Here is a 109,563-nt window from a genome sequence, read left to right as displayed (position 1 = left end):
CATCGCTTATCCATTCTAAATGTAATAGTTTGCATCTACTGTCCAAACTCCCAGTCCATCCCACTCCCTCTCCACACTCCTTGGCAAGCACAGGTCTGTTCTCCATGTCTGTGAGTCTATTTCTGTTCTGTAGATAAGTTCATCTGTGCCATATTTTAGATTCCACCTATAAGTAATATCATATGGTATTTGTCTTTCTCTTTCTGACTTACTTTCACTTAGCATAAGAATCTCTAGTTTCATCCATGTTGCTGCAAATGGCATTATTTTGTTCTTTTTAATGGCTGAGTAATATTCCATTGTGCATATGTACAACATCTTAATCCATTCATCTGATGATGGACATTTAGGTTGTTTCCATGTCTTGGCTATTGTGAATACTGCTGCAACAAACATAAGGGTACATGTATCTTTTTGAATTATAGTTTTGTCCAGATACATGCCTAGGAGTGGAATTGCTGGATCATATAGTAGTTCTATATTTAGTTTTTTAGAGGAAACTCCATGCTATTTTCCATAGTGATTGCACCAATTTACATTCCCACCAACTGTGTAGGAGGGTTACCTTTTCTCCACACCCTCTCCAACATTTGTTATTTGTAGCCTTATTAATGATAGCGATTCTGACTGGTGTGAGGTGGTACCTGATTATAGTTTTATTTTGTTTTAGCTTTTTAGGGCCAAACCTGTGGCATTTGGAGGTTCCCACGCTAGGGGTGCAATCGGAGCTATAGCTGCCAGCCTACACACAGCCACAGCAACATCAGACATGAGCCATATCTGCAACCTAGACCACAGCTCATGGCAACGCCAGATCCTTAACCCACTGAGTGAGGCCAGGCATCTAACCCAAAACCTCATGGTTCCTAGTCGGATTCATTTCCACTGCACAACAACAGGAACTCCCTCATTGTGGTTTTGATTTGTATCTCTCTAATAATTAGTGATGTTAACCATTTTTTCATGTGCCTGTTGGTCACCTGTATATCTTCTTTTGGAGGGATAGTCTATTCAGGTCTTCTGCCCGTTTTTCTTTATTTTTTTTCTTTTTTTTTTTTCTTTTTCTTTTTTTTTTTTTTTACTATTGTGTGAGTTTTTTGTATATTTTGGAGATTAAGCCCTTGTCAGTTACATCGTTTGCAACTATTTTCTCCCCTTCCATAGGTTATCTCTTTTTTTTTTTTTTTTTTTTTAATGGTTTTCTTTGCTGTGCAAAAGCTTGTAAGTTTGATTAGGTCTCTGGTTTATTTTTGGTTTTATTTTTATTTCTATTGCCTTGGGAGACTGATCTAAGAAAACATTTGCATGGTTGATGTCAGAGAATGTTTTGTCCATGTTCTCTTCTAGGAGTTTTATGGTGTCTTGCCTTATGCTTATTTTTTCAAGCCATTTTGAGTTTATTTTTGTGCATGGTGTGAGGAATCCTGTTCTAGTTTCATTGATTTATATGCAGCTGTCCAGTTTTCCCAGCATCACTTGCTGAAGAGACTCTCTTTTTCCCATTTTATATTCTTGCCTCCTTTGTCAAAGATTAATTGGCTGTAGATGTCTGGGTTTATTTCCGGGTTCTCCATTCTGTTCCATTGGTCTGTATGTCTGTTTTTATACCAGTACCACACTGTATTGATTACTATAGCTTTGTCATATTGTCTGAAGTGTGGGAGAGTTATGCCTCCTGCTTGGTTTTTTTTTTCCCTTGGGATTGCTTTGGCAATTCTGGGTCTTTTATGGTTCCATATAAATTTTTGGATTATTTGTTCTAGTTCTGTGAAAAATGCCATGGATCATTTGATAGGAATCACATTAAATCCGTATATTGCTTTGGGTAGTATGGCTATTTTAATGATACTAATTCTTCCAAACCAGAAGCATGAGATACCATTCCATTTCTTTGAATCCTCTTTAATTTCCTGGATTAATGTTTTATAGTTCTCAGCATATAAATCTTTCACCTCCTTGGTCAGGTTTTTTCCTAATTAATTTTTGGGGTGAGATTTTAAAGGTATTGTTTTTTTATATTCCTTTTCTAATATTCCATTGTTAATATACAGAAATGCAAACAATTTCTGAATGTTAATTTGTATCCTGCTACTTTGCTGAATTAGGTCAAGTAGTTTTTGTGTGGCATCCTTAGGGTTTTCTATATATAGTGCTGTGTCATTTGCATTTAGTGACAATTTTACCTTTTCTCTTCTAATTTGGATGCCTTTTATTTCTTTCATTTGTCTGATTGCTGTGGCTAGGACTTCCAATACCATGTTGAATAAAAGTGGTGAGAGTGGGCATCCTTGTCTTGTTCCAGATTTTAGCAGGAAGACTTTCACCTTTTCTCCTTTGAGTATTATATTGGCTGTGGGTTTGTTGTAAATGGCTTTTATTATGTTAAGGTATGTTCTCTCTATACCCACTTTGGTAAGAGTTTTTATCATGAATGGATGTTGGATTTTGTCAAATGCTTTTTTCTGCATCTATTGAGATGATCATGTGGTTTTTGACTTTTGTTAATTCGGTGTATTACATTGATTGGTTTGCATATGTTGAGCCATCTTTGTGAACTTGGGATGAATCCCACTTGGTCGTGGTATATGATCTTTTTGATGCCTTGTTGGGTTTGGTTGGCTAAAATTTTGTTGAGAATTTTTGCATCTATATTCATCTAAGATATTGACCTATAATTTTCTTTTTTGCAAGTATCTTTGTTTAGTTTTGGTATTAGGATGATGATGGCTTCATAGAATGTCTTTGGGAGTGTTCCTTGTTCTTCAATCTTTTGGAAAATTTTAAGAAGAATGGGTATAAGTTCCTCTGTGTGTGTTTGGTAGAATTCGCCTCTGAAGCCATCTGTTCCTGGACTTTCGTTTGTAGGGAGTAGTGATTTTTTTGCATATTCAGTTTTTTGGCTGGTGATCAGTCCGTTCAAATTACGTTTCTTCTTGATTCAGTTTTGGTTGGCTGTATGTCTCTAGAAAGTTGTCCATTTTTTCTAGGTTTTCGGATTCATTGGCGTATCATTTTTCACAGTATTCGCTTATATTTTTTTGTATTTCGGCAGTATTCCAGAGCCTTTGGCAGTGGCCATGGTAGGGTGTGTGCATTCCCAGGGGACTGAAGGCAACAGGTGGAGCTCGGTTGCAGTGCCCTCCTTTGTGGCGACCACTGAGGTGACTGGGGCTGCTGCCTGTGCCTGTTCACGGTTCCCTTAATGGCGGCAGGCCATGTCTACCTCTGGAGTCCAAGATGGCTGCAGCGGTTTCCACCTGCTGCCCTAGCCTGTGCAAGAGGCACCCACACCTGTGAGTGCACAGAGAAAGGTGTTCCTGCCCCTCCTCCTCTCCCCCCTCTCGCCCCCCCAACAATGGTGCCTTGCTTCCCCTGGGGGCCCAGGCCTCCTCCCACACGCTCTCTGCTGTGGTGCTCCTGTTGCCCAGCTTCCTCAGGCCGTCTCCCCACAGCCAACCCTAGTTCTCTCCAGGGAACTGACCTGACGTCTCAGTGCCCAGCTCTTGTCTAAGGCTGTGGTGCCCTAGGCAGTGGCACTGATCATCTGTGAGGCTCTCTCTCTGCTTTGCCCTCCTCAGCCTGGCTGCTGCTCTTTTCTCCAGGGCTTCGTGGCTCCCCCTTCATCCCGCTGTTACCCTGTCAGTTAGGTGGCCTCCCACTGTGCATGTTCCTTTCCCCTTCATGGCTCCCTCTCCGGAGTTCTGCTCCCATCCTGATTCCTTTTTTTTCCTCTTCTCTCTTTTCTTCTTTTGTTCTACCCTGATATGTGGAGGGTTTCTTGCCCTTTCTGGAGGTCTCAGGTCTTCTGCCAGCATTCAGTAGAGGTTCTGTGCAAACTGTTCTACATATAAACGGGTTCTTTTGATGGTTTGCTGGAGAAGGTGGGCACCATGTCTTACTCCTCCGCCACCTTGAGCCCACCAAATTAATAAACTAACGAAGAAGACTCTAAGTTTTCAGGAATGTTCCATGGTCAATATCATTGCAAAAGTCAACAAGAAATGGAGTATTATTCTGTAGAAGATGCAGCAGTTCCTCTTTAAATAGTTACTCATTACTTATTTTGCTGTGGAACAAAGACATTGGGTGGAATTCCCATTACTAGAAACATGGTTAACCTTTTGCAGCAGATCAGCCATATTTAGCAGTTGCTGTTCCTGTTTTCAGCTAGTCCCACAGAATGAGTTAATAAAATGTCATTACTATTTGAACAGTATTGGACTTGGAGGCAAGAACAGCAGAGATGTACTGCTTTCATGTTATAAGTGAATGTGTATGTTTAAGGCTCTTAATTATGAAATCATTGGTAAAACTAATCAGGACTTAGACCAAAAGAGAACCAGAATATTATTGTTTTAGCACCTATGAGGAGTCACATAGAAAAAAAAAAAGCTAGAAATGAATAATGTTGTTACTATCAAATTAAAAATATTAACTGAAAAAAATTTTTAAATATATCAAAGTAGAAAGAAATCATTAAAGGACAACTGTGGTTAGATGGTAGTCACCAATTTTTAATTTTTATTATCTTCTTAGTTGTAATCATACTCTATATGTTTGTATCCTGTTTTATAATTTAATACTTAAATGAAAAATAGCCAACATTCTGGCTCTTCTCAACCTATTAAAGTTAAGTAATTCATAGCTTTAAAAATACATCTCGGAGTTCCTGTCGTGACGCAGGGGAAATGAATCCGACTTGGAACCATGAGGTTGCAGGTTCGATCCCTGGCCTTGCTCAGGTTAAGGATCCAGCGCTGTCGTGAGCTGTGGTGTAGGTCACAGACACAGCTCGGATCCCGCGTTGCTGTGGCTCTGGCGTGGGCCAGTGGCTACAGCTCCGATTAGACCCCTAGCCTGGGAACCTCCATATGCTGCGGGTGTGGCCCTAAAAGGACAAAAAGACAAAAAAATTTAAAAATACATCTCAAAACTACACTGTAGAAAATATTAAAAGCATATATACAAAAGCAAAGTATAACTAGAGAATAACTAGGACATAAAATTATTGAAATTTTCTGGTGTGTGGTGATTGCTTAGGCTGTCATGAAGCAAAATATGTAATTATCTGAGTGTTTTCACTTGAACATGGTATTCTATACAGGTAGATCAGTTGCAGAAGTTTATTTTGGAGCTTGAATTGTCTGGATTTTCTTACTACCTTGATTTTCTATAAATGTCTATAGTGTTTACAATGGTATACACACAAAACACACACAGAAATGTGTAAACACAGTGTCAAGCCCAAGATCAGCCCAAGACCACTGGCAACACCCCTGCAGTTGAACAAGGAGGCCTTGTCACTTGTTGCAGGCGGGAGAACACAGGCCATGAGAAATCAGGGTGTCCAGTAAGAGGGCGCTGGGAGGAAGCTTTGGAGGGCTGGGCTGTGGCTGGGTGACTTAAGGAGGGTCTAAGGAAGCAGAGATCCACTCGAGACTGGGTGCCGTGCTGTTAGAAAGTAGCACAAGACCAAAAAAAAAGTCGTGGCTCAGTGGGATCTAACCCAACTAGTATCTATGAGGACATGGGTTCGATCCCTGGCCTCGCTCAGTGGGTTAAGGATCTGGCATTGCAGTGAGCTGTGGTGTAGGTCACAGATGCAGCTTGGATCTGGTGCTGCTGTGGCTGTGGTGTAGGCAGGCAGCTGTAGCTCCAGTCTCACCCCAACCTGGAAACTTGCATATGCCACGGGTACGGCCCTAAAAAACGAAAAAAGAAAAAGAAAAAGAAAGAAAGTGGGGCAATTCCACGATGGGTGTCTCAATGAATCTCTTCTACAGGGAGGAGAAGCTAGGATGAGGGTAAAGCTGTAATTGGTAAAGAATTAGTGGTTGCTCATTTCAGCTAAGAGAGGGTATTCGGTATTTTGTGGGTGGCACAGTGACTCGCTTTTGTCTGTGTTTTCCCCACATCATGCAGTGGTCTTGCTCGGCTGGATTTTTGTCATGAGTCTCAGGGCAGCCTCGTCCGAAGCAGGTATTCTGGGAGATTGTCTACATCACTGGCAGAGTCACAAGCTCAGCCAGGAGCCCCCAGCCAGCTTCTGAATGCAGAGGCTGCTCCTCTTTCTTTCTCAGTAGCTTTAGGCATTCTTGTTCTCTAACTGGCAGAGCACATACTTTTATATGTGGGTGTATATACACTACCCCTTTTGCAACAAGGATAATCCTATTTTAGGTTGGGTTGGATAGGAGAATGAACGCAAAGGAAATAATAAGGACAGTTCAGGAGTGACCTCATGGCAGAGTCGATTAAGGATCCAGTATTGTCACTGCAGCAGCTCAGGTTGATGCTGTGGCACAGGTTCCATCTCTGTCCCTGGAATTTTCACATGCCGTGGGGACACAGCCAACAAGAAGGAAAAAGAAAGAACAGTTCAGTACACTCCCTGGTCGCCTTTCTAAACAGCTGGCTCTTTGGAGAGCTGATGCCTTTCTCCTCTGCCTCTTAAGCTTGAGTACCGTGTTGCCTTCTCTGTTACCCTGAGATGAGCAACAAGACACAAACAAGGCAACAATCCTTTCTTAGGATGAAAGCGATGATCAGCATGGGTTTTCACTCTTGTTTTGAAAGAAGCATTCTCAGAGTGTTTAATAATCTTTTAAGAGGAGTTCCCTGGTGGCCTTATCAGTTAAGGATCCTGCATTGTCACTGCTGTGGCTTGGGTTACTGCTGTGGTGTGGTGCGGGTTCCTTTCCTGGCCTGGGAACTTTTGTATGCCCCTCACACAGCTCCCCCCCAAAAAAAAATCTATAAGAGGAAAAAAAATTTTTTTTGATACCTTTAGTTCAAGTTCTCTCTGCTGTGCTCACTACTAAGCATTGACACCATTGGCCCCTGAACTGTTTCTCAAATTTTCCCTAGTTCTCTTTTTTTTTTCCACTAGAAAACAAATATTTCTAGCATTCAGAAGAGTTTCCATATTTCTGCGCTCAGAGGTATTAATGGGGCTATTCCCTTCTCGTTCTTTGGACAATGGTCTGCTTTCTCTTTGCGTGTTCGTGTAACCAGTATAAAAATTCATTTATGGAGTATTTTATGATATACTGGATGGATTTTTTGTTCTTGTTTATAAAACTTAGGCGTACCATAAGCCACAGGGACGGTTACCGTAACTACCTATCCATCTCCCCACTTATTCCAGAAATATTTGTGGTGCATATGCTATGTGCCCATGCCTTGGGGCTCTAGGAAAGAGGGTGGGGAGGTTGAGAGCTCAGGCTCTGGGTTGAATTCCTGCTCTGCCACTTGCTGGTTGTGTGTTGACTTCTCTAAACTATATTCTTCCTCTGTAAACTGCGGGGGTCATACTAATACTGCCTCCAAGGCTGCTGGGAGGACGGAAAGAGTCAGACTCACATGTTCAGCACAGTGCTCGCCACAGTTAGTACACAGTAAATGCCACTGCTATTTCGGAGGGATAAACTGACTTATTCGATACTGTCCTTCCTCAGGGAACTGACTGAAAATCAGGCTCACTCCCTAGTGAGATAACAGATTAGAGGCATCTCACTCATTCTTGTGGAGGCTGTTTGGAGGCAGGAAAAGGAGTGCTGATGAGAAGGTACTGTCTCCGTGCACCTGATGGAAGAGGAGGGGGTGTCTGGGCCAAGTGGAGGGTGAGAAAGAAGGTGGAGGAATGAGGCTCCTTGGAAGCAGCAAGGTCCCAATACTAGGAACACAGGGTCAAGTGCTGTGTGTGAGTGCTGTGTGTTCCTCGTGGCCTGACCATGGTCAGGGTGGGGAGGGAGGAGGTGGAAACTGCCTGGGTGGCAAGTGAGGACCAGATCTCAAGGGCCGTGTGCTACAGGCTTCGTACCCTGAACTTTACCCTGAAGACAACAGGAATCTGGAGCCAGTCTCCAGTCACCACTGGTCCCCCTTCCAAGAAGGTACTTAAATAATTTTTTGAAGTGGACAGAGGAAATTGCTTACAGATGTTTGTTGCACCACATTAAAAAAATTTATTTTTATCCTTGGACCTGTCAGAGGATAAATCATACTCTCATTCATAGGACATAGTGATAGTTGTCCACATGCACCCTGGCTCCTTTTTTTTTTTTTTTTTTTTTGTCTTTTTGAGGGCCTCACGGAGGCACATAGAGGTTCCCAAGCTAGGGGTCTAATTGGAGCTGTTGCCACTGGCCTACACCACAGCCACAGCAATGCCAGATCCGAGCCACATCTGTGACCTACACCACAGCTCATGGCAATGCAGGATCCTTAAGCCACTGAGCAAGGCCGGGGATTGAACCCGCAACCTCATGGTTCTTAGTTGGATTCGTTTCTGCTGCGCCACAACGGGAACTCCCTGGCTCTTTTGATTTGTCTTGCCTTCTCATTCTTTATCCGTCCCTTATCACATATCCCTTCCTTTTAAAGACACCTATTTCTTGTGTTTGATACATAGCCTAGATGTACATATATCCTTGTAAAAGATGTGATATTGTTTTTTGTGTAAATTTACCTATGTGGTTTTCTGCCATGAAATCTCTTCCTGCTTCTTTTTCCTCTTGTTATAAAACATCTATGTTGCTATGTGTAGCTTTAGTTCATTGTTTCTGACTGCTGCATAGTCCATGTAGAGTATACACTGCAGCATCTTTTAGAGTAACGGTTTGAAATAAACTTAGTATTGCACACGAGGGCATGGTCACGTAACCTTGGCACATGAGCAGTGTGAAACAGCACGTCTCCAGTCATAGTTCTGCATGACATGGGAAACTTGTTTACAGCAACGTTAAGGGAGAGAAGCAGGCAAAATTGTTTCTGCACTGTGAAAACAACCACATGAAAACACACATGAAAACAGCCGGTGGCTGGAAAAGATCAGAGAACGACAAAAACAGCTCTAGAGCAATAATACCGACCTGTTGCCTGCCCCGGGGCTGGCATCTGGGTCTCCCTCCTCAACGGTCCTCTCTGCCAGGTGTGGCCTGCAGTCAACTTACTTAGCTGCATTTCTCCCCCCTCATGGGAAATGGGATTGAAATTAAAAAAACCCTTCAGAAGGCTGAGATAGATCTAGTGCTGCTGAATTTAACTATCTTCAAGATTTAAACCAAAAAACCTAAGTGCATTAAAGTTATGTATACTCATAATGCATGCATATTCAGATATATATGTGTATGTAGGAGTATATATATGTCTATACGTGTATAGACATATATATACACATACATATATCTTTTGCATTTTAATTAACATTATAAAGGGAAATGTTTCTGTTTTTGAATATCTTTTGAAGAAAAATAAATATACCCCAAATACCATTTGTGCAAAAAAAGAAAAAAGAGAGACATGAACTTGTGAATGGCAAGATCCTGTTAGAATAGACAGACTTAACAGTAATTGCCCCTGGGGAAGAGGGCTGGAGATCTGGGTTATTAGCAGGGAGTCATACTTTTCTTTAAAGTATGAGACAGATGTTTATTACCACCTTTTCTAAAACCGTGTACAATTAAAATTTTATTTTAAAAGTTTAAATCTTCAAATTTCATGACTCTAACTTTTTAAATAACGCTTTTAAAATGTCTTGATTAACTCATTGCAAATTGTCTTTCAAAGCAAATGCATATTTTGAGCCTCAAATTGTGCACCTCTTCGTAGTGACAAGGACTAACCCCAAGTTGAGGACTGCTTTACCTGTGTCACGAAGCACACAGCACACTAGATTCGGGCATTACTTCCAACGCAGGATGCAAATAATAATCAAGGTACGATGACCAGAGTAGCATTAGGATTTGGACGTGGATTCGCTCCAGGCTTTCCCTTCTGCCAGGTGTGTGCGAGTCCACCAGCCTTGGGGTCCCCACTCCCCCACTGGGAAGACCCTGGGCCGCTGCAAGCAGAGACCCGGCGCCCCGGGCTGAAGCGATCCGCCCGCCGCCGCCGCCGCCGCCGCCGCCGCCGCCGCCCTGGGTCGCCGCCCAGCGCGTCGCGTCACTGGGCGCCGCGGGTGAGCACCTCCCATTGGCCGCGCCGCGGGGCGGAGGGGCCGCGACCCTTTCCGCCGGCCTGGGCCTGGCGCTCAATTTAAACACTTAACCTAAGCCACTGGCGGGCTCCGGAAACGAAACGAAAAGAAAGCCCGAGGTTCTCCCCGCGGGCCGCCCTCCGGGCCCGCCCTCTGCACGCTGCGCTCCTCGGTAAAGTCCCTTCTCCCGCCATTTGCCGCGGGGCTCTGGCCGGGCCCGCGCTCCGCGTGCAGAGGCCTGCGGCCACCCGGAGCGCTCGGCGGGCACGGCGGGCAGCATGGACCGCAGAGACGGGGCTTGCGGCCGGCAGCACGTGTTCCTGGTCCCAGGTAAACACGACCGCCCCGGGGCAGCGGCGCGCTCGGCCCGGCCCCTTGTCCCCCAACCGCCGCGCGGGAGCGCGCGCCGAGCGTCCGCGGGGGCGGCGCCCAGGCGGGTTCTCAGCGGCGGCCCCGGCGCGCGCACCCCGGCGGGCCCCCCTGTCCGCGCGCAGCCGAGGTACACCCCGCGCAGGCCCTGCGCGCCCCTCGGCCGCGCGCGCGGGACTCGAGTGTCTCTCGGAACACGTGGTTCTTCATTTCGGTTTCAAGTTCTGTATCTGTGCGTTTCAAAACCCGAGCTGGAAGCGCAAAAACCGACCGAGCGGATTTTCCCCCTTGGGGTTCTTTGTAGATCAGGTGGGCTGGAGACTGCGGCCCAGGCCAGCGGAGAGCGGCGCAGGTTCCGCAGTTGTCCGCTCCTGGGATGTAATTTGATACCCCTCGCCACTCGACAGCCGGCCAGGCATCTGGGACCTACTAGATCGGAACCGAGGATCCAGTAGACCCGCATCGGCCTGGAGGCTGTGGTGTCTTAACCCCATCCCTTCCCTGGGACAGGCCTTGGTTGGTGAGGCAGGAGGGAAGCTGTGTGGCAGGGGTTAGGACAAGGGTGATTCAAAGAGATTCAGGCAGGTAGCTAATGATGGGAGTGGTGGAACCTGCCTTTTCAGCCTCCCCGGGGTGATGATTCAGGGACCGCAGAGGCTTCGGATGATGGACATCAGTTGCCAGCCATGATTGGCATGAAGTGTCAGAATAAATGGAGTTGGGACCAGGGAGTGCAGGTCAGAAAGGTTTGGCCCTTTCATGGGATGATAGATTGATTTGATGACATAACATTGGATATAAGGAAAACCCATTGTTTTCAGTATCTAACTTGGAGACTTTATTCGGCAAATATGGTATTTTTCAAGTAAATGATACTCTGATAACAATATAGATGGCCATTAATCTAGATTTTTATGGTGGATATTGAAAATTGTTACATGACAATCTGTCGATATTTTTTGTGTTTTACTTTTTCTCCATTTGTAAAGAAGTATGCATATAGTAACATATACAAGTTTAAGCAGGTGCAACTCAATGAACTTTTCATATATCTGTACCCCTGTAAGCATTCCTCATGTCAAGACCTAGAACTTTTCCAGTAGGCTTCTCTTACCTGTTGCTGGATAGCCCCAGTAACCCCGCTGCTGACCTCTGTCACCAGAGGTTCCTTCTGCTTGTTGGGGTAAGTGTGTGTTCCTTGGTGCCAGGCCTCTCTCACTCAGCGTTACATCTGTAAGTTTCATCCATATTCTGTGTAGCAGTAGTCTGGTTTGTTGCTTCCTATGTGTCTTTATCATATGTATGTTCTTAATATTTATCTCGACTTCTGTGAATGGATATTTAAATTATTTCCTGTTTGTAACCATTATGAGTTACACTTCTAAGAACACTCTTTTTAGGAGGCTTTCTCAGCAGTGTAGACTTAGGAGTGGAATTGCTAGTCCTGGATACTGTATGTTCAGCTTTGGTAGATGCTGCTCAGCGGTTTTCCAAAGTGGTAGCACCGATTTCCACTCTCACTGGCCGGTTGCTGCACATCCTCAATGGAGATTTATAGTTTGTAGAGGAAAAGTTCATGCAAAGTTCAGGTCTTCACAGAATCCAGCAAAGGGCTACCCGATACATGCTTTACCGTAGAAAAATTCTCACTGTTGTCACATTAGTTCAATGAGATTTTAATGATGGGACTCATTAAGAATCAAGTGGGTTATTTTTCTTCAGATGCACGTAATGACTGAGAATAATTCGAGTTGCTTATCTTGTTCTGTTTAGTCAGTACGGACATTTTCATTCTGGGTTTTTTTTTTTTCAGGTTTATTTATTTATTTATTTATTATTACTCAATGAGTTTATTACACTTGTAGTTGTGCAATGACCGTCACAATCCAATTTTATAGGATTTCCATCCCACAACCCCAGCGCATCCGCCGACCCCTGACCTGTCTCCTTTGGAAACCATAAGTTTTTCAAAGTCTGTGCATCAGTATCTGTTGTGCAAAGAAGTTCATTGTGTCCTTTTTTCAGATTCCACATGAGTACTGACATTTTCATTCTTAAAGTATGTTTGTGTCCTCATCACATTAAACGTAAAAACCTTTAAGGTAATTATTGATTGCATCTCTGGAAGTTGTAGGTTTAATACGTCTACTGGCTGGTGGCAAGAGGAGTTTCAGTCCAGTTCCTGTTCAGAGCTGAGCCCGTACTGTGGCCTCTGAACTTTTTGGAGGAGGCTGAGCCAGCTGTTAAGGAACTGTTAAAAAGCACAGTGTATGTGGTTAGGCAGGCGGTTTGGAGACAGAACTTGAGCTTCTAGTGCCTGTAATTCCTCTAGCTGGCCTTTACTGCCACCTGCAGGCTGTGGGGGTACAAACACTGGTGTTTGATAAGTAACTGCTGTGCCACTGTGCTTCTCAAACATGAGGGCATCAGTCACTGGGGAGCTGGGTACCATCCCCAAAGTGTCTGATTTTGTACATCTGGAGTGGGGGCTGAGAATGTACGTTTCTAGCAAGTTCCCCAGTGATGCTGATGCTGCTGGTCGGAGGACACCCCTAGGAACCACTGCAGTAGCACCAGCCCTTGGGAGCTAGGAACGGCCAGTCTCAGGCTTCGCTGTCTTTATGGTGGACCAGAATTACCAATGGCAGGGCAGTGCATGTCGGCACAGGGTACGAGGCCCATCTCCACACACATATTTGTTGTTCTTTCCAGCAGGTGGGAATTTGGCCCCAGTAAGTTGTACATTTGAGAGGAGGAGACTCTACCCTGTCATGGGGCTGTGTTATATCCTGAAGGACATGGTAAAGTATTTATTCATTAGTTAGGTCTCTTTTCTGCTGGTTTTCAGTTTGTCTGGAGAAGTCCAATATCCCAGAAAAACAGAAGCTAAAACATGAGAGAGATACTTGTAAGGTACTTAGACATGGGGCCGTGATTTTCGGAGCCCAGTTGAGACAGTACTGCCTCGCATTTCAGCAGGGTAAGCACTTTCTTGCAGTTTGGGATGGTCTTAAATGATTTTTCAGCAGAGCCTGGAACACTAGCCTATGTGCAGTTTTAGTTACCATAAGAGACCATGAACATGTCTACTTTTTGGAATAAGAGAGAAGTTTCCATTCCCTTTGCTGCTTTAAAAGTAAATGTTGAAGTCATATTTTTAATATTTTTTCTCTACTCCAAGTTTTGTACGTTTGTCACTTCTACTAAGTTGGAGTGGATGCCCCTGTGTGGACAGGCCAGCTGGGAACACGGGAGAGCGGATATGGGATATGTTGACTGCTGTGGCCGCCGAACGCCCTCACTTAGCCATTGCCAAGGAAGGTTAAAACATTGGGAAACCCTAACATTATGTGAGGGAAAGAGGAAGAAGGACAGAAATGATCTCAGGAACCACATAGACTGAATCAGCCACCTGATTAAAAAGCCCCCAGGTCAGGAAGTTCCCATCGCGGATCAGCATAACAACTTGACTAGCGTCCATGAGGACTCAGGTTTGATCCCTGGCCTTGCTCAGTGGATTAAGGATCTGGCATTGCCCTGAGCTGTGGTGCAGGTCGCAGACATGGCTTGGATCTGGCGTGGCTGTGTAGGCTGGCAGCTGCAGCTCCTATTCGACCCCTAGCCTGGGAACCTCCACATGCCACAGGTGCGGCCCTAAAAAGAAAGAAGAAGAAAAAAAAGCCTCCAGGTCGAACTGGACTTTAGATCACATCTTCAACCATAGACAAGTTTGACGATAAAGTTACTCCCTTTTGTTTTATGAAAATAAACATTTAAAAGTGTTTTAGGGAGAGTGTATTTCTTACTTTTTCTCCCACAGACATCATGAGTAATGCCAGGTTTGGGGGGTAGAGGGTGGGTTACTCCCTGGGAGATAATAATTCCAGGCCTGCCTGCCTCAGACATTCCAAATACAGCAAGGACCCTTTCACGGGAGGGACCACCATCATCACAAATTGTGTCAAATTTGTCTCGCCACAGGGAACGCAGTAGATCTGAAAGCATTGTATGCCTGCAGGCGTTAGAACTGTATTCTAATTAAAGCATTAAAAAAGAGATCAAATTTAAAAGGAAAAATTAATCTTCCTGTTGAATGATGGAGAAAATTTGTATTAATCTTATTTCTGATTAGAGACTTGTAGCTTTTTAATAAGCCCACCAAAAGCACCTCTTGTTTGAAAGAAAAGTAAATGTTTTAAATATATAGCAGAGGAAGAATTCCTATAGACCCAAATGACTTTTCAGTAACCTTAAAATAAGCAAAACCGAGAGCCTGTGGTCATCTCGGAAGAAGAACACAAGTGGGTTTTTCGGTTCTTTGTCAGCACTCCTTGTCGGTAGGTATGTTCCTGTTTAGAAATGTATTCATGGGCCGAGAGCCTCCCTACATTCAGAAGAGCTTTTTCCCCCCGGGAGGCACCCGTGCAGACCTTGGGCAGCGATAGGGAATTCAAGTGCTGACTTGAGACAGCCTCTGAATAGTGACGCTCAGCTTCTAGGAAGATTTGTCATTTACTGACTGCTCTCCTGCAGGCCGGCAGCAGTGAGGGAGCGTCTGAGTTTCTAGCACGGTGTTTAACACTTTGTGCACAGATCCTGAATCCGGCTTTGTCTTCTGAAACGTTTTAGGCGAGAACCCGACTGACCTTGCTCAGAGGGCCGCTCACTCAGCCTGCTCCCCTCACAATGTGAGCGTGTTTTCAGGCGGATCGACGGGACCAGCCGCCAGTTGGCATGATCAGACTATTTCCGGAGCCTGATCTTGCCCTGCTAATAATGGTTCCCAAAGACCCCAAACATTTATAAGTCAGAATTCATGACTCCCACATATTTATCCTCCAGGCAGAGAAAAATCATCAAAGGAAAGTAAAAAATGTTCATGATTTTTTTTTTCACTTGAATGACAGAATTGGGGCTGCGTGGGTTGCCCCCATGTCCTCTGAGCTTTGACCATCATGTTAAGAACCAACCAGCTCATCAGTGTTCTCAAAAGCCTGGCTGTAATAAAACACACCTAAACGAGACTTAGGCTGTTGACAAGCTCCTTGCGTCCTCCGCGGCCTCATCTCTGCAGTGGGGAGAACAGGACGAGTGTCAGAGGCTTGTTGTCCACTGGTCATTGGTTGGAGTTACACCTGAGCTCTCCCCTGCACCCCGAGCTCCTAAACATCCCCGAAGCCTTTGCCCCCCGCCCCCACTTCCATCCAGACTCTACCCTTTATTCAAGGCTTCATTCAGCTTTAGTTTCCATGAAGCGAAGCCATTTGTATGTATGAATTTCATTGTTCTTTTTCTCTTTCTGCCTTTATTTCACTGTGTATTCTTACTGCCTGCTTACTGGAACACTCACTAGAACACTTAGGGATGCTTCTCTTTCTTTGAATGCCCGTGACTTTGTGTCTGCCCCAACCCCTGCCCGCTCCTCCGTGTTCTTTGCTTGGCAAATGTCGTCTTTCCTTTATCCTCAGTGTGGCTGTCACCTCCTCCAGGAAGCCTTCCCCTGGAGCCTCTCCCCCTTTTAGTGTGCAAGTCGGTGGTACCTCTTTGACCACCTTCACATTTCATCGTGGTTATTCACTGTCATCTTTGTATGAATCTGTATTGAATGCCTAGGACATGCCCGTAGCTGGGGAGAGTCCAGGCACGTTAGCTTCTTAGCGGTGGGCTCTTTGGCCTTAAGCTTCAGAGTTCATCCTTGCCTGGGGCCTCTGACAGGACACAGGACTTTCAGCCTTTTTGTTTAGAGGTCCTTTATATTTACTTTTAAGGTCGCCTTTAAAAGTGATTTTCTGTTCTGGTATGACTGCTACACGGGAGTGGGTTTTCTGGTGAAAGGGTCTGGTCTGCTCTGAGCCTGTTTGTTACCTGCCTTGAAACAGCTAGAATCCACGCTGGCTGAGATCTTTCCAGACAGAGCTGATTTCCCTGTGAGGGCCTGAAGTCCCAACATTTGGCTCTCTGCCATGATCAATTGTTCTTTTAATCTCAGTTTTGACCGTTTAACTCTTAAATTACACATTTTGGGCCCAGAGATTTTTTTTCTCAAAAAACATTTTTGGGCTGCACCTGCAGTATTTGGAAGTTCCCAGGCCAGGGATCAAACCCAAGCCACAGCGGTTACCTCAGCCATAGCAGAGACAAAACCAGATCCTTAACCAGGGAATTCTAATAATTTTTTCATTAGATCAGTAGTACATACCCAGTGTAGAAAAATATACAGAAGGACTTGTCCATCATCCTGCCACCCAAAAATAACAATTTTGGTAGTATTTTCCCAGTTTCTTTATGTTCTGTATATCATAAAATGAATTCCTGTGTTCTTAAGTGTTTTTCTCATTTTTCTATTTCTGCCTTTCTTTCACTGTTTATTCTTATTTCTTATTTGGTGGCACACTAAGTAAAACACTCAGGGATATTGAGATCACTCAAGAGTACTATCTGTTTTCTGGGAGTTTCCGTTGTGGCACAGTGGTTAATGAATCCGACTAAGAACCATGAAGTTGCGAGTTCAATCCCTGGCCTTGCTCAGTGGGTTAAGGATCCGGCGTTGCCGTGAGCTGTGGTGTAGGTTGCAGACGCGGCTCGGATCCCATGTTGCTGTGGCTCTGGCGTAGGCCTGTGGCTACAGCCAGTGGCTGCAGTTCTGATTAGACCTCTAGCCTGGGAATCTCCATATGCCACGGGAGCGGCCCAAGAAATGGCAAAAAAAAAAAAAAAAAAAAAAGACCAAAAAAAAGAGTACTATCCGTTTTTGTTTACTATACTTCCACATAGAATTAGAGAAAGATGTTTAAACTGATTTAATGGAGAGCTGGGGGGCTGAAATTTTTTTTTTTCTTGATCTTGATAAAGACAAACTCAGACAGTAACATTAATAAAGAGATTCTCTGACAAAGAGAATCTGCAGGTCATACTTTGAGCATTAAAGAGGCTTGTTATGAGTTTATTTATGTTGTAACAAACATACCAAATAAGAAGTACTGCTTCACAGAGTAGGCAGTACGTATTTGGAATGGATTATCTTTTTGTTTTGTTTTGTTTTTTGTCTTTTCTAGGGCCACAGCCACAGCAACGCGGGATCCAAGCCACGTCTGCAACCTACACCACAGCTCACGGCAACGCCGGATCCTTAACCCACTGAGCGAGGCCAGGGATCGAACCCGCAACCTCATGGTTCCTTAGTCGGATTCGCTAACCACTGAGCCACAGCGGGAACTCCTGGAACGGATTATCTTTAAGAGTGGATAAAAACTAAAAGTATAATCAGATGCAAGAGAAATGAAGATAAATTCACAGACCCTAATGAACTTACTGGCAAGCTAGGATGTTTTGAAAGCCGTTTGAGGTTGAATTTTTGCGGACAAGCATGGCTCCCTGCAGATGACTTTGGTGTGTTTGCCACAAATCGGATGCCAGTTTGAATGGACCATGAGTCTGCCTTAATATGGAAATTACTCTTTCTTTGGTGTGAGGCCAATGCACCCTGATTGTGTGTTAGGAAATCTGACTTACGCATCTTTGGGACTTCTTAGCAAGGCCACGTGTTCCTAGGAAGGGCTGGCTATGTTGCGGGGAGGGTGGCAGGGTGTCGGGGTGGCAGAGAGCTTACGGACATCCTGGAGTAGGTGTTGCAGCACCGGGAGGCTCAGGGTTTCTGCTTCTCTGTGTGTCAACGTCCTCTTCTCAAACAGGCTGCACACCCCCTGCACCCAAGCCTCAGACCCCCCGAGAGGTCTGCGGGGAGACGCCGCCCCTCTTCTTTAGGTTCTCCCTTTACACGTTCAAGACAGCCTTCTGAAGAGCCCCCTGGGATCCCTTGTGACCCTGGCGTCCACAGGCGGTGGGCAGCGGCTGGGGAGGGGCGGGCTCCACTGCCAGCCCCGGTGGGAGAGGGCGGTGGCAGGGGATGCTGAGGGAGGGCGCACTTTGTCCAGAAGAAGCCAGAGGTGGGGGGGCGGGGACAGAACGAGAGCCACCACTGTCTTCTCTCGCCAGGGAAGCTGAGCTCCGGCTGGGAGGCTGAGCCGCATGTGACCCAGCCTGTGTCAGTCTAGTTATTGGTGCCATTTGGTGGAATGACATGGAGATATGGCCGAGGTTTGTGGTATGGAAAATTGAGTTTTGGCTCTAACTTACTCTCCTTCCCTCCTTTTATAATTTTCAGGGAGCCCGTCTCCTAGCCTGTATCTGTCATCCCTAATGGCATTGTAATATCCTCTGGTGTATGTTCTTTTTATTTGACCTTCACAATGACCTTGGAAAGTCGTCAACACGAGCTGTATTATTGCCATTTATAAGACTCAGAAAAGTCAAATAATCTGCTCAACACTCAATAGGAATTAAGTACCAAGGACTGTCAGCTGTCCCGAGTCCTCTAGGGCCCCTGCTCTGTGCCCAAGGCCACCGCGCTGACTGATACTGTCCTCGCCGCTGCTGGGAGATGGGAGGACCGGGAAGCCTGGGTTCCCTGTGGCATCAGTCTGATGAGCGGCAACCAGGCGCGCCCCCTCTACCTCCGTGAGCCGGCGCTGCTGTTAGTGGACATTCCAGTCGGGTCTGTCCTTTCTGCCTCTCCCGAATTTTCCTGCCTCTCTCTATGTTGCTGTTCTTCGTGGCTTTGAGTTAGCGACAAACCTGAAGCTTTGCCTCAGTTTCTCCTTCAGTACTCAGGCTATTCCTAGAAATAGGTCGTTGGTAGGTCAGCCCTAAAAGAAGGGAGGTTTTTATCTTCGGTGAATTCGGTGAAGCCAGTTTTTATTTTTTCTTCTAAACTGCAAAATGCAAAGATATTCTTAGAGGACTCCGTGCCTTGGAAATTGTTTTCCTAGAGCCTGCCGCTCTCTGGCTTCCTTGGTTTGCCTCCCGTAGCGTTTAAGGAAGCTGAGAGCTTCAGAGCCCGGGAAGTGCCCCGGGTCTCTTTGACGGCAGTGCTCACATCTCGGGGAGGGAGGCGTATAGTTATTAGTGAAGTGAGCATTCCTGGGAGCAGCACGTAACTGGAAAATCATGCTGATTTGTGCTGTGCGCATCGTCTCTGTGTCCTGGCAGAGCCTTCCCAAGGAGCGCTCTCTGGCAGTCCGGCAAAGGGAGCTGGGGTCCAGACAGATTCTAACGGCTGAAGTTGAAGAAAATGAACTAGGACCTACTTAGGACACAGTATTGCAGAGCGTGAGAGTGATAATCTCATTTTTTTTTTTTCTTCTATTGGTTCTTCTTAAGAAGCCTGACTGGCCTTGATACGGTATCTAAAACTAAAATGAGTGGTGCTTTGAGGTCTCTTCTTTCTTCTCCCTGTCACAGTGGGTGTGTTTCTCAGAGCTTATCTGCTCTGTGCCAAAAATCAGCCAGGGTCACGAACAAATGCCCAGTTGCTTCCAAGTCCTAAGAACACTTGGAAAAAAGGTGTCTTGCCTCTCTCTTGCCTCATGTCTTTAAACTTTAAATGATAGGAGAAACTTGTCTCAGCCAAGAGAAGGATAAGAAAGAACCGCCAAGTTTAAAAACTAGTTGATGAGTAGCTTCCCATCCAGGTATACCAACCTAGACTGTGTAGTCTGCAGATGGAAAATAATGTTCTATTTTGGCTTATGCAATACTTCATGAGCGACTTTTCAGAATTGCTGCATTGTCAAGAATACGCCTTGATATGCACTGTGTACGCTAATTTTTAAGCATTAAAGTGTCACCACTAGGAGTTCCCATCGTGGCTCAGTGGTTAGCGAATCCAACTAGGAACCATGAGGTTGCGGGTTCAATCCCTGGCCTCGCTCAGTGGGTTAAGGATCTGGCGTTGCCGTGAGCTGTGGTGTAGGTTGCAGATGCGGCTCGGATCCCACGTTGCTGTGGCTCTGGTGTAGGCTGGTGGCTACGGCTCCAATTAGACCCCTAGCCTTGGAACCTCCATATGCTGCAGAAGCAGCCCAAGAAATGGCAAAAAGACCACAAAAAAAAAAAAAAAGTCACCACTAAGTGGGGGCAGAGAGTATTTGCAGCTGTGCATAGTATATCATAATTGCCAATAGAAAGATCAGTTTTCCTTTTTGCCTTTGGTCAAACTTGACTTTATCTGAAAACCTTCTTTTATATGTTTTTTGTTTGTTTGTTTTCATTTTTTTTTGCTTTTTAGGGCCGCACCCATGGCACATGGAGGTTTCCAGGCTAGGGGTCGAATAGGAGCCTACACCACAAGTACAGCTACAGCAACCTAGGATCTGAGCCGCATCTGCGACATACACCACAGGTCAGGGCAACGCCGGATCCTTAACCCACTGAGCGAGGCTAGGGATTGAGCCCACAACCTCAGGGTTATTACTAGTCAGATTCGTTTCTGCTGCACCTCGACGGGAACTCCTTTTTATGTATTTTTTGATCCTGTCTTTTTCTTTCTCAATTTACTCCCCACCCCCTCTGCTTCCTTCGGTGGCACCCCTGGCAGCGTGGGCTACTGGCTGGATTGGAGTGGGGGCAGCTGAGATGCTCCGGTCTTCACTGAGGCGGACAGGACGGGGGGGAGAAATGAGTTTGAGATGTTGGTGTCACGGGGGAATGGCAATACCGAGAGTACTGCACTTCAGAGCTGTTCGAGTTTCGCGAGTTAAGAAGGATAGGACTTTAGGTTAAGAGTTTTTATGAAGTGCCAGTGTTTAAACCATTTGTTGCCCCGTTTAAATCTTGGCTCTCTATATGGTTGAGTAGCTCTAACGTTGGACAAATTTCTCATCTAAAAAAGTGGAAGTTACATGGTACCGACCCCAGAGATATTATGAGGATCATAGTCTGTAACTTACATCAGGACGGCTCGGGGTGTGTAGTAGATGCCTCACACGTATTCGCTGTTGTTTGTTATTTTACACTCACTGGTATGCTTTCTTGAAAGTGGGAACTCCCTCCTTGAGGTATTTAGATTGAGATGGCAAATAGGTGGAAGACTTGCTGCTGAAGTTAATGGTGAGTAGCGGGACATAAAACGGGATCTTTATGGAGAAGCTGCAAGAAGACTGCACAGAATTGGTTAGACATGAAAAACTCAAGTGGCAGGGCTGGAGATAATTGGGAAATCTGAAATGGCCAGAAAGACTGAATACCTGCTTCTGATTTGTCTGAATTTTTTCTGTTTTTGAAAAAGGACTCTTTTAGCCAGCAAGGCTTATGTCATCTCTTATGTAAGAGAAAACAGTCAAAAAAAGAAAGTATAAAGTTTATTCTTTTAAAAATATAATGTGAAGTCTTATTTTATTCAGCATGGTTTTGGAAGACTATATTTCACATGGGAAAATTTTCTAAATAAATGAAGTTTGGCTCATTAAGTAGAAAAACTTGCTTTTACCATTTCTTACTGGGCTTTTTCTAAAAACCAAACAATACACTCATGTAACATTTATCAAACATATTCCATGTACCAGAAACTCTGCTGGTTACTTTATTGTATGTTATCTTAATTTTGCACATAAAATGCATTATGTTCTGGCTCCTTAAAAAGAATATATAGCCCTGACTTTATTGCACTTTGCTTTATTGTGCTTTGCAGATCCTGCACTTTTTTCAAATTGACAGTTTGTGGCAACTGTTCTTTGGGTTAGCCTACTGACACCATTTTTCTAACAGCATTTGTTCACTTCATATCTCTGTCACATTTGGTAATTCTTAGAATATTTCAAACTTTTCATTATTGTATTTGTTATGTTGATCAGTTTTCTTTGATGTTACTATTGCTAAAAGATGATGACTCACTGAAGGATTAAATGACAGCGTATTTTAGCAATAAATATTTTTAAATAAGATATGTACATTTTAAAGATATAATGCTATTACACACTTAACAGACCACAGTATAGTATAAACATAACTTTTATGTGCACTAAGAAACCAAAACATTTGTGTGACTCACTTTATTGCCATGCTCGCTTATTATGGTGGTTTGACACTGAACCTTCAAGACCTCTGGTGTGCGCCTGTCCTGGGCCAATTAATCGCCTCCTAGAAAGCTGATTGTTAGCCCCTTTTGGTAGGTCTTTGCTTGGAATTCCTGACTTTTATACTTTGATCTTAATATTCCCTGCATATTCTTAAAATGTCCATGTAGCCAAGAGCAAGGAAACTGATTCTTAATTGCATGTTCTAGTCACTTTTACATATATTTAAACCCAAGAAAAACCTGTAAAATAATTATTATGCCCAGTTTTGTAAGTGAAATAAGTGAGGCAAGGAAAAGTTCACTATCTTGCCCAAGGTCACACTGCTGAGTAAAAAGGGGAGCTGGGATTGAAGCACGGCCCTCTCTGACTCCAGATCTTGTGTTCTTTCTATGCTGACATTATCAAAGAGATAGGTAGGCTTATGGGAGTTCCCATCGTGGCTCAGTGGAAAGGAACCTGACTAGTATCCATGAAGACGCAGGTCTGATCCCCGGCCCCGCTCAGTGGGTTAAGGATCCGGTCACAGTTGTGGCTCGAATCCCATGTTTCTGTGGCTGTGGTGCAGGCCAGCAGCTACAGCTCCAATTCAACCTCTAGCCTGGGAACCTCCATATGCTGCGGGCGTGGCCCTAAAAAAAAACCTAACTAACTAACTAACTAAATAAAGGCTTATGGAGGAAAACCCTTCTCTGTCCTCCCACTCCCACTTTTCTGATTTGTTCCCATTATTCTAAAAGCAGATTTTCTCCCCTCATTAAATTAGCTATCTTTGTACTGGATGCAGGTAAAAGTGAGAGAAAAAAATGGAGCTTCCAAGCTTGGTGGGTGAGGAACTAGCTCATGGGATGACCCAGGGTTTTCCAAGTTTAAATGAAAACTTAAAAACTCTTTAATTTTTTACAGAGCCTTTAGTTTATAGTCAAAAGTAATTTTGTGTGCTTAAGGGACACATGAAATCGTCAACTAAGAAATCTATTAGAAGTATCATGGCACAGTGAGACGCCAGCGTCACATGCTATCACTGACATGTGGAATCTGAAAAAAAGAACACAATGAACTTCTTTGCAGAACAGATACTGACTCACAGACTTTGAAACACTTACGGTTTCCAAAAGAGACAGGTTGAGGGGTGGGGGAATGCTCTGGGGGTTGGGGATGGACATGCTATAAAACTGGGTTGTGATGCAACTATAAATGTAGTAAAATTCACTGAGTAATTAAGAAAAAAGAAGTATCATAGCAATGTGAGATAGTTTTTCATACGAAGCCTTCAAAATCTGGTGGGGGTAAATCCACCCCTCCGTAAAAGCAATGAAAGCATTGGCAAAGACGGCCAAATCAACTTTTTAAGAACTCTCGAAATTAGCCAAAGCCTTCCAGCAATCGGAGGCGTGTTTATTCAAGAAAAACTGCTGAATCTCACTGAGCAGGCATTGCAACTTGAACTACTCCCACCTCCCTTTGCTCAGGTCTGCAGTAACCTTGAAAGTCAGCAGCCTTGCGATCATGGGCAGGCCTTGTTTGGAGCTCCTCAAAGCAAAGTCCCATTCCCAGAGCATTGTCCCTGGCTGACCTATCTTGTAGCTCCTTGGAAAAGCCTCGTTCACAGGGCGTTGTTGTCATTTGACCTGATTGGAGCTCACAACTTGCTCTGCAAGAAAACCCTGACCTGAAGGCCTTTGTCAGAAACAATCAGTGGCAATTAATACTCAGCTGCTGAGCGGGCAGTACCAGTCGGGGAAACAAGAACCTGGCCAAAATCTTAAAAGGAAGATATGAGACTAAGGTCTGCGTAAAAGGCTTTGAAAAACTCTGACATACTCCTAGGGAATTAGAAGGCTGTGTCTGCATGCCTAGGAAAGGCCCGAGAGGGCGCTAATCTCTCACCTCTGACCCACCTTGAGGACCCAGGGAAGCAGTAAGCAAAAGCTAAGGCCGAAGTTTAAATTGCCTGCGGGTTGAAGGCGTGCCCCAACACATACGCAGATCCCTTCAGCAAATGTTGGGAGACTTTCTGCTTCAAAACATTTAAGGAAATCTCAGACCCATCATTAGCTAACTGCTAAGCTAACTGAGACATCAGTGGTTAATAAACACTACAGGTTATAGAGATCACAGGGTTAGTCAGAAATGTCACTAAACAAACAAATTACAGCAGCTGCAGTGATGACCAAAAAGCAGCAACAGTAAATCTTGCAGAGTTAAGGAAAGGGAGTCTGATATCCAGAATTGTTTCATTTATTATTATTTTGTCTAAAATGTCCAATTTTCAATAAAAGATACGAGACATGTGGAGATACAAGAAGTATGCCTCATACACAGGGGAAGGAAAGGCATCAATAGAAACGGCCCCTGAGGTGGTCAAGATGTTGGACTTACTCTGTAAAGATTTTAATCAGCTGTTATAAAAATATGCTCCAAGAATTGAGCCAACTGTGTCTAAAGAATTAAAGGAAAGTGTGAACAATGACTTCTCACAAAATAGAGTAAGTATATCAATAGAGAAATTACAAAAGAATATATAAATTATGGTGCAATAACTGAAACAAAATTTGATGAGCAGACTCAACAACAAATTTAAGCTGGAAGAGGAAAGAAACAGCAAAGTCAATGATAGATCAGTTGAGAGTATCCAGCCTGAGGAACAGAAAGAAAAAAGAATGAAGAAAACTGAAAGTCTCAGAGACCTGCAGTACACCGTCAAGTATACCAATATATTTATAAAGGGAGTTCCAGAGGGGAAGAGAAGGAGAAGTGGGGGTGGGCATTCAAATAATTAATGGTGAAACACTTCCCAAATTTGATGGAGAGTAATCTACAGGCTCGAGAAGCTCCATAAACTCCAAAGGGATAAGCTGAAGGAGATCCACACCTACTCACATCATAGTCAAACTGTTAAAAGACAAACACAAGGCGAGAATCTTGAAAGCATCGAGAGAAAGTGACTTGTCAAGTACAGAGAGATTAACAGCTCCCTTCTCATTAGAAAGCATAGAGGATGGAAGTCAGCGGGATGACACATTCGAGATGTTTAAAGAAAAACCCTCAACCAAGGATGCTGTGTCTGTCAACTGCGGAATCTAAGGCATTCCCAGATGAAGAAAAACTGAGAGAATTCATCACCAACTGAACTGATCCCTGAAAATCGTAAAAGGAGTCCTTTAGATTGAAAGGAAAGGTCACTAGATGGTAACCTGAATCCCCATGAAGACTGGAGATGACTGGTAGAGATGAATACCTAGAGAAATGTAAAAGGAATTACAAATGTATTTTTATTTGTAACCCTTTTCTCCTCCCTGAGTAAAATACAACTTCATGAGGCAATAGTTATGTAATATGTATGCTGATAATAGTACAGAGGAGGGGGAAGGAAAAGTAATACATTGCAGGAAAATTTCTTTATGCTGTTGAAATTTTCAAGTTGTTTTAATCTGAACTCCATTCTTGTAAATTAAGATGCTAACTGTAATTCCCAGGAAAACCACAAAGAAAATAACTCCCCCTCAAAATATAGTAAAAGAAACAACAAGGAAATTAAAATTGTGCTCTAGAAAATATCTGACTAAAGAAGACAGTAATAGGGAGTTCCTGTCGTGGCTCAGTGGTTACGAACCTGACTGGCATCCATGAGGACGCAGGTTCAATCCCTAGCCTCACTCAGTGGGTTAAGGATCTGGTGTTGCCGTGAGCTGTGGTGTAGATCGCAGATGCAGCTTGGATCCTGCATTACTATGGCCCTGACGGAGGCCAGCAGCTACAGCTCCGATTGGACCCCTAGCCTGGGAACCTCCATATGCCGTGGGAGCGGCTCAAGAAAAGGCAAAAATACAAAAAAAAAAAAAAAAGAAGTCAGTAATAGAGGAAAAGAGGAACAAAAACAAACACATGACATATAGAAAACAGAGCTAAATGGCAGATGTAGGTCCTACCTTAACAGTAATTATGTGAAATGTATGTGCATTAAACATTTCTCTTCGAAGGTAGAGACTGGCAGAATGGAGACTCAGGGAACATGATCCCTCCACGTGCTGCCTGTAGGATACACACTTTAGAGTCAAAGACACAAGTAGGTTCAAAATAAATGGATGGAAACAGACCACGCAAGCAGTAACCAAGGGAGAGCTGAAGTAGCTATACTAACATCAGATGACGTAGACTTTGATACAAAAATTGTTACTGGACAGAAAGAGGAATACATTATAATGATAGCAAGGTTAATATTAGGAAGATATAACCATTATAAACATATATGCCCCTAATGACCAAAAGTGCATGCACCAGAAACGGACAGAATTGAAAGGTAGTATAGTCAGTTGAACACCAGCAGCGGGAGATTTCAATAACCCATTTCCATGTGGATAAAACAACTAAGAGGACCATCATCAAGGACACAGACGACTTGACCAGCTCTCTGAACCGGAAAACCTAGAAGACGTACACACAACACTCCCCTCAACCACAGTCTCCAGAACAGACCGTCGTCCAGGCCGTAAAACAAACCTCAGTAAACTAACTTAAAAGGACTGAAATTATACAAAATATGCTCTCCAAAAATAGTGAAATGAAAACAGGCGATTAATAGAAGGAGATTTGGGGAATTCACAACTATGTGGAAATTAAACAACACACTTCTAAATAACCAATGGATCCAAGGAGAAATTATAAGGGAAACGATAAAGTACTTGAAGTAAGGAATGCAAGCAGAGCAGTGTTTAGAGCAAAATATATAGCTGTACATTCCTATATTTAACAAGAGGGAAGTTCTCAAATTTATAACGTAAACTTTCACCTTAAGAAACTAGAAAAAGAACAAACCAGACCCAAAGCTAATAGAGGAAAAGAAATAAAGATGAGAGAGAAAGTAGAGAGTAGAAAAGTAGCAGAAAAATCAATGAAGTCCAAGGTGGCCCTTTTGAAAAGATCAAAAAAAAAGCAAATCTTTAGTCCAAGAAAAAGAAGATTCAAATTACTAAAATTAGAAACAAAAGAGAGTTGGAGTTCCCATAGTGGCTCAGCAGTAACCAACCTGACCTGTATCCATGAGAACTAGGGTTCGATCCCTGGCCTTGCTCGGTGGGTTAAAGATCCGGCATTGCTGTGAGCTGTGGTGGAGGTCAAAAGACGCAGCTCAGATCCTGTGTTGCTGTGGCTGTGGTGCAGGCCGGCAGCTATAGCTCTGATTTGACCCCTAGGCTGGGAACCTCCATATGCCATGGGTGTAGCCCTACCAAAAACACACACCCAAAAGAAATCTTTCAGGGTATCACTAGTGATCTTAAAGAAATAAAGAAGAAACATAAGGGAATACTAAATACTATGAACATCTGTATACCAACAAAATAGATAATTTATAGGAAATGGATGATTATATGAAATGGATAAATCCCTAGAAATGCATAAACTAACTCAAGAAGAAATAGACAACCTGAACAGATCTCTAGCAGGTAAATAAATTAAATTGGTAAATTAAAACCTTTTCATAGAAAAAAGCCTACACAGAGATAACTTTACTGGTAAAAATCTAAACACTGAACAAATTAATACCAATTCTTTATAAACTTTTCCCCAAAAAATGTAAAAAGATAAAATACTTCCCAGTTCATCCTCTGAGGCTAGTATCAGCCTCATACCAAAACCAGAAAAAGATATCACAAGAAAACTAACATACTGATATCCCTTATAAACATAGATGCAAAACTTCTCAAAAAGTAGCAAACCAAATCCAGAAGTATGTGGAAAGGGTTATACACCATGACCAAGTGGGATTTATCCTAGGTATACAGACTTGCTTCACCCTGCTAAAATCAACCAATATGATACACTGTTTCAAGAAAACAAAGGCCCCAAACCACATAATCCTCTCAATAGCTACAGAAAAAGCATTCAGGAAAATCTAATACTCTTTCATGATAACAAGCACTCAGGAAATTAGGAATAGGAAACTTTCTCAGTCTGTTAAATGGCATTTGTTAAAAACCAGTAGCTAATAATCATGCTAACACATTTCATATTTTAATACATTGAAATGAAAATATTTTAGATACATTGTGTTCAATAAAATATATCATTGAGGTTTTATTTTATCTATTTTGAATGTGGCTCCTAGGAAATTTGAAATAACAGTATGGCTCATATTTCCGGGATGCATTTTATTTCTGTTTGACAGTACTGTTCTGGACCCAGGGTCTCCAGGTTCTGGCAAATCTGAGTCCTCTTCCCTGCTCTGTAGGACTGGATGGCTGAGAGGTGAGGGCAGAACATGAGGATTGAGAGACGGGTGGAGAAGTCAGCAGGGGAAGGTGAAGGGTGAATTAAACGCACTCTTCCTGTGGGCACAGGGGCTTTGTTTTCTTCGCAGCTGTATCCTCAGTGCCTGGAATAGTAAAATGTAATAGAATCAATTTCAGTTAAGAGGATAGTGTTTGTTGCTAAATGGTTATTTATTTGACATCTGATATTTGCTGTGGGTACATAGAATCTAGAAAATGAGAACACAGTTCAGTGAGCAGCAGACATGGCATCTGATAATCATCCAGCCGTGAGACAAGACGCCTCGGAGGACAGGAGGAACCAGGCAGCAGTGGTTGCCATTTGACAAAACGGGTTTGTTGTTGCAGGGTGATTTTAGAGTGCAAGACACAGTCTTTGCCTAACAATTTTTTTTTTTCATATTTAGGGAAAATACATTTCTATCTGAAGTCTGTACTTTATGTAAAATCACCTAATTTCCAAATGTTGGCACCCGGTTTCAAATTTTTTTAAATGTGCCTGTCAAACAAAACCCTCCTGTCCACTGGCTTTGTCCCAGGAGCCCACTAAGTATTTAGCAGGTAAAGTGGATACATACTTCCTTTGACTCCTAAGCCATCAAAGCAGAGCACTCAACCAGTGCCACACACGAAAAGCCTTCTCAGACATCTGTGATGTTCTCTCTCACAAGGTCTCAGTCCATGTATTTCTTCTTAGCATTGTTACATTTGCAGTCCACATCTGTGTGATTATTTAATTCACTGTCTCTTCCATGGAACATCCAGAAGCTCCCCATGGATGGGGCTGGATCTGTTTTTACTAGCCAGTAATTACTAACAAAATGAATGAATGAAGTAGGCAGGAGAGATTAATTTGAAATGCATTCTGGGAGTTGCCATTGTGGCTCAGTCGTTAAGGAATCCATCTAGGAACCATGAGGTTTCAGGTTCGATCCCTGGCCTCAGTGGGTTGGGGATCTGGCGTTGGCGTGGGCTGTGGCGTAGGTCGCACATGCGGCTCGGATCCTGCGTTGCTGTGGCTCTGGCATAGGCCAGTGGCTACAACTCCGATTTGACCCCTGGCCTGGGAACCTCCGCAGGCCGCAGTGGGGCCCTAGAAAAAGATTAAAAAGACAAAAAAAAAAAAAAAAAAAAAAAAAAGAAATGCGTTCTATAGTTAAAAGTGTATACTGTCTCACTTGGAATTCTGTGTTGAAAGATTGAGTCCAACAGCAAGTTGTTTTGTTGGCTCTAAGGAAAGATGACTTTTTTCCCTGCTATGTAGACATTTCAGTGTTATCTACACTAACATATCTCAAAGCATGTTTCAGAGAATTCTGGCATTTGCAGCAGAACACATTAATGTCAGTATTTATTTGTACTTGGTAATCCCAAAGTTCTTATAGTTGACATTTTAGGCTATAGCTAATCCTCTGGACTTATTGCCTTTCCTGGGAAAAATGGAAATAGTGCTTCCCTGGAATAGTTATTAAAAATATCTTTTTAAGATTTTGGATATTTGTAAAATTTGATTATTTTAAGCTCAGAGGAATGGGAAAGCTGAAGAAGAACTGGCAAGGATGACTAGAGCCAACGTTTTCTTAAAAAAAAGGAGGAAAAGAAACAAAAAATCAGTAATAATTCACCAACTTAAAGTTGAAAGATTTACTGTCATGCCAAAATAAAGTAAAGGCCATAGTGCTGAAACAGAGAGGTCACCTTTTCTATGCCTTGAGACAGAATGAAAAGAGATGCTGGAAAAGTGAGAAGCAGCAGGTGAGGAAAGGAGAGAAAACCACAACCCATTTTGGTTTTGTGGACAGGTTTTTAACAGAGCTAAACTTCAGCCTTTACATTTTCATAAGTTGCAGAAAGGAAAGTCTTAAAGATTTCTTAAAGTTGAATCTGTTTGGTTCTATTTATATAACATTCTCAAAATGACAACGTTTTTAGCGATGGAGAGCAGATTAGTGGTTGCCAGGGGTTAGAGATGGGGCAGAGGGCTCTGTGAGTTTTTACTTTGTTTATATCGAAACTGTGTGTTTATGATCATAAAGAATTAGGATTACTTCCTCCTGATCCTTCCATCATTATGAAGTGACCTTCTTTTTAATTCCTGGTGATAATTGTTATTAACGGAGCCACTGCATCTTTGTTTAATTAGTGTTATAGCAGGATAAGCACACTGTCTTCTATTTACTTCTTATCTACTTGGATCTTTCAATATAAAATAGGCAGCATGTCATTTTTATCTTGCGTTTTTATCCAGTCTGATGTTGTCTGCGTTTTAATTGGGATGTGATCTGTTTACCTTGTGATTATTGATATGGTTAGGTTTGAGTCTGTCATTGTGTCATTTGTTTTCATTTGGCTCATCTGTTCTTAGAACTTCTTTTACTCCTTTTCTGCTTTCTTTCGAATGGAGGCTTTTTGTGATTCTATTTCATCTCCTTTGCTGTCTTATTAATGACAGCATTTCTTTTGTTTGCTTTGTACTTTCACCGGCCGCCGTAGGGTTTGCTGTACACACATTTAAATGATCACATCTACCTGCAAGCGATACAGCGTCACGGCGCGCACAGTGTGAGAAACAGGATGGTATGTTTTCATTTCTCCCTTCTTGGGCTTCACGCGATGGTAGTCATGTTTTATTTATTCATATGTTATAAACCCTGCACTAAGTTGTTGTTCCTGCTGTTTAGTCAGTGATCTTTAAAGAGATTTAAATAAGAAAAAAATTCTTATACATTTACTCCTGCAGTCACCATTCCCAATGTTGTGCTCATTCTTTTATTTAGATTCATATTTTCATGAAGTATAAGGTTCCTTCTAGCAGAACTAGCCTTAGCTTTCCTTGTCCTGCGGTTCCATTGGTGGTCGTTTCTTTTAACCCTTGTGTGTCAGAAAAAGTCTGTTGATCACTTTCATTTTTTCAAAGGTATTTTCTCTGGGCTCATCAGGTTTTCTTTTAGTATTTCAAAGATGTTTCTCCATTGTCTTCTGGCTTGCATTGTTTCCAGTAAGAAATTTGCTATCACTTTTAGATAATTTTCTTTTTTTTTTTTAATTAAAGAATAGTTGATTTACAATGTTGGGCCAGTTTCTGCTGTTCAGCAAAGTGACTCGGTCATACATATTTATAAGTTCTTTTTGTTTTTTATGTTATTTTTCCATAAGATTTTTTTATTGCCTGTTTTGAACTATTGATTTTGATACATAATTTTCTCCCTGTTTCTCGTACTTAGTAAACTTGGATATGTGGGTTTATAGTTTTCATCAGATTTGAAAATATTTTGCCATACTTTCTTCAAATATTTCTTCTGCTTCCTCCCTCTTCTCTCTCAAGGATTCTAATCACACACATATTATTAGGATGCTTGAAGTTATCCCACAGTTTGCTAATACCCAATTTTATTTTTAGTTCTTTTTTTCTGTGTTTTCATTTTAGATAGTTGGGTTTTGTTTGTTTGTTTGTTTGTTTGTTTGTTTGTCTTTTTGCCATTACTGGGGCTGCTCCCAAGGCATATGGAGGTTCCCAGGCTAGGGGTCGAATCGGAGCTGCAGCCACTGGCCTACACCAGAGCCACAGCAACGCGGGATCCAAGCCACATCTGCGACCTACACCACAGCTCACGGCAACGCCAGATCCTTAACCCACTGAACAAGGCCAGGGATTGAACCCACAGCTTCATGGTTCCTAGTTGGATTTGTTAACCACTGACTGAGCCACGACGGGAACTCCTTAGATAGTTTTTTTCTATTGCTGTGTGTCTTCAAGTTCATTCATCTTTTCTTCTGCCATTAATCACATTTGGTATACATTTGTTTTTATCTCAACTTGGGTTTTTTTAAAAAATCTTCTATGTCTCAACTTTGTATGCCTGAGGGATACTGTTTTTAATCCTGTTCCTTGTAATATCTGTGTCCAATATCAATACCCCTCTCAATAATTGATTTATTTTTCTCATTATGGATCTTTTTTTTTTTGGTTTGTTTTTTACTTCTTTGAATGCCTAGTAGTATTTGACTAGACATCAGATGTGATTCTTACCTTTTCACAGATGAATTTTTTCATACTCTCATAAATAATCTTGAGCTTCATTCTGGAACACAGTGGAGGTACTCGGAAACAGTTTGATCCTTTTAGGTCTTTAAAATTAGTTCTTGGAGTTCCCACTGTGACTCCATGAGTTAAGGTCCCAACATTGTCTCTGTGAGGATGCAGGTTCGATCCCTGGCCTTACTCAGTGGGCTGCGGATCTGACATTGCCTCAAGCTGTGGTGGAGGTTGCAGATGTGGCTCGGTTCTGGTGTTGCCATGGCTGTGGCGTAGGCCACAGCTGCAGCTCCAATTCAACCCCTGGCCCAGGAACTTCCATATGCCACGGGTACGGCCATAAAAAGAAAAAAGCTAGTTCAGTAGGACCAGACTAAATGTTTTTAGTCTAGAGCTATTTGTCCTCTACTCCTGAAGCAAGACCCTTTGGCGTCTGCCCAATGCCCTCTGAATGAGGAGTTTTTCGCGTCTGGCTAGGAATGGACCCAATCCAGGGCCCTGAGTAAGTGTGAGGTACGCTTCTCTCATCTGTTCAGCTGGTTTTCCTCCTAGCCCTTGGTGGTTTCATCAGATGCATGCACCGATTTGTACTCTGCTGAGCTCTCATGCAGGACCTGTTCAGATCTCTAGGGTTTTCTTTCTTTGTAGGTGTCTCCTTTCCCGTATGCTGTGAGCTCTAGCCACAGTGTCCTGAGAACACTCCATGCCGTCTCTTCAACTTGGGGAGTCTTACCAGGCTTTTCACCTGTGTTCTCCTCTTCTTCACTATGGCCTGGAAACTCGCGGGACAGTCATTGGGGCGATCACAGGGCTCACCTCCTTTGTTTCCCATCTCTCAGAGATCACTCTGCTGTGTGGCTCAACCTCCAGTGTCGTGGAAATAGTCGTTTTGTATATTTTGTCTTTTTTTGGGGGGGGTGCTTCAGGTGGGGGCGAGGTGTAAATTAGGATTCTGTTATTCCATGTGGTTGCAAGTGAAAAATCTCAAAATTAGGTTTTTTTTCCCCTTTTATATATTTAATGTCACTATTAAGAAAAAAGTTGTACTTAGACCATTCATGGGTAGGCTGTTTTGAAGTTTGTGAAGATCTGAAGTGGGATAAAGGGAGTGAGGCTTTAGAAATTAAAACTGACTACACGTTCCCTTCCTTCCCTAGAGATTCTGATTTGCTCTTTACTAGGTTGTTGCTCTGCTCCCTCATTAATCAGAGTCCCTTTGTTCCTTCTGCAGAGATTCTTTAAATGGGCTCTATGAATATATCACTCAAAATGCATGAGGATGTTATAAATAAAATTGTCATGGTCTGTATGTTTTAATATAGATAATTAAATCTCTGACAGTACAGTCTTGTAGAGAACACATAAGGAGAAGACTTACCGTGTGTTAAAGTGTATTTTAAAGCTAAAAAATCTAAATTATTGAATTTCTAATGCTAAGATAGCCACAGATTTGTGGGTCAAAATACAATGCCCATGAACAGATTCATAAATGTGTTTTAAACATTTAGCATATGGCGGCAGTAGATGGCATTGAGACTACTAGACAACACATTGAAAAAAATTACAGTTGGATAGGTATCTTCCAAATAGGTTAAATGTTATCTAAAACTATCAGGGAGTTCCCGTCATGGTGCAGTGGAAACAAATCCAACTAGGAACCATGAGATTGTGGGTTCGATCCCTGGCCTTGCTCAGTGGGTTAAGGATCTGGCATTCCTGTGAGCTGAGGTGTAGGTTGCAGACACGGCTCAGATCTGATGTTGCTGTGGCTGTGCAGTAGGCCGGCAGTTGTAGCTCCTATTAGACCCCTAGCCTGGGAACCTCCATATGCCACGGGTGCAGCCTCAAAAAGCAAAAAAAAAATTAAAAAAATAAAAATAATAAAAATAAAAGTATTGGAAGAAAAAATGGGCAATTCACATAATCTTGAGGAAGAGAAGACCTTTCTGAGTGTGAAGCAAAAAGTACAACCATGATGGAAAACCTTGATGAGATTACACGAAGATTTGATATCTCCTAAGGAGCAAAATAATCCCCCTACTGCGGAAAGACTCCTCCTAAAGGAGTAAAGGAAAGATGAACGCCCCCGACTAGAAAAACGGGCAGAGGACATGCGTAGATCATCATCATTAGGGGCAACAAATATGCGCCCAGTAACTATTTTTTAACTGTTCTATTTCCTAATGATGGTAACAATAAAAAGTAATAGCAGTAAGAGCTGCCATTTACTAATGTGTTTGTCTGAATATGTTAAGAACTTCCAACAAATTAGCCAGCTCAGTCCTCTGAAAGGCAACTGTGTATGTTATTGTCCACATTTTATGAATGTGACAGCTGAGACATGAGCCTTTGTCACCTCTGCAGGTGACTAAGTGACCAAGTGGTTGAGCCAAGGTTACCTGTCCCCCAGGCCATCTGAGTCCTGTTCTCATCTCTTCTCAAAGAAGTAAAGTTACCTAAAATTCCACTGCGCCTTACAGAGAAATTAATAATTTGCACAAGATCACACAACTTGTAAGTCATAGAATAGAGTTAAAATTTTTAGAAAGGAAAATCATATAAATAGAAGAAATAAAAAAAAAGAAAAATAGAGTGAGCAACAAAGCAGATGTCTATTAATTTTACGAATGTACCATTTCTTTTCAGAATATTTAAAAGATGCTTCAAAGAAGATGAAAAATGGGCTTATGTTTGTGAAATTGGTTAACCCGTGTTCAGGTAAGTGCTCCTTCCCTCCCTCTCCTCTGATAATAGTAACTTGAACATTTTTTAAACATCATGGCTGAAAAATGTGTGTCTTTATCTGTCTTTATACGTTCATTCTTCCTGAATAGCTTTTAAAGGTAAGATGGTATTACATGGTGGCACAAACATTGCTGGGCTTCTGAAATAATCACTCGACCTAAACATTTTTTTATTTCTTCTTAATTTTAATCCATAGAACCGTTCATTCATCAGAAATGATGGCCAAACAGTAAAGTGGTGTGTTTGATTTCTTTCTGAAAACAGATTAATTTTCCTTGACCTTCTTAAGGTGACTTTTCTTAGAATAGTTATCCAACATTAGCCTCCATTTATATTCATTGTATGTTATGAAATAAAATAAATGACCATATTTTTTAAAGAAGGTTTTTACTAGATTTTGTATAGTTTCATCTTTAGTTATGCTTTCCTTATTTTGTTCTGACCGAAAAGTAGTATACATGTTTTTTTTTTCCTGTCAAGGAGTGATTTGTTTTGCATCAAAAGCATGGCCTTTTAAGGAGATACATATTTTATCAGGAATAATTTTAACTTTGTATTCAGTGTATTTTGTTTTGTCTTATCATTTTTAGGCAAAAATATTAAAATATAAATATATAGTAATATTGGTGATATTATTTATCACTGTGTGGAATTGCATCTCCATTAGTTTATTTTGTGAGATTTATCTTGTAAGGTTTTTTTTTTTTTTTTTTTGCTTTTTAGGGCTGCACCCATGGCATGTGGAAGTGCCCGTGCCAGGGGTCAAATTGGAGCTGTTGCTGCCAGCCTACACCACAGCCACAGCAACACGGGATCCGAGCCAGGTCTGTGACCTACACCACGGCTCATGGCAACGCCAGATCCTTAACCCACTGACGTAGGCCAGCGTTAGAACCTGTGTTGCATCTTCAGGGATACTAGTGGGGAAGGAGTACCCAGCTTCTCCAAGGGCATACGCCCAGCATGTAGTTGAGGAAAATTCAAAGTCTGGGTCCTGGTGGTTGAACCATGTTTAAGAAAAAAAATTCATGCCTTAAAGGGGTTCTTTGAGATGCACGCAGATGCGCACAGTCTTCCCTCACCCTCTTCCAGCCTCTTTTTTTGGTTTGTTTGAAAAAAGAAGAGGAAATTTTCAACCAGTTGGATGTGGCTTTCCTCACTCCTGCCTTAAAGGCGTTACTGTCTAGGTCTTGGCCTTTCCCACTCGGGGTGGCCTTTGGGGTGGGCAGGCCTCGTCCCTGTCCTCATGGTGGGAGGCTGCACGCTGCCCTCGACTGGGGCCTGCGGGCCAGCTCTGTTCTGCTCACCGAGCCTTCAGGTTTGAGTAGTTGAAGAAGGGGATTCCGTCCTGACCCCAAGGAGGACTCGAGGAAAGGCTTTGTGGTTAAGGTCAGTGATTTCCACTTTTCTATTTATTGGTCTCAGTTCGGTGAGGATTGCGGAGTTGGCCAACAAGCCTCTGTATGTAACAGCCACAAGCTTTCCTTGGAGTCCCTTTGTATAGACCATGTCTATGTAGGTTTATGTTTATGTTCATATTAGGAACAGTCCTCAGAACTAGTAGATGGTCTTTTGACGTGTGTGTGTGTGTGTGTGTGTGTGTGTGTGTGTGTGTGTGTGTGTCAGAGAGAGAGAGAGAGAGAGAAAACTTACAAATAAAAAACAGATTTGTCTTAACAGGGGAAGGAGCCATTTACTTGTTCAATATGTGTCTACCGCAGCTGTTTGAAATAAAAGTTTTCAAGGAAAAACACCATTCTTGGTTTATAAATGAGTCCGTTCAATCAGGTAAGTAACTAGTGTGTATATTTCCATTAACTCAACACATAGCCTCGCTTTTCCATCTTTCATGCGTGGGAGGCTGGGTCTCTCCGCCTGGGTTGGAGTCCGGTCCGTGGCTTTTTCTTTATTGGCATCAGAGCAGGGTTCAACCAAGGAGAGGGAGAAAGGACAGATCATTTGAGCAAGTTAGGTCAATACATGTGTGTAAGACATTTTAACTAAACAGCTCTGATTTGTCCCCTAAAACATGACACGTCCCGCGTCAGGAGTCAGGTGACCCTCGGACGTGCGTGCTCACCCGTGGTGTTGCTCTCCTCTTAGCTGCTTCTGAAGATCTTTACGTTTTTAACATCTTGCCTTGCACATGGATACTGACAGAGCTTCTGGAAGAGAATGGAGCAAAGATACTTTTGAATGCTTTGTCACATAAATGACTACTGCCTCCCCCTGCCCCCCTCAGCGCGCGCGCACACACGGACACACACCCACACACAACACCCAATTTCTGTTGGCTCTTAGTGTGCCTTTGATTTGGGGCAGTATGGACTCAGCAGGAATAAGGAGACCACGTGTAGCGTGGTGGTTGTGGGAGTGAGGGAGTCACAGGGTCAAGGCAGCTGTGTTCCCTCTGCCTGCTCTCTTGTCCAGACAGTGCTTTCTAAGCCCCCTGCTTTCCGTTGACGCTCTCGCCACTTAGTGCTAAGGTATGAAGCCGCTTTGCCTTTCATCTAAGGCGTGCAGAAGAAGGGTTTATTGCCGGTGGTGAATGTCACATCCCTGTGTGCATGAGAAGACGCGAAGTGCTTTTCAGTTGCCCAAGTGCAGTGGTAGTCTGTCTATAGCCTGGTGGGTGCAAAGCATGCATTCCTTTTCATTGTTCCCTTTTATTATTTTCCATTTGGAAATATATGAGAGTTCCAGCTTCGAACGTAATAGTCTTACCTTTGAGTGTAGCTGGGTCGATACAGCTGTGTCCAGGTGGAACTGGGAAATGATTGCGAGGCGGTGATGATCAGCTCTCTCGGACTCTGGTTTTTCTGGTTTTGTTTTTTTAATAGACCTTATTTTTTATAGTTTTTTGTTCGTAGTAAAGGTACCTGCTTTCTTCATCATTGTCTTCTTTTTTAAACTTAACCTTGAAGAAAGAGCAGTTTCTAAGAATGGCCACCAGGATATTGTTTTCAGACCAAGAAACCTGTTTCTAATTTCTGAATATAATGGATGCCTCATATAAACTGAGCTTAGAGCTTCTTATGGGTTGTTTTCATAAAATTCTCTTCTTGTTTTAAAAAAAAGAATCAACTAATGTCATCATAAAATTATGGCCTTTTTATGTACTCTGAAATAGATTCATGTATGTAATTTAGGGTTAGCATTTCTTGGCTGTGTAGGTAGTTTGCTATAGATAGAGAGTAAAAAAAGTAAGTACGTGTTTCGTTAAACCAAATTAATAAATATGAGTTATTGCTCCTTTTGATGACATACCTCTTCTGGTTCAGTTCCGTGGGAGACGATCTCTGGGAGGCTTGGAGGGGGTGGGATGAGTAAAGAAAAGTGGGGCGTAGGCGGCCTAGGCAGATCGAGTTGGCTTTTTTCCTTTCAGCCTGGACAGCACCCCTGATCTCACTGCAGAGCATCCCGTTTCTTAGGCTCCGTCTTCTTGGACTCCTGCCCTCTTGCGTTTTTCTTTGGGATGGGGGATGGGACAGGGTCTAGAGTGTGTAACGACCTCCGAGCTCCCCGTCACTGGTCGTTCAGAGCTGTGAGCCCAGAGCCCATAGAAGGAGCTGTGCATGGAGGGAATAATAGTGCTTTCCCGTGGCTTCGCCCTCAAAAGCACAGGAAATTACATTTTACTGCAGCTTTGTAGGTAGACTAAGTACAGGTTTCCTAATGTCTGCCAGGTTCACCTTCTGTCTATATTCCCCTAAGCCTGCTGGGTTTTTGGTTTTTTTTTTTTTTTTTTTGGCGGGGGGCGGCGGGGGCACTGGTAGGAGGGTAGGGAGATGAGGGCCTCTGTTAAAAATAATTTCTAAAGAAGTAGACAGAATTCCCATCTTGGCTCAGCGGAAATGAATCTGATTAGTAACCATGAGGATGCAGGTTCAATCCCTGGCCTCGCTCAGCAGGTTAAGGATCCGACATTGCCATGAGCTGTGGGGTAGGTCACAGACGCGGCTCGGATCCAGCATTGCTGCGGCTGTGGTGTAGGCCGGCAGCTGTAGCTCTTATTGGACCCCTAGCCTGGGAACCTCTGTGTGCTGTGAGTGCAGGCCTGAAATAAATAAATTAATTCGTTAATTAATTAATTAAAATAACGAAGCAGTGGAAAGTTAAGGCTCAAGCTCAGTGTCTGGGCTGTCCTCTCCACACCAGGGATGCAGCGCTCCTTGGAGTAAATCCCCGTGTACACATCCTGCCTTTCGAGAGGCTCCCAGAGACTCTTGGGCCTCTGTAGGAGGAACTTCTGCATTTGGAATTTCGCATATATTTTTCAATGAATGGTTTCCCTATTGGGATTAAGGTGGAATAACTAAGTTGTCTTTCTAAGACATTGAATTATTCTTAATCTGCAGGCGGTCTCCTCCACTTTGCCACCCCCATGGACCCTCTGTTTCTGCTCCTCCACTACCTTATGAAGGCTGGGAAAGAGGTGAGTTTCCCGGTTTGGGATAGTAACAGTGGGGAAACAGAATCGATTGTGTTTTAACTTGATCTCCTTTCTGTCCTTATAATGGCCCAAAGATAGATTCCCCATAGTTCAGGTTTAACTTGGTAGAACACGTGTATCACGTGTGACTGGCAGACCTGAGATCCAGCACCTCGATCTTGGACTAGTTCATAACCGCAGTGTGTCCAGCGAAAGCTCATTAATGGGGAAGCTGTAGTTGAGACGTAAGGCATCCCAGATGGAGTAAAATTTACCTTTGTAATGGGAAGACAGAGTTTGTTAATGGTTCCAGCTGGAGGTTCTGAAACATTTTGGTCTCAGGATACCTTTATACTCTTGAAAATTATTAAGGATCTCAGAGAACTTCTTGTTCTTGTGGGTTTTATCTGAGTATTTACTACATGAAATTAAAACTGAAAAAAACAATTTTATTAATTTATTCTCAAAAATAGCAAGGCCATTATATGTTAACATATAACATGTTTTTAATGAAACAAACAGTAACAGTCAGTGGGAAGTATGGCAGTTTTACATTTTTGCAAATCTCTTTGATGTCTGGCTTGAGAGAAGACAACTGGATTTTCACATCTGGTTCTGCATTCAGTGTGTTTCCATACATTGTGTCACTGGAAGTGTATGAAGAATACACAGCCTTACAGTATGAGACCAGAAAGGGGAGGAATTGTAAGACAGTTGTGGATACTCTGCTTTGATACCACTCCAGAAACAAACATACAGTTTCTTAAAAGTTAGTCGCAGTGTGGAATCTGAAACCCTGTCACTGAGCTTTCCATGGTCTTGTTAAAAAACAAAATTCAAATGAGTAAAATTTAAAGATCTTATTGGCTTTATTCAGTGATTCATGACCTGGGCAACATCTGTCCTAGCAGAAGGAAAGGCGCTCTAAGGAACTATACAAAAATGAAAGACTTTTTTTGGTTTGTATTTTGTCTTTTTAGGGCCGAAGCCATGGCATATGGAGGTTCCCAGGGTAGGGATTGAATCCAAGCTGTAGCTGCCGGCCACGGCCGCAGCCACAGCGACAACAACACGGGATCCAAGCTGCATCTGCGACCTACACCACAGCTCACAGCAATGCCAGATACTTAACCCACTGAGTGAGGCCAGTGATCGAACCCACGTCTTCATGGATGCTAGTCCGGTTTGTTAGCCACTGAGCCATGATGGGAACTCCTTTTTTTCTTTTTTTGGTCTGAAAGACTTTTATAGCCAGAAGGCAATAGAAACAAGGAAGTTGAACTAAAAGTGGGTTGGTTATGACAAGGTCACTTTTCTTTGGGGATGGCAGGTGTCTGTCAGGCAAATGACCTCACTAGTGTTCTTTAGGAGGTTACTGATTGACTAGTTTAAGATTCCGTTTCTGGGAGAGCTGAAACTAATTAAATCTCATCTCTGTTTGAGCTTAGCATAGGCAACTCCATTTGGGGCCTGTTGGTCTTGTTTTTAACACCCTGTTACATTAAAATCTATGAGTCTTTCTTGCCCTGAGACTGGCTCTCTCACCCATATTACTTTGCAATGTCATGCATTGGGCATTTGGAAAATATCATTTCAGTGTATTATGTAGGTCTTCTAAATGTTGACACAACTTGTCACACACACACACACGCACATATAAACCTTTGTTAATATAATAAATCACTGATCTCTTTAGAAAATTCTTTGACTATTGAGAAGCTTGTCATAGTGGCAGATACAAAATTTCTACAATTCTAATTTTTTCTGTAAAGTTCAAATGTTATCATTGGCTTCAAGTACTGTCAGTCTTTGCTTGAAGTGAGAGGTGCATTTCATTTATATTCTGCCAAGCAGTCAAGTCTGAATAACCCTGGTTCATAGCGGTTTATTTTGGGTAAAAAATTGAGACGCAGCAGTCACACAGTGCTTTTCCTCAAGGTGATCACTGAGCCTTGGTGGCGGCAGAAGTGCTTGATCTGCACTTTAATCACACAGACCATTTAACGAACTTGCTCTCGAGGGTCAAGATTTAAATAAAAGTAATTGCTCTTGCTCCTTGATCAAGGATATCCTTAAATGAAAGTGACATTGTTTCACGGCCTTGCCCGTGCAGTGACTTAAGGCTGTGGCTGCTGGACAGTTTGCTGGCACCGCCCTGCCTGGTACTAAGGAGCCAGCGCTTTTAGCCACCTTTGCGGTGGAATCATCAGTGCAAACGTCCACACAGTGAAAATGCAGCTACATCTTCGCATTATTATGAAAATAGTTTGGAGCTTGTGGACCCCCTGAAAGGGTATCGGAGACTCCCGGGGATCCACCAACCACAGCGTGAAAACCTTTGAAATAACAGCTTTAAGGAATGTTACTTAAACACTTAGAAAAATCTGATCTGTGCACTTTCGTGTCTGCAAAGAGTTTAAATGCTGTGGCTTCTCATTGAATGCTTAGACCCAATTTCCAAAACTATCATTTTGTATTTATGTCAGTTTGATTTGCTATAAACATTGAAAGTAAAAAAAACTGGCTTAAAGCTGCTAAGTCATGCTTTCTCCTGATGAGGCCTGTCTTCTCTTAGTTTCCTCCCCTCCTCCATCCTCTGCTCTCCAGTGTGGAGTCGTGGCCGTTCATTTCTTGGTGTGATCGTGTTTCCCCTTACCTGGAAGCCACTGTGGTGGTCACTGTGACGAGGCACACAGGCAGTGCGGCTGGTAAGCCACGTGCCTCTAAGGAGCAGAATGGCTCTAGTCACCAGGGAGGCCCTAGTCGTATTCAGGGAAGAAGATGGAAAGTCCAGGTGGCTCCCGATTGTGGTGTTTTCTAGGAATCGTCAACGGGGAGGAGCCACCAACCCGCTTCAGTACCTGGGTCGATGCGCCTTCAAAGGCCCTCCCCGCACCGTGTGTTGGGACCGTCTGCCTAACTTCCCACTGGGACCGCGACTCTGGTGAATTAATCCTCACCCTGGCCCTCTGGGAGGCGCTGGGGGCGCCGTGGCTGGCTCGGGTGGGCAGGTGCAGAGGAAGGCTCACGGTGGTGGCTGGCTGTTCTTTTTTAAATACATGGTTTAACATCAGTAAAAAATCTTCTGTCTAGTTATCCCAACCGTTATTGTATTTATATTCACGTAAGTTGCTTATTACATGACCTTTTTATGTCTGTATGGTAAAGAAAACAAGAATGTAACATTAGTTTCTTATGAAATTATTCTATGTTTAACATGATTATGTGGTACTCCATTATGTATAAGTGAAATATTGTTTTAAGATAGTTAAGTGTTTAACATATTGGTTGAGCACAGAAGAATATAGATTCAATTAGAAATCTAAAGACAATAAGAGTTGGGAGACCTGGGCATTAATCTTACTATCTGAAGGAAAAATAGAACATTTAAACTGGAGTTCCCATTGGGGCTCAGTGGGTAAAGAACCCGACTAGCATCCATAGGATGTGGCTTCAGTCTCTGGCCTTGCTCAGTGGGTTAAGGATCCGGCGTTGCTGCGAGCTGTGATGTAGGTTGCAGATGTGGGTCGGATCACACATTGCTGTGGCTGTGGCTGTGGCGTAGGCCAACAGCTGCAGCTCCAATTCAACCCCTAGCCTGGGAACTTCCATATGCCAGATGGCCCTGGATGGATGGATGGATGGATGGATGGATGGATAGACAGATAGATAGACAGATAGATAGACAGATAGGTAGATAGATCGATCAGTCGAAGAATTTCTTGCCACTTGATGAATCCCCAGTGTTTTCAAGAGCTTCCTTTAGGGAGCTGAGAGTCTGTTCTGGAGCCTGTCCCAGGTGGGGAGTCCTTAGGTGGAACAGGTGGCTTTAAACTTAGTTTAAAGGTCCAGCTATGAGGTTATATATCTTGTCTGTCTCTCTCTCTCTCTTTTTTTTTCTTTTTTCTTTTTATGGCTATAACTGCAGCATATAAAGGTTCCCAGGCCAGGGAACTTTGAAGCTGCACCTGAGACCTACGCCACAGCCACAGCCACACCAGATCCAAGCTGCATCTGTAATCTGTGCTGCAGCTTACAGCAACACCAGATCCTTAACCTGCTGAGTGAGGCCAGAAATTGAACTCACATCCTCACAGAGACAACGTCAGGTCCTTAACCTGCTGAGCCACAGTGGGGACTCCAGTCTTCTGTCTTTTTTAATGTGTGAGTGTGTTGATGGGAGTCCTTACATCCTCACTGACTGAAGTCTTTTTTCAGGGAAAGTTTCAGCCCATAGATCAAGTTGTGATGGATGATATGTTTCCAAATTGCATCTTGTTGCTGAAACTTCCTGAACTTGAGAAGTTACTTCGACACGTGACAGAGGAAAAAGGTATGGTGTACAGCCTTGAAATCAGGCTATGGCCGCTAAAAAGGCTGGACTTCTGTCTGGCAATATAGTGGCCTAAAGGCCCACAGAATGTGATGCTTGTTCTGTGGGAGTCATAAGGGAAGCTGATCCAGATTCGCTTCCACTTGTCAACGTTTGTCCCCTGTTGCATTGGCTTCTTCATTCTGCACAATTCCAACCAGTGAAATATGGTGGCCTGTCACCTCCAGGGCCAGGGTTCACGAGGCTCGGGCCGTAGTCTCAGTTCTCCTTTAAATAAGCCTGTGACTTTAGGTAAGTCCTGAACTGCTTTCTGCCTCAGGTTTCTCATTTGTAAAACTGCATAAAATCTGTGCCTGTAATGTTTCAAGAAACGTTTATGGAGCACCTGCTAAGAAGCGTATGTTGAGCACTAGAGCCAGCTATCTAGGGATAGTTCTAAGTAAAATATTACCTGTGCCTCACTTTGCTTCGACTCTGATAGAGGCCGGTGACAGCAGGGATAAGGGAAGTATCTGTGGGTTTCGTGGGGATGCACAGGACAGGTTTATAAGCGGGCCTGGGGAGGGTGGAGAGTGTGGGTCGGTGGGGCTCGCGTTGCTTTCCTGTGGGGAAGAAAACCTTGAAGTGGTAGAGCCGTCACAGTAGCAGCGTGGCTGTGTGGAAAAGTTTGTCACGCTTAGCAAGTTCCAAGAAGCTCAGTGATGCGTTTAAGTTAGTGAGGAAGGAACAGGCGAGAGTGCTGGGCAAGGCTCCCCATGTGTCTGAACCTGACTTCATGGTGGTGGAGGGTTTGAAGGAGGGCAGTGCCCTCGTGTGGAGAAGCTAAGGCCAGGTGCCCTGAGGCTGCCGCCCTGGTCTAGGCGGGAGAGGAGGGCACCCTGAGCTTAGAGGATGGAAGTAGCAGCCTCACGTGTCGATTGGATGATGGTCAAGGAGAAGGAGGTGTCAAGGGTGACTTCTGGGTTTGTACCTTGACCCACAGGATGTGTAGATGTGGCCTGGAGACAGGGGACATAGGAGGGCAGAGCAGGCCAGGTAAAGCAGAGACGAAGTTGAGAAATTACCCATTTGAATTTTGAGGGAAGGAAGTGAGGCGGTGTATGAACGTGTTCTGACGGGTTAAGAATACCCTACAGACTTAGCAGCAGTGTCTCAGAAATCACCCAGGTAGTTTCAGGGTTCCTATGGAAATAGTGTGAAAACCAGAACAACCGTCTGGTAAATTGTGGTTATTTAGGGTTATAGGCAGTTTGGCCAACCGTGGCAGTTCTTCTGGGCCCAAGAAAGGGGTGATTCCAAGAAGTGTAAGCTTACGGTGGAAAAGGGGACAGCCTCATGCATTGCATTTCACACGTGGAAGGGTCAACCAAATTCACAGTCGGCCAGACGTAGAGCCCTGTGTGGATCTGAGAGGTGTGTGATGCTCAGGTTTCTACCAAAACGGTCCCATTAAAGACATTTCCTGGTGCGGAGCTCAGCAGGAGACAGCAATCTTATGTCAGCAACCCATGAGGTAGCTCATAACCATTTCTGAAAGCTAAAGCCATGAGGAATAATTAGAAGTCATTTTAATTTTGCCAAGTGAACGGAAGTTGAAAATGTAATTAACTCATTATCCAAAAATCTTCCAATAGCTATATGAGAACAGGCATCTTAAACCAACCCCAGAAACCCAGACTGGGAAGTAGTATCAACGCACTGGCACTTGTTAGCTCACAGCCCTTTTGGGACCCAGAGCATCCCTCACCCGCATTCCTTCCTCCTCGCACACTGACCCCGGATTGTTTGCGGACTCACTATCTGTGAACACCTGTCGCTCTAATCTCTTTAACGTTTCAACACTGCCTAACTTTAGATGTCCTGCTGTAATAGAAAGTGCACGCCCTGTATTCGTCTTATTTGCCCAGCTCTAAAAAACCAGTTGGAACTTTCAGATACTATACATCTCCCTCGGATCTTCATGGGAAGTGATGCCTATTTTAGTAAGCTGTCCTTATATATAGAACTGACATAAAAAAAAAAAAAAACTATTTCACGTGTTTGTGTTCTGGGTCAAGGGTTGAAGCAAATAATGTGGAATCGTTTCTGTCTCTTGATGAAGAGACCTTTTGAAGGATAAGGCATGAGAGATCTATTTCTTTTAAAATTTGGGGTTTTGTTTTTAAGCCTTCCATTATTTTAAGATTTACAGAACATAGTTCATTGGAGGAAGAATTAAATTATGAAGGAAGTGCCAAGATTTCCAGAGAATTGCATGCATCTTTTACCATGTGAAATTTAACCTAAACTACTTTGTTTTGCCTTACTGTTCTTAAAAAAAGAAAGAAAAAAAAAAATGAGGCCTAGAGTGTTTAGAAACATGGTATAAATAAAGGTAGATGATATATCCTTTTCGAAAATTAAAGTACACGGGCAAGTGAAGCAATTTTTTTTTTAATCAAAAAATTTAGAGATACAGAAAAACTCAGGGAAAAACTACAAATATTATTTGTCCCCAACCCCAGCAATCAGTCAGTGCTAATATATTGTTATATCTGCTCCATATCTCTTTCAAGGAAGGGCTTTCTTTAAGAACAATCTGGTAATCTGATCGTAGGATCTGATGACCTACAAGAAAAATTTTAAATATTTGCTGCATTGTTTTCAATAAATCATTCAAACTTTTCAGCATCTTTGATCTGTAAGCTGAAGAGTTCGAAGGGTTACCAGTATCCCTTATATTCTAAAAAGTTGTTCTTAATCGTAAAATAAAACTTTAGGGTGTTGCGATCTCTAAATGACAAGCCTAAGAACATTATTTAAGTATTGCACTTACTAGTATCTAGTATCTACCACGAAGAGATGCTTCAGGGATTAAAGGAAATAATACAAGTAAATCAATGCACAGAGAGTGCCGGGCGTAGAGGAGGTGCTCAGTAAATGTTGGTACCATTAAACCTTCCGAACTAGACATTTTTAATTCTTTGCTGATGTTTGAGTACTAGGTACACAAGAAGTGACCGGTACACGTTTGTTTGGTGGTTCATTGGTTAACATACAGTCAGGTGGTTTAAGTAGGAGAATGGCGATAATGAGATAATAGTAGAAGACACCCGCCATACGTACATGAGTGAGTTACTGTGGGCCATCCATATGCGTGTTGTTCCATGCGTATTATTGAATTCTTGCAGTAATTCCCTTCCATCGTTACTAGAACTAAACTCTGTTAGTGTTGTCTTGTGTAAAAATAGAAACTTTTTTTTTTTTTTGAATCTTTCATATCCCCTCGATAATTTCCCTTCGTCAAACAGAGAGAGAGACAGAGAAGGAAACAGCAGGAACTTCTACAGCTCCAGGAGAGGACAGTTCTCGTCTTGGCAGTGAGCTTTCTATCTTCCAGGCACCCTCTTTCAGTGATTGCTTTGGGTCCTGAACTTAGATTGTTGTCCATTTTTAAGTTAGTGTTTAGTTCCACGCTCGTAGATCTTATCGCTCGGGTTTTCACCTAAGAAGCAAAGAAGACGCTGACGAGTGGTCAGGTTCTATAAAGATAGAGACGAAAGCGGCTGTTTTTTCACTTCCAGCTTCCCCAGCGGCACTGTGCGGATAGAGTAAGAAACCCGAAATGATCAAATTCCCCAGCCAGCTATTGTGATATTAGACTCCAGATGCTGTCTCAAACGTCTGTGGCATTAAAGGTCTGGTTGAGCCTGTAGGTTTACGAGACCCCCGACCTTCTCCCTGCCGAGTCCGCGCAGCCAGCGGTCTGCATCCTGACCGCCGATGGCGGGGCCCTTCGTCAGCACCGCTGCTTTCTTAGCGAAGGAGACGGTGTGTCTCTGTTTGCTGGCTCTGGGGCTCAGCACGTTTCTTGCCAAAAAAGCTCCCATTCGGGGGAGAGATGACAGGGGAAAGGACTCATAAAGGGTTATGAACCTCGTCTGGAGAGTAACTCTCTGTTTCACATTGCAAGCAAATGCTGCGCTGCGCTGTCCGATGTGATTAACAGGAAGAACCAGGAAAACTTACCTGATTAAAATACCCCAAGCACAGTTGCCAAGTTTCTGTCCCCAGGAGGCAGGGAAACAAAAGAGACCATATGAGTTTCTCAGTTGTGGAAAACATTCAGAAAGTAGATGTGAAAATGTGCTCCAGGCAGTTTGTTCAACAATACATCAGGGAAATTCAAGTTTGTGAACCGTTTCCCCAATTGCTGAACGTGGTATTTAATTGTGGACTCCTTTCTATTCCATCTTCATTTTGTAAAGCCAATCTTTCCAGATGTTTGAGACCAGTTTTATAGGCACCAGGCATGTTAGGGAAAGAAATCGTCCCAGCATGTGCATGTATAGTCTAACTCACAAACTCTCACAAGTATTAAATTTAGGATACAGTTGAACACGTTATGGTATTGTTCATAATTGTGGGTAATCTGTGACCTTTGTGACTATTTTAAACCACCTTGCTTATCAAAATGTATAAATTTTAAAATTATCATGCACTTGGTTCTTATATAGCATTTTCAGATAGTCAAGCTGAGTATTTCTTAATGATCATCTTGTCCAGGGAATGTTTAATGAGAAAAAAAATATTTGTAATTCAGAAGCTTACTAGGAAAAAAGCTCCAGGCCCAGCTGGCTTCACTGGTAAATTCTACCATACTTTAACGAAAAAATAATACCCAAAGAAATGAAGATACTTAGTCCAATTCTTTTTTTTTTTTTTTTTTTTTTTTTTGCTTTTTAGAGCCACCTGTGCCATATGGAGGTTCCCAGGCTAGGGGTCGAATCGGAGCTACAGCTGCCAGCCTACACCACAGCCACAGCAATGCCAGATCGCAGCCACATCTGCGACCTATACACCACAGCTCATGGCAATGCCGGATCCTTAACCCACTGAGCAAAGCCAGGGATCGAACCTGCAACCTCATGGTTGCAGTCAGATTCATTTCTGCTGTGCCGCAACAGGAACTCCCAATTCTTTCAAAAATTAGATGAGGAAGGGATATTTCCCAACTAATTTTGTGAAACCAGAATGACCCCGATACCAAAATCAAAGTTATTACAAAAAGGAAACTAATCCAATATCCCTTATGATCATAGACAGAAAAATCCTTTAAAATATTAATCAACTGTATAAAAAGGATAATACATTATAACCAAATGGGGTTTATCATAGGAATGCAGAGTTGGTTGAACATTGGAAATTAATCAGTATGATTCACCGTATTTATACATTATATAAAAGAAAACCGTGTAATCATCTCAATAGATGCAGAAAAAACATTTGACAAAATTCACTCATAAGCTCTCAGCAAATTAGAGACAGAAGGAGCTTCTGATAAAGGGCATCCATGACAAATCCAAGCTAATGTCAAACTTCACTGTTAAGCACTGAACACACTTTTCCCTGAAGATTGGTGCAAGATAAGGATGTCAGTTCTCATCACTTCTGCTCACCAATGTGGTGGAAGTCCTGGTAGTTTCAACAAGACAAAAAATAAGTGAAAGGTATACATATTAGAAAGTAAATAGTAAACTGTATTTTTTCATAAGTAATATGATCATGTATGTAAAAAGCCCCCAAAAAACTTACCAAAAAAATCATTAGAACTAATAAGTGAGTTTTCAGGCTGTAAGGTCAATATGCAGAAATTAATTGTATCTCTGTGTATTAATAAACAATTGGATGGTGTCATAAAAATATACCATTTATAATATTAAAAAATCATGAAGTTCTAGGGATAAATGTCACATAATATATGCAAGACCAGTATACAGAACATCACAAAACAGTGTAGAGAGAAATTAAGGAATTAAATAAATAGGTATACCATGTCCTTAAATTGGAAGACTCAGCATTGATAAGACATCCATTCTCTCCAAAGTGATACAGAGATTTAATGCAATGCCTAGCAGGGGTTTTTTTTGGGGGGGGGTATAAATTGATAAGCTGATTCCAGAATTTATATGACTGTGCAAAGGAACTATATGAGCCAAAACAATTTTGAAAAAGAAGAACAAAGTTGGAGAACTTACACAACCTGATTTCGAGACTTACTGTAAAGCTACAGTGATCACAAAAGTGTGGCATTTGTAGAAGGCTAAATAGGTAGGTACATGGAAACAAACAGAACAGCAGTGGACTCAAATTTATATAGCAGATTTTTTTTTCCAGTGCTGTCACGACAGCTCAATGGGAGTAAGAATAATATTTTCAACAAATGACCTGGAAAAATTGGATGTCCGTGTGAAAAATAACATGAACCTCACCTCGGAGTCATACAGCAAAATTAATTTGAAATGGATCAACAACGTAAATGCAAAAATGAAAACTGTTGAATTTTTGGAAGAAACGTAGAAGAAAATCTTTGTGACCTTGAGGATAGGCAAAGATTTCATAGGACACAAAACCTCTAACTGTAAGAAAAATTATAAATTATATTGCATCACAATTAATATCTTCTGTTTTTTGAAAGATACCATTAAGGAAAAAAAATGAAGATAAGCCATAATTGGAAGAAAATATTTGCATGACATATATCTGATAAAAGATATATATATATATCTCGAATATATAAAGAGCCCTTTTAGTACAACAGTAAGATAATATACAGTCCTGTAAAAAAATCAGCAAAGGTTTGAACAGACACTTCACAAAAGACGATTTATGAATAAGGCATATGAAAAGATGTTCTATAATATTTTAGTCACCGGAGAAATGTAGATTAAAACCACAAGGAAATATCATTAATAGCCACCAGAATCTCTCAAATAAAACAGACTAGACAATACCAGTAAGTTATGGAACAACTGGAAGTTGCCTACTTAGTTAGTGGAAGGGTAAAATGGTAGAACCACTTGACAGTCTTACAGTTCAGTAATTCTACTCTAGATGTTTACCCGAGAATTATGAAGACATGTGTCCATACAAAGATTTGTGCAAGAATGTTCTCAGCAGTCAAAGGGTTCATCGCAGTTTTTCAGAATAGCTAAAAACTGAAAATATCCTGCAAGCCCTTCTCTAGATTAGTGGGTAAGCAAAACGTGACAGGTCCTTACATGATATGCTACAAAGGAAGGAGCTATGGGTCACTGCAGCAAAGTGGAAGATTCGCACAGAAATCATGTTGAGCAGAAGAAGAGGGCCTCAAAGAAGTACTTACTCTATGATTCCATGTCTGTGACATCCTAGAATAAAGTGAGAACTCATTTACAATCATAGCAGATCAGTGGTTACCTGAAGTCTGCGTAGGGATGACAGAATTGACTACAAGCTCAGGGCAACTTTCTGGGGTACATATTTGTCCATGCTGCTCAAATTGTGTGCTTAAAATGAGTGTGTAATCATGTAAACATGATTCCTAAATAAAGTTATTGTTTTTTAAAATGAAGTAATTGCTGATCCAGCCCAAGTAGCTGAGCCTCCTGTTTTCAGAGTTGCTGGGGTTTTTTTTGGGGGGGGGTCTTTTTTTTTTTTTTCTATTTCCTCCCTCATTGTTTCCTACACGATAATCATGGCTTCCCATCTCCCATGGAATCCGGTGATGGAATGTGGGAAGCAAGGCAAGAATGACTCAAGCCAGGGCGACCAGGTAGTTTGGGAGGAAATGGCACAGAGCCCAGTTCAGGGCTCTGGGCTTCCTGGAGGGCTTTGTTTAGTTCTGCTGAGACAGGACGGAGTCAGCCCTGGAGAAGGGTACATGTTGGTGTCCAAGGAGGAGGCAGTGGAACTGGAGAAAGAGAGGAGAAGCTGTCAGAGATGTACCGAGACCAAGAGAACGTTTTTGTAGAATCATAGCGGAGAGCTTTTTCCCACCAAAAAACGGGGTCAGGAGTACTGAGGACGGTGAGGACTGAGTAATCCATCTCAGTAAAATGAACACCAGATCCATAGCCTTGAAGTCAGCTTGGGAAGGAATCCAGTGTCCTGCTTACCAGCTCCTCGACTTTGGACCGTTTAGGTAACATCACTCAAACCTGGTCTTTTAAGATGCGGACAGACAGGCATTCTCACCTGCAGTTCATTCTGAGCACTCAGTGAGAGAATGTGTGTGAAGAACTTAGCGCAGGCCTGAATCTACATTAGTTTCTGAAGTTATTATCATTAACACATTATTGCATTTTTGCTAAACTAACATTAGGTATTTGCCATGGGCCAGCTGTTGTGCCACACCGCCTTCAGCAGGTGACTTCCCGAGGTGGCATGGTATGCTGGCTGTGCGGGAGCCCAGCCTCAGGGCTCAGAGCCTGGTCTGCACTTCTTCTGAATGAGCATCTCAGGAGGGAAAGGAGAGGCCTGCAGGGGGCTGGCGGGGAGCGAGAGGAAGGAAAGCTGGGCAGACTAGAACGTCCTCCCAGGAAGCGGGGAGGTAAATAAAGGCAAGAGAGAAGTAAGCGGCAGCATCAAGTGGGAATTTTAGGCCACCTGACCGCTGCGCCTCCATGGACATTGTCTCAGGCAACAATCAGAATGTCTGAGACCCCTTCAGCAGTGTACGTGGATTGAGTGATTGCTGTATACCCTTAGAATTCCCCCCTATTTTTGAACAGAGCAATACCACATCAACGCAGGGAGGTTGAGCTCACTCACCTCTGCCTTGGTTCTGCAGCAGGCTGTTTGCCGGGCAGCCCAGGCTCAAGGAGAGCAGACAGCACACCTTGGAATTCTCCGACTGCCGACAGCACCATTTGCAGTGGTCCCTCCTTTTCGCTATTCAGGTGACACGTCCTGAGGAGATGAGGGCAACGGTCTAGTCCCCACTCCATCCACCCACTGCCCGGCCTTGACAACCAGAGGCTGAAATGGGGAGAAAATGTACAAGAGCTCCGGCCAGCCAGCCCCTCCCTGTTCGAGCTGTTGAGTGAAACTCAAGCAGTTCACCAGACTGCAGAAAACCATCCCTGAATAAGCAGTTTCCGTTTCCCACAGTAACTAAGGAGGAAAGAGAAAGCGTCATTCTGTGTGACTCTAGCGGGGTCACAAGTGGGACGTTTGCATCTGGCCTTAGGAATTCCAGTGGTCGCAGAGGTAACTCCTGCAGGGAGGCTGGAGGCCGGGTGTGAATGTGCTGCCTCTGCTGATGGCACAGAAAGCAAGAAACCCCATGAATCAGGTGTTAGCGCATAGGACAGTGAGCCCTTGTCTGTGTCTATGCAACGTGTGTAATGAAGCCAGCTGCACTGTGAGGAGAAGGGGTATCATTTATAGGAGACGAAACTTCTATCCGCATAAAGGGGCCAGATTGAGCCTATCGTAAATCTAAATTCCCCTAAAATAGCCATGGATTTATTGGTAATAACATTAAAATAGACAAGCTCCATCTTTCTTTTCTTCTTTCTCCACGAATCCCCCCAGAGCAGAAGCAAGTCGTTAACGGGACCCTTTTCCTGACTCTCTGCAATGAACTTCATAGGCACCACACTGCATTTAGTTTCCGTTTTCTTGCTTGGGATTTCCGCTTTTATTTTAGAAGTCTTTCATTGAAAACATTGAAATGAGCTTAAAATGTTTCAGAAAAATGAAGGTTGCTTGGTATGTTAATTTGCTGAGTCTTAAAAATTACCTTTTCAGATGGTAACTAGACTTATTGTGGTGACCATTTCAAAATGAGTATTAATAAATCACTGGAATTGTACACCTGAAACTAATATGGTATGGTTTGTCTATTATACTTCAATGAAAAAATTACCTTGGAGTTCCCGTCGTGGCACAGCGAAAATGAACCCAGCTAGGAACCATGAGATTGCAGGTTCAATCCCTGGCCTCTCTAAGTGGGTTAAGGATCCGGCATTGCCATGAGCTGTGGTGTAGCTCACAGATGCGGCTCAGATCCCGCGTTGCTGTGGCTGTGGCGAAGGCCCGTGGCTACAGCTCCGATTCAGCCCCTAACCTGGGAACCTCCAAATAAATAAATACTTTTTGGAGTTCCCGTTGTGGCGCAGAGAAAACGAATCCGACTAGGAACCACGAGGTTACAGGTTCGATCACTGGCCTTGCTCAGTGGATTAAGGATCCGGCTTTGCCGTGAGCTGTGCTGTTGGTCGCAGACACCGGCTCAGATCTGAAGTTACTGTGGCTATGGTGCAGGCCGGCAGCTGTGGCTCTGATTGGACCCCTATCCTGGGAACCTCCGTATGCCACGGGTTAGGCCCTAAAAAGAAAAAAAGAAAAAAAAAAGACCTTTCCTCCAGATTTATTTGGATAATTATTTTCAGTTTTATTGAGAAATAATTGATATACATCACTGTATAGGTTTAAGTTGTACAGAATGATGGTTTGATTTATATATAGTTTGATAGGATTATCACAGCAGGTTTAATTAACATCCGCCATCTCATATAGATACAATAAAAAGAAGAAAAAAAAATTTCTCGTTGTGATGAGAACCATTTGTATAAGTTGATAGTTTTCTTAAATTCCCACTCATTTAATAATTGGATTAAATCTGGCATTCTGTTTAGGGATTTTTAATGTCTCAGGGATGCTCTCAGGGTTATAAATTGAGTTTCTCAAGAATATAAGATATTAGGTAAGATGAGTTTATGTTTTTGTTTAATCCACTGCTCTCTTTTTTTTTCTTTTAATTTAATCCAGAAATAGACAAGAAGAAATATTACAAGTACAGCAAAGAGAAGACATTAAAATGGCTGGAAAAAAAGGTACAGTAGCTTGAGGTAGAAAGAGTTTAATGCCCGTTTTAAAACATCTTTAGAGAAAGTGGGAGTTCCCATTGTGGCGCAGTGGTTAACAAACCCGACTAGGAACCATGAGGTTGCAGCTTCAATCCCTGGCCTTGCTCAGTAGGTTAAGGATCTGGCGTTGTCATGAGCTGTGGTGTAGGTCTCAGATGCGGCTCAGATCCGGCGTTGCTGTGGCTGTGGCGTAGGCTGGCGGCTGCAGCTCCTATTGGACCCCTAGCCTGGGAACCTCCATATGCCGTAGGAGCAGCCCAAGAAATGGCAAAAAAAAAAAAAAAAAAAAAAAAAAATCTTTAGAGAAAGTGGTGAGCCTTTCTCCAGTATCTTGCAGTAGAAAGAGTTTAATGCCCGCTTTAAACGTCTTTAGAGAAAGCGGTGAGCCTGCACACGGACACCGTCTTGTACATCCAGTGGCCAGAGAGAAGCTGCACAAAGACCTCCAAGTGCGAGGAGACTCTGGCTTTCCACTCTCCCGAACTCATGCAGCTCTGGATTAGCTCAATGTGTTCCTTTGCCCTGCATCCCCGTTTCCCCATGATCCTCACCGCTGAGGGAAGACATCCTCCCATTCGTTGGCACAGATTTGGATCCGCAAGCCAGGTGATACCAGGCCGCATGCACTCCCTGCTCTCAGTCCTGCAGGCATCTCAGAGGGTGACACTGCTCACACATGGCCCGCAGGGGACCAAACAGAATTGGGCTTAGAGGAAATGTGACCCCTCTCAGTGTCTGGATGCTGAAGAGGGGTCACCTTCCAGGCAAACCCTGTGTGTTAGTGATCCTAAGAATTAGACCTCATAGAAGGACTTGGGCAGTGTTTTTCAAGTCGATGTAGTAGATCACAGCCTGTGTTTCTCTTGGAATGGATTGGATGGAACAGAATGGGATAGGGTAGAATAGATATTAAAAGATACCGCAGTATAAGGGCAAGTATTAAGTGTGACTATGAAACATATTTCTGTGTGTTTTGGGGTGTCAGCTTGCGGTGCATGTCTTACTGTGGATATAGTAAACAACAACAAAAAAAGCCACTGGTCACAGATACTGCGTACGTCCTCAGTGATTAAGAATCTCGCTTGACAAGATATATGGAGATGAGTTCAGTGGATCCCAGCCAAAGTCCTGATTCCTAAGATTCTCTTCTATCTCGTGTGTGAAAACCATGTTTGTCATATCATGTTACTGGGCACGATGGGAGCCTGGGAGCATGGACGTGAACTCCGCAGAATTAATCAGGCTCCTACGTACAAGGTGGTGAAAAGATAGGAAGAGTGCCCGTGTTCCCTTTTCATCTGCATCGGTCTTTGCATTGGTAGATGTCTGTGTCGGCGAAGAAGGGGGCTAGGTGCCGAGCAGATCATTACATACTAGCTTTGTGCCATGTTCTATTCTAAGGGCTTAGCGTGTGTTAACTCATTTAATCCTCACAAGAGTTCTGTGAGGTAGGTACTGTCCTTATTCCCATTTCATAGAGGCACAGAGAGGTTAAGTAACCGGCCCATGGTCACAGAGCAGACCCAAGCAGGCTGCCCTGGAGAGTTAGTTGCTCTCATATTGGCTCGGCCTTAGCACGTCCAGGTGTCGCGCTCACCCCTCAAGGCTGTCACTGCCGCTCGCCTCTCCCCAAATGTGTAGCCCGTCTCATCTTCTGATCTCTGATGAAGGTATTTCCAGGTCCTCAATCACTTCTTCCTGGATCTTAGTGAATTGAGGATCATGTGGAAAATCATGAGTCTCTAAAGTTAGTTGAAAATACCCTGACATTCCCCCCTTGATTATGTCGTAGGTCCATCAGACTGTAGCAGCTTTGAAAACCAATAACGTAAATGTCGGTGCCCGGGTACAGTCCACTGCGTTTTTCTTCGGTGACCAGGCTTCCATTGACAAGGAAGGTAAGCACATCATTTCATCAGAAGTCATTTTTGTCTGGAGTAAGTTGCTGATGTGTAAATGCCTGTCTTACTCTTTTAAAACCTCGGTGTCTCGGAAGCTGCACATCTTGCTGCTCTATTCTCATAGATCTCGTGGCAGGTGTGTATTTTGTTTCCGAGCCAAGTGGTATTGCTGCCGTAGATCACTTCTATCTATAATTTCTACTGAATTCATTCATTCAACAGATGTGCATTTTGCGCTAATAGTAATTACAATCCTAACAACTCATTTATTGAGCGTGTCTCATGTGCCAGGCCTTTTACTGAGCTGCCAGTGTGCACACATTAGTTTATCTGATCCTGCCTCTTAGTCTCATTCTACACTGAAAGCCTTGAGGCTGGGTCCAGAGTCACACAGCTAGTAGACGGTAGAGCTGAGCTGCTAAGGGAATGTGCCTGATCTTAAGCCCAAGCCCCATCCTCATAACCTATTTGTTGTACTGTTCACATGGCACGAGGGTTCCCAGTGAGCTGCATTTGTTTGCGTCTTCCTTTCAAGAAGCATAGATCCCACTGTAGGTCTCAATATTTTGATTTTAGTTGAAAATTTATTCACTTGGCAATTTTTTCTTCTAGGTTATTAAGATACATTCTTTAGCTTTCTCCAGTTTGTAGTTTCCTCTTATTTTTGTATGTGTAGTTGCAGAAAAACAGCTGTGTATTGCAATTAAGGTTCTAAAATGGTAGGACAGAAATTATTCTGACTTTAAGCTCCAACGCAGTGTTCCCTTGTTCTACACATGCAACTTCAAAACATCTGAGTTTTGTCATGAAAAACAAAGAAAAACGAGCGATGGTGGCCTGTTGGTGATTGATAGTAATTCAGGCAGTCTTTGATTTACGGGAATCCACCTCTCAGGACCTTGCACATTCAGATGATAGCTGGCTCCTGCCATTCTGGGAGGGTGGATTGCCCTTGATATCTGAGTTTAAGAGCTACCAGTGTCTCTGATTGGCTTCAAGAAGAGAAGGGACTAAGTCAGATGGATGGATGGATGGATGGATGGATGGTCGCACAGGGAGAAGAATGAATGGGTTGACAGCAGATGGATGCATGCATGTATGGACAGATGGATGGATGGATAAAACCATAGATTTGTGTTGAAGTAGGAGAAGGGGTGTTGTAGGTTATTTAGATGAGTCTTCTCATTTTAAAAATGAAGAACTATGGTCTCAGAGAAGTAGGTGACTTATCCAAAGTCACCCATCCTAACTCCCAGGCCAGGTCTTCTGTTCCGAGTGCAGTGTTTGTACTAGTCTCTAAGTACAAGAGTCTGGGCTCGGCTCTGTTGCCATTTAGGATCCCAGCCATAAAATCAGCTTTTTAAAAAAACTTTTTACTGAGGTAGCATTGATTTATAATGTTTCATTAATGTAAAATAAGCTTTGTACTCTTTATATTCTTACTTCTTAAAACAATTTTAGCTTGGTATGGCTACTAGAAGCAAATGGATGTATATGTTGATTTTCTTCTTTTTTTTCCCCTTTGGCTTTTTTAGGGCCACACCCATGCCATATGGAAGTTCCCAGGCTAGGGATTGAGTCGGAGCTGCAGCTGCACCACAGCAATCCCAGATCCTTAACCCGCTGAGAGAGGCCAGGGGTCAAAACTGTGTCCTCATGGATCCTAGTCAGGTTCATTAACTGCCGAGTCACAAAGGGAACTCCCAGTATGTTGATTTTCTTCAGATAACTTTCTTTTGTCTATTCATGACGTGTTGAATAATGTCTAACCCAGAACCATGAGCAGAGTTGTAGAAGGGTCAGGTGGTAACTTTCAGCTCTGTGTTGACAGTGAGTGTCTCTGTTGAAGACTTTTTGAGATCGGGTGGTCCAAGCAGCAGTCACTTTCTAATACCGAGGCAAACTGTTCTCCTAGTGTGGAAGGTACAAGAGAATGGAAAAAAGAAACTTAATATCCCAGCAACAATCTGGGATATTGCTTTTGGTAGTTTATATCCCCATGTGATTATCCCATCTGTTAAGTTTGATTATCCCCTAGTATTCTACAAAAACAATACTGAATTAAGGAACAGGGCTTTAAAACAGATTTTCTCTGTGTAACCATACTTAATTGATACATTTCAGTACCGAGAATCCAGGTGCTTTAGAAGGAACGATTATACATTCTGCCGAGTTTTGCTTTTTACATTTTTATGACATGTTATTAGTTTAAGAGTATGTATAACATTCAGGACTCTTATAAAGCGCCTACATCACGGAAACATCATGTATGATTTCTCTTAGATGAGCATGCTCATTATTGTTCAATAATTACATTTATTTTATATTGACACAGACCTAGAAGAAATTAGTCCTCTAAAAAGATGTGACTATTTTATATTGTTACAGCTGATTTTTGAACTGTATTTGTATTCAAGGGCCTCAACTAAGAAAAGAACCCTGAATTTTTACCTGCATTGAGTGGGCATATCTACTGTATTGCATTTGATTATCTCATAACCTCGGCATCATCCTGCAGGGCAGCTCCTCCATCGTGTCTCCCCCCTGCTCTGGCAGGTGGATGTGAGGTCCCCATTTCACAAATAAGGAAACGGAAACTAAGGACTTAAGGGACTCTCCAAGGCCAGATGGTGCCTGAATGGAAACTAGGGTCAATTTAACTGTAAAACTGCAATAGTTATTACTAATTTTTTTTCTTTTACTTTCCATTCTATTTCTTTCAGAGGATTATATTCGTTATGCCCATGGTCTGATATCTGATTACATACCTAAAGATTTAAGTGACGACTTATCCAAGTATTTGAAGTAAGTATAGCTCATCTTTAGTTATAATGAAGCATAGTTGTACTTCTTGGTTTCCTAGAAATAGGGTTTCTTTATAGTTTATAATATCACTTTTTCTGATAAGAGATTATTCTTCCTTTTATTGAAGTAGGATTGATTTAAAATATTTTGTCAGTTTCTGGTGTATTTCAGAGTGACTCAGCTATACATACATTCTTTTACATCACAGGTTGTTATAGGCTATAATGAGTATAATTCTCTGTACCATACAGTGGGACCTTGTTGTTTATCTATTTTATATGTGGTAGTTTGTATCTGCTAATCCCAAATGCATGATTTATCCCTTCCCCACTCCCTCTCCCCTTTGGTAACTCTTAAATTTGTCCTCTGTGTCTGAGTCTGTTTCTGTTTTATAAATAATTCCATTTGTATCATTTTTTTTTCTTTTTTGGCCACACCTGTGGCATATGGAAGTTCCCAAACCAGTGATCCAATCCAAGCCTCAGCTGCAGTGTACACCACAGCTACAGCAATGCTGGATCCTTTACCTTCTGTGCCACAGCGGGAACGCCCTGAATCATATTTTTTTTTTAATTTTTTTTCATTTTTTGAGGTTGTGGTATGGTTGATTTACAGTGTTGTGGTAATTTCTGCTGTACAACAAAGTGATTCAATTATACATGTATACACATCCATTCTCTCTCAGGTTCTTTTCCCACATAGATTATCACAGAATATTGGGTAGAGTTCTCTGTCTGTACTGCAGGTCCCATTGCTGTTGGCCAGTCATTCCATATAGCCAATTTGCATATGCCAATCACAAACCCCAGTCCATCCACCCCTGACCTGTTCCCTTTAGTAACCGTGAGTTTGTTTTCAAAATCTGCGAGTCTGTTTCTATTCTGCAAATAAGTTCCTTCATATCCTTTTTTAAGATTTCACACTTAAGTGACATCATGTATTTGTCTTTCTCTGTCTGACTTACTTCACTTAGTATGTATGATATTCTTTAAGCCCATTCTTGTTGCTACAAAGGGTGTTATTTCATGCTTTTTTATGGCTGAGTAACATTCCACTGTGTATATATATATATGTGGGGGGGGGTGTAATTTTTATATAGCACATATTTATCCATTCCTCTGTTGGTGGACATTTAGCCTCCATGTCTTGGCTCTTGTGAATGGTGCTGCTGTGAATATTAAGGTGCATGTAGGATAAGATTATACTTGAGTTATGTCGTAGACTTTATAGTTTGATGGTGATTTTTAATGGACTTTTTGATTGGAACAAATTGATTTAGTGGGTACTAGCTCAAGAACTCCTGAGCATTAGGATCGGAATTACAGGTGGTTATGCTTTTAAAGTGTACACCTTATTAAAATTATATTCCCAGCCAGATTTAACTAATTTGGTTCTTAGTGGTCATTTTAAGAGAACTAAAGGTGGACAGAAGAGTAGATGGCATGTAGAATATTTCCTAAAGTTAGATTTAAAGGTTTTGTACCATTTGCCTTATCATTAGATGTTCACTAAGATTTTTTTTTTTTTTTTTTGTCTTTTTTGCCATTTCTTGGGCCGCTCGCGCGGCATGTGGAGGTTTCCAGGCTAGGGGTCCAGTTGGAGCTGTAGCCACCAGCCTACGCCAGAGCCACAGCAACATGGGATCCGAGCCACGTCTGCGACCTATACCACAGCTCACGGCAACGCCGGATCATTAACCCACTGAGCAAGGGCAGGGACCGAACCCGCAACCTCATGGTTCCTAGTCGGATTCGTTAACCACTGAGCCACGACGGGAACTCTTCACTAAGAATTTTTATTATGCCCAGCACTTAACTCAGAGAAGGATGAAACACAGTCTGTGTCTTTGAGGGGGCAAGAAGGGTTTGAGAATGACTCGGTTTGTGTTCTTTCCTTCACAAAGGTCTTTAATAAAATATGGAGACGTACTTTAGGCTGAAAAAATGTGTTTATTTTCTGTATTTTAGTAACTTCTTAAGACTTTATGTGTGTGATGATTTAATAGCTTTTGCTGATTCTTAAAATTTTCTCCTCTTATACATGAAGATAAAAATGACTTTTTAGTAGATTTGCTGTTTTTCGCAAATTGCATTTTAGGTCCTATTTTAAAAAACAATTAGTGGAAATTGGTTTCTGTAGGAGTGCAGTAATGTAGTATATTGAAAGCCTGCTATTCTTGCCCATTATGGTATATGACAGGATGTTGAATATGGCTCCCTGTGCTGTACACAGTAGGACCTCGTGTTTATCCGTTCTACATATAATAGTTTGCATCTACTAATCCCAAACTCCCAATCCATCCTTCCCCCACTTCTCCTCCCCCTTGGCAACCACAAGTCTGTTCTGTCTTTGTAGGTCCGTTTCTGTTTTGCAGACAAGTTCATTGGTGTCTTTGGGGTGCGGGGGCACCCATAGCATATGGAAGTCCCTCAGCCAGGGATCCAGTCTGAGCTGCAGCTGTTGACCTGTGCCCCAGCTGCAGCAACACCAAACCCTTCATCCACTGCACCAGCCTGGGGATCAAACCCACATACCAGCAGTGGCCTGAGTCGCCACAGGGGCAGCACAGGATCCTTAACCCGCTACGCAAGAGCAGGAACTCCCATTCATGTCATATTTTAGGTTTCACATATAAGTGACATCGTATAGTATTTGTCTTTCTTGGCCTTACTTCACTTAATATGAAAATCTCTAGAACCATCCATGTTGCTGCAAATGGCGTTATTCCTTTTTTGGCTGAGCAGTGGTCTCTGTGTGTGCATATACGTACATGTCTCCCACATCGTCTTTATCCAGTCATGCGTCTGTGGGCGCTTGGGTTGCTTTCATGTCTTGACTATTGCGGATAGGGCTGCTAGGAACATAGGGTGCAGGTACCTTTTTGAATTACAGTTTTCTCCAGATACATGCCCAGGAGTGGGATGCTGGATCATGTGGTAGTTCTGTGTTTAATTCTTTGAGCAACTTCCACAGTGTTTTCCACAGCGGTTGTGCCGCTTTACATTCCCACCAGCAATGTGGGGGTGCCCATTTCTCCACACCCGCTCCAGCAGTTACTGTTCACAGACTTTTAAATGATGACCATTCTGACCAGCGTGAGGTGATACCTCATTGTAGTTTTGATTTGCATTTCTCTAACAATTAGTGATACTGAGACCTTTTCATTTGCCTAGTGGCCTTCTGTTTGTCTTCTGTGGAGAAATGTCCATTTAGGTTTTTGCCCTTTTTTTCATATGCTGCTATTCAGTATTTTCCTGGATTTCTTTGTACCTTCTTATGTTGTTAAAGACCTTATGTTCCATTGTTTTTTTAGATCCTTTTCTTTTTGCTCAGTTTTTTTTTAAAGACTTGAAGAGTAAGATATGTCAATTAAACTTCTCTTTAAATAGAAGAATAGTAAAATTTTTGTGACTTTTGGTCAACAGTTAAAATAATTTTCACTTTTGAATCTGTGCTAGATTTGTGATTTATGATGAAAAAAATATAATAACAAAATGTAAATTTATAGAGGCTAAAGAAATGTGGTTCTGTTTCAACACATGAGTTGAGTTCTCATTTTGCTTTGTAGCCCAGACAATGCCAGTACAGAGAATTCAGTCACTAAATGAAGATTTATTCAGTTAGAGAAATTTCACTCTCCCTACTGAGGTGATTGAATAGTAAGATATATGGAGGTGAAACTGTGAAATACCAGTAAAACTTGATAAGTCTTACTGTTTTCTTGTCTGTGAAAACCAGGACCGTGATTTTTACTTTTTGCTCCTCAGGCTTCCAGCACCTCCAGCGTCAGTGCCAAACCCTCCATCAAAGGTAAGAAGCTGTGACTAAGGTATCTTTGGGAGACTTGGAACAAAATTACATTTTTCCACGTAAATTTAGTATATTCTAGTATATTTTAAAGCATACTTGGAGTTCCCCTGTGGCACTGTGGGTTGAGGATCCAGTCTTGTCACTGCAGTGGCTTGAGTTGCTCTATGGCTTGGGTTCCATCCCTGGCCTAGGAACTTCCATGATCCGTGAACGCAGCCAAAAAAAAAGAAGCATACTTAATCCATCTTGCATGAAGTGATGGTGGCAGACTAAAGATATACTGGGCTCTCCATCGTTATTTTTGTTTTTTGTGGATCTTACCAGAATGATAAAGTGCTATGAAAATCAAGTAAGAGTTGGTTTTAGCCAGATACCAGTGTCAAAATATTAGAGATACAAAATTAAAATTAAGTCTTCTTGGGAGTTCCCTGATGGCCTAGAAGTTAAGCTGTGGCTCAGGTTCGATCCCTGGCCTGGGAACTTACGTGTGCTGCAAGTGTGGCCCAAAAAATTGTCTTCTCCAGTGAGCTTGATCCTGTAATTAACTTTATACATCACCAGGGATACACTATGAACAACTAAAACTTATTTCATCAGATACAATTGCCACGGGCACAGAGGTGCATAGAGCATGATTTTTGCAGCACAGAGAATCCTCTGAGCAAAGGTGACCACGTTTTTTTTTTTTTTTCTATACTTGAAAAGATGAATGGGGTGTATGCGTAAGCTTTATCCGTGGAAAACCTCTCCTCTCCCAGATGTCTCAGACATGCCCTCACAGTTCCCCGGCACCATGAGTGGCAGCCTGTGTTTATCTCCCAGAAACAGGGAGTGGAGAAGCCAGTCACAACCCACACCTGATGGCAAATAGTAGCATCCCAAGGCATCCCTCAGGCACAGCAGTGAGCACGGCTCAGACCCAGGGATGTAAATCCTGCCCCAGCTCATCCAGGAGGCCGTTCTCGCGCCTGCAGAACAATGGGCGCCTTGAGAAGGAAGGCAGAGCGGGTGCCAAACAACTCCTCTTTCACTGCCTTCAAAAGCCTATGTGCTCAGGATGGTTTTATTTTATTTTATTTTTTTATTTTAGTATCCTGTCCCGTTTGGAGGTGGTTGTGGCTCTAAAATTACTCAGTGCTTGGACTTTTAGAAACGGACGTAAAATTTAAAGTGCATCCGTGTCCGTTGTGGGCCTTTTTCAGCAGACTGTCCAAGGAGATGCGTCTTTTCCTCTCTGGAGGAAAAGCGCTGCAGGCAGTCAGTTGGTTTTAGGTCTCAGGTCCTTCTAGGCCAGACCCGGGTTTCTTCCAGTGCAACAGCTGACCTCTGACAGAAGCAGCAGGGACACAGAGAAAGTTGCCTTGCTCTCTCCAAGAGAACAGGCCATTGGTTTCTCTCTTACTTCTCTCCCTCCAGAAGCTAAACACATTTCCTTCTCGCAAATCTCTCTCTCCCTTAGTAACTTAGAGATCACTGATGAATAGACTGAAACCTATTCTTTAAGGTTTTAGCCTTGGATACTGTTCCCAGAGGGTAGGGTCTTGTTTTGCCACAGAAAGAATTGAGAGACTAGACAAGGAAACCACGTAAGCGAAGCAAGGATTTATTGAGCAACGGAACACTCAGGAGGAGAGCAGGCAGGCTCAGGGGAGCAGCAGCAGTTCCTGCTGGCAGGCTGGTTATAAGCGGGTGTGGAAGTGACAGGACCGAAGGCTCATCGACGAGGGAGGGGTTTTGAGGGTCATTCCCTGCGTTTCCTCCCAGCCCCACCTTCCCGAGAGGAGGGGGTTTTTTGTCCTTGTTTGGTCTTGCTCAGATCTGTCCTGGCCTCAGCGCCTGGCGGGTCCTGCTCTGGTTGCAGGGCTGATCCCACTGCACCGAGGGCTTCACGAGGAAACGCTGACCCTCTGACCCAGAGGTTCCCTCCTTTCTTTGTGTGCCCCTAGGAGCCCTGTCATCCCAAGATGTCTTAGGGTCTCTGTCACATGACCCTGCCTCTCTTCCTGCTCCTGTCTGGCTACCTGCCGGCTCTAGCACTGCCTCCCTCAACAAGTCTGGTCCATTTACGTTTTCTCAGGGTCACAGGGTCGACAGTCCTCTTCTGCAGCTGCTTCAAGCTGAGCAGGGGCGTTGCCCCTACCCATGGGTCCAGAGCATCTTGCTCTCTGGCAGGGACAGGGTGTCGGGGTCGTCTGCACAGGCGCTGATGGAGGGTGGGGGTAGAAGGAGGCTGCGAGCCTGCCCGGCGGACGCGGACGCCGTTAGTCCCCGTCCTCCTGCGGGAGGGGCTGAAACACCTGCCGTGCCTCTTCTGTAGGGGAAGCTTGTGAACCCGGAAGAAGCAAGCTTCACAAGCAGGTGAATGAGACCGGGGCCAGGAAACAGCCAAAGCGTTACTGCGATCAGAGGTCCAAGCAAAGAACCAGGTTGAGTTTGGTTATAGCCCTCTGACCGCGGTCCCCGTGGGGTCAGCGCTGGGGTTACACTCTGCAAAGGAGTGTGGCCACTGGGCCTGTTCATGCATCTTCTGGCTGTCTCCTTCCACCTGGCCAGTGGTGCCCACAGGCACAACATGTTTTATTGATACCCGTCCCTGTTCAGCTAAGAGACAGTCCAAGGCTGGTCTGTTTTCCATCCTACGTTTGCTAAGGAACTAAGGGATCCCGACGGTGTGGGCCAGAGTAGACAGACTACAAATCCACCACCAGATGACTCCCGCCCTATAACGATGAGCGGGTCCTGGATGGACTAGAGAGTCGATAGGTCTGTCTGTCCACCTCAAGGCAACTTCATGCAACATTTTTAGGCACTTAAGTTTAAAGCCCGATGCCATCCCTTCCCTGCAGCTTTCCCCATAGGATGATTTTAGGTCCACTTAGGTCCGTCACTGTCTTACATGGAAATGGAGGGAAGAAATCTGTCAGGTTTGTCAGGTGTCTTCCAGCCTCACCACTAGGTCTGCGCATTGTACTACTGCATATGCCAAGGACATGTCAAGAAGAGCTTCAGCCATTCTCACAGGCAGCCAGGGACCCGGACCGCAGGGACTTTGCCCTCTGGGGTTGCCTTAGCTACCATTTGACTAACTCATCACGTTCGATTTTGTGGAAATATAAAATGCAGCCTATTGGCACACACTGTAGCTTAAAAGAAATGGAAACTTTCTTAGATCATTGCACGGCGGCTGTACACAGTGCCACACAGTGGCCAGTGCCTGTTTTCCGATACTGACCGCCCTTTTAGAGAAAGGGAACTAGGACCTAAGAGGGCCCTGGGACTAGAAGATGCCTGTTCCAGGGGACTCCCCCCCTCCAGCCCCCGGAATACAGGGATCACTTATTGGCCATAGACTCCATGGAGAAATCTAGAAGGTGACTCATCCTGGGGACCATGGATGCTCGGATGGGGGCTGGCAGGATTGCTACCCCCACACTGGCCAAGGTTGGCAGGACTCAGTAGACAGGGATGCTGCTCCTGACCTGGGAACCCCTAGAGGGACACCCTGCCGGTGGTGCTCCTCCTTTTTTAGGAGCCTTTTCTCCCTGAGGGGTGGATGGAAGCCCCTCCTCTGTCCCTGAGGACTCACCCTCCGGGTGTACTCTAAGCCACTGGGACAAGGTTCCTCTAGATTCTTTAAAACAGAAAAGGCTCGTTGTCTTTTGTGATACAGCCTGGCCCCAAAGTCACCTTGAGGACAGTGAGGCCTGGCTGGAGAATGGAAGCCTCACGCTTAATACCATCCTGCTGTTGGACATTTTTCCCAAAAGGCAGAAAAAAAGGACAGATTCTTTATGGCCTTGAGAGAGAACCTGGGCTGTGCACGTCCCGTGTTAGGGAACCTTGCCAGCGGCGGCCACTCAGACTGTACAGAAGCCCCCTCTGGGAGCATCTCTGGACGAAAACAAGTCTCAGACAGAAGACCCAAGTCCTAAAACTCTCTCACCGTCTCCACCCGCTCCGCGCCGAATACAGCTGCCAAACCAGAGGTGCAGCCAGAGCGCCTTTGCCCCCTCCAGGAAGTAGTAGGCAGACCTCAGGGAATTGCCCGAGTCGGTACCCCTTTTTCTTTGTCCGGCCTCAACCAGCGCCACACTCGCTTGGGCAGATTCTTGGGAATGAACCCCAGAGACTGGCCCTTTCCTTCGACCTTACTTGGAAGACCCTGAATGCTGTCATTTCCGCTGCCACACCACTGAGGAAAAGACCGGTGTTTGGGCACATGCTCAAGCTTATGCTGACGGATTAGACCTCATCCGACCCAGTTATCACCCGGCGGGCATGACGGCGGTGCCACCGATTGATCCCAGTTGGGACTATCAGCCGGGCCAGTCTGCTATCTGTACAGAGACCACATGACCCTTTGCCTCATGGAAGGGCTGAGACGGTGCATAATTAAACCTGTTGCCTATGATGAGGTTGAAGAGATCACCCGAGGTCAGGACGAAAATCCAGCCCCATTTCAGGCCCGGTTGGTAGATGCCCGCAGAAAGTAAACAAACCTGGACCCAGACACTGTCAAGGGCGACAGCTTGCAACTTATTTCATTACCTAGTCAGCCCCTGACGTCCATCAGAAGCTTCAAAAGCTTGCCCTGGGGCCCCAGACCCTCTCGGTCTCCTTAGCGAGACCGCCTTCGGTGTCCTTAACAATAGAGACCCGGCCGAGGAAGAAGGGAAGGAACGGCGTGACCCACGAAGGGCCTGTCTGCTGGCCAAGCTGCTGGCGCCCTCACGACAGGACCAAGCCCACCTCCTAGCCACCCCAGCGGCACTCCCAGAAGACCCCTGCCGGGTAAAGGAGCTGGTTTGAGCTGTGAGAGCCCCAGGCACAGGAGCCAGGAATGCCCAGCCTCCACCCAAGATGCCATGCCCACTGTGTAAGAAGATGGGCCGCTGGCAGGGAACGCCCTCAGCTCTGACGGGAGCAGGGACCTTTCCCCCCGCCAGTCATGGCAGTGGCTGACTGACGTGACCCAGGACCACCCAAGGCTCCCAAGAAGACTCATCGTCACACAGGAGTTGCTGTGGGTGACCACGGACGTGGCAGCTGAGCCTGTCCAGTTTCTAGTGGACACCGGAGCCACTTACGCTGTCCTGACTTCTCCCGTGAGGCCCCTTGCCGCTGAAACCTGCTCTGTTGTCGGAGGAGAAGGAAGGCGCAAACTGAAACACTTCGCCACCCCTGTAGCTCCCACCTGAGGAGAGACCCCCGTAACGGCTCGCGAGTTCCTTGTCATGCCTGCACGCCCCAGCCCCTTATCGGGAAGAGGCGTCCTCTCAGCCTTGGGGGCAATTCTTACTCTCCCTGAAAACCAAAACCAAGACCCATTTTCAGCTGGACTGTGCCTTACACAAGGCCCAGAGAGTCCAGCCCGGAATACTTCCCCAGAAAATGAAAAACTTACAGATCCACAGGTCTGAGATCAGGGAGTCCCAGGATGGGCAAAAGTAGCCACTCCTGTAAGAATCACCTTAACAAGAGGCTAATGACGTCCCTTCCAGGCATTTGCACCCATAAAACCAGAGGCTCGATGAAGCCTCAAACCCCTCTTCTCAAAAGTCATCAAATGTGGGCTTTGGTTCTGTGCGAGTCTCCTTGTAAATCCTCCCAGTCCTGCCTGTCCACAGACCAAACGGGGACTATGAAATGGTCCACGATCTTCAAAGCGTGAATAAAGCTGCGACTCCTCTTCACCTGATCACTCCCAATCCATATACCATCCTTAGACCCCGGAGCTCACAGCCTGGTTTACAGTCCTTGATCTTAAAGATGCCTCTTCTCTTTATGTTCACTCTGATCCCCAGGACCTTTTTGCCTTGGAATGGACTCATCTACATACGAATAGGACCCAACAGCATGTCCCCAGGGTTCCCGGACAGCCCGCACCCGTTGGGCAATGCCCTAGCAAAGCAACCGGCGGAACTCAAGTTCGAGACGAGGGCATTACTGCAATATGTAGATGAACTCCTTTTGTTCAGCCGCTCGAAGGAACCAAAAACCCACCCTTTCCTGGGCTCTCGGGGCTCTAAAGTAGCCCCACGGAAAACCCAGATTTCCTCCCAGAGGGAATGTGTTCTGCCAGGAAAGGACGCCCTATGACCCTGTGGAAGAAGGCAGTCCTCCACCTATACCGCCATCCGAAGAAGACAGGACCTTTCTAGGAATGGCTGGATTTTGAAGGATTTGGATTCCTGGGTTTGGTCTCCTGGCAAATCCATTATATGAGGCCCTAAAGGGATGGGACTTAGAACCTGCAGGTTGGATGGCCATTTACAAAGAGCATGTGGTCAGGTGAAGGTCGTCCCGACCAGCGCCCCAGCCTAAGGGATCCCACAGCTGAACAAGCCCTTTGTCCTCTTTACCCTGGAAAGCAGGGAATAGCCCTGGGAGTTCTCACCCAAGAGGTGGGACCAATCCCACGGCCAGTGGCATATCTCTCCAAGCAGCTGGACCCTCAGATGGCTAGGCTATCTGAGGGCTGTAGCAGCCACAGCCGTGCTAGTTAAAGAAACCACAAAACCCAGCATGGGTCCACCCTTAAAGATATTGACCCCTAATGAGGTACAGGGAATACTAGAAATGAAGGGACACCAGTGGCTGACTGGAGGCCACCTCACAAAATACCGGACCCCCCCCCCGCTGGAGTCTCCAAAAGTGACCTTTACGGCATGTCAGACCCTAAATCCAGCCACCCTGATGCCAGTGGGAAGCCCAGAGAAACGAACTCATTCTTGCACTGAGACCATCGAACAGGTGGACTCTAGCGACCTAACCTCAGGGACCAGCCCCTCAGGCCCCCAGTGTTTTACTGATGGAAGTAGCTCCGCACAAGACGGCGTCCGCAGGTCGGCGTGCGCAGTAGATCTGCGTAAGTTCATGGACGCCAGTGCCCTGCCACCGCAACTCCCGGCACAGAAAGTCGAGCAAGTAAGGCCAGAGAGACAAAAGGATCAATGTCCTCACAGAGTCTAAGTATGCATTTTTGGTGTCGCAAGCACATGGTGCCATTCGTAAGCACAGGGGGTCCCTAACTGCATGGAGGTCTTCAATCCAGCTCTGCCAGGAGATCTTAGAAACCTCAGAGGCGACGCAAGACCCTCAGGAGGTGGCAGTTATCCATGGCAAGGGACCTCAAAAAGGAAACACAGACATTATAAAAGGAACCAAGCTGGCAGAGAGGACAGCGCTTAAAACCCTTCTCCTTACATCACTTCGCCCCCCGTGTACCAACCCCCGGCTCGCCTTGGCCATCCCAGTCCACAATCAAGGGAACCAAGTGGCCCAGAACTAGGGGATCCCAAAAAGGCCCCGAAGGAACACGCAGTCATGCTGCCCAGAGCTTTACAAGGGAAAATTTAAAAAGCAGGCCATGACTCCTCTCGTGTGGGCAGGGGTGCTCTGACTAGCCGGGCAGAGAAAGCCCTCTCTGGCATGGACTTTTCTAGACTATCCTAGAGGTCACAGGGCCTGTAGTATATGATCCCATAATAGCCCAGGTGGGCGGTCTGAGCAGGGAGGGGTATGTGCAGTAATCGATAAAACATGTTGGGTTAAGGACCCTACGTCTCTGTGAGGATGCACGTTCGATCCCCGGCCTGGCTCAGCGGGTTGGGGATCCATTGTGGCCACAAGCTGTGGCATGGGTCGCGGATGTGACTCAGATCCTGTGTTGCCGTGGCTGTGGCGTAGGCCTCAGCTATAGCTCTGATTCGACCTCTAGCCTGGCAGATTCCGTATGCCCTGGGTTCCGCCATAAAAAGAAGGAAAAAAATGTCACACTTACATGGGCACCACTGGCCAGGTGGAAGGAGACAGCCAGAAGATGCATGAACAGGCCCAGTGGCCACACTCCTTTGCAGAGTGTAACCCCAGCGCTGACCCCATGGGGACCGCGGTCAGAAGGCTGTAACCAAACTCAACCTGGTTCTTTGCTTGGACCTCTGATCGCAGTAACGCTTTGGCTGTTTCCTGGCCCCGGTCTCATTCACCTGCTTGTGAAGCTTGCTTCTTCCGGGTTCACAAGCTTCCCCTACAGAAGAGGCACGGCAGGTGTTTCAGCCCCTCCCGCAGGAGGACGGGGACTAACGGCGTCCGCGTCCGCCAGGCAGGCTCGCAGCCTCCTTCTACCCCCACCCTCCATCAGCGCCTGTGCAGACGACCCCGACACCCTGTCCCTGCCAGAGAGCAAGATGCTCTGGACCCATGGGTAGGGGCAACGCCCCTGCTCAGCTTGAAGCAGCTGCAGAAGAGGACTGTCGACCCTGTGACCCTGAGAAGATGTACATGGACCAGACTTGTTGAGGGAGGCAGTGCTAGAGCCGGCAGGTAGCCAGACAGGAGCAGGAAGAGAGGCAGGGTCATGTGACAGAGACCCTAAGACATCTTGGGATGACAGGGCTCCTAGGGGCACACAAAGAAAGGAGGGAACCTCTGGGTCAGAGGGTCAGCGTTTCCTCGTGAAGCCCTCGGTGCAGTGGGATCAGCCCTGCAACCAGAGCAGGACCCGCCAGGCGCTGAGGCCAGGACAGATCTGAGCAAGACCAAACAAGGACAAAACCCCCTCCTCTCGGGAAGGTGGGGCTGGGAGGAAACGCAGGGAATGACCCTCAAAACCCCTCCCTCGTCGATGAGCCTTCGGTCCACACCCGCTTATAACCAGCCTGCCAGCAGGAACTGCTGCTGCTCCCCTGAGCCTGCCTGCTTCTCCTCCTGAGTGTTCCGTCGCTCAATAAATCCTTGCTTCGCTTACCGGGTTTCCTTGTCTAGTCTCTCAATTCTTTCTGTGGCAAAACAAGACCCTACCCTCCAGCCACACGTAGAGGGCCACAGACAATTCGTAAATGAATCAGCACCACTCTGTTCCAGTAAAACTTTATAACAACAGCTGGACTAGGTCCGTGGGCAGGACTTTATTTACCAAGCCGGTTTTAGATCTCAGCATCTCGGTTCTCCTACATCTCAGCTTCATGCCCTGGATTATTTTAGTTGCTTTCTGAGGTTTCCTGCTCCATTGTGTCTTCCTGGGGTTCCAGCAGGCACATTGCAAACTGAACAGACCATGTGTTACATGAGCATAACATCTTCTGCTAGCTTTCCTGTCTGTGTCCAGGGTTTCGTTGATTTTTGCACCGTGTAGTTGCTTGTTTGCGGGAAGTGATGTTCCAGTGGCTATTGGATTTCTTTGTATCTATGTTGTAATCCATAGCATGGGGGAGCCTGTCATCCTTAATATATTTTGCGTTATTTTCTTACTATTTCATTTGCCTCTGTTGAGGCTCAGCTTCCAGACTCACAGCATTGTTCTTTTAGATTTATTGGATTTATGGCTGTCAGTTAGCAGAGCTAAATGCGATCAGTGAATCTGGAGATGCGCCCAAGTTCTTTCTTTGCAAATCATTTGTAAGAATGATAGGACCAATCTTACCATTAACTTCTGTGTTCTCTTCTGTCTGCCCTTCTCTTTCCAGAACTGTACACATTTAGTCAGACTCTTTGTTACTGTCTTTCTGGGCTGCTTTTCTATTTCTTCTGAAACATTCCCAAATCTGTCGTGATTCAGTCTTTTAAATAACAAAAACTTAAGTAAAAGTAACAATTTTTTAAAATATATATATTTTAGGTCCACACATGCAGCATGTGAAAGTTCCCAGGCTAGGGGTCAGATCAGAGCTACAGCTGCCAGCCTGTGCCACAGCCACAGCAATGCCAGGTCCAAGGCCAAGGATGGAACCTGCATCCTCATGGATACTAGTCCGGTTCATTACCACTGAGCCACAGTGGGAACTCTTGTAACAATTATATTTTTTACACAACATATATTCAACAGTGTGCTGGGGGTAACATCCCACTGGCTCCCACAGTCTTTTCTCCTTTTCATGAGTCCCTACAACTAGTGTCTTGTTTGATAGTGAACCATCCAAGCACCCAAACAAGTCAGTTTTCATAGTGAATGTTTTATAAGGAAGTACATTTTGCCATAAGCTCCTGCTGTGAGCATTTTTTTACTTGCCTTATTGGTGAAAAGCGAATATCTCCTAGTTTTATGACAACATCTGTATGAGAACAAATTGTCACAGAAAGGGGAAGCAAACATGCTCATAGCTTTAAGCTTTTTGCAGTTTGAAAGTTTTGTAGCAACTTTCCTCATTATTACCTGTGAGTCCTGCTCTCCTTTCTCCTAAAAAATATGCACACCTAACACCCTGGACTGTCTTAATTTAAGTAGAAACGTGTGTTCTGAAGCAAGTTGCTTGCATGCATACAATCACTTGTCTGGTAGCTAGTCACGTGCGATAACCTAGTCTTATTCTTTCAAAGATTCAATCGCTAGAGGTTGCCTGTGGCCAAGAGAAGGTTTTGCCACATTATTTGAAAAATTCCTAGGATGCCCTTCTGTTTTTCATGGTGAAGGATTTCAAGACATGTTGTATCTGCTTGTGTTATACACATGCTGTGGCATCTTTTAGCACCAACTCAGTCCTTTGTTTAGTGAAAGTGGGGTGTGAAGAGCGATGCTGGAATAAATCTGTATTTCCTCGGGTGGGTCCGTGTTGAGTCTCAACCCAGCATCTCCACAAAGAGCTTGAAAATCTGTGAAAATCCAGTTAGTTCTCCTCGTTAAACATCAAGACTTATCTGCCCTGCTGTGTGCCTTTTACGTGATAAATGTGCCGCAACTCCTGCTTTAATGTGAAGAGAAAGGCCATGGTTTAGCCCTTGAGAAGATTCTCACATCAATAGATGGGTGCAGGATGCTCAGAGGTACAGGCCGACTTAGTTGTGTTGGGTCCACTAGAAAGAGCACTTGTACAGAAGCTGAGACCCAAGCCCTCTGCTTGGAGGCTTTAATCTATTCATTTACCCTCCGTACTTCCTTCTGCTGGCTGCTTGCTTTTGTTTTTATGTGAGTGAAAGGAGATAATTCAGTTGGAAGGGGGTAAGAACATGAAGCTGTGCAAAGATGGTAAGAATCCCAGTGTTCGTCCTGTGTCCCACGTGGACGTCGCACCAGCCGTGGAGGTGAAAGAAGTGGGGGTTCTGGCTGGCCCCTGGCCCCCTTAAAGAAAACTTGGCTTCTTTGCCTGCATTTACCCCTTTAGACTGTCCTGGAAGTCAGCAGTCACCTGGATGCCTCCCCACCCCCCGCCCCATCCAGCCCTGGTATAGACAGTAGGTGATTGTGCTGCTAGACAACCTAAGGGCTGGGTCATGGGCTTGCCTCGTCACATCCCCCTGTCACAAGGCTGCTGCTTGGGAGGGACATCTGCCCTGGTTCCTAGATAACTGGCAAAAAGCGAGTTACGTACTTTGTGAAAAGGAAGCCCTTTGCAGGGTCCGCTGCTCCATTTGTCCTCGATGTGGGTCCGAACTGCACGTGTTTCTAAGGGGCTGATGTAAGCGTCCGGGTGGCGTTTGACACCACTTCACTGCTCTAACATTGCAGAAAGTAAAGTTATCAGATGAGCCCGTAGAAGCAAAAGAAGATTACACTAAGTTTAACAGGAAAGATCTGAAGACTGTAAAGGTACGTCTGCCGGGCGCTCCAGTTCCGCGGGTGATGCCCCCCGGGGGCACCCGGGCACAGTTGCATGCGTGATTGTGAGTTTATCATTTTAACCGTGAAGAATTATTAACTGGCATGTCTGTGACTTAAGCCCTCAAACTTGTGCAAATATCAAGCCAGGAAGGAAGGCTTTTTACTCATAAAGACAGGCAGCATGCTTACTGGCAAGAGTGAGCCTCACCTTTGCAGTGTGTTCAGAGCGATAGTGTTGGGCAGAGGGAGGGGCTCCAAAGGGAGTTTTTTTGTTGATTCTGCTGTCCAGCAGCTTCCCAGAAATTACGATACTGATAAAAATGATCAATAACCCCAAAATTCAGCAATCACCCAGCAAATGTTTTCATAACATTTCTTATTAAGCTTTCTCTTATACATCATTCTTAATACATACATAGCTTTTCAAATTGGCATATATATATGAATATGTGTGTGTGTGTGCATATATGTTTGTATGTATATAGTTCGAGGTTCTGCCCTTTTCATTTAGCACTATGTCCTGAAAATTTTTATGTCATTAAGCTTTCTTTGAAAAATTATTAGTGGTTTCATGGTGTTCAGTCATGTGTGTTATTTCATCATATGGAATATAATCTGTTTAACCATTCCCCTGTTTTTGGACACAAGTTACTTCTGGTTTTTTTTTTGTTTGTTTTTTTGTTTGTCTTAATGAAGTGATAAACATTCTTATCTAGAGTCGGCATCCTAATTATTTTATTAACACGGCTTAAAACTAAGAGTAAAAGCTTAGAGCTTTCCCCATGATTACTGAGGTACATATATGTAGCTAAAATGCTTTCCCAAAATGTAAAAGAAATTTATACTCCTAGCCACTGTTGCTGATGAGTATTCATCTCACATTCCTAATGACACTGTGTATCATTTTTATTTTTGAAAATTTTTCCTGTTCAAATTATGCTACATTTTTTTCTTTTTTTAAAGATTTTTATTTTTTCCATTTTAGCTGATTTAGGATGTTCTGTCCGTTTCTACCATATACCAGAGTGACCCAGTCATACACATATATATTCTTTTTCTCACGTTATCCTCCATCGTGTTCCGTCACAAGTGACTAGATGTAGTTTCCTGTGCTAGACAGCAGGTCGCATTGCTTAGTAGGCTGTATTTCTTTAGCTGTTTTTCCAGATGCTTATTGCCCATCTGCATTTTTGCAACTCGTCAATTCCCTTAGCTGTTGTTATACTGTGATAGCGATGTTTTTCTTATTGATTTGTAAGAGCTTGTTAAGGTTATTAGCACTTTTCATGACGTATGTGGTACCGAGAATTTTCCAATTTGTTTAGCCTTTTCATTTGACTTTTTAACTGCTTTAGGTTTTTCTGAGGATGAAATAGAAAGCATTTTTAAATGATTTTCTCAAATAATTTTCGCCTTTTTTTTTTTAATGTTCAGAAAGACCTTGCCTGTCCCAAGATACGTTAACTTCCACCTAGATTTTAACAGCACTTACTCCTCTTAGATTTAATGTTTTTTCAAAAATTGTATTCTTTAATCTACGTGTAATGTATCTGGACATGGGCTATCAGGGGATGATCCAACTTGAGATAGGGCTAAATAGCTGGTTATCCTAATGCTTTCTGTAAGTAGACGTGTTTTTTGAGTTTCTCTCTGAGGAGTGTTTGTACCCCACCCTTCCAAGTGCTGCTTCCTGTTGTTGGCGCTTGGGCACAGCACCAGTGAGGTAAGAGGTTGCACCAAGATGTCAGTTAAATGCAGGGGAGAGAGGATGAATTGTCTCAAAGAGACTCACTTTTCCCCATCCAGCCAAAAAAATAAGCCTGCGAAATTATAAGTGACAGAATGTAAAAAGCAAATTTTTAGGAATCGTATACTGATACTTTGGCAGTGCCTGTGCCTTACGGTTCCCAGGGAGACAGATGAATTTTTTTTCTTTGCTGATTCCCATCATTAATGCATTTGCTGAACACGTCGTGATGCACTGAAGTAGGCTCAGCTGCTGTTTCCCTTGTGCCAGTGCTTGTTTTAGGACATGGCAAAACAAAACAAAACAAAACAAAAACAGTGACCAGGAAGAGATAGAATTTTAAGAGGCAGAGTTCTTTGGAGTCAGCTTTTTGGAAAGTTGTGTGTGTGTGTGTGTGTGTGTGTGTTTGTGTGTTTTGTTTCTTTGTTTGTTTTTGGAGGAAAAAATGGCAGGGCTCTCCTGCTTGTCCTGGATGCCTTGCAATACAGGTTATCTCTCGAATATAATAGCTTTGTCCTTGGTTTCCCATGGAGCCTGTGAATAAAATCAGATGGTGGATTGTTGTGAATTATTCATCGTGTGGTAATACAAGGCCGTAATTCCTCCCTCTGACAACTGCAGCCTGTGTCAGTCCCATTGTTTGTGTCCGAGCACTTAACGCACCCTCGGGAGTTACTTCCCTGAAAGCAAACCGGGGGTTGTAGCATTTCACTCCTTAGAATCCTTAGAAGGCGGCAGTTTTGTCTCCTGCCTCTAAACACATTTTGTCTCTTAAGTTTGAATTCCGACTAGAAATCAGAACTTTTAAAAATAATCATTTCCTGATGAAGCATGTTAGCAGCTAATCCTTACTTCCCTTAATGAGCCTTGAGACATGCATGCTCTTGTTTGATTTGCGTGACATTCGTAACAATTGTCCTCTCTCATTTTCATTAACAGAAAAATAGCAAAATGACTGCATCTCAGAAGGCTTTGGCTAAAGTTGACAAGAGTGGAATGAAAAGTATCGATTCCTTTTTTGGGGCAAAACTTGTTAAAAAAGTTGGAAAGATCTGAAACTTTGAACATGAAATCTAGCAAAAACACTCGCCTTCTACATGTTCCGTTTTCATCCTTCCTCCATGCCGTTGTACTTCCTGACCCTTAATTGCCACCTTTGGGGGGAAAAGTACGAATAAGGGGCATTTTTCAGAGTCACTTGACCATTTCTTTGTGTTCGATTTCTGTGTTCCTAACAAAATGTGGGAAAGTAATGGTATAACCTCATGGCTTGTGGCCTTTGGAGTTTTATTTGACATCATGAAAAATAATCAAGGGAATAGAGTCAACCTCTGGCATCGCAGGTTCCTCAATAAACTGACGTGTGACAGTATTTGAGTGTGTGCCTGTTATGTTCTGCAGCTCTGCACGTGGGACCCTCAGCAGTGTGTTTTCCGTGTACTCAGAGAAATCACAGAACACAACGATCAGATAAAAAATACTGCTTTGGGTTTATGTTTTTTAGTTTTTGGGTTTTGGTTTGCCACACCCATGGTATATGGGACTTCCCAGGCCAGGGATCGAACCTGAGCCTCAGCTGCAACTTCCGCCACAACTGTGGCAACACAAATCCTTAACCTGCTGCACCACAGCAGAAACTCTTTTTTAAAAGTTTCAGTTTTGGGTAACTCTTTTGTTTAATGTATTTTCTGTGTTATGAATATATGTTCTTTGTAGAAAATAGAGAAAAGTGTAAAACAAAAATTAAAATCTTCCAACTTTTAATTACTCGGAGATAATAGGGTACATTTCCTTTTAATACTTTTTAAAGGAATTATAATAGTAATTTTAGAAATTTTTTTCTTGACATCATTTTGTGAACATCTTCCCAGGCTACCAAAGGATTTTCATAAATACACTTGTTTAAGTATTCATTTATTTGAATTTTTGATTTTTTTTTTACTTTTTCATTATTTGAATATTTGATTACTTAAGGGCCATGACCCTGTTTTGGACATTCGTATTATTTTCAAATATTTATTGTTGAGAGAATCAGATTTTATGTGAATATTTGTCCACATCTTTTATTGTTTCCTTAGAATGGCTTTTTAGATGTGGGCTTACTGATTCATAACTAAGTTTTTCAAATATGTACTTGTGGGAATACATTTCCCAGAAAGGTTGTAGAACCTTACGCTCTAACAAAAGATGGTATGAATCCTTAGCTTTTTTAGTGCCATCTTGTTGACTTTGAATGTTGTCTTTGAAAATAAATGGAAAAAAGGCATGTTATTGTGGTTTTAATTCACGTACTGCTGATCAGAAGTATTCCTAAAACACACACGCACACACGTGCACACACCCTCAAAGTCGAGTGTTACATTTCATTCAGGAAACTTGCTGAGGACTACAGCCTGGAACACAGCTCCTCAGCTCTGAGGAACTGTTCCAAAGAGACAAGGGAGGAGCTAAGATATAAAGGAATTTCCACTGAAAAAAAACAAAACAAATGTAGTCAAATATCAGAAGAGTTGTGATCTCACACACACACATACCCACACACACACAGACATCTCAAGTCAGTGATTTTCGTCCTTCGCTGTGTGTGGGAAGGTGCAGAAGTCTGGGCCCACTGAATCTGTTCCTTGGATATCTGTCCTAACAAGGGCCAGTATTCCGGGTGTTTTGAGGAGGGGAAGGGAGCTGCTGTGGCTGACAGCTTGGTGGCAGCAACGTGTGTTGACTGAGATGGCAGGCAACATTTTTTTGTCCACACGGCATTGTTCTTTTTTTCACAATTACCTGTCATTTACCATCCTCTGTTAAATTGTTAGAGTGTCAGTATTTTTCTTCTTGACTCTAAAAGTATTCTCTAACTTGGAGTTCCCATCGTGGCTCAGTGGTTAACGAATCCGACTAGGAACCATGAGGTGGCGGGTTCGATCCCTGCCCTCGCTCAGTGGGTTAAGGATCCGGCGTTGCCGTGAGCTGTGGTGTAGGTCGCAGACGCGGCTTGGATCCCGCGTTGCTGTGGCTCTGGCGTAGGCTGGCAGCTACAGCTCTGATTCGACCCCCAGCCTGGGAACCTCCATATGCCGCAGGAGTGGCCCTAGAAAAGGCAAAAAAGACCAAAAATAAATAAAAGTATTCGCTAACTTAAGGAATTAATTTTTGTCCACCATGTTTTTTCTTGGTTTGTGGTTTGTCTTTAATTTCATGTATGATTTTTGTTCGTGCAGATATTTTGGTTTTTGTGTAGCCATGTATAAATAAACTTCTTTACCTAGATGTTATACTTAGAAAGATTTCTCTTTATAGGAAAGTTAACTAGTTACCTTCTTTCTAACTTTAATAGTTAATTTTTGTTTTATGTTTAGTTACTTAAATCATCTCTAGAATTTACATTCAATTATGTTGTAAGATAAAGCTCCACTGCGATTATTTTCTCACCTGTTTATTTTTTCCATTTGATTTGTAGGATTATTTTGTCAGGTTCTAAGGGTACATTCTAATGGGATGAGATTTTTTTTTTTAGACCCATAAATTATTTTGAGAAAAACACGTCTTTACCAAAATTCAGTGTTCTTATTCAGGAATATGGTATTTTTCTATATTCACTAAAATCCTAATCATACCTTTGGCTAACATTTAGTTCTTCCTCTTCATGTTGATTCTAGATGCTTCTTTTTAGGGAAATCACTAGGTATTTTTTTGTTGCGATTAATGAAATCTTTTTTTTCCCTGTTACATCTTCTTTTTTTTTTTTTTTTTTTTTTGGCTTTTCTAGGGCCACTCCCGTGGCATATGGAGGTTCCCAGGCTAGGGGTCCAATCGGAGCTGTAGCCGCCGGCCTACGCCAGAGCCACAGCAATGCCAGATCCGAGCCATGTCTGCGACCTGCACCACAGCTCACGGCAATGCCAGATCCTTAACCCGCTGAGGAAGGCAAGGGATCGAACCCACAACCTCATGTTTCCTAGTTGGATTCGTTAACCACTGCGCTGCAGCAGGAACTCCAAAAAGTTTTACATTTTATATTTATCTTTTAAATAACTAATTCACTAAACTATTAATCTTAATTTTTTTCTTTTTTTTTCTTTTTTTTTTATCTTTTTAGGACTGCACCCAAGGCATATGGAGGTTTCCAGTCTAGGGGTTGAATCAGAGCTGTAGCCATGGGCCTATGCCACAGTGACAGCAACACCAGATCTGAGCCACATCTGCGACCTACGCCACAGCTCACGGCAATGCCAGATCCTTAACCCACTGAGTGAGGCAAGGGATTGAACCTGTGTCTTCATGGATGCTAGTCAGATTCATTTCCATTGAGCCACAATGGGAACACCAACAATTTTTATTTTCTTCATATTGGGTTTTCAATGCATAATAAGGTATGTAATCTTAAAAACTGTGTGCAATTCTTGTATCTTTTATATCATATTACAAGGGTAAGACTAGAGTGGTATTGAAGAATAATATGTAATAGGAGTTATCATTGCCTAGTTTGTGGTTTTATTAATATGTGTGACCATTCATTCTACCCAAGCTGCTGTTAATGGGATAAAGAATATTTATCTTAGATATTTCATTTTATACTTAGATTCCCTAAAGTTTTAGTTAGTAATAGGTATGGTTGCTTAGATATCTTTCTGGCACCTCTTGGGATGACTGTGGAGTTTTTATCACAATTAAACTCTGCTTGACTTGCTACACTAAGCCCTACTTGGCAGCAGATAAATGATAGCATAATGGATGCTCCCTATCTGGTTTGACTGTTGTCAAATCTACTTCTCAATTAGGTCTTCTAGGATTTCATTTATAATTTTTGCCTCTATATTCAAAAGCAATATTGCTGTTAGGTTTTAGTGTTAGAATTATGCTAGCTCTTGATATTTCCCAATGTTCTAGAAGGAATAAGATAAGAATAAGAATATTCTATTCCTGGAAAATTTTAAAGAACATCAGTGTTAAAACTGTCTAGCACTGAGCCTTCTTTTGCTGTCTTATTTAATCTGGAAAATTTCTCTATTTTTGGTCTCACTTGATCTTGACATTTTTGAAGAGTACAGGCTGGTTATTTAGTAGAATGTTCCTCGGTTTGAGTTTACCTAATGTTTCCTCTTGATTAGTCTCAGGTTTTACCTTTCGGGCACCCACAGCAGTAATGATGCATTGTTGTCAGTGTACCATGTCAGGAGTCCCATGACCTAATACCAGGGGTATTAACTTTAATCACTTGACAAAGGTGGTGTCCATCAGGTTTATTCACTGTAGAGTTAGAATTTTTCTCCTTGTAATTAATAAGTAATGGGTGGATAAATACTCTGGGACTTTTAAGTATCTACTTCTCAGTCAACATTCATGCACAAGTTTTAAAATAAAACTACCAATGATTTTTCCAACCCTATCATTTCTCTATATTTATTTCTTTTTACATTCAGTTGGCATTTTTCAGAAGACTTGTAGATTATTTTATCCAATGAATTAAATTATATTTTTCTGTTGTTCATATTGTCCCAGAAGGGCCAGTAGGAGTCCCGTCAAGCTGGCAACTGTGTCTTTTTGGTATGTTTCCATCATTTTCTTCTTTTTTTTCTTTTTATGGCCATTCCTGCAGCATGTGGAAGTTCCCAGGCTAGGGGTCAAATTGGAGCCGAAGCTGCAGGTTTATGTCCCAAGCACAGCAATTCTGGATCTGAGCTCCCTCTGTGACCAGTGCTGCAGCTTGCAGCAATGCCAGATCCTTAACCCACTGAGCCAGGCCAGAGAGTGAACTCACACCCTCATAGATACTATGTCATGTTCTTAACCCACTGAACCACAACAGGAACTCCAGCTTTCCATCATTTTTTAATACTTATTACTTCTTCTGCAAGAGGGTGATCCAGGCTCTTCATGTACTTTCCCTACCAAGCCATGGAATCTGCCTTTTCCCCAAGGAGCCAAGGTTCATTTTGAAGGAGAATGGTAGTTAGAAACCAAGATCCAGACAAGAAGTGTACTCATTGCTGCTATTGATCTATAGTTTTTGTAGATTTCCTTTATCAGATCGGGGAAGTTATCATCTGTTCACTGAGAGTTTTAATCATGATTGAATATTGAATTTTATCAAATAGTTTTTTCTTCATCTAGTGAGATGATCATGCAGTTTTCTTTAGTAAAGGAATATCTCTTAATATGTGAAATAGGATTTATGGTCGAATGCTGAACTTTACATTCCTGGGATAAACCCTACTTGGTCTTTTCATATATATAGCATTATATCTTACTTCCTAGTATTTTGTTAAGGATTTTTGTCTGTTCATGAGGGATATTGGTCCATAGTTTTCCTTATTTGTAATGACTTTGTCTCGTTTTGGTATCAGAGTAAAACTGGCCTTATAAAGAGGAGTTGAGGAGTAGTGCTTCATCACCTGTTTTCTGAGTCTTTGTAAGATTAGTATTGTCTTTCCCTTTTATGCTGCACAGAATTCACCAGTAAAGCCATTTGGGCCTGGAATTTTTATTTCTGGGAAAGTTTTTAATTACTAATTCAATGTCTATAATAGAAACTATTATTTTCTCCTTTTTCTTTTGCCAGTTTTAGTAATTTATGTCTTTCAAGAAATATGTCTATTCCATCTAGTTGTCAGATTTATTGACATAAGTCGTTTCTTTTTATTGTCTGTAAATCTGTAGTGGTATTCCTTCTTTCATACCTGATATTGGTCATTCGTGTCTTTTGTTTGCTTGATTATTTTTATGAAATTTGGAAAAACTCGTGGCCAGTATTTCTTTAAATACTTTTCTGTGGAGTTCCCGTCGTGGTGCAGTGGAAATGAATCAGACTAGGAACCATGAAGTTATGGGTTCAATCCCTGGCCTCACTCAGTGGGTTGAGGATCCAGCATTGCTGTGAGCTGTGGTGTAGGTCGCAAACACAGCTCGGATCCCACGTTGCTGTGGCTGTGGTGCGGGCTGGCAGCTGTAGCTCCAATTAGACCCGTAGCCTGGGAACCTCCACGTGCTGCTAGTGTGGCCCCCAAAACAACAACAACAACAACAAAAACTTTTCTGTTCTTCACCCACCCCCCTTTTCTCCTCATCTTGGCGTCTTTTGTATGCCAGTTACTTGTATGCCAACCACTTGATGTCCCACAGGTCCTGTCACTGAATTTCTCTTTGTTTTCAATTTGCTTCTTCTTGTAGTTTCATTCTGTTTTGCAGTTAGTGAGCTTTTATTTTATATACTGGAATTTTCAGTCCTAGATGTTCCATTTGGTTCTTTTTATGTCTTCCCATTGTCTCCTCATTGTGCCTTCCTTCGGTAATTCACTGTAGTTAAAACGTTCTTGTCTTCTGGTTCCAACATCTCTGACATTTCTGTGCCTATTTCTGTCTTTTATTTTGTCTTTACTTTTATATTTTGAAATAATCTTAAAGTTACAGAAAAGTTGTGAAACAGTAAAGAGTTGAGTTTACCCTTCACCCCGCTAACTGTACATAAGCAGTACAATTATCAAAACCAGGAAATTTACAATTAATACAATATTATTAACCAATTGACCACATTTTGAACTTCATCTATTTTTACACTAATGTTTTTCTATTCCAGGATCCAATTCATCCTTCCATGTTGCATTTATTTTGCATATCGCTTTTCTTTTTTCTAATTTGTCTCTCAGTCTTTCTTAGTATTCTCATGACCTTGACACTTTGAGAGTAATGGCCAGTTATTTTGTCAAATGCCTAACGTTGTTTGAGATACCTTGAAATTGTGCTGTCCTGTTCCTCATGTGATCATTTCTTAATACTAATAACAGTAATACTAATAGCAACCCACACAGTATAGGATTTATGCGCTTGACACTATTCTGAGCATTTTACATATAACTCATTAATCCCCACAACAGCTGTGGATGTAGGGCAGGAGGCCATAGGAGCCAGAATAGGGACACCCAACCCCACAGGCAAGGGAAGAGAGAAAGGCTATTGAAACTTGAATTATCACCCCTCCTGAAGCTTAGCCCCTTAACAGCAGGAACAATGCACTGTTCAAGTTCGTGTCTTGTTCACTGCTGGGCAGAGTATGCAGTTGGTAAATGCTGGTACCTGGTAGATGAATAAATCATCTAACTAGTGTCCTCATTAGCTGAGACTTGACTTTTTTCCCCCCACGGGTCAAGGTCAGGATCTTAATCCCCCTTGGTCTTTCCAAATGTCTAAGCTATTCTCTGACCTTCTTTTGGGTCCCTGAGTATGCCATGCTGTCTCCACATCGGTGCCTTTGTGTGACTGGTGTGTCTTTTATCCACTTCCTCCAGAGCTTCACATGATTAGTCCCATCATGTCGTAGTTTAAGTCTTATCTTGAACGTCATTTTTTTAGAGAGGCACGTCCTGACCTTCCTCACCTACCTCCAACCCCCCGCAATCGGTCACTGTCCATCCCATCTTCCTGCTGCACCCTCTTCACAGACCCTGGCCTGACTGGGTCACCATGAGACCCACAGCACCTAACATGGGGCTGCGCAAAGTGGGCCTTCTATCAGGGCATGCGACAACGATCCGTCAGTCCATCTGCACGGGACGCCTCAGTGTTCCACACGCAGAAGCACACTGGGGCCCTTGGCAGCTTGCAGCTGAACTTTGAAATTCAGGGTTCACTCCCAGTGGGTTGCCTGGGTGCTCTTGAATTTGCCGTCCAAAGACATTTTCATACACTCATTCGTGACCTCCTTGTGTGGGCTTAATAGAAAGAAACAGATGTAATCTTCAACCTCTGCGGATAAAGCGCTGTGAATTTCCTTCTGTTGGTTGATTCAACTGCGTTCACCGTAGTCACTTTAGCTGGGTCAGAACATCTGAAGTTAGAGGACGTTGTTTGCACCTGTGGTGAGGTTAGTAAATTTGCTTTTACGTCGCATTTAGAAATTATTTATATCAAGCCCACGACCTAAATTATTGAAGTTTGAGGATAATATGTGGTCTATGTAAACGCCTCGCCGTCCCAGAAGTTTATATTTTTTCCAGCTTTATTAGGTATAACTGACAAATAAAGATGTATGTATATTTAGGTTATACAGTGCGATGTTTTGACATGCATCTGCAGTGTGAAATGATTATTACAACCAAGCTAACGAACACAGTTATCACCTCCCATATTTGCCGTGTGTGTGTGTTGTGTGTGTGTGTGTGTGTGTGTGTGTGTGAGAGAGAGACGGGAGCACGAAAGGTCTGATCTCAGCAAATCTCAAGTATACGATACAGTTTTATTAACTCCAGTCACTGTGCTGTACATTAGATTCCAGGAACTTTAAACAGGCGCTCACGTGACTTAGCTAGAGATTAAATGGGCATCTGGGAAGTCGTCACTTTTATAATCTCCCATGGTTTCCCGGGCTATAGGGATCGCACCCTTGCCACCGCAGTAAACCAGAGCCACAACCGAGACAATGCCGGACCCCCAACCCACTGAGCCGCTAGGAGCCCCTGTCTTCCATACTTGACTTTACCTTTGACGTCAAGATGACGTTCCTAACGTTACTTGCAATGTGAGCTGTGAACTAGGAGTTGAACAGTGGTGGAAGAATGAAACTAAAGGTGTCTCTCGGAGTTCCCATGGTGGCTCAGTGGTAAGGAACCTAACTAGGATCCATGAGGCCTCGGACTGGATCCCTGGCCTTGCTCAGTGGGTTGAGGATCCAGCGTTGCAATGAGCTGTGGTGTAGGTCGAAGATGCAGCTGCAGCTCTGACTTGACCCCTAGCCTGGGAATGTCCATGTGCCGCGGGTGCAGCCCTAAAAAGACAAACAAACAAATATATAAACATGTCACGCATTCCAAGTATTCTTTTGGGGAATAATATGAGGAACAAATCAATATGGGCTTACAGAGACACACTGTATATATATATATGTGTGTGTGTGTATATACACACACACACTGACATACAGACACGTGCGCATTTACACATAAGTACCCACAAACGTATATACATATTCACACACGCATACACATATATATCCTCTCCTTCTTTCAAATTCCTTGAAGAATTTCAGACGAGAGCCTTTTTAGACTTTATACACCAAACATTGGCGCACTGGACCTTACTCACCTCCTGTGGCCCACTCTTGCTCACATCATTTATCTTTTTGATTAATGTCCTGAGTTTAGAGAAAGCTTCCAGAAGTTTCTGCAGGCTCCAGAATCACTTGCGAACACACACAAGAGCCTCCGTCATTTTCGTCAAACCTCACGTATTTCTGAAACTCATCTCCGACCAGCAACATTCTTTCCTTTTTTGTGTCTGGTTTGTCTCCGACCTACATTTTCCTTGTACTCAGACTCTCAGGCTCTCCCATCTTCCAGGAGCTTCTCTGGTTCCACCGCCCAAGGAGATTCCCTTCCATCGGGTTTAACGTGGATGGGAGAGGAGCTGTGTTCCACTGGCCGGGGTCTGGTTTAGCGCTGTTGTCGTTTCTCACGCGGAGCCTTAGCCAGACACAAAGGCACTTGGGCAGGGAGATGCTCAGATGCACTCATTTACTACCTCAATATACAGGGTATTCATTTACTACCTAAATATGCATGCAAACCTATATCAGTGACAGTAAGCAGATGATGTAATCCTTAAAATTGCGAATGAAGTGAAAAATGACCAGCCAGATTTCAAACTGAACTAGAAAGTTTACTTTTAAAAAGTGAAATAGGGGTTCCCGCTGTGTTGAGATCAGCAGCATCTTGGGAACAAGTGTGATGCCGGCACGGCACCGTGGGTTAGGGATTCGGTGTTGCTGCAGCTGTGGCTTAACAGCAGCTTGGATCTGATCCCTGGCCTGGGAACGCCACATGCCATGTGGTGGTCAAAAATGAAGGGGAAAAAAAAGGGTAAATGAATTTGGTCGAAAAAGTCCAGTTCATTTCAAGGAGCTGGATTTAGACCTGGTCGTGATCCCAATCCCGCCCTACCTCTGACCCATGGACAAAGCACTGGCATGGCTGGCCTGGCGTCCTGGCTTCCATGGGAGATGAGGTCACTGGGTCGGGTCATTTATGTCCTGCCCTGGGGTCGCTGCTCCCCGGGAGCCGACCTCCGGTGTCACAGTCGAGAGGTTTGCTCTCAGATTAGCGTCTGTCCAGGGCGACCGTGTCTCAGGCCTTCCTCAGTCCTTAAGTGGATTCTCTCATCTGCTTCACTAGGAAGGAAATACACCAGCACTGGCTATTGTGTTCCTGGTACATATTTGTGTCTTTTCTTCTTTTTCCATAGATTACATTGACCTTGGCATGGAAAGAAATGCAAAGCACACAATTCCTGGAAAACAATTACAAAGACTGACAAAGTGCTTTGCAATTTTAAGCAATTTTCACATGCATTCCTGTGTTGAAAATCCTTGCAGAATCCATGTGGCATAATTGGTACTATCGCTCCCATTTTACAGTTGAAAAAATGTAAGGTCATCTTATTTGCCCAAGGTCACACAGCTAATAAATAACTAAGCCAGAACCTAAACTCAGGACTGCTGACTTCCAGACTCTCCGCACCAAATAATTCCCTTTTCCCAGAGCCCCGAACTGTGACTTTTGTTACATCCTAGGAAGTCACCCCTCGGCAGATTTAAGTCACCCCTTAGCCTCTTCACATAGGTTAGGACTGACTTTCTCTGTTCTTTCTTTGTGCCATGGGTTCTTCCTGTACCCATGGCAGGCAGAAGTTCCCAGGCCAAGGGTCAAACCCATGCCACAGCAGTGAGAATACCAGGTCCTTAACCGCTAGGCCACCAGGGAACTCTGACTTTCTCTATTCTTAAAGTTGATCTAACTTGACTAGCTGCCTGTATCACATATTTTTCCCCAAACAGCCCTTTCTCCAAGACTAATCCGAAATTTGGAGATCTCCAGAGTTAGCTGAGTTATACAGTTCAACCTCTTGGTGGAGGACAAGGAGCTCTGGTCAGAAAGGCAAGTGAAAGGCTCTTTTCTTTTTTTAGTGTCCTTGGAAGATGTCCACAGGCTTCGGCCTCGATGAATAAGGAAGAAATGATTAGACTCACACTCATTTTTTTTTTTTTAAATCTTTTTGGGGCCACACCCGCAGCATGTGGAGGTTCCCAGGCAAGGGATCCAATCGGAGCTGTAGCCACCAGCCTGCGCCACAGCCACAGCCACGCCAGATCCAAGCAGCGTCTGTGACCTACACCACAGCTCACGGCAATGCCGGATCCCTAACCTGCTGAGCAAGGCCAGGGATCAAACCCGTGTTCTCATGGATGCTGGTCAGGTTCGCTAACCGCTGAGCCACAGAGGAAACTCCTAGATTCATATACCTTTTAACACAAAGATTTATACACTTCTCCAGTTTATAGACTCCTCAGGGTCACCAGATGGACGAAAAGTGCCTGATGTTTAGTAACGCTTTACAGTTCGTACAGCAATCCCGTATCAGTCGTTAAATCCATCTTTACGACAATCCTCTAAGGTAGACGGGAAAGGGCTGTGGCCCTGTTTTGCAGATGGTCAGAGTGAGGTCACCCAGACTCAGTGGCCGAGCGCCCGCTGCCGCTCCACCCTGAAGCTCAGCCCTCTCTGCTCTTCGCCTCCCTGAGGTTTTTATCCTTATCATTGTGTGCATAGCTCTATGGCCATTTATCCTTCAACAGTCTTTTAATGGAAAGACTGGGAAAGTCAGAGTGATTCTGCTTCATCTTGCTCTTTTCCTAATGAATTCTGCAGGTCAATTTATCCTCAGCCGTGTGGGCCAGAATTCCAGGAAAGCTTCTGCTTCTACTTAGCTGGTGCATTTGCATGTCAAGTCTTTAATTCAGCTGTCAGCTCTTTTTTTTTTTTTTTTAACAGTACTTTCATTAGTAAATGGTATTTTGAGGGTCCCACACTAATCAAGCCGATTTGAGATGGGGCAGGAGGGAAGCCCCAAATGTGATTTACAGAAGAATCCTTGAGGATGTTAAAAGAATTGTTACCTTACACATGTGTTTTAGTCACAATGTGCAGAATTAGATTAGTCAAGGTATTAGTTTTTTGTTGGTTTTTTGTTTTTTTTGTTTTTTGTTTTTGTCTTTTTAGGGCCGCACCCACCTATGGCATATGGAAGTTCCCAGGCTAGGGGTCAAATCAGAGCTGTAGGGGAGTTCCCGTCGTGGTGCAGTGGTTAACGAATCCGACTAGGAACCGTGAGGTTGCGGGTTCGGTCCCTGCCCTTGCTCAGTGGGTTAATGATCCGGTGTTGCCGTGACCTGTGATGTAGGTTGCAGATGCGGCTCGGATCCCACGTTGCTGTGGCTCTGGCGTAGGCAGGTGGCTATAGCTCTGATTCAACCCCTAGCCTGGGATCCTCCATATGCCGCGGGAGCGGCCCAAGAAATAGCAAAAAGACAAAAAAAAAAAAAAAAAAAAAAAATCAGAGCTGTAGCTGCTGGCCTATGCCACGGCCTCAGCCTTGCCAGATCTGAGCTGCCTCTGCGACCTACACCACAGCTCATGTCAATGCCAGATTGCTAACCCACCACAGCTCTCGTGTCAACGTCTGATCGAACCTGCATCCTCATAGATACTTGTCAGATTTGTTTCCACTGAACCACGACAGGAACTCCAAGTTATTAGTTCTTTCAAAAGAAAAAAGCCAAAGAATAAGCTTAGATTCCCTGATTCTTTTAAGAACATATACGGAGTACCTGCTGTGTGCCAGATGTTGGTCTAGGCATTAGAAGTGCAGCTGTCCACATGGTGGACAAAAGAACCTGCCTTCGAGAAGTTTCTGCTCTAGGGGGCAGATAGATGGGTTGTCAAGTATTGTTGGGGGCTGTGGAAGAAGCCACAGGAAGGAAGACAGAGTCCTGGCAAGTGGCTGGTCGGGGAAGGTCTAACCTCTGTTGTTTTGTTTTTTTTGTTTGTTTGTCTTTTTTTGGCCATACCTGCAGCATGAGGAAGCTCCCAGGCCAGGGACTGAACCACAGCAGTGACAACACCAGGTACCTAACCCACTGTACCAGCAGGGACCTCCAGACCTCTGTCACAGCTCATCCGCATCATGGCATCAACATTTGATATCCATCAATATCATTTTTGATAACTTACAGCTCCGGAAAAAATTACATTTGAAATTGTCCTCAGCAAGAACCCAGCACTCAGGAGAACACTAGCTCCGTGGGGGTGTTAAGAACTACCACTTCCACCGGCAAGTCTCTGGTTTCTTACACACTGGATCTCCATAAGGGAAAGAGAAACAAAATAGTTTAAGGATTCTTCATCTTGGAGTTCCCGTCCAAGACCTCCAAGATGAATGATGGCTCAGTGGTGAGCGACCCCGACTAGCATCCATGAGGACTCGGGTTCGATCCCTGGCCTCTCTCCGTGGGTTAAGGATCCAGCGTTGCCGTGAGCTGTGGTGTAGGTTGCAGATGCAGCTTGGATCCCACATGGCTGCAGCTCTGATTCTAGCTGGGAACTTCCATATGCCACAGGTGCGGTCATAGAAAGAGGAAAAAAAAGAATTACTCATCCTAGAACCATTTTTTTCATGTGTGTCTTGTATTTTCATTTTTTTTTTCTAAACTGAAGGTGTCCATTCCATGAGTTTGAGCAACCTAACTTTATTCTGTATTTCCCACCCTTTGAACCCTGGAAGGAGAACCCCCTCTCTCCCACCCTCTGTCTGGGAACCTAACGTCAGCCCTAGAGTGAGGTCACCAACAGAATCCTCTTCCTGTGCCTGAGGGCTTCTCTTCAAAGCAACAATGCACAGCTGCCTTAGACCTCAGGACTAAGGCAGCCTTGCTTTTCTGTTCTGGAAGGTGCGTGCGGTCCCTGGGACTGTCCTCCCCAGGAGACAACATCTGTTTTCCTTTCTCTCTAGGTGGCAGCACAAAGACAGCAAAAGAACAAGTGACAGCAGGTGCACGCAAGGCTTGGCTACTTCTCGTGTAATTTAAGTCACTCCCAAAGGGCTACAACTTTTTCTTCTGCACTTTCTAGACCACCATCAAATGCCAAAAGAGGTATTTTAAAGGACTAACCAGGAATGCTTTCTCTCTGTGGTCAAGACCACCAGTCCCTTCTCACAGTGGCACCTCCCCCGAGGCGACTCTGTCCTGTACCTAGGAAGCTCCCCAGGTGGGAGCCTGCCCCGAGGATGTCAAGCCAGCCACCCCTCTGCCCCAGCCAGGGCTTGGTAGATGCAAACTGCTCCATTTGGAGTGGGTGCACTGAGTTCCTGCTGTGTATAGCGCGGGGAACTCTATCCTGTCTCTTGGGACAGACCATGATGGAAGATAACATGAGAAAAAGAATGCATAGATACGTGTGCATGACTGGGTCACTGTGCTGTACAGCAGAAACTGGCACAACACTGTAAATCAACTATAATTTTTAAAAATCTTTTTTAAAAAGTGTGGATTGTCACAGTCTGATGCTTCAGACTTCAAAACATTGGGCAGAGAAGGCTCATGGGGAAATTCGGGTCATTTCTTAAGCCTGACCCTGTTGGCTCGCTCTGCTTTCCTGGGGTCAGGAGAGCACTTTTAGGGTTGCCCATGGTGACTGTAAATACTTGACTCCACCCTAAAAGCTCTGACAGTCCAAGTTTCTACCTTTGTTTAAAAAAAAAAAAAAAAAAGACAGCCTGACCTTTCTTTACTCCTTATCAATTTGGCAACTTCTGGTTCATAACAACACCTAAACATGTGCGTTTTATGATCTGCTGGCGTTGTAAACATGGCTTCATTTTTAAAAGATCTGTCCAATATGTGCATCATTATTATGTCAAGAGAGGGCGTAAGGTACGCAGGGAAGTTAGAGGTAGATGCCGAAAAGCAACTTTGCGGGGAATTCTCACGCTCAGCGAGTATGTTTTAGGGGACAGGGGGAGGTTTTGTGCAAACACGTCCAGGAGTTTGCGCCAACGCATCAGCTTGACATCAGGGGACTTGGGCAGAAGCCACTCGGGCGCACGTCGAGCATTCGAACGGGACCCCTCTTCTTCGGGAAGTCATTCCGCTTCTGATTCTCTAACTCCGTTGGGTAAGCAGGTTCTGGAAAGTACTCTGTCTTTTTTTGGACACACCTCCGTTCACACTGTGACACTGTCATGACCCTGCAGGGCCTTTCGAGCTCCCGCACCTCAGCGGCTGACGGGGTGGTGAGGTTGTGGGGCCTCCTGTCTCCAGACCCCAGGTCGGGGGGTCCGTTGTGGAAATCCGGATGCGAGCCACTCAAGAGGGAGCTCCGCAGAGATGACCTGTTTGAAAGCCACGCCGTGGGGACGGGTCAAGAGCTTGACCCGGTTCAGCATACGCTTGTGGAGTTCAAGTCCGGCTTGTTCTGCCTCCCCCTGCACAATCCCAGACGCTGTCTGTGGAGGTCCGTGTACATATATTTTGGACCAAAGCAACTGCTGATGCTGGATTGCTATGAGCGTGTTCTGTGTCCTCCAGTAAATCCATTCTCCATCCAGGACCACATCCCAGGACCCCCATCCCCTCCTCCAGGAAGGCGTAGCCCGGGAAACCTGCACGGGCGCCCGGCTCCCGCCTGAGCTCCCCCCGCCACCGCCGCCTTGAGAAGGGCTTGGAGCAGCTCTGTGTCTTTGCGTGGCTCACCCACCACTCGCTCTGGCCCTGGCCACCCCTTCCTCCCCCACTCGACACACACACACACACACACACATGCGCTCATTGCCTCAAATTTAATCCAGCCCTTGGTGGCCTAAGCTTCGGGATACCGATGACACCTCAGTTGTCGCTAGAAGCCCCCTCTACCTGTGCCCCAGCTCCATAGTCCACTGGCCTCTGAATGTTGAACAAATACGAACATTTAAAATGTAACACACCTGAAATGACACAAATGTATTATTTTTTTCCTTACGCAAGTCATTCATGATGCTTCCTCCAAAAGTTAAAAAGGCAAAGTCAAGGCTGTCCCCACCGCCACCAGGGTTCCTCTAGGTAACTGTAGCCCCAGCCCTGAAGGAGGCCCTGGTCACAGTTGCCCAGGTTCCAACATCGGGTCCCGATCCTTCCTCTCGCCGGCAGCCCCAGGTCGCTTTTCATGCACTCGACCTCCTTGTTTTATCCAAGAATCCAATCCTATTGGTTCGCCCTTTAGAAATGCTTCCCGGCACAGGGATGCCCCCCAGGCCTTTCCACCTGATGGTCCAGGGCAGCACCGCGTGGCCCGGGTCTCTCCGCAGAGCCGCCCGCGCCTCCCGCGTTGCACACTCAGCCCGCGCGTCCCTGATGCACAGATGAAATGAGATGCTCCTTCGCTACCAAATGGTCAAGGACTTAGAAACAGCCCTGCTGGCAGCCAGGAGCAGAGGCTGGAGGTGGGAGCTGCTGATGAGCATATAAAAAGGTGCCGCTTCCAGGGAGGCCAGCTTGGAACAAATGCCAAAAGCTTTCAATGTCCGCACTGCCTTTGCTTCAGCAACTCCCACTGTTGGAAACACAGGCCTAGGAAGTCACCCGGAGGGTGCACCCAGAGCTGCCTTAGAGTGTTTGCTGCAGAAGCCCTATGCATGGGAAAAGACTGGGAAAAACCATTTTGGAGAGCTGAGGGAAATGATTTTTAAAAATTGGTATTCAAAGTATTAAGTAATTTTATCTCTCTCTTTTATCTTTTTTTTTGTGTTTGTCTCTTTATGTTAGAAATGTTCAATGACAAACATATTACTATTAGTGCAAACATAATAATCTTTAAAAAAACTCCGTTGATTTTTTTCTTTCATGATTATAATTTTTTTAAATGTTTGAAATTAAGTGTCTTGGAGGAAGAACATAGATTCTTACTGCTGCGTGCTTAGTATTCAAGGGTATGTGTTTAGCAGATTCTCTAAGTAACCATACAGTTGCTCCTCTGTCCTCAAACCTTTAAGGATTTCGGATCCTTACTATTGATTCCTTGGCTCCCTTCACCCAGTCAAAAATATATGTTTTGCTTTAAATTGTGTGCATTGGACATGTACACAGATGGTGAAATTCATTTTGCTTTAAGATTTACTAAGAGCCCCAGAAATTCGATGCAAATGCTCTGTGATATTTCCCACAACCAGATCTGAGAATGACCGCGTCTGTCTACAAAACTGAGGTGAGTAAAAACAGCAAAAACAACAACCATAACTTTAGTCTCTCTTACTAAAGAGCGCAGAGGCGATAATCTCACAGTTGCTGCTTTTCAGCCTTCTCTGCAGATAGTAACCAAATTACCCTGCTTCGTGGTTCGAATGCAAGTCCTGTCCATTGCCCCCCACACAAGTCCCTGCTTCCGTTCAGAGGGTGTTTTTGCTTTTCTGCTTTGCTCGTTAGGGCTGAACGAGCATATGGAAGTTCCCAGGCTGAGGGTCAAATCGGAGCCACACCACAGCCACAGCAACACCAGATCCAAGCCATGTCCTCATGGATACTAGTCAGGTTTGTTCCCTCTGAGCCACAGCGGGAGCTCCTCAGTCCAGACTCGCTGTGCTTTCTCACTGCTCTTGGGAGGAAGCCCCACGTCCTCCCCGTGACAGGCAAGGCCTTTCCAGCCACAGCCCAACCCTTCCATCTCGGTTACAGCCACACTTCTGGCTCCACGGCCATTAGACCTGCTGGTTCCTCACCTGGAATGTTCTGCAAGCCCCTGCTAATTACCTAAGTGCTGATCTTCCCAAGGCGACTACGGTGGCCATTGGACAGCCCTAGGGCGGCTCCTTGACCTTCCAGGCCAGGTCAGACCTCTCTGCGGCAGCTTTTCCGGCACCCGGTCCCTTTCCCGGAACTTTCACAGAGACGTGCTGAAATCTGCAGGCATGACGATCAGACAGTGTTTCCCTCTGTGATGACACAGCTTCAGGAAAGCAACGACCCATGCAGCTTAGCCTTTCTGCAGGAAAGAGTTCACAGCAGGCCCGAGACCCCCGTCCTGGCCTTGCTACGTCAAGGTTGTCCCTTGGCTGGTGTCTGGGAACAGGTCCTTACGCTGAGATGCTCAGAGCAGCCACAGAAGCCAAACCGCACAAACACTGTGGTTTATGCTGAACGCCTGCTTTGCCTCTCGGGCTCTGGAATTTCAGGACGCACTGGCCAAGGTGTGCCCAGGTGACCGGCCCCCAGTAAGACCTTGGGTGAGGTCTCAGATGGGCTCCCCGAGCAGAAGCTGCGTGCACGGGGCCTTGTCTTCACTGCGGGGTGCAGGCTGTGTGACCCCTCTCGGGAGTAAGCCAAGCAGGAGCTCGAGGAGGCCAGCCCCTGAGGCCTGCCCGCTCCGCCTGCTGCCTTCCCCTGGCCACTCGGCAGTGTCCCTGCTACACGGGCGTCATAAATCCTGGCTGTGAACCCAGCTCACGCCGACTCCTGTGAGGCCTTGCAGCAAACATCCAATGGGCGAGGGGCCTTGCTCAACACGCCACTGTAGCCCCAGAACCTTGCACAGCATCTGACATTTCATAAATGATTTACTGCCTATTTTTGGAAATGCAAATGACCTCAGAGGACGAGGGCTAAGTCTATCCTGTGGAAATTCTCAAAAGAACTAAGAAATACGACTTAACTACATTCTAATGACCCAGATAAAGAATGTGCATACATCTGAAAAAGGCAGAATAAAAAATGATTCCGGAAATGTAGCAACGTCAAAGGCTGGCCAGAGTTCTTTCTCAGGAATGTGGGGGGTGGAGGGGTGGGAAGCGGGGGGGGCCAGGACCTTCACCCCGATGCCGTTTCCGGCTTTCCTGCCCCCTCCCTCCCTCTCCACGCTGTCCCTTGTCAGCCAGTTGGATCGGCTGGAGGGATGCTCAGTATTGGGAGCTGAGCAACTTTAGAATCATCTGGAAGCTTTAAAAAAGACTGATGATAGGCCCACCCCTAGAGATTCTGATATCATTGAGATTTGAGTGTGCAGCCCCTCCTGATACCCCCCCTCCCCTTCCACCCCCCCATCTCCACCTCAACAATCATTTTTCACAAGGTCCAGGCTCCCACACAAGGCCCATCTTTCTTGGTTTTGGAAGATTTCCTAAAATTTGCTTTCTTCCCTCATGGCCTCTAGGCAGGCGCACTGATTGGAGGAAAGAAAGGACACCTTTTATCTCAGCAGCAGAGGAGGGGAGCCACTCAGACAAGCAGGCGGAACTGAAAACCATCAAAATCAGAGCAGGTCACCAAGACCATCTCGATGGTGCAGAAGCAAGTCGTTCCTGAGAATGTTTTGAACAGCGATCGGCTGTCTGTCCCCCCCAACCCCTCAGCTGCCCGCTCCCCCCATGCATGCCTGACTGACCGTAAAATGAAGTTCATTGGACTCTTTGGTGAGAGCTCATTATCCGCAATGAGGGCACGTGTCATTTGCTGTCTGGGGACGTCTCTCCTCCAGGACATGCCAACCCATGCATGGCCATCTTTTTGACTCTTCTCTGGGGAAGGCATCCGCTGAGATGCATCAGCGTTAACTGGCGGAGCTGTGGTTTCTCCCTCCGCGGCCGCACCCAGCAGCGCTGCTCTGGGAATTCGGGCACCGTGGGTAGCACATTGGGTGAGGAAGTTTATCCAGGTCTCGAAAGTCAGCAGAGGCGTTTGGCTTTGAAGTGCATGCAAACGCAGGCTCTCACACCCAGCACAGGAGCCGGAGAGCGAGGGCGGGCTCCGTGGGGGGCGGCCTGGGCTGCAGTGTTTGGTCAGGCAGGTGTGGCCTGAGGCAAGGCCCAAAGACGCAAGAGAATTAACGGTGCGCTCCTACTGTGGCCCTTTGCTCAGAAGGGAAAGTAGAGAGAACTCCTGAGGCAGCCTCAGCTCTTCAGAGGATCCCTTTGGGAGAGAATTTCACTTGTCCTCTGCTCGGGGCTGTGGCCCAGAGATGACCGTGGAAATGCCAAGATAGACTGGGGTTAGAAGCTCCACCCCCTGGGAGAACCCACCAGGGGTGGCCAAGAGGCCGGGGAGGATGTGGCCTGTCCAGGGGCCCTGGGGTGGGGAGGCCCAGGCGGCCAGGAGCCAAGGCAGGAGACCTCACCTTCCCAGGTGCTGAGAGAGGCATCGACTTTCAAAGCCCTCAGGTGGGTTTTCCGTGGTTAACCAGCCCCGCAGAGGTAACTAATCACTGAATAGACACGAATCATGGTGTGGTTCATTTATCTTCCCAGTGAATACTTTTCAACACAGGCGTGTTCATTTCCAAAGAATAAAGACTTGTAAAAAGGCTAGTGGAGTTTATGGCTGCAGGAAACTGGCTCCCAGGTTGCTCTGCTGACAGGTTTATAAGGCCAAGGAAGTTCATAAGGTAAAGTGAATTTTAAGGAAATGAATTTTTAGGAAATGAACTTTTAACCTTTTTTAAAAAGAACGAGTACCAAGGTTATTTGCATCAGTTTCATTAGTGAACAATAAAAAATGGTCTAAGTGCCATATATATATATATATATATATATATTTTTTTTTTTTTTAATGCAAGCAAAACACCTAAGGGTTTCGTTTGTCTTGTTTTTCAGACACGATCTGGGTAAAAGATGCCTGGGATCTTCGAAGATAGCGATTTGGTCTATTTTTACAGTGGATGACGTGCCCGCATAGCTTTGTTGAGGTCTTAGTCAATGAGCGCAGTGCCCAGAGCATGGCTGGGCGGGCCGGGTGTGGTCCCCTTCATACAGCCTGGATTTGGCCGTCGGGGGGCTGAGAACCGAGGGGACCCTGTTATTTTGGTTGCATTCAGGATTAGGCACTAAACCAGTACGTAGTAAAAGTATCCAAAGGCCTGGTTTTTAGGTAATTGCCGTGGAGACGGGAAGGGAGGGGACGGGAAGTATTAGGGCAGCCCCCGCCTGGGAGGCAGGACAGGCCTCCACGCCTGCAAGAGGTGCTCTGGGAAGGCCAGGCGTTCCAGTGAGGCTCTGTCACCCCGAGTAAGGGCTCCACCTCGAGCCCCTTTACCGTGCCTCTAACGTGGGGCTGGTAATGAAGAGGTAGGAGGTCGATGGGCCCCTGGGCTGAGAACAGCTAGGCCTTGTTAGGCCAAGTAAACCGGGCTTTGTTTCTTTGACACGACAGGAAATAGTTGAAGGAGCTGAGCTCATTGGGCGTAGAGATAAGATGACCGCTTCAGTCACTCCTGGGTCAAGGAGACAGACCTCCCTACTTAGACATGTGCAGTAAGACTCCTAGGGTCAGAACAGGAGGGGGTGCCAGGCCGTACTAAGCCCTAAAACCTTCCCGGCACCCTTTGCTCTGGAAGCCATCTTTGCCAAAAGATGCGCACACTTGTTGGGGAGGGTCCCATGGCCAGGAGGTGTGAGAATTCAAACAAGATAATTGGCTGGAGGGCCCGTCATGGCGCAGCAGAAACGAATCTGACTAGAAACCATGGGGTTTCAGGTTCCATCCCTGGCCTCGCTCAGTGGGTTAAGGATCTGGCGTTGCTGTGAGCTGTGGTGTAGGTCGCAGATGTAGCTTGGATCTGGTGTTGCTGTGGCTGCGGTGTAGGCCGGCAGCTATAGCTCTGATGGGACCTTTAGCCTGGGAAATTCTATATGCCCTGGGTGCGGCCCTAAAGAGAAAAGACAAAAAAAAAAAAAATGAAAACAAAAAAAACCCAAGTAATTGGCTATAGGCAAACACAGACCCGGAAGAATTGTCCTATATGGGTGATTTAAGTCACCTCTCTGGCACACTCCTCACTGAGGGGGATGCCCGCACCCACACTCCTCTTTAGGGTGTGTATTACTTCTTTGCTTCTGACTTAAAACTACTCACTCCTCTGAGTGCTCTCCCACGTGTTGTATCCTGACTCTAACAATAAAGTTTATATGTCTTTTCACAGTCTTTGCCTCCTTGACACATCTTGCTTTCAATAAGAGCAAGAGTCAGGGCAATTCTGCGTCTACCCTCTAGTTCGTCTACTGGCTAAGAGTCCTGGTTTTCATCCAGGCTGCCCAGGTTCATTGCCTGAGCAGAAAATATCTCATTCCAGGCCGTCACCCACTGCTGTCGCTCCGAGATCAATAACATCTGCAAAGTTCCCGGCACGGAGCCAGGCACAGGTCATTTCTCTCAGTTCTCCACTTCCCATGGCAGGGCCCCAAACTGTTCCCCCATCCAGGTATCCTCAGGTATCCACGTATTCATCCCTCACAAGTAAACCCTGCGTCGTCCACTCTGCCTTCAGGCTTTAGAGAGCCTTTCCCTTCATGGAAAATAGGACAAGATGACTTGCCCAAAAGATAAACCAAGAAAATACCCAGAATACTGCAAATCCGAAACCAGGGCTGATCATCCGTGAAATCCATTGTACCCTAACCTGTCTTCACCCATCAAGGTCATTTCAGTTGCTACTACCAGAGACACGTGCGTGTCCTCCAAGAAGCACGGAGCCTAAACAAGGTGTTTGCTCAAGTCGTCTTCCAGAAACGTGGCGTCACCTGTGTTTCATTCCAGCTGAGCCACTTAAGGCTGGATAGGACCCCAGGCCCTCCAACCGGGCCTGCGCGAGTGTCCTCCAGGCCACCTCTTGACGTCAGAGGGCCCGTGAACTCCACCCTCAGGCCAGGCCAAGGGCCTGCATTTTGAAAGCGCAGAGGCCTGTAGCTGGTTAGCTTGTGCAGAAGGACAATTAGCGCAGCTTTTCTCAATCGCCTTTCCCCGCCCCGCCCACGCCCGGACCGCCCTCCTGCTTTGGTCTTTTTCCCATAAATACCCGCGGCGCCGGCCTCCGGGGCCCGCACGTCTGAGCTCACGGTTCTGTGCGCTCCCCGCTGCTCAACCTCTGTGCCTCCGCCTCCCGCTTGCAGAGTGTCGGGTAGCACAGGCCTGGCTCTGTGGCCAACCTCCCTATCGCTTCAAGATTTCTTCTCTGTTCTGTCCCTTGCTCTTTTTCTTAAAAAGATTTTTAGGATGAGCTATTTCGGTCTTAGGCTCTTTAAGAAAACCTGACGTCCTAACGTAGTTAGGAAACTTGAAGACTTAATGTCAGTTTGTGGGATGAAAATGAAAATGGGGTGGGGGGAGGAATCTGTCTTTCCTTTTCAACTCTTTGAAGTGGTAGAGAACAAGAGGAAAATAAGGAATGAAGATGAAATTCCCGTTTATCAGCTAAACGTAGGAAGGCGTTAAAACTCAGAAAAACAAAGTGGGGGGAAAAACTTCAAGAAGTGGGGGGGGGGTGTAACTGCGGAAATGGGACTCGGGCATTTGTGACGGCCGAGGGGAGAAAGAGGGTCTGGATCTCACGTTTACCGCAGAGGGGAACGTACTAGTGGGGGCAGCAAAAAATTCTGGGTGTACTTTAGCTGCAGAAAGTAAAGGATTTTCTAAGAAGTTCACGCTTGTAAGGAACATGCTACCTATCGGGAGCAGGGGAAAGATGCTCTTTAAAAACCCCTTTAGGCTGCTTCTCTTTTCTGGCTGGCAAGAATATATCTAGAACCATCTGAAGACCCTAGTTCATAAGGAGAACCTCTACTAGGTTGGGAGGTGGCCCTGCGGACATGTGGTCCAAGAAAAATCCACCTGCCTCAAAAGGTTGAGAGGCCAAAAACTGAAGTTATTTCAAAGATTCGAGAAATAAAGATTAGGGAAGGTAAATGGCAGATAAACATGTCGCCAGAAAGCAGCTGAAAGCAGTTTAGTGTTTGCTACAAACGTCAATTACTTGCCTCTACAAAGCAGAGATGCAGTAAGTGGTTGGCAGCTGTAATAAGACAAAGAGACTACGTGTGAGCTGGGGAGGCCCAGGGTAGAAGTGGGAGGAAAGAAACTCGAAGATGAACCAGGAAAAGAAACAAAACTTAAGTGAGGAACTTGGGTGACCAAAGTGAGAAAAGCCAGCCGAACAAAGTAGATATGGGGAAGGCCTAATAAACAGATGAAAAGCGAGCAAAACATACAGAGACCTGGTAACAATCGTACAGTTCAACTTAAATACTGATGCAGAAATATGGAACAAAATCTCAGATGCAAGCAACTCAAAGAATACAATGTGACAAAGCAGGGCTTATTCAGTGCAAAAGGTTCAATAGCAAGTCTAATATGCGAGTTCACCGTATTGATGATCAAAGAAATATGTACTTTAGATGCTTAAAACTGAAAATACATTGATGTAAACAATTCAGTGGACTAGGAACAGATGTGTGGTTCTCCCACGTAAACCAAGTTGAAAGCCAACGTTACCTTTAAAGGAGAGAGACCAATGGCATTCCTACTAAAGTCAGGAGTAAGATTAAAATGCTATAAACAGAAATGAGAGTTGCAGAAACTGCAAAGTTACAATTTGTATGCTTGGATAACCCAAAAGGATCATTTGAAAAAGCTCACGAAAATATTTCAGGCTTAACAATCACTTTCAAGAACTCTCCTGAATCTAAACTCGTTAAATACAATGCAAGAGAAGGCTCTTTGACACTTAACATAACAATGAAAAATGCTGAAGTAACCAAGGCTGAATCTAAGCAATGTTGCAAGTCAACATGTAAATTGATTCTGAAACACTTGAAAGCCTTAAATGCAAAGGTAATACCATCTTCTTGCATAAACTGAACTTCATAAAGATGTCAAATCTCCCCTAGTGAAATATCCCTGTGTGTAATTCCACTTACATGCTACAAAGATAATTTGTTACTAGTAACTGTATTCATCAGAACAAGTGAATCAAAGATTAAATGTTAAACTTGACTTAATTCTTGAGAGCAAAAGTCAACAGACCAAAATCCGAAGATAAGTGGGGGGAAAAAAGTTGTGCCTCCTGTGACGTAGAATGACTTTCTAGAAACTGATACGTAAAAGAATAGAAAAACGGGCAAGGAAACGTATGCTTGACATGAATGGGAATCAGGGCAAATTCACTTCTTTGACGATGTTCAGCTCTGGGAACTTTACTTGCAACTGCATAAAACGATGTATAGGCAAGACTATTCATTACATCTTTTGAAGTCAAAGTTCGCAACGACCTGTAAGGGGCTAACTAAATCGTGTAGCTGCAAAATGTGTTACGGTTATCAGTTGCTATGTAACAACCTCAAAATACAGAGGTTAAAACACTGTATTCTCTCTCTCTCTCTGGTCCATGCCATGGGGTGATGGAGCTCAGCTGGGCGCTTAGGAATTCTCAGGGCGAAACAGATAATAGTTGATACCAATCATCTGAAGTCCCTACTGTCGTCATTGGCTATGTCTGGGGTGTGAGCTAGAATGGAAGTAGCTGGGGACCCCCTAACAATCTCTCTGCAAGGTCTCTCTACATGTACTGCTTTGGGCTACCTCCTAGAGCGGAGGCTTCCTGAACCTCAGACCTCCCTCCAAGCACCTGCCCCCCCCCGGGGGGGGGTTGGCAGGAGGTGGGAACAGACCGTTTCTTCACCCCTGCGAAGCCAAGCCTCGCTTGCTCTGTACTGTTGGCCAAACCAAGTCACAAAGGTCACCACACGGTGAAGAATCCATCCACCTCTCAAATGGGCAGAGGAGTGCATGGAATTTGGGCCTTTCTTAATGTGCCACGTAAACATGCAATTGTGAAAAATGAGGATACTCCCTATTACATGGGGAGAAACTCGAATTCTATTAGGTTAAAAAGGCTTTACACTGGTTTCCACTAAGCTTATCTTCTGAGTAACACAGGAAGTGGGGAAATAGAAACATGTGTTGACTTTAAATATAAAACAAGCAAAAATGACACAAGCGATGAGTGTACAGGTGCAGACATACCATAATTTACACCTTTTTTGATCTTTAAGGTGAATTGAAGAAAAAATACTTGAATCTTTTAAAAAAAAGCAGTTCTGAGGTTGCTCAACCGCACTCCTTTCCTCAGTGCTGGAGCTGCTTGGGAAGTAATAGTCCTATTTGTTAGAACCCTACGGGTTTCCAAGGAATCTCTAGATTTTACCTCCACAATAAGAGAAATCAACCCCAAAAAACCAGTCCAACCAGAAAACCATGTACAGCTGATGGCCCCCACTGGTAATACAGCCTACGAATTAACTCGTTAGCACTGGCCTGAGGCTATGGACAGGGTTCACCCCCCCACACACCCCTTCTGGTCCCCACCCATCATTGTCAAACACAAACTGCTATTTGAAATGCAATTTAAAGTGTTAAATTTCAGAGAGGCTAGCCAGCATTGTGCTGACTCATGAATAGAATTGTTAAACATTTGGGAGTGTCGCAGGCCATTCGTGAAGCCATTGGTAGCTTAAAATGAACAGAGTGGCTGATAAATTGAGGTTGCCCTGAGTGATAAACACTGGGACACACGGTAGAGAAGGAATCTCAGATGCTTCTTGCTTTATTCCAGGTGATTAGTGGCACCTGAAAGTAGTATTGGCCCCATCAGTGAGATGGGGTTTCCACTTGTTGCCTATTTCTCTAAGAAGCCATACAGCGGTATAAGGGTTTTGTAACAGTTAACACTGATGGCACCGCTAATGGGCAAGGCACTGCCTGCTTTGGGAACGTCATCTCACTAATCATTGTAGCTTTTTGAGGAAGGCACTGTGAGCTTGGCCTTGACAGAAAATTGAGTCAGAAATAGACGACGATTTGTACCCGCCAATGAGCTGCAGAGCCAGCCTCCAAACCCGGTGGCTCAGCTCCAGTGCCCGGTCGTGTAAACAGCTTGCTGGAAATGCACTGCATCATGAGGATAAAACCAACCACATGAAGGAGGAAAAGTCGCCCAAAACTCTAGTTCCCCAAGATGGCCATTATTAAGGTTTTGATGTAAGTCAGCGGCTTTCAGCTGTGTTTTCACCTCAACCCATCTGAGGACTGGCTCAGTCTGAAGATTTTCTCAAGGGTATGGCGATGGGAATCTGAGAAATCCCACGTGGTTTTCATGTCTGCCCACTGTCCCCTCTTAATAAAGGAGGTGGCTTTTCAAAGTTCCTGCTGCCCATGGTCAAGTGGAGAGAAGTTTGGTGCTTTATTGGAGTGGTTCTTGGGCCCTTTCCTGCCCTGTGGCATCCCTGCTGACGTATCCACACCTCATTGGCCGGCAACTTGCTTTACTTGGCCTAAACGCTTAGGCGTTAGGGAGCTAGGGTCAGAGTCACAGGCACAATCTGCTCTCTGAGGGCCTGGTTAATAGTCAAATACCAAACATATCTTTCTGGAAGCATTGGGTCAAAATCAATTGAGTATGCCGATCACCGTTGACTTCAAAAAAAGTCACGATCCTAAGATTAGAGTATTTTCAAGTAAATGTGGTAAAAGAGGGGGAAAGTAGAAGCCATTCCTTTTTAATCAGAGGGTGTTTTTAAAATCTTTTTTCCATCGTAAGTTGATGGCAACAAAGATTGTGTGGTTTGCTAAGCGTGATTCTGTTTTGAGGAGGTTAAACTGACTACTGGCTGTATTTCTGATGTTCATTACTGGTCACGGTCAAATGAGTTGACAGCTCAGGTTTAATGAATTATCTCTGCAAATTTGGGCATCTTGAACTTTGCAAAATGACATTTGTTGAATCTAGGCAAGTGTTAGAAATTTCTCAAACCGACTTTTCTTTTGACCAAATGCTTAATTTAAAACTTTGTGGAATCATAACTTTATTTTGTGGAATGGATATGGTAGGCCAGTAACTGACCATGGACATTGGCCACTTGCATCACGTTAGCTATGACTTGTATTTTCAGGCTATTAACCTCCATTTTCAGTTCTTGATCTAAAATTTTTTATACAGTCCTGATTTTTAATTGGTTTTCCCACTTTGTCCACTGACTTTTTTCATCTGAGTCATTAATGCTCAGCCTCTACGGAACGAGGCCTTGCTGTGATGGCAGGTGACTCTGCCTGGCCCATTGCGTGCGTGGGATAGGGTTGAGTAGTCCATTCTTAAGTCTCCTTTGTGCTTGTCACTTAGGTTTTCAGTACTTTTTAACTCGGGTTTTTTGTTTGTCTTTTTGCTATCTCTTTGGGCCAGAGGTTCCCAGGCTAGGGGTCGAATCGGAGCTGTAGCCCCCAGCCTATGCCAGAGCCACAGCAATGCAGGATCTGAGCCGCGTCTGCAACCTACACCACAGCTCAGGGCAACGCCAGATCCTTAACCCGCTGAGCAAGGCCAGGGATTGAACCCACAACCTCATGGTTCCCAGTCGGATTCGTTAACCACTGTGCCACGACGGGAACTCCTTAACTCAGGTTTTTATTGAAGAAACATGAATAACACTTTGCTTCAATACAAGTTTAACACTTTGAAACGGAACGGGTTCAATAGAGATGGGAAAAAGTCCAAATAATTTTTCCATGTGCAGAAACTTTTTTTTCCTAACATAAGACAAAGCTGATGCTCTAAAAGCTTTTGACTCTCCTGAAGGTTTCCGGCCCTTGAATAAGATCAAACGAGTCGTGATGGGACGGGGCTCCGCTTACCAAGCTGCTGGTGGATGTTTTCCTCGGCCCTGCTTTGGTTGGGGTATTCTCTGCAGTGGGGGAGCCTCAGGGACCCTACACATTAGCAGTTTTTGAGACCGCATTAGAGATGCCTACATAGATCCATGATCATTTGCTGAAATTTTCTAAGAAAAACCTCTTCTCTTTTTCTCACTTCCAAGTGGAACCAGCTTTCGTCTAGTCCAAGGGAGTGACGTCCAGAGTTATGGACCAAAGCCTGCTCTGGGGTCTTCTTCCATGAGAGATAAGAGCAATGGCCAGGATTTGGGAGCGCTTTTTGGTAGTATAGATGGATTTCAATCCAGTTTGGGACACATCAAGTAAACCTTGCATGTTTCAGGCGCCAAATGAACCATTTGATTAAACAACTGGGTATTGGCGGCGGGGCGGGGGGCGGAATTCAGTCCTAAGCCTTTATTTCACGTTTCTCCTGTCGACTCTAACCCTATGCATCTGACGTGGGTGCTTTGAGTATCTCCCTGTTGAAACAGTAGGAGGGTACAACCTAGCGGCTGAGCACTAAGCCCAGAGTTGGGTGGGGGCCAGACCTGAAGCCCAGTTTTTCCACTTAACCTCTGTGCTCATTTTCGCATCTGTAAAGTGTGGGTAGTCACGGCACTTACGAGGCTAGAGCCTGTGGCTGGCGCCTGGCACATAGATACTGGACCAGTGGCAGCCACGGTAATATCACCACCCGAGTTGCCAGCTGAGCGCCTCTGTGTTCAACACAGAAGGACCAGAAGCTGCTCCGCAGTGGGCACCCCTCTTCTGGAGCCCTCTGTGTGGGGGAAGCGAAACAGGAGAAAATGCCCTGCGTTTGAAAAAGACGCTTTGCAGTGGGAAACGGGAAAGCACGCGCAGAGTGGCGCCCACCTCTTTGCACACCGATGGGTTTTCCGATGCCTCTTTTTTGCTTTTTCAAGGATGAGTTAAGCAGTTCGTTGACATATCATTATCACATTTTGAAGTTAAACAGCCACAGGATCTATGAACTCTCATCACGCAGTTAATTATTCCTGGATTTCTCTGAGCTCTTGAAACATACTCTATTTATTTAACCATCCCCTGGGAGCGCTGGCTGCCTTTGTCCCTGTGACACCGCCAGTGGTGTCAAACCTCTGCCTCTGTCAGGTTTCTCCATGTGGAGCGTAATTGCCTGATTTCCATTTGAAAGTACAGCCCTGACGTTACAACCACAGAGACCCACCAATGAGCACAATGCTGTCCTGACACCTACAAGGGGACGGGGGCGAGGGGGGGCCTGGTGCCATAATAAATGTGCTCCAGATGAATGCTCGCCTTCAGAGGGACCAGGTCTGAGTTTACAGCTGCAGATGAAGTGTTCCTCGAGAACAAAAAACAGAATAAAGAAAAAGAAAGCAACAGATTAGCATCAGCGTGAGTCTGGTGGAGCCAGATGGCTCCGTGGAAGCGGCGCTTTGCCGCTTTCTCCCAGTCACTCTGACCGGCAGACAGCGAGTGTGCTCAGGGGGGAGAAAAATGATCTCATGCCTCAGCCGGGCACGTGATTCGCCTCTTTCTCTCTCTCACAGCTCAAGCTGCAGGGAAGCTGGAAAAGAAGGGGCGAAGGGGCCGGGGAAGTCACGTTGTCCTAAAGAAAAAGCTGGCCGGGCGAGACACCGCCCTTGGCCAGGCTGGTGACGGGAAAGCCAGGCTCGGATGCCCACGAGGCAGGGAACCACGCCTGGGGGGGAGGGGCAGATGGCAGGGACAGGACGCCTGGCGCCTGTCAGTCCCCCCTTACAGCCACCGACTTCTCTACAGCAGCTGGGAGCATAAGAGACTGGGAGGGGGTTGCAGAAGCCCTGGATTAAGCTAGCTCTGCCCTCTTGGAAGGACGGTGTGTTCAAATTCTTAGTAATGAAACTCGCCACCTCTCTTCCTGGGCTGGAGGCCAGACCGAGTCTGTAATCATCCTTGGGCCTCTGGGCCAGGTCCGGAGCCGGAGCAGCCATCTGCTTGAGCCCAGTCTGCCGTGCCCCCTGGGGATGGGGCAGGGTTACCTGGACCTAACAGGTTGGAGGTGTAGGCGGGGTCAGGCCGGAGGCACCCCGCCCTCCCTGCTGAGGAGTTGCTGCTCATAAACAAAATCTAATCTGGGAGTGATGGCAAGACACTCAGCTGATGGATATGGGGCAGGCCACCAGATGTTGGTGTCGGCGCCCAGCACTGGCAGAGGCCCACAGGCTTCAGGGCCCCATGAGCCAATATGCCCTCTGAGCAAGTGTCCACACACCCCAGCTTGGCACGGAGGCTCCTGGGAACTCCAACCCAGAAGGGTGCGACCAGGAGAGAATGGTCCCTTGGGCATGCTGGGCTCTTGGAGCACGTTGTCTGCCTGGCGAGGTCTCCCCAGGCACCTGACATTGGTCTCCCCAGTGTTTACGCCAAAGAATAAAAAGCAGGCTCCGGGGTGGGAGGGAGGGGGGGAGGCGCCAAAATGCAGGGTGTGGGCCTTCCGTTCCAGCTGGAAAAGCAGAGGCGATCATGATGATCATGCAGTGAAACCCTCTCTGTTGTCAACCAGGGGCTGGGGCACCTGCTCCGCTGTTGCTGGAGATCTCAGAGCTGGGCACTAACTGGCGTATTCCGGTGGGGCCAAAGAAGCAAAGCAAAGTGCCAGCTAGGGCTGCTGGCTCCTGCTTTTCTCCTTCCAAAAACAAAAAGCCATGGCACCCAGCCACATTCTGCCCTTCATCTCTCGGGCAGTGCCACCACCGAACAGTGTTCAGTTCTGGGTTGGCTTCTCGCCCTCAAAACTGAGCTACAAGATTTGTGGGTAGGGGGGAGACAGCACACAGGGACCATCACAAGAAGCGTGAACTGGGTAATTTTCCTTGGCCCCACTTTGGCCAGGAAGGTCACGATTATTTAAAAAAAAAAAAAAGAAAAAACTCCTCTGTAAATGCTGAGTGGTGAGCGCCTCAAGGTCAGCTGCATAATCCTCAGGACACATAATCCTCCATAATCCCCTAGGAGGCAGATCCTCTGATCCCCATGTTACACGAGGAAATTGAGGTGCAGAGACATAAAGCAACTGCTGTTTCAGATGTTGCCCTAACACTGAACGGTATGTGTCCTGCTTAAGGCTCTTCTCCAGAGCCACTGGTGTGATCTTTGGGCAACTGAACCTCCAGGTTTGTTTCCTCATCTGTCAGTCAGGGGCTGGAAGAGCTGTCGTCTTCCAGGGCTGTTGCTGGGAGTAGAGGCGGCGTCACACACGTGAGGCCAGTGCCCAGCGTTTAGATAATTGATAAATGATAGTCGTTCCTGTGATGATCTGCCCAATCGGGCGTCCTTGTCCTCGCTGTTCCCTGAATCCTTGCCGCCAAAAATAAATAAAACCATGTGAGGCAGGTGGGGCCGCTGTCACTGACATCTTACAGGTAGAGATGCCAAGACAGCGAGCAGTGGAGTCTGGACCAGAACCCACCCCTCTTGAGTCTGTGTTCGGTCTACCCCTGGCTTGCTCTGGGCCACACCACCTATGTCTAGACACAAGACACAGGTGCTATCTCGCAAGGACGGTGGAGCAAGGAATTCAACTCTTGGCACCTGCCCTTCCTGCTCCTGGAATTGACTGCACAGTGAATCACAATTACATGTGCCTTTAAGAATTTAAGGAAGTTATTTTTTTTCCACCAAACAGAGCCATAGCCCTTAGGCCACTTCTCTGCC

General features: G+C 44.6%; 1 protein-coding gene and 2 long non-coding RNA genes across 12 annotated transcripts; 1 reads left to right on the top strand and 2 right to left on the bottom strand.

Annotated features, from left to right (window-relative positions):
- On the bottom strand, positions 1,522-9,909 carry LOC110255807. Its single transcript, XR_002336662.1, has 3 exons — positions 9,649-9,909; positions 8,874-8,973; positions 1,522-6,321 (listed from the first exon to the last, which is right to left on the bottom strand). It is a non-coding gene; the product is annotated as an uncharacterized LOC110255807 (long non-coding RNA).
- On the top strand, positions 9,965-96,125 carry RNASEH2B (ribonuclease H2 subunit B). 10 transcript variants are annotated; one of them, XM_021065142.1, is made up of 11 exons: positions 9,969-10,309; positions 35,215-35,286; positions 36,994-37,101; positions 39,672-39,748; positions 43,964-44,078; positions 54,654-54,718; positions 56,544-56,649; positions 59,376-59,457; positions 63,225-63,267; positions 74,711-74,791; positions 91,383-96,125. In XM_021065142.1, exons 1-11 carry the CDS (start codon positions 10,258-10,260, stop codon positions 91,413-91,415), a joined length of 834 nt encoding a protein of 277 aa, XP_020920801.1. In that variant the 5' UTR covers positions 9,969-10,257; the 3' UTR covers positions 91,416-96,125.
- On the bottom strand, positions 46,496-53,926 carry LOC110255808. Its single transcript, XR_002336663.1, has 2 exons — positions 52,650-53,926; positions 46,496-49,532 (listed from the first exon to the last, which is right to left on the bottom strand). It is a non-coding gene; the product is annotated as an uncharacterized LOC110255808 (long non-coding RNA).

Source organism: Sus scrofa, chromosome 11, assembly GCF_000003025.6.
Source record: "Sus scrofa isolate TJ Tabasco breed Duroc chromosome 11, Sscrofa11.1, whole genome shotgun sequence".
NCBI classification, from domain to species: Eukaryota; Metazoa; Chordata; class Mammalia; order Artiodactyla; family Suidae; genus Sus; species Sus scrofa.
The sequence above is the reverse complement of the archived record's forward strand: the minus strand, read 5'-3'. Positions and strand labels throughout refer to the sequence as shown.

Bases quoted from the DNA above. Each gene is read 5' to 3' on its own strand.
- RNASEH2B (XM_021065139.1), top strand. From the start codon at position 36,837: ATGTTTATGTTCATATTAGGAACAGTCCTCAGAACTAGTAGATGGTCT. The intron at 56,650-59,375 runs GTAAGCACATCA...TATTTCTTTCAG, and splicing joins GGCTTCCATTGACAAGGAAG to AGGATTATATTCGTTATGCC. The intron at 74,792-77,489 runs GTACGTCTGCCG...TTTCATTAACAG, and splicing joins AAGATCTGAAGACTGTAAAG to AAAAATAGCAAAATGACTGC.